This window comes from Budorcas taxicolor, chromosome 22, assembly GCF_023091745.1.
Source record: "Budorcas taxicolor isolate Tak-1 chromosome 22, Takin1.1, whole genome shotgun sequence".
NCBI lineage: Eukaryota > Metazoa > Chordata > Mammalia > Artiodactyla > Bovidae > Budorcas > Budorcas taxicolor.
In genome coordinates, this window is record NC_068931.1 from 856,306 (window position 1) to 997,547 (window position 141,242).

Below are 141,242 nucleotides of genomic sequence, written 5' to 3' on the forward strand. Positions count from 1 at the left end.
AGTCCAAGGTCAGTCATGTCTACGTGGCAGAGCTCGATCCAGTCTCCCCCCACACCGCAACATTCTAGGGGTACATTTACCTTTTAAAAAGACTCCAGATTTAAGGGACTCTCCAGCCAACCCAATCTCCCAGGCAAAACCTGAACAGTGAAGACTCAGGTCGTGCGGAGCCCCGCCCCTCCCCTCCGGAGCCAACCCCAGCTCCGCCCCAAAGCCCACATCCCGCGGGGCCTCCTCTGAGAGCCCCGCCCCATCCAACTAGGCCGCGCACTTCCAGTATTAGGTCCAGAGGCCGAGAACTCTAGGCACAAGGAGAAGCCGCCTGAAGGGCAAATGGCGCCTAGATGTACGGCTTTGGTGGAGCCTCCTGCGGGAGCAGAGTCTAGATGGTAGAGTGTGGGGCCTGTCCGTGCGGGAGGTTGCAGGCCAGTCTCAGCGTGAGAAGTGTGAAAATCAACACGGAGAAACCTCACTTTAGAGTTGGGAGGCCAGAAGGGATAGTTCTGGGCACCACTCTCCCTTGATTGGAGACCCAGCAGGAAGAAGGGCGCAGCCTCACCGCCTACAAGAGAGGAAACCGTCCTCCCAGTCTGGAAGCAACCCAGCTAATGGGAAGCCGCTTCACTTCCAACTCCAGGTTCCCTCCAGTGGACTCTTTATTACAAGAAGCCATGCCCCGCTCCCCTTTTGTTGTTCAGTCGCTCAGTCGTGTTTGACTCTGCGACCCCATGGACTGCAGCATGTCAGGCTGCACCATCCTACACCATCTCCCAGGGTTTGCTCAAACTCATGTCCATTGAGTCAGTGATGCCATCCAACCATCTTGACCTCTGTCCTCCCCTTCTCCTCCAGCCTTCCATCTCTCCCAGCAAAAGAGTCTTTTCCAATGAGTCTGCTCTTCTCATCAGGTGGTCAAAGTATAGGAGCCTCAGCATCAGTCCTTCCAATGAATATTCAGAGTTGATTTCCTTTAGAATTTGATCTCCTTGCAGTCCAAGGGACTCTCAAGAGTCTTCTCCAACACCACAGTTCAAAAGCATCAATTCTTCAGCGCTCAGCCTTCTTTATGGTCTTAACTTTCACATCCGTACATGACTACTGGAAAAACCATATCTTTGACTATAGGGACCTTGTCAGCAAAGTAGTATCTCTGCTTTTTAATAACGCTGCCTAGGTTTGTCATTGGAGAAGGCAATGGCACCCCACTCCAGTACTCTTGCCTGGAACATCCCATGGATGGAGGAGCCTGGAAGGCTGCAGTCCATGGGGTCACTGAGGGTCAGACATGACTGAGCGATTTCACTTTCACTTTTCACTTTCATGCATTGGAGAAGGAAATGGCAACCCACTCCAGTGTTCTTGCCCGGAGCATCCCAGGGATGGGGGAGCCTGGTGGGCTGCCGTCTATGGGGTCGCACAGAGTCAGACACGACTGAAGCGACTTAGCAGCAGCAGCAGCAGGTTTGTCATAGCTTTTCTTCCAAGGAGCAAGTGTCTTTTCATTTCATGGCTGCAGTCGCTGTCCGCAGTGATTTTGGAGCTCAAGGAAATAGTCTGTCATAGTTTCCATTGTTTCCCCATCTATTTGCCATGAAGTGACGGGACTGAATGCCATGATCTGTTTCTTTTTTTTTTTTTTTTCTTTTATAACTGAGATTTTATTGGTTGTTTTGAGGATCACTACACAGACATTTCAATTTGTACACAATTCTTCACATACGTACCAGAAATCTAAAATATCATGTAGTTGTGATTCTTAACAGTTATTCCAGTGACTTTCCAGCTTAAAATTTGGAGCAAACTTTCCTTAACAGGATATCAAGTACCAATATCTTCAAATATTGATATGTTGTTACATCTTAAGTCCCACTGATTCACAATTTAATATCATATATACTACATACCCAAACTGTCAATCGTTCACAGCACATTAACCAAGTTACTAGGAAAACTGGACTACCACGACCAAAGATGTTATAGTATAGTGCACAAAATTCTGACCAGGAGAGCCAAGATCAAAAAGTGGTTTTCTGTACGAAATAATTCTACCAAAACAATATGGGAAGAGAAGTAATTTAAAGTGTTCAAGACATTAACTGCACAACTGACTCCAAACTGCCATTTAGTATGCTTTTGTATTATAGGATATAAAAGCTACCCCTCATCTATGGAATGTTAAGCTGACACCCAAGACAATCAAAGCCTCCCGTATCCAATATCCCACTATTTTCTGGTTGTACCAAAAAATAAACAACAAGCAAATGATTTCACCTCTTAAAGCATTTACACTTAAAAAATGGGATGAGGTGGGATTCCCTCCTTTTTAAAAATGTTTCTAAAGCTACTTAAAAACTTGCATTTACAAAATAGTTGATAAAAATATTCCTCTGGATTGTACAAGAAGGGAAACAGGGACCACTGACAGGACTTGGTGTGTGGTTATTAATCAGACTTGGTTTCTTTCTCTTCTGCTTCATCAGAGGCTGGGCTCTCCTCGTTTTTAGTCTCTCCATTTTCTGCAGGTAAGTCTTCTTTAGTCTCCTGATTGGCCACTTCCGCCTGTTTTCCCTTTGCTCCTCTTTTCCCTTTTGTTTGCACTTTTTTGTCTGAAGATTTATCCTTTTCCGCCGCCTTTTTTGGCTTCGTTTCCACTTTCGCAGGAGCCGGTTTAGCTGACAACCTCGCCGATCTCCTCTTGGGCTCCTCCTTCGCCGCCCCCTCGGCGGAGCTGACCTTCCTCTTGGGCATCGTGGCGACGGGGCGGGCGAGAGCCGTGTGCCTGAAGGCCGCAGCGCGCCGAGAGCCTTCGCGAAGCCGAGTAGCCTGACCGCAGCCGCTCCTCGCGCCGCCCGAGCTGCTGGGACCCGCGGCGGGGGTGGTGGGAGAACCGGATGGAACCGGATTCCATGATCTGTTTCTTGAATGTTCTGAGTATTAAGCCAGCTTCTTCACTCTCCTCTTTCACCTTCATCTCTCCCTTCTCCTCTATAAAAGGGATTCTTCTCCTTTGTTCTCTGGACTTGTCTTTATTTTGCCATTGATTGCCTGTTTTAAATCACAGTTTTTGCTATTCCTGAATAAACCCATTTTGCAAGGCAATGCTCTCTCAAGAGCCTTTTTAGGACCTTGAGATGGAACAGTAAAACACAACGTCCTCTTTCAGTCTCCACTCTATTCTGCTCCACTAAAACTCTCCTCTCCTCTTTCAGTTTCAGACAGTTCAAAGAACTTTCCTACCTTAGCTGTTATTTATTCTTGTTATTAGTCTAGTGTACATTTATCTTCAACTTGGGGCCTCTGAAATTTGAGAGAAAGTCTCACTTTAACAGTCTTACATTTGATTTAAAACATTTCTTCTTTTAAAAATGCAAATCCTTCTAGAAGAGTAATAAGGCTCTTCAATAATTTTTTATTAGTAACAATTAGTTCTGTCAAATTGCCTTCTTTTCAACTCAAGACAGTTGCTCCACAGGAATGAGGGCTCTGTTTGGCCATGAGTATCCTCTCCCAATTAGGAGATATAGGAACATCTTCTCCCACTAAACATCTGTCTTGCCCTTACTTGAGAATTCCAGACTGCGTTTTTTAATGCTTATGTTTAGTCATTTTTAAAATGAATAATTCAGTTTCTAAAGATAAAATGTAATTCAAGACATCTGATTAACTCAGAGATGATTTAGCCTATTTATTCCCATCTTCTTAATGATCAGATACTTTTAGAGGAAATGAAAGGAGAAATGGAGAGCTTTGGTCAAATAATCAATTTTTCTTGGCTGGACTAGTGACTTATCAACTCATTCCATGAGGCCCCATACCAAAATCAGACAAAGATACTGCAAGAAAACTACAGACCAATACCCTTTGTGAGTTATAGACACAAAAATTTCAATAAAATACCAGCAAACCAAATTCAGCAACATATTTTGAAAAACTACTGAGACCAAATAGGACTTAGCTTCCCTGGTGGCTCAGAAGGTAAAGAATCTGCCTGTGTTCCATCCCTGGGTTGGAAAGATCCCCTGGAGAAGGAAATGGCAACCCAGTCCAGTATTCTTGCCTGGGAAATCCCAAGGACAGAGGAGCCTGGCGGGCTACAGTACATGCGTCGCAAAGAGCTGGACACGACTGAGTTGTTGTTCAGTCGCCCAGTCATGTCTGACTCTTCATGACCCCCGCAGATGCCAGGCCTCCCTGTCCCTCACCATCTCCCACAGTTTGCCCAAGTTGATGTTCACTGCACTGGTGATGCCATCCAGCAATCTCATTCTCTGACGCCCTCTTCTTCTGCCCTCAATCTTTCCCAGCATCAGGGACTTTTCCAATAGTTTTCTGTTCATATCAGGTGACCAGAATACTGGAGCTTCAGCTTCAGCATCAGTCCTTCCAGTGAATATTCAGGGTTTGTCTCTCTTAAGATTGCCTGGTTTGATCTCCATGCTGTCCAAGGGACTTTCAGGAATCTTCTCAAGCACCATAGTTCAAAGGCATCAATTCTTCGGTCTTCTGCTTTCTTTACAGTCCAGGTCTCACAACCATATGTGACCCTGGGAAGACCATAGCCTTGACTATATGGACCTTTGCCAGCAGAGTAGTGTCTCTGCTCTTCAACACACTGTCTAGCTTTGTCATTGCTTTCCTGCCAAGAAGAAACTGTCTTCTGATTTGATGGCTTAAGAGGAAATCTGTCACTGCTTCCACCTTTTCCCCCTCTATTTGCCATGCAGTAATGGGGCCAGATGCCATGATCTTAGTTTTTTTAACTAAGCCAGCTTTTTTAGTCTAGCTTAGTTTAGCTTTTTTTAGTTTAGTTTTTTCAGTCTTAAGCCGGCTCTTTCACTCTCCTCCTTCACCTTCATCAAGCAGCTCTTTAGTTCCTCTTTGCTTTCTGCCATTAGAGTGGCATCATCTGCATATCTGAGGTTGTTGATGTTTCTCCTGCTTATCTTGATTCCAGCTTGTAACTCATCCAGCCCAGGCATTTCTCATGATGTGCTCAGCATATAGGTTAAACAATCCTATAGACAGAGGAGCCTGACTGAGAGACTAATACTAGTACTTAAATAAGATTTATCCTAGGAATGCAAGATTGGTTTCAGTTCAGTTGCTCAGTCATGTCTGACTCTTTGCGACCCCAAGGACTGCAGCACAACTCCCAGGCCTCCCTGTCCATCACCAACTCCCAGAGCTTGCTCAAACTCATGTCCATTGAGTCATTGATGCTATCCAACCTCATCCTCTATCATCCCCTTCTCCTCCAGCCTTCAATCTTTCCAGCGTTAGGGTCTTTTTCAATGAGTCAGTTCTTCACATCAGATGGCCGAAGTATTGGAGTTTCAGCTTCAGCATCAATCCTTCCAATGAATACTCAGGACTGATTTCCTTTAGGATGGACTGGTTGGATCTCCTTGCAGTCCAAGGGACTCTCAAGAGTCTCCTCCAACACCACAGGTCAAAAGCATCAATTCTTCGGCACTCAGCTTTCTTTACAGTGCAACTCTCACATCCATTCATGACTACTGGAAAAACCATAGCTTTGACTAGATGGACCTTTGTCAGCAAAGTAACGTCTCTGCTTTTTAATATGCTGTCTAGGTCTGTCATAGCTTTTCTTCCAAGGAGCAAGCATCTCTTAATTTCATGGCTGCAGTACCATCTGCAGCTGACCATACTGACCATACTAGAGCTGAAAAAAGTAACATCTGTCACTGTTTCCATTGTTTTCCCATCTATTTGCCATGAAGTGATGGGACTGGATGCCACGATCTTACTTTTCTGAATGTTGAATTTTTAGCCAACTTTTTCAGTCTCTTCTTTCACTTTTACCAAGAGCCTCTTTAGTTCTTCTTCACTTTCTGCCATAAGGGTGGTGTCATCTGCATATCTGAGGTTATTGATATTTTTCCCAGCAATCTTGATTCCAGCTTGCGGTTCATCTAGCCCAGCATAGCACACGATGTACTCTGCATAGAAGTTAAATAAGCAGGGTAACAATATACAGCCTTGACGTACTCCTTTCCTGATTTGGAACCAGTCTGTTGTTCGATGTCCAGTTCTAACTGTTGCTTCTTGACCTGCATACAGATTTCTCAGGAGGCAGGTAAGATTGGTTTAACAGACAAAGATCAGTGTAGTACACCATATTAACAGAATAAAGTACAAAACTCATATGACCATCTCAACAGAAAAAGCATTTGGCAAAACCAAACAGTATTTCATGATTAAAACAAACAGGGCTTCCCTGCTGGTCCCGTGGTTAAGAATTTGCCTTGCAATGCATGGGACACCAGTTAGAGCCCTGCTCTGGGGATCCCACCTGCCACAGGGCAACAGGGCCCATGTGCTATAACTACTGAAGCCTGCGAACCCTAGAGTCCATGCTCCACAACAAGAGAAGCCATAACAACTAGAAGCCTAGGCACCACAACTACAGAAAACCTGTGCATGGCATGGCAATGATGCAATGCAGCCAAAATAAATAAATATTAAAAAATAAAGCACCACTCAACAAAGTAGGAATAGAAATGAATTTCCTTAACCTCATAAAGGATATCTGTGAAAAACCCACAGCAAACATGATATTGAATAGTGAAAGTCGGAATGCTTACCTCCTAGGATAAGGAACAAGACAAAATGTCTGCTCCTGCCACTTCTACTTAACACTGTACTAGATGTTTTAGCCAGGGCAGTTAGACAAGGAAGAAATAAGAAGCATCTAGATTGGAAGAGAAGAACTAAACTGTCCCTATTTGCAGATGACATGATCTTATATGCAGAATATCTCAAGGAATCCACTAAAAAAAACCCTTCAAAATAATAAATGATTTATCAAGGTTGCAGAGCGTAAGTGTTAAGTCACTTCAGACATCTCTGACTCTTTGCAACCCTATGGACTGTAGCCCACCAAGCTTCTCTGTCCATGGGATTCTCAAGACAAGAATCCTGGAGTGGGTGGCCATGCCCTCCTCCAGGGGATCTGCCCGACCCAAGGGTTGAATCCACATCTCTCATGTCTCCTGCACTGGTAGGCAGGTACTTTACCACAAGCACCACCTGGGCAGCCCAAAGAGGACAAGATCACTACACAAAAATCAACTCTGTCTTGTAATGTAGAGAAATATCAGATCACCATGTTGTGCACCAGGAACCAACAGTGTTGTAGGTCAATTATGTTTCAAAAAACAAAGAAAAAATTCATAGAAAAAGAGAAGATTTGTGCTTACTAGAGGTGGGGGGTTGAGGGAAGGAGAACTATAAGAAGGTGGTCTAAAGGTACAAATTTTCTGTTTTAAGTAAGTGGGCTGAGCTTTGCTGAGCACCAAAGAATTGATGCTTTTGAACTGTGGTGTTGGAGGAGACTCTTGAGAGTCCCTTGGACTGCAAGGAGATCCAACCAGTCCGGGATATTCATTGGAAGGGCTGATGCTGAAGCTGAAGCTCCAATAGTTTGGCCACTTGATACGAATAACTGACTCATTGGAAAAGACCCTGATCTTGAGAAATACTGAAGGCTGGAGAAGGGGACGACGGAGGATGAGATGGTTGGGTGGCATCACCAACTCAACAGATCTGAGTTTGAGTAAACTCTGCGAGTTGGTGATGGACAGGGAGGCCTGGCGTGCTGCAGTACATGGGGTTGCAAAGAGTAGGACAAAACTGAATGACTGAACTGAACTGAACTGAAGTAAGTGAGGCTTTCCTGGTGGCTCAGTGGTAAAGAATCCACCTGCCAATGCTGGAGACACAAGTTCGTTCCCTGGTCCAGGAAGATCCGTCATGCCTGGGACAACTAAGCCCATGTGCCACAACTACTGAGCTTGTGTTCTGGAGTCCTGGAGCCATGCCCACTGCACCCCAAACCGCTGAGCCTATGTTCTGGAGTCCTGGAGCTGTGACTACTGAAGCCCAAACGCTCTAGAGCCTTTGCTCTGGAACAGGAGAAGCTGCTGCAATGCGAAGCCCACACACCATAACTAGAGTGGCCCCTGCTTGCCAGAACTAAAGAAAAGCCTATGCAGCAACAAAGATCCAGCACAGCCAAATAAATAAATAAAGTTACATTTAAAAAGATGGAAAACTACTACAGATGTACAACATGAGTAATATAATAAACAAAGCTATAAATTGTATATGAAGGTTGTTAACAGTGTAAATACTAAGAGGCCTCATCAGGGGAAAACTATTTTTTTCTTTCTTTTCTTTTTTATCTATGTAAGATAATGGATGCTCACTAACCTTACTATGATAATCATTTCATGATGTACACAAGTCAAATCATTATGCTGTACACTTTAAACTCATAGAATGCTGTATGTCAGTTACAGCTCAATAACACTGGAATAACAAATAAAACCAAATGAGAAAATCGAATTCTCTACATTGATTATGAATAATCTGAAAATATTTAAAATAACAATTCCATTTAAAGAGCATCAAAAGGAATAAAATATTTAGGAACAAAATTAATAAAGAGTGCAAGATGACCATTATATCTACTACTGCGGACAGGAATCCCTCGGAAGAAATGGAGCAGCCATCATGGTCAACAAGAGAGTCCGAAATGCAGTACTTGGACGCAGTCTCAAAAACAACAGAATGATCTCTGTTCGTCTCCAAGGCAAACCATTCAATATCACAGTTATCCAAGTCTATGCCCCAACCAGTAACACTGAAGAAGCTGAAGTTGAATGGTTTTATGAAGACCTACAAGACCTTTTAGAACTAACACCCCAAAAAGATGTCCTTTTCATTATAGGGGGGAATGCAAAAGTAGGAACTCAAGAAACACCTGGAGTAACAGGCAAATTTGGCCTTGGATTGCGGAATGAAGCAGGGCAAAGACTAATAGAGTTTTGCCAAGAAAATGCACTGGTCATAGCAAACATCCTCTTCCAACAACACAAGAGAAGACTCTACACATGCACATCACCAGATGGTCAACACCGAAATCAGATTCATTATATTCTTTGCAGCCAAAGATGGAGAAGCTCTATACGGTCAACAAAAACAAGACCAGGAGCTGACTGTGGCTCAGATCATGAACTCCTTATTACCAAATTCAGACTCAAATTGAGGAAAGTAGGGAAAACCGCTAGACCATTCAGGTATGACCTAAGTCAAATCCCTTATGATTACACAGTGGAAGTGAGAAATAGATTTAAGGGCCTAGATCTGATAGATAGAGTGCCTGATGAACTATGGAATGAGGTTCGTGACACTGTACAGGAGACAGGGATCAAGACCATCCCCATGAAAAAGAAATGCAAAAAAGCAAAATGGCTGTCTGGGGAGGCGTTACAAATAGCTATGAAAAGAGGAGAGGTGAAAAGCAAAGGAGAAAAGGAAAGATATAAGCATCTGAATGCAGAGTTCCAAAGAATAGCAAGAAGAGATTTTTAAAAAGCCTTCTTGAGTAATCAATGCAAAGAAATAGAGGAAAAGAACAGAATGGGAAAGACTAGAGATCTTTTCAAGAAAATCAGAGATATCAAGGGAACATTTCATGCAAAGATGGGCTCGATAAAGGACAGAAATGGTATGGACCTAACAGAAGCAGAAGATATTAAGAAGAGGTGGCAAGAATACACAGAAGAACTGTACAAAAAAGATCTTCATGACCCAGATAATCATGATGATGTGATCACTCATCTAGAGCCAGACATCTTGGAATGTGAAGTCAAGTGGGCCTTAGAAAGCATCACTACAAACAAAGCCAGTGGAGGTGATGGAATTCCAGTTGAGCTATTTCAAATCCTGAAAGATGATGCTGTGAAAGTGCCACACTCAATATGCCAGCAAATTTGGAAAACTCAGCAGTGGACACAGAAAGGAAAAGGTCAGTTTTCATTCCAATTCCAAAGAAAGGCAATGCCAAAGAATGCTCAATCTACAGCACAATTGCACTCATCTCACACACTAGTAAAGTAATGCTCAAAATTCTCCAAGCCAGGCTTCAGCAATGCATGAACCGTGAACTCCCTGATGTTCAAGCTGGTTTTAGAAAAGGCAGAGGAACGAGAGATCAAATTGCCAACATCCGCTGGATCATGGAAAAAGCAAGAGAGTTCCAGAAAAACATCTATTTCTGCTTTATTGACTATGCCAAAGCCTTTGTGTGGATCACAATAAACTGTGGAAAATTCTGAAAGAGATGGGAATACCAGACCACGTAACCTGCCTCTTGAGAAATCTGTATGCAGGTCAGGAAGCAACAGTTAGAATTGGACATGGAACAACAGATTGGTTCCAAATAGGAAAAGGAGTACGTCAAGGCTGTATATTGTCACCCTGCTTATTTAACTTCTGTGCAGAGTACATCATGAGAAATGCTGGGCTGGAAGAAACACAAGCTGGAATCAAGATTGCCGGGAGAAATATCAATAACCTCAGATATGCAGATGACACCACCCTTATGGCAGAAAGTGAAGAGGAACTAAAAAGCCTCTTGAGGAGAGTGAAAAAGTTGACTTAAAGCTCAACATTCAGAAAATGAAGATCATGGTATCCAGTCCCATCACTTCATGGGAAAGACATGGGGAAACAGTGGAAACAGTGTCAGACTTTATTTTTTTGGGCTCCAAAATCACTGCAGATGGTGACTGCAGCCATGAAATGAAAAGACACTTACTCCTTGGAAGAAAAGTTATGACCAACCTAGATAGTATATTCAAAAGCAGAGACATTACTTTGCCGACTAAGGTCCGTCTAGTCAAGGCTATGGTTTTTCCTGTGGTCATGTATTGATGTGAGAGTTGGACTGTGAAGAAGGCTGAGCGCCGAAGAATTGATGCTTTGAACTGTGGTGTTGGAGAAGACTCTTGAGAGTCCCTTGGACTGCAAGGAGATCCAACCAGTCCATTCTAAAGGAGATCAGCCCTGGGATTTCTTTGGAAGGAATGATGCTGAAGCTGAAACTCCAGTACTTTGGCCACCTCATGCGAAGAGTTGACTCATTGGAAAAGACTCTGATGCTGGGAGGGACTGGGGGCAGGAGGAGAAGGGGACAACTGAGGATGAGATGGCTGGATGGCATCATGGACTCGATGGATGTGAGTCTGAGTGAATTCCGGGAGATGGTGATGGACAGGGAGGCCTGGTGTGCTGTGATTCATGGGGTCGCAAAGAGTCGGACATGACTGAGCGACTGAACTGAACTATAAAAATCATAGAAATTAAAGAAGCCCTAAATAAATGGAAAGATATCCCATATTCATGGATTGGAAGACTTAATACTATTAAGATGGCAATATTCCCTAAATTGGTGTACACATTCAACAAAATTCCTATCAAAATCCCAGGGGTGTGTATGTGTTTCTTTTTTTTTTTTTTTTCAGAAATTGACAAACTAATCCTAAAGATTATATGGAAATGCAAGGGACCCAGAATGGCCAAGCCAATCTTAACAAGGAACAGAATAGGACTAACACTTCCTGATTTCACAGCTTATTACAGAGCTATGCTAATCAAGACAGGGTGGTACGACATAAGGCTAGACATACACATCACCGGAATAAACTTGAGACTACAGAAATAAATCCTTATATTTAAAGTCAACTGATTTTCAACAAGAGTGTCGAGGCAACTTGATGATGAAAAAAAAAATCTTTCCAAGAGATGGTTCTGTGACACCTGGATATCCACATACAAAAGAACAGAGTTGTCAATCCCTGGTTGGTGAACTAAGAGCCCACAAGCCACATGGAATGGCAAAAACAAAACAAAAAATCAAAAGAGTGGATTTGGACACCTACCTAACACCATACACAAAAACTTATTCCAAATGACCACAAACCTAAAAGGAAGAGTTAAAACTGTAAAACTTTTGGAGAAAGAGGAGTAAATATTCCTGGTCTTGACTTAGGCAATGGTTTCTTAGATATGACACTCAAAGCACAAGCAACAGAGTGAAAAAAAGGTACACTGGACTCCTTCAAAATTTTAACGTTTTGTGCTGCAAACAATACCAATAAAAAGTGAAAATTCAATCTACAAAATGGGAGGTAATATCTTCATATCATATATCTGATGAGAGATTTCTATCCAGAATGTATAAAGAACTCCTGTGACTCAATAATAAAAAGACAACTAATCCAGTTTTAGTGACCAAGGGAGATAAACAGACATTTCTCCAAATGGCCAACAAGTGTATCAAAAGATGCTCCATATCACTAACCATTAGGGAAAGTTGTGATGTAATAAAACGTCACAACTAGCAGGATATCATTCCAAAAAAACAGCAACAAAAACACACAAATAACAAGAGTAGACAAAGACATGGAGAAATCCAGCACCATCATGTTGCTGTTGGAAACGTAAAATGGTATAGCCGCGTCTGAAAACAGTTGGCAATTTCTCAAAACATATGTAATTATAACATGATTCAGCTACCCCACCTGTATATAACCAAGAAAAATGAAGACTTAAATCCATACAAAAATTTGTACACGGGTGTTCAGCATTACTCATAACACCCAAAAAGTGTAAACAACTCTAATGTCAATTAATTGAAGGACAGATAAAATGCAACATATCTAAACAACAAACAACAGAAAGGAACTAAGTACAGTTGGTCCTTCAGTGATGACCCTCTGTGAAGTCAAAAATCCTTGCATAGCTATATAGTTGGCCCCTTATATCCCTAGTTCCCCAGATTTACCCAACTGCAGACCATGCAGTGCACACAGTACATGTGTAAGTTCAAATCCGTGTTGTTCAAGGGTCAACTGTGCTGACGCCTGCTATGATGTTTATACAATGTGGGTGAACCTTGAGAACACTATGCTACGTGAAGGAAGTCAAAAGACTATATATTTATGTTTCCATTTACACAAAACATCTAGGATAGGTTGCCTGCATGCATGCTAAGTCGCTTCAGTCATGTCTGACTCTGTGCAACCCTACGGACTGCAGCCTGCCAGGCTCCTCTGTCCATGGGATTCTCCAGGCAAGAATACTGGAGTGGGTTGCCATGCCCTCCTCCAGGGGATCTTCCCCACCCAGGCATGGAACACAACTGTCTTTTGTCTTCTGCATTGGTAGGCGGGTTCTTTACCACTAGCACCACCAGGGAGGCAATGGCACCCCACTCCAGTACTCTTGCCGGGAAAATCCTATGGACGGAGGAGCCTGGTAGGCTGCAGTCCATGCGACTTCACTTTCACTTTTTACCTTCATGCATTGGAGAAGGAAATGGCAACCCACTCCAGTGTTCTTGCCTGGAGAATCCCAAGAACAGGGAGCCTGGTGGGCTGCTGTCTATGGGGTCGCACAGAGTCAGACAAGACTGAAGCGACTTAGCAGCAGCAGCACCAGCGGGGAAGGCCCTAGGATAGATTAGAAGTTGCCAAAAGCCAAAGGGATGAGAAGGATGTGGGACCACCTGCTGTGTCTGCTCTGCTTAATCTCTCAGAAGTGTTTAACTCTTTGAGGCCCCATAGACTGCAGGCCACCAGGCTCCTCTGTCCATGGGGATCCTCCAGGCAAGAATACTGGAGTGGACTGCCATGCCCACCCATAATTGGATTGCAGAGTTCCATAACTCTGTGAAAAACCATCTTATTTTAAAACGGTGCATCACTTGATGGTAGTAGTACCACATTGTGAAAGTCGCTCATTCATTCTGACTCTTATGCGACCCATGTATAGGCCATGGAATCCTCTCGGCCATAATACTGGAGTGGGTAGCCTTTCCCTTCTCCAGGGGATCTTCCCTACCCAGGGCTCCCACACTGCAGGCAGATTCTTTACCCACTGAGCCACAAATGGTATGTGAATAATATCTCAACAAGCTTTTAAACGAAATAAGTATCTGGAGTGTAATGCTGCACAATGATATGAACATACTAAATGCCGCTGAACTATGTAGCTAAAATGGTAACTTTTATGATTGCAGCCACGAAATTAAAAGACGCCTACTCCTTGGAAGAAAAGTTATGACCAACCTAGATAGAATATTGAAAAGCAGAGACATTACTTTGCCGACTAAGGTCTGTCTAGTCAAGGCTATGGTTTTTTCCAGTGGTCATGTACGGATGAGAGAGTTGGACTGTGAAGAAAGCTGAGCGCCAAAGAATTGATGCTTTTGAACTGTGGTGTTGGAGAAGACTCTTGAGAGTCCCTTGGACTGCAAGGAGATCCGACCAGTCCATTCTAAAGGAGATCAGCCCTGGGTGTTCTTTGGAAGGACTGATGCTAAAGCTGAAACTCCAGTACTTTGGCCACCTCGTGCGAAGAGTTGACTCATTGGAAAAGACTCTGATGCTGGGAAGCACTGGGGACAGGAAGAAAAGGGGATGACAGAGGATGAGATGGCTGGATGGCATCACGGACTCGATGGACGTCAGTCTGAGTGAAGTCTGGGAGATGGTGATGGACAGGGAGGCCTGGCGTGCTGTGATTCATGGGGTCGCAAAGAGTTGGACACGACTGAGCGACTGAACTGAACTGATATTATTTAAATTTTACGATAACAATATGACCAACTTAGACTGCATATTCAAAAGCAGAGACATTACTTTGCCAACAAACGTCCGTCTAGTCAAGGCTATGGTTTTTCCATTAATCATGTATGGATGTGAGAGTTGGGCTATAAAGAAAGCTGAGCGCAGAAGAATTGATGCTTTTGAACTGTGGTATTGGAGAAGGCTCTTGAGAGTCCCTTGGACTGCAAGGAGTTCCAACCAGTCCATCCTAAAGGAGATCAGTCCTGGGTGTTCATTGGAAGGACTGATGCTGAAGCTGAAACTACAATACTTTGGCCAACTGATGCGGAGAGCTGACTCATTTGAAAAGACCCTGATGCTGGGAAAGATTGAGGGCGGAGAAGGGGAAGACAGAGGATGAGATGGTTGGATGGCATCACCGACGCAATAGTCATGGGTTTGGGTGGACTCCGGGAGTTGGTGATGGACAGGGAGGCCTGGCATACTGCGGTTCATGGGGTCGCAAAGAGTCGGACACGACTGAGCAACTGAACAACAAAAAATGTTTAGAAATACTAATTTCAATAACTTATTTGGGGGGCATTTGCGTCTTACCAGTACTCTTCTGTTAATGAACCGCTTTTCACAAGTAGAGCAACTGTGCTTGCGTCTGGAAAGCAGGGCCTCCAAAATAATTAGGGGGCTCTGTGTGGGAGTGAACGGCGACGAGCCCTTCTTCAGAGAGGTTATCCTCTTCGTTCACTCCCGGGTCCCAGTCGCACCGAGGAAACTCGGACGCCGACTCACTGGAGACACAGTACGTGTGAAGCAGCCGCCGCCTCTAAGAAGCTCATGACACTAACCCCACCTTCAGCGCAGTACCTGAGTGGAGTCCACGCCCCTGCCCGGCCCGGGCGCGCGCACGCACTCGCCGGCGCACACGCTCTGCGGGCGCGCGCACGCACTCGCCGGCGCTCAGGCTCTGTGGGCGGGCGGGCTCCGTCGCCGGCGCTCGCGGCCTGTGGGAGCGCTCCGCGCCCGGAAGGACTGCTGAGCGGGAGGGTCCGGTGTGGGCAGAGGTGCGTGCGCGGCTGGAGACGGTGGGGAGGGGGCGGCGAGTGACGCGCGGGTGTGCGATTCCAGGGGTCCCCTCGCCTTGGTTTCTTGGCCGGGGGGCAGTGGCGTTCCTGTGGCGGGATCGGGGTCGGAACTTGGTAGACGCGGGCCTGGCCCTGCCGGCGGCGCGTCGACTGCCCCTCGGGGTGGGCCCCCGTGAGCCGGGGGCTCCGTGGTGAGGCTCCGTGGGCTCCGTGGTGAGGCTCCGGGGGCTCCGTGGTGAGGCTCCCTGGGCTCCGTGGTGAGGCTCCGGGGGCTCCGTGGTGAGGCTCCCTGGGCTCCGTGGTGAGGCTCCCTGGGCTCCGTGGTGAGGCTCCCTGGGCTCCGTGGTGAGGCTCCCTGGGCTCCGTGGTGAGGCTCCCTGGGCTCCGTGGTGAGGCTCCCTGGGCTCCGTGGTGAGGCTCCCTGGGCTCCGTGGTGAGGCTCCCTGGGCTCCGTGGTGAGGCTCCCTGGGCTCCGTGGTGAGGCTCCCTGGGCTCCGTGGTGAGGCTCCCTGGGCTCCGTGGTGAGGCTCCCTGGGCTCCGTGGTGAGGCTCCGTGGGGTGGGGGCCCCGTGGGTGTGCCATGGGGGGGCTGGGAGGAACTGGCCGGTGATTTCCCTCCACTGCCCCGCAGACCCGTCGGCTCAAGATGTCGTACATGCTCCCGCACCTGCACAATGGCTGGCAGGTTGATCAGGCCATCCTTTCGGAAGAAGACCGCGTGGTCGTCATTCGATTTGGGCACGACTGGGACCCTACTTGCATGAAGATGGATGAGGTTCTGTACAGCATTGCTGAAAAGGTAAAGCAGCCACACCTCCCGTCACGTCCTGCCGCCGGGTTTGGTGTTTGCATCCTGTTGGATTGCTGTTGTTTTGCCGGTAAGAATTGAAAGTACAGCCAGTTCACCGGTTAAAGAGAAGCAGTAGGATTCACAGAAGTACAGACATACCTTGGAGTATGAGGATGGGCTCCCTGAAATTGATCAGAATAGCTTATATCCTTACTGGCAGAAGTTTCCATAGATTCTCAAATTTTTAAGAGGTTCATGATGTCTCTCCCTGAAGAAGTGATTCTTATTAATTTATAGGGATTTTAACTCATAGGTGTTTTCAGTAATTTACATCGATAGTGCCAGAAGCAAAACACGTTTGCAGCATTTGGCTGAGTGTAGGAGCTTACTTTGAATGGCTTAGTTTAAAAAACTTGACTTCTTTTTGGTACCGTGTTTATTTGTTGTATGTATTGAGCAGAACATCTACGGTAACAACATAGTAAATTCCCTTCTTTTTCTTTGAGTCCCTTCTTTACCCCAGGGTGCTCTTTGTAAGTGACTTGATTTATAGCTTAGAGTGATTCCAGTGTAGGAAACATTGGGAAAAAGTAGAACTGTAATGTTAGAACTAGTTTTCCTAATCCTTAAATTTAGTACAGGGGGTTGTCTGTGGCCCTTTGCTGACAATAAAGAGCAATTGTAGGGTACTGTTGAGTAACTAGGACTTAATTCTCTTTCTGTTATTGTCTCATGGGTATTTTAAGGTAAATTTGATTTAGATTTTTGCAACTGTAGTAATAGGGCAAGAGGCAAAAATATTAGGGTATTAATAAAAAGTTTAATATTCAATGTTAATTTGAGAGGTTATTCATTTTATTAAAAGAGTATAAAAACAAGGGAAACATTGAAGCCATCATTTATTTCACAGGAGTAAGATATGCTAGTATGGGCTGGATTAAAATAACTCCTTTGAGTAAAGAGTAACAGGTGTAAGGATATAGTTTGTACTTAGGAATTGAAAAGTAGTCTGACCTGCCATCAGTAATTTTCACTGTCTCCTCTTTGGTAGGACAGGCAGAGTGAGGTAGGGGTGATGGCACTCTGAACGTTAGGGACCATCCTTCTGTGTCTGTCACTGAAAGTGCATCTCAGAGAGTCTGATACTGGAGATCTGAGATGAGGTCCAGAAGCTCCCCCAGGAATTCTGAATCCCTTCAAGGAGATCCAAGTCAGAGCAGGAGTCTGTGGTGATAACCGTACCCTCCTCTTCCTCTTGGACGGAAAGGCGTTGAGGGAGCTTGAAGAGATGCCTGGGGAACTCAGGAGAGCAGGGTTCTGCCAGTCGGGTCCTCCCTGTCAGGTCAGAGGTCAGGAGTGAGGTGGTGCCCAGAAGTCATTTCCCCATGGCTTGAGCCGCAGTGGTTAAGGGCAGAGACTGCAGAAGTCAGTGATGATGGATGAAGACCCTGTTTCAGTAATTGAATCACTGCTGTGTGGACGCTGACGTAACTTAGGTGTGTGTTCTGGGTTCTGCCTTGCAGGTAGCGAGTAAGCATCGGGGTGTCCAGACCCGGTGGCCCTCAGCACGAGGCTAGGATGGCAGAGGCGTGAGAGTTGTTTGCTGTTCATATCTGAGCAAAACTCAGCAAGATACTCTTAGCTAGGAGACAGATTTTGTGTCAGTGTAAGTTTTTAGGGACTTTTACCAGAATTGTTCTTTTCTAATCCCTATGTAGCGGTCAGAGACCAGATTGCTGTACTGCTAGCAGGTGGCTCTTTTTGGAATGGAACCTGTTGGTAAGAACAGTTTAATTGGGCTCACTTGGAGTATTTTTCTCTAGTCTTTTAAGTTATTCTTTTTCTTTTATCCCGATTTCTATTTTAATAAACTTCTAATACTATGTAATAGTATAGTCTTTAAAAATGCAAACTTGAAATGCGTTACACAACTGTTAATGTTCTATTTTCTGCTTAGTATAAAGGCAGAATATGAGTTTATAATTTTGGAAGCCCTTTTTGGGGACATTCAACAAGAATTTTTGAAATTTAAGGTTTTAGTATAAAGAACAATTTAACTGTCTATCTCCCTCTGCAGAAATGGCAGATAATGGGAGATCTTCCTCATCTTGTTACGAGCTCTGTTTGGATACCCCAGCTGTTTTAAAGTGAGTAAAATTCCAACATTGAGGCTGGACTTGATTATACTATTCTCCTGGAATGTGTTTTATTGACTGACTGCTTCAGCAGCCCCAACCCCACCTCATGCTGGATTAGTCTTGAGCTGTACTGAAAACATAAGAGATATGTTGAAAGATTTTACAGATGCCTGCAGTTTGGTAGAATTATTATCAAAATAAAGTTTCCAGGACTTCCCTGTGGTCCAGTGGCCCCGACCCCAGGCTCCCAAAGCAGGGGGCCCAGATTCAATCCCTGGTCAGGGAACTAGCTCCCATGTGCCACAACTAAAGATCCCACATGCCACAACTAAGACCTGGTGCAGCAAAATAAATAAAAATAAATATTAAAAAAATTAAGTTTTCTGATTAGTGCATAATTTTATGCACAGCTTCAAGGTAAGACTATTTTTGTCTTGCCATTTTGGGGGATTGTACTTTGCCAGCACTGTGACCAAGTCCCATTATGTGTAAGCATAAATGGGATGTTTAATTCTTGTATGTTTAAAGAGTTCATACAAGTAGAATTTAAAATATGCAAAACCTCAGTGATACTATCTCATAGTCAGACCTTCTAATTTGTATATAAGGTAAATGTATTCGTGGAATTATTTAGGAATGACTTCTGGGGCTCTTTCTTAAACATGTCATATAGTAGGTTGAATCTGCAGAAATTTATGCTCAACTAAGGAACCAGTAACCAATCACGGCAAATAATAGTTTGAGAAAAGGAAGTTATCATGCAGTTTTTTGATGGCTTTGAAAGGAACTATCTAAAAATGTAAAAATTGATACTTCAAAAATACCTGGTACCAGTTGTCAGGAACATTTGTCCAGAATTTTAGGTGGGTTCTTAGCTAATGGGGGAGCTTCATAGAGAATGTAGAAGGCAACACTGACAGCCTTCAGTCTTAGTGACATGCGTGAGTGGCATTGAGTGGTGTGCAGGACTGTGGAACTGCAGTGTCACTGTGTGAGAGAGAGGCCAACTGGTGCTGCAGGGCTAGAGGACCTGTCAGGTAACCTCCTCTAGGAAGAACAGACTGTCTTTTAAGGCAGGTCTGTTTGAACTCAGGATTATGTAATTAAGTCCATAGTGACAATAAAACATTTTCTGAGTTTCGAAATATATGTGTATTTCTGAAGTTCGTTCATTCAGCTAGTGATACTTACTGGTGCCCCAGGTATGTCATGTCCTGGTTGGCTCGAGGACCACCAGAAAAGACAGCAGATGTGGTTCCCAGCCTTGTGAGGCTTCACGTCTATCATGATGGGATTTATGTGGAAGGAAGAGATGATGAAGGCCAGTAGTGTCATTTGTTTTTTGACTTCTGAATGAGCTACGGTTTCCTTACTCATCATTGGAGGCAAAAGAAAATAAGACCTTTTTTAAGGGTCTCAACATAAAAACCAACATTCGCAGCGTGAAAATTGTACATCATTGAGTTGTCATTTTATGCTTTAGGAAGCAATGCGCGCACGCGTGTGTGTGTGTGTGTGTGTGTGTGTGTGTGTGTGTGTGTGTGTGTGTTTGGTTATACTGTGATGTTAATACCTAACTTTTACATTGTAGTTTTTTTTTTTTTTTTATGAGAGAAGAAGTAAAATATCTCTGCTTAGTAAAACTAGATGCAGGCAGGACTTATGAAAGGCAGGAAACCTAGGTTTGTTTCCTGGGTCAGGAAGATCCCCTGGAGAAGGAAATGGCAACCCACTCCGGTACTCTTGCCTGGAGAATCCTGGACAGAGGAGCCTGGCAGGCTATGGTCCTTGGGGTTGCAAGTGTCGGACATGATTTAGCAACTAAACCACAGCCACCAGAACTTATAAACCAGAGGGTAACTTTTGCCAGGAGGCAGTCGTGCAGCGGAGCGAGTGACTGCTCCCAGCAGTCCTCCATCCGTGTGTGCATGTGACCCCGTGGGGCTCAGCTCGCTCTCTGCCTTCTGCAGGTGTGTTCTCTCCATTCACCAGGAAGAGAGGATGTGGGAGAGGCTCAGAGAGACTGCTTTTCTTCCCCTACCTTGGCACTGACGTCTGTCAGCAAAAGGGGTGCTCGTGAATGTAAACTTCCTTCCCTCCTTTTTGTGGAAGGTGGTGGTTTAATGTCCATAGTCAATATTTCTTAATATTCCCAAAAATAGAGAGTAGAGCATAGTGGACTTAATGCCTAATACTTAATACTTGTCGCAGTTACCAGTATTCTGTCAGTCTTGTACCATTTAATCCCTCAGTTTTTGTACTGTAGTATTAAACCATATCCCATGCTATTTCACTGGTAAATTACAGTCAGGTTTTTAGAGTTATTTTGGAGGAAGAAATGTGCATTTTCTGTGCAGTTCCTGGGGCTGCCGTAACAAAGCATCACAAATTGGGCAGATTAAAACAAGAGAAATGTGTTGTCTCACAGCTTGAGGGTTAGAAGTCCGAGGCTGGTGTGTCAGCAGGACGTACTCCCTCGGAAAAGTCCCTGCTGTTCTCCCCATCCTGGTGTCTCCCCTCCTGGGGTACTCCTCGACTTCTAGGTGCCTTCCCTAGCCCTCTGGTTTCAGTTGGCGTGTTTGTGTTCTCCCTTGGCTTGTTTCAACCAGCCGGGTTGGATCATAGCTCGGACTCCAGTATGACCTCTTTTGACCTTCACTGATGAGCTCTGCAGGCACCCTGCTCCCAGGTCAGGCCACCTTTTGAGAACGAGGGCTCAGGGGTTCAGTTTGTTTTCTTGTTGGGGTAAAAGGACATACATAATTCAACCCGCAGTATTTTAAGTTGATAAAAGCTTTCTAAAAGGCACTGAGACAGAAATCATAAGGAGCGTTCAAAATGTCATGTCCTTTATTCTGAAGATTCTATTTTAGGTGTTTATCCTTAAGAAATAATGAAATATGTATATAAATTTAAGGGTAATAATGTTCATATGTGAATAATTGATATGAATGAAATTTTATTTATATTCATGAAAAATTTTTAAAAATAACAGAAGAATGGTAAAATAATGGCATAGCCGTTTGATGAATGTTAAGTAGCCATAAAGTTTTGATTGCTTTCTTAAATACAGTATACAGTTTATATGAGGACACTTATAATTAAAGTGAGATACAAAATATTGTAGTGTGATCACCATATGATCACATTTTATTAGAACAGCATAAACATATAGACCAGAAATAGTGGGAAAGAATATAGTAAAAATATGTTCTCAGCAATTAACTCTGGGTGTTGGGATTGGATGTAATTTTATTTATGGTTTTCTGGGTTTTCTAAATGTTCTGTGATGGACTTGCAATTAAGGAAGAAATTAAAGAATATTTGTTACCTACAATATGATTTGAGTTGTTAGGCCCTTAGTATGTGCAGGTGTCCAGATCTAAGTTAGAGGGGAATGTGTGGCTGAATTCCAGGGGCATATTTTAAAGCATTTGTTTGCTACATACAATTAAATGTTTGTAAAAGTTTATGTAGCATTTTACTGGAGCAGCATGAATGATGTGTCTGTGGACTTTTCCTGCAGGACTCTCATAACTTGCTGTCTGGAAAATGTTAAGCGTGCTAATGGACAGTTGCTCAGGACTGTGATGCTAGTGAAGTGATGTCCACATGGCAACTCTCCTGGGAAAACCTGTTGCAGAGCTAGTTTGAAAATTGTCCTGTTATATACAGATTCTCTTGTTTTTGTTTTTTAATGTGCTTTTACAGAAAAAAAGTTGATTTGTTATTTCAGTTCTTTCCCCCCCTCAATCTCCTTTACTTTTAGGTTAAAAATTTTGCAGTTATTTATCTTGTGGATATTACAGAAGTACCTGACTTCAACAAAATGTATGAGTTATATGATCCGTGTACTGTCATGTTTTTCTTCAGGTATGTTCACTTATCTTAAAGTTGTTATTTAAATTGAAAAGATGGTCTGGGCATTTAATGCAATCAAGATATCTTTAGAAGGAAGTCCTAATGTGGTCATATCGTAATACAGTTTGTATCACCAGGCAATCAATGTGATCTTTTAAATAATTTTCAAAGTAACAATTCCAGTTTTACCATTTACTCAGTAACAAATTACCCTTTTGAAATAACTGCCCAGGAACCTAGGTGAAGTGTAATTAAATGGAGGACATTCTTTTTGACATTTAAGATACCTTTAAATTTAATCTGTTGATGAAAAATGTGTTTACAGTAACTCACTTTTTAAATTGAAAAATGTGTTTACAATAACTCAGTTTTTAAATATATTACTGACTGTTTAGCATCCTTTTGTGATATCCAAGAGGGAAACCTGTACTTCTTTAGTTTGCTTATAAATACAACATCTTATAAAAAGATCTTTTATCAGCTGAAAAATTCTTTTGTGGACCCTAGTCAATATCATTGGCTCAAGTAATAGAATCTCTCTGATCACCTTGAATGAATTTACACCTATGATATACAAACTTTGCATGAAAAGAGAATGCAGAGTAGCTACTGGTTAGACACAGGAGTCTGATGCAGATATAAACACGGTTTTTGCTTTTTCTGTAATAAAGTTAAGTAACAGCATGAGTGGAAAAAAAATTTCTGTTGTGGAGGTTTAATTTGGAAAGAAATCACCATATGACACTGTTTTTACTTGCCTGTCAGAATTTCTTATGTTACTCCAGAAGTTACTAAGTAGCAGTATAAACACTAGGCCAGCTCTAGAAGCAGAGCTTCCTAGTGAGTGAGGAAGTCTGGCTGGGGTGTGCAGGGTGTGTACTCACTCTCTGTTCTGTGTAACAAACTTGGTGGTCTGTAGGTCAGAGTCCAGGCAGGCTCAGGGTTCTGACGTGAGGTCTCCGAAGGCCAGAGTCACGGTAGGCTCCCATCTAGGCTGTTGGTCAGGGAAGAATCCACTTGGCTCAGGGGGCGCTATTGGTTGGATCCAGTTTCTGGTGGTCACAGGTCTGAGGTCTGTTTCTGCTGGGACCCTCTCTGCTCCTAGAGGCTCCTCTGTCTTTGAAACCCTGAGCAATGAGTTGAGTTATTTTCATAAGCTGCTCCCAACATCCTGTTCTGCTTTCAGAGGGCACATGTGATTGGATTAGATGAACCCCTTAATCCAGGAGAATCCCCTTATTTTAAAATCAACCAATGAGTAACCATGGAAATAGCTGCAGATCCCCCTGTGCGGTATCAGGTACCAGATGATGGGCGTGGTCGCGTTGCAGCCCAGTTCCGGGGGTTCAGGTGGGAGGTAGGGGCTCTTTTTTGGGTTCTGTGCACTGCAGCGTGCCAGGCCAGGCCCACCCTGGCTGCAGAGCTTCATGCCCCCGCCGAGGTCCCCACCCTCGGCTCCCGTTGCAGAATCGGGTGTGAATGAGGCTTCTCTGGCCAGCTTTGGAGGTTGCTCCTTATCTGTGGCCCCTCCTCCAGGACGCAGTGTGGACAGTCCTGAAAAACAGTCTTCTGGGCTCACAAGGACGGAAGATGGGGTGGAGGGACCTGGGGAGGAGGAGCTCTGGTGCAGCACTGGGTCATCCTCCTGGCCCAATGCAGGTTTTTATTTTTTGCCTTTTCGTGAAGGGTGTTTGCAGCTGGTTCATTTTTCAACTGCTTCCTGCCAGCAGCATTTTGGGGTTGTGTCAGCTCTTCTCACTGCATGCTCTTCCCTTTCAGCCTGAGCAAGTAGGGTTCCTGTCCTGGGCTCTGGGGTACCCTGTGCCCAATAGCGGTTTCCTCAGGGAAGAGCCTGTCCTGTGACTGGACACTCTGACTTTAGGTCTTCCCTAAGTTTCCACAGAAGGTTGTGTGGCCTCTTTGTCAAGAGTTGAGCAGCTGTTTCTGGATTTCAGCACCTTCTGCTATTTGGAGAGGCCGAGAAATTTTTCTGGTTAACAGATCTTACACCAGTTTGTCTCTCGTCTCGTTTTACCGTAAGCAGCACGAAACTCGACAGCGCCTTCTGGACACTTCGGTGTCCTCAGCTGGTATCTGCGTCCGTCACTTTGGAGTGTCGCAGGCATCTTCTTCTCCCTGTAACGCATCCCCACTTCCTCCTAGCCCATGTTCCTAGTGACAGGCTGTTGAAGGCAGTCTGCCCCTCAGAGTTGTCCCAAAGTCCTCCCATCTTGGATCCTGCCTTCCACCGCGTGTGACCAGCCTTGAGGGGCAGGAGATGCCTTGCTGGGGAAAGAGGTTGAGTAGTGCTGGGGCTGGGTGTGTATTTTGATATTTTAGAACTGATGCTGCACTCAGAAAAGGAGACAAAGCCTTCTGCTGTTCCTGCAACCCAGAATTCTAAGACAAGTAGTAACAATTTTAGTTAATTTATTCACCAAATATGTATACACATAAGTCTTGCTCGGTTTTATGTCTATGCTGGGACATGAATCAGATGAGACAGGGTGCCTGCTGTCACAGAACATCCTCTGATGGCAACAGCAGAGCAGACAGCACCGGAAGCCAGGGAGAAGTGACAGGCGGCAGCATGTGTGCGTGCCAGTGGGAGGGGCTTCCCCTCACCCACAAGCAGTCGTAGGATCTGGAAGTGGCCTTCGTTAACATGAACTCCCTTGTAACAGAAGAGGTGCCTAGGAATAGCAAGGCACCCATTTCAGCTTTATGGCCGTGAAGTGTCTTCAGGAACTGAGGACCAGAGTCCAAATATCCCATCACTCTTACTGCAGACAGTTCCAGAGGTTTTGGCAGTATTGAGCCAGGAACTGTGGATAAAACCAGATCCATAGGAGAGTATATCTTTTTCCTGGGTCTCGGTATTGCAGCAGACATTTGCAGAGGCACACATACTGGTTGCCATCGGGCGGCAGGGAGTGTGTAGAGGTTGCTGAGTAAGTTCGCCGTGAGCCCGGCAGGGGCACAGGGCAGAACGGCCCACACATCTGGGGACCTGCAAAGACATGGGTGTCACAGGTCGGGGTGGGGAGTGGCAGGTGTGGAAGGGAGGGCAGGGCCAGGCCCAGATGCCCGGATTCCTGGGCCAGCGTGACTCCTGGAAGCGAGTTTTTGCAGCAGGAGAGTGATGTCCAGTTTGCCTCCTGGAAGCTCGCTCTGACTGGAAGGAGACCTCTCTGCAGCCCCAGGTGGAGCCCACGACAGGAAACAACGGCTGGCAGCTAGACCCATAGCCTCTCAAAAACAGAAAGTTAAATCGATAACCATTAGTACAGCTGGTACAACAAGGGTTAATATCTTTATTTCATGAATTGCACATATAAATTCATTTTAAAAAGTAGCTTCTTGAAAGAGCCATCTATGGAGAACCGAGAAATGCAAAATGTCATTCACTTCACAGTCAATAGGACTTTCAGTAACATTTACACTAAGCGTTCATAAGAACACCATGAAAAACTCACACATTGCTTTTTCAGGTAAGTTACTACAACCCCCTGGAAAACTGGCTTACCAGGTGACTGAGGCTGTGTCCTTCAACCCTTGATTGCCCTGTAGGTGATTTGTCCTAAGGAATTACAGAGCACACAGAAGGAACACATATCTTTCTTAACAGTATTTGTATGGTTTCTAGTCTTCTTCTGAACCATGGTGGATCCTCTTGATTGTGCTGATGTTTGACAAGAGCCTGTGATGGAGGTGGGGATGTAAGGCATGTTTCTGTGTGGTTCTTTTTCAGAGGGATTCTTGTGAGCACTGACCCCTTCCCTCTTACAGGAACAAGCACATCATGATCGATCTGGGCACCGGCAACAACAACAAGATCAACTGGGCCATGGAGGACAAGCAGGAGATGATCGACATCATCGAGACGGTATACCGGGGGGCCCGCAAGGGCCGTGGGCTGGTCGTGTCTCCAAAGGACTACTCCACCAAGTACAGATACTGAGCCCGGCCCACCCAGTGCACGTGGTGCCCTGGGGTCATTCTCATGTGGAAGTATTTTCAACTATTTAAAGCCTTTGAGAAAGCGTTTGGCAAAGTACACGGAGCTTAAGGAGCTGGAGGGTTTTGCAGTGTGGGTGGCATTGCCTCGCCTTTCAGTCTGCCTGGTCACTGTATTTTTGTATCAGCAAATATCTGTAAATATCTAACTGAAATAAATAAAATACACAGTGATGGGGATGGTCAAAATTATTTATTTACTAAGAAACTTAGTGTACAGATTAATGATTTTGGTAGTCACGAATTGACTCTTTACCATTGAGTGAGGCTCAGTGTGTCTCATGGTGCCAGAGGCTGGAGTCAGATCCAGCTGTCAGGCTGGTCCTCCAGGGCCTGACGGGGAGTCTGTTCCCACCCCTCTCCTGGCTCTGGTGGTTTCTGGCATCCTAACTGTCCCTTGGCTGGTGATGCTTCACCGCAGTCCCAGCTTTCATCCTACGCAGTGTTCTCCCTGTATGCATGTCTGTTCAGATGTCCCACTGGGTGAGGGCCGCCCTGCTCCAGCACGACCATCTCCACTCATGACGTCTGCAACAGTCCCATCTCCACAAGGACACATTCTGAGGTCCAGGGGTGAGGACTTCCAGCGCAGGAATTGTCAGGGACATAGCTGAACCCTCAATAGAACCAAAGGCTTGAGTTCAGGAACACCCTTAATGAAAAATTACATTTTATTCTGGTTATAAAAGCAGTACGATAAAATAATGATTTTTGCAGTCTTCCCTTCAGACTAAGAGCTGATTGTTATACTTGCTAAGATCAAATCTAATGTACGTACATATACTGTATTTTATGTGGAAACCAGACCCTTCAATCCGTGTAGCTACTTTCCTCATCACAGTCTCAGGTTCCTCTCCTATATTGCTTACCCAAGCAGCATTTGTTAGTTGGGATCTTCCCGGGCACATCTCAGTGCACACAGACTACGAAGTCAAGAGTGGACGCCTCGCAGGGAGGAGCACAGGGAACTCCAGGGAGCACACCTGGAGCCCACACCTGGCTTCACAGCCATCCTCCGTTGCTTACTGAGGACCTTGGGCAAGTGCTCTCCCGTGTGAAGAGGATGGTAGCGTCTGCTGTCTGACACCTGTTGTACTCAGATCAGTCACAGCATTCCCTGGGGGCCCTCTGCTGTGAAAAGGCTCACTGCCTCATCAGATTGACTCATTGTTGAAACATGAGTGTACTTACCAAGAATGAAATTTTTAAAAAGCCACACACACACAAGCATGTGCTTTTAGAAACAGATATAGGGACTTTTTTTGCCAACATTACTTTGCCAACAAAGGTCCGTCTAGTCAAGGCTATGATTTTTCCAGTAGTCATCTATGGATGTGAGAGTTGGACTATAAAGAAAGCTGAGTGCCGAAGAATTGATGCTTTTGAACTATGGTATTGGAGAATACTCTTGAGAGTCCCTTGGACTGCAAGGAGATTGAGCCAGTACATCCTAAAGGAAATCTGTCCTGAATATTCATTGGAAGGACTGATGGTGAAGCTGAAACTTCAATACTTTGGCCACCTGATGCAAAGAACTGACTCACTGGGAAAGACTGATGCTGGGAAAGATTGAAGGTGGGAGGAGAAGGGGATGACAGAGGATGAGATGGTTGGATGGCATCACTGACTTAATGGACATGAGTTTGAGTAAACTCCGGGAGCTGGTGATGGACAGGGAGGCCTGGCGTGCTGCAGTCCGTGAGGTGGCAAAGAGTCGGACACAACTGAGTGACTGGACTGAACTGAATTGATAGGAACTTCCCTGGTGATCTGGAGATTAAGACTCTGCACTCCCAATGCAGGGGGCTCAGGTTTGATCCCTGGTCAGGGAACTAGATCCCACATGCTGCATCTAAGAATTTGCATCCCGTAACTAAAGATCCCAGTACAGCCAAATATTTTTTAAAAATTTAAAAATGGATATAAAACTCAAATGCAAATATGCAGTTTAATGTCTCCAGTTTTAATTTTCCCCAAAATAGTATAATACTGTATCATATGAGATGCTAAAGAAAAAAAATGTGATCCTAAGTACCTGGCATATGAAAGACATTTGATAGTATACTTCTGACATTTATTCAAGCAAGACCATTAGCCAGTAATTACCTGAAAAGATGCTCACCGTCATCAGTCACCAGGAGATGCCACTTGACACCCATGAGAATGGGTGTGAACAGATTCAAGAGTCCGTTACTACAAGTGCTGACAAGGATGTGAGAAACGGGGTGACATGCACTGCTGATGGGAAGGGACAGTGGTGCAGTCACTGTGGAAACCAGTGTGGCAAAATTCCTCAAAAATATGGCATGGAATTACTATCTGACCCATCAGAGTAACTCCTAGGTATATATCTCAGAGATTCAAACATGTATGTCCACACAGAAATTTGGACACACATTTTTGTGGCAGCATTTTTCATAAGAGCCGAAGACGGGCATCTCAAACATCCGTCAGCTCCCCAGTGGATCGAACAGTGTGCTCTATCCATGCAGCGGACTAGCACTCGCTGGTAAGAGGGAACGAAGTACTGTTGTAGGCTCCGAACTTGGAAAACACTAACATAAGTAGAAGAAACTGGTTATTATGTCGTGTGTGATCCCATTTATAGGAGAGGTCTAGAATGGGCAAATCCATAGAGACAGACAGCTAATTAGTGTTTGCTTAAGACTGGAGGATGGGGAAATTGGGCAGTGACAGCTGATGGGTACAGGATTTCTTAAGATGATGGAAATCTTGCAGAATTGTGGATATACATGTCTGTGAATATATGAAAAAGTCACTGAATTGTATGCTTTAGTTGGATGAATTGCATGGCATATGAATTCTCTCTCATTGATAAAGCTTTATTAACAACAACAAAAAATCGTACTTCACGTTTGTAAATTTACTCTATTATAAATTTGTTTTATTTACAAGTTGTAATAACTTCACATTTGGCTTTAAAAATTATCTTTTCACTGGTGCTTTGTAAGTATAATATCACTGAATTATGATTTGGCCTCTTTATTCTATGTTTATATCTTATTGTAAAAAGCTTATTAACTGTAATACTAAGCTTATATCTTATTACCATCTACCTCACCCTTAACCAAGTAACTTATAAGTCATTTCTCAAATCCTTCCAAGCACCTGCCAGGTAGACAGTTTACAGAGAGGGAAACTAAACCGTAGTTGCCCGTAGTTACAACTGACTGGACTTGCCTGGTGGTTCAGTCAGTAGAGACTCCACCTGCAGTGCAGGAGGCCCAGGTCCGATACCTGGGTTGGAGGATCCCTCGGAGAAGGAGGTGGCTGCCTACCCACCCCAGTTCAGTTGGTAAAGAGTAGGAAGATCCCCTGAAGGGAAAGGTTACCCACTCCAGTATTCTGGCCTGGAGAATTCCATGGACTGTATAGTCCATGGGGTCGCAAAGAGTTGGACACGACTGAGTGACTTTCACTTTCATTTTCACCCACTCCAGTATTCTTGCCTGGAAAATTCTATGGACAGAGAAGCCTGGTGGGCTACAGTACGTGGGGTCCTGAGTCAAGCACCACCTAGTGCCTAAACCACCACCACAACTAACTGCAGAGGACGTTAATTCGAAACCTAGATCTGTAGGGCTATCAAACCTTGCCTCATTGCTGTGCATGTTGCTTTTTTCAAGTTGAAATGAACTAGTAGAGAAAGGTGATGATACCCCCCGGTTGTCTGGGCACAAAGAGACTTCTGTTTCCCATTCTTCCCAGGATGAGTTTTATTGCAAAGTCCAGCAATTAGACAAGACAGCTGACACAGAGGCAACCAACCTAGGAGGTACAGAATATATTCAGTAATAGAATAAGCAGTCAGGTAAACTAGAGAGACAAGCACACACACAGGAGACATGAAAGAGTATTGCAGCATTCAGTTCAGTTCAGTTGCTCAGTCGTGTCTGACTCTTTGCGACCCCATGGACTGCAACACGCCAGTCTTCCCTATCCATCACCAACTCCTGGAGCTTGCTCCAACTCATGTCCATCAAGTCGGGGATGCCATCCAACCATCTCCTCCTCTGTCGTCCCCTTCTCCTCCTGCCTTCACTCTTTCCCAGCATCAGGGTCTTTTTCCCCTGAGTCAATTCTTCGCATCAGGTGGTCAAAGTATTGAAGCTTCAGCTTCAGCATCAGTCCTTCCAATGAATATTCAGGACTGATTTCTTTTAGGATTGACTGGTTTGATCTCCTTGCAGTCCAAGGGACTCTCAAGAGTCTTCTCCAACACCACAGTTCAAAAGCATCAATTCTTCAGTGCTTAGCTTTCTTTATTGCCCAACTCTCACATCCATACATGACTACTGAAAAACCATAGCTTTGACTAGACAGACCTTTGTTGGCAAAGTGATGTCTCTGCAGAGTTTATTGCAGCATTATTTGGAAACAAACGACAAATAGTCAAAGGACTATTATATTGCAGTTAGTTACATTGAGCTAGACCTATACATATTAACATAGGCAAATCTCAAACCACTGAATGGAAAACTAGGTACAGAAGGACACTGGGTTACGATGCTATTTACATAGTTTAAGACATTCACAACAAAGATTGAAACAGTATAACAAACAGCTATGTAGGCATCCAAGTGTCCATAGGCTAGACTGCCCAGTTCTCTCTCTGCCGAGCCGGTAAGAGATGAAGAGCTCGGGCACCGACAGAATCAAAGCATCTACTGTCTACAACTCTCCTAGAAAACTGCACTGCTGATGTTTCTGAAAACCACACTCAAAGTTTGGTTTCGTGGGTTGCTTAGTTAAAACTCAGGGTGTATATTCGAGACCTCCTCAGACTTCTTGTGACTATATGAGGTCTTGAAGATCAGCCTGGGACCTTGACTTGCTTTAGGTGGGTATCATTTTGAAGAGTTTTCCTACATGATTTTTAAATCCAACTGATCCTAGCACTCTTTTTGGCATTTTTACATTTTTCGTCAACGTTTTACAAAGAATACTCGCGGTGCCCTCAGGAGCTCAGCGCTGCCTCCCCATACCACCCCAGCCTACAGTCACTGCTGTTGTCCCCAGTCTTCCCTCTGGCCTCTGGTTTTGTCAAAAAGTGATCAAGCTCTCACACATCTCTGTGGGCAAAAAGCATCATAGAAAAGATTGCAAAGTATTTAGAAACTCTCAAAATTCATTCATTAGTTTAAAAAAAAGTTTGAGTAGCTCGTGGGTCCCAGGGCTGGTGCCAGCCCTGAGCAGCTGAGGTGAACAAAATCAAACCGGTTGCTGCCTTGTGGAGGAGACTCAAATGATTACAAAGAAGTGAAATAACAACTGTGACAGTCAGCCAGAGACCGCATGAAGGACATCAGACCCAGACAGGCATTCAGGGAAAGGACCTCTCAGGAGACCATGTTCAAGCTGAGATCAGATACAGGAAGTGCTGACTGGTGTGGATGTGTGTCTGTGTGTGTGTGTAACTCCGGTCCAGAAGGAACCTCAGAACCAGGCCCTGTGGTGGGACGAGGCCCTGGGGCTGGAAATATGGTGTGGTTAAGGGGAGCTAGCAGCTGCAGAGGCTCTGCTAGGGAAGGAGGTGTGAGTTGATGGAATTTACTTCCAAAAAGCTTGGGCGGGGGTGCTGAAAGGAGATTTGGAGAGAGTTAAAAATCTATGGAGATAGATAAAGGCAATTGTAAAAAAGGAATGAAATGTAAGAATTTAAAACTTTCAGCACTTCTGCCTTATAGATTCAACTCTATTATTAAGCTTTATATTTTCACAAGTTCATAACTTTGTGTTAAGTTTTAAATTACACATTCATGAATATAGGATTTTATATTGAAGTAACTCCATTTTACTTAGGTATTCAATGAATAAACTGCTTTCTACTAAAGTGGTGTTAATCCCATTTAGATTAGAATAAGAGTATTTACACGTAAATCTGTCTACTATTTTCCCTCTTTTTCTTATGAAAACATTCTGATTTTTTCTAAATATATGTAACAGGGTGCTAGAAAATAGCAATTCTTCATAAAAGTATTAGGAAGATACTGAAACAGATATGATATTAAAAAATGCCAAGTAATCTCTTTAAAGATAGATATCTGTGGTTTGAGTGAATAATTGAGATGTTAAATGGCCAAATGAGCCAATAAAAGGGGATCAGCTGAGAACTTTCTTTGCAAAGTTAATAAATTTTTGACAATGTCTATGTTTTATTTTAGTTAATAACTAAACAGAAGCTTACTTTCCTACTTACTTAATTTATTAAAAATCCTGGACTTTAAATTATGTTCTGTATTATTCATGGAGATGCAAATCTGTTTGGTTTATTTTAATTCAAGTAATTTTCTCTAGTTTCTGCTAAACTTAAAATTACACCTAAGATGCTTTGAAATCTTTCATATAATCAAATGGAAATATGATTTTAAACCACCAAGAAAACTGAATTTAAAAACTTTGGGTTTAAACTTTGGGTTTGCATTACTGTTGAGGGTATAAAATGACCTTTCCTTTCTTACATGCATTCTGCTCAGTGTGCTTGGCCTGTGGCCATACTTCTGGCCCTAGAGAAATGTGCAGAGAATTCGAGGATAGCCAATGCTCATTAAAGGAACTCACTTATACTAGCCAGAAAGTAAGAAATAATCTCAACCCCAAGGAATGGTTAAGGGGATGGTTAAATTATTTCAGCCACATAATAGAGTATTAGTAACCATACAAAAGTGTATATGAAACTTTCACAAGGGGAAAAGTGTTTATGAGAACAGGATATTAAATTACAAGCAATATGATGAACTATGTAAAATTGCCTGCATAGAAAAAAGTATTGATAGTGTGTAATTCTAAACTGTAGGAGTGCTTTTGACTTTGGTATGCTGCTGCTGCTGCTGCTAAGTCACTTCAGTAGTGTCCAACTCTGTGAAACCCCATAGACGGCAGCCCACCAGACTCCCCCGTCCCTGGGATTCTACAGGCAAGAATACTGGAGTGGGTTGCCATTTCCTTCTCCAATGCGTGAAAGTGAAGTCACTCAGTTGTATAAAGAGTATGATTTCTTTTATATGCAGGGATAATGTTATTTTTTTTATAATGAGAGCCTACAATGGACCCTGTTTTAGGTGATCATAGCTTTTTTTACTTTGGCTCAGAGATAGGTGAATTGACAATTATTTGAAAGCCCCTCTAACTGACAAGATAAAGATGGGTGCAATCTTTGTGCACCTCTTTGGTCACGACCTCTACGTGGGGCAGTGGGGGTGGGGGTGGGGCAGGTAAGGGTGTCCTAGGAAGCGGTCCAGAGCTCCTGTATCAACTGCTTCTCTGGTTTTCCTTTGGTTTGGAGAACATACCATCAGGGTCTGCTTGGACTGGACAGGTGAACATGAGTCTTCCCCAGAGTCATGTGACTGGAATTATTGAACCGGAATGAAGATGTTGAAGAAGCAACTTCTGTAGAAAACTGCTTATGATATTCTTAAGAAAGTTCTATATAGAGCTTAATTCTGGGGGAAAATTGACCTGTTATATCTTATTCTTTTCCCCCATGATCCACAAATGTTAGGTGTGTCCTGTCATTTTACAACCATCTTTGTTAAGTGGTCGATCTCTTGCCTAATTACATTCTTATTGCCCTGCCTTTGTTCTTTTAATCTTTTATTTTACTAATGAATTCTTAAATACTAAAAATAAGAACTTGTGTTATATAGTTATTACTCAAAAAGTACAGTTTTCACTTTTTCATATTTTCAAATGACTGTTCTGTCTTCAAGTCTGTAAGAAAAAAATGGAAAGAAGTAATGATTCATTTAAATATCAGTTAATATGCAGTTAAATAAATTGGAATCCAACAAAAAAAATGTACCTTCCTTTCCTGTAATTACTAGAACCGTTTTATACAGGAAAAATTCAGTATATAGAAAACCTGAATGTTAAACAATTCTCATTTGAGTCAGACACTTGTGTGGATGCACAATTTAAGGCAAATAAACAGTGCCTGCTCTTCCAATGGCAGAATACTACTTTGCATCAACAGCGTGAAGACATTCTCCTGGAACAACTGCCTGCCTGCTTCCCTGCAAGAGAAGGGTGTTCAGATGCTGCACCCGAGAGGGGGCCAGGAGAATGTGAAACAGTAGTTGTGGGGGTCATGGACTCCCCTACTCACAGCAGGAACACAAGTTTAAGGTGCTTATCAAATCCCCTGAAATCCACAGCAAGCACCCTGTGTTAGGAACCCCTGACCCAGCAGAAGCAAAAAGCACAGATTTAGCCAAACAGATTTAGACCTACTCAGGTACTTCCTTTGATTTAAAAGGCATTAGCTGACCTCTCATGCTGCTTCAGATAATGGCTGTATGTGCATTGAGAAGGTGAAGTTTTGATCCTACTTATCCATTTAACTTGATGCCTAACCTATGATGGGTTCTGACCAAACTTAAAACAGCCCTCTGGCGTCTGGGTGGTGACAGAAGGGGCCACGTTCCTGGCCGCTGGCCCCCTCAGGGAAGCGCATCCTGAGAACATAGTGCTCGGCACCCGCAGGGAGGACAGCGTTCCAGGGCAGGTGGGTCCGTCTGAGGCAGCCCCCCACCTGCGTAGAGCCAAGTATCCTGCAGACACAGCTGGAGCACCCGCCCCCAGACCTGCAGCTCGTGTGTCCAGGACAGATTCCAGCGATCTTTTCCACCAGAACAGCAGATGTGGAAATTTATAAATAAGTCACTGACAGGTGAACTTGCTCTGATTCAGCAGGGTAAGCACAGATGATCTGCCAACTGACTTGGGATAACAACTGACAGAGAAATGAAAGCAAGGAAAGCGACCACATCTACCTGTTCAGCTAAAATTAGAGCGTGCTCACAGAAGCAGAATATTATGTCAGTAAAACATGCTTGAGTATCTTAATAAAATAAGGCTTGTGTCTCCAGGTATGTTACACAGACAACACATTCAGTCTAAGACCTGAGGCCAAGCATTTATCTACATCTTCAAGAAGTGCAGAAAAAACAAAGACACTAATTGGAAAAGATACACGCACCCAAATGATCACTGCAGCATTATTTACAGTCGCCAAAATAGGGAAGCAACCCACGTGTCCAACAGATGACTGAATAAAGAAGACATGGTTACCATGTCATAAAAAAGAAGACTTGCCATTGGCAGCAACGTGGATAGAATTGGAGGGCGTTATGCTAAGTGAAATAAGTCAGACAGAGAAAGACAAATACCATATGTTATCACTTGTATGTGTGAAATCTAAAAAATATAACAAACTAGTGAATATACAGACTCACAGATATAGAGAACAAGTGAGTGGGGAGAGGGGAGCAGGGAAGAGGCAGTTAAGGAATTCAGAGGTACAAATTATTATATAACATAAGCTACAAAGATACATTGTAGCTTGGGAAATAGAGCCAATATTTTATAATAACTATAAATGGAGTTTAACCTTTAAAAATTGTGAATCACTACACTGTACACATTACATGTACACCTGTACATATAATATTGTACATCAAATACAAAAAAAATTTCAATAAAAATAAAATGAAAGTGAAAGATAAAATAGTAAAAAAAAAAAAAAAAAAAAAAAAAGATGAAGGAAAATTCCACCAGAAAAGAAATGCCTGCATTCTGGAGGGTAGAGTGGGACCCTCAGGAAGTGCTCATGAACCACGGGGAGAGCCTAATGCATCTGCGTCTTTTTAAATGGTTCCACGAATGTACTGTCTCAAACAGAAGCCACTAGTCATCATTCCCAATCTCTCATTGTGACTTGTGTTTTGATTGAACGCTAATTTGAGGGATGAGGGTGAAAAGTACTTTAATAAAATCCACATTTAAATAGTGGTTTTCCTTTAAATGTGCACTTTTTAAGGAACAATGAGAGAATGTTTCTGTTCAACTTAGAAAAGAGCATTTGTGAATTTTGAAAATCACTCCTGGAGGTTTTTCATGCAGTGCAGAAACAGTAGTTCCCTTAGTGAGCAAATACGGGGCAAAGGTTCAAGAGGAAAGCAGAGGCCATGTGGCAGGCGAACATCAGTGCCCTAGGAGGCCTCACCTGTGTTTCTGAGCATGACTGTCAATCCCAGCTTGGGCCATCAGGTCATTCACGTTCTTCTGCAAGTCTTCAATGCGACCCCCCATTTCTTCCAGTACAAGGTCAAGGAGAGCAGAATATGGACACGGGCACCTAGCTCAGCCCCTCAAAGGCTGATGGCAGCGCCCTGTGGTGCACGTGAAAGGAGGGAGTCGAAGGCACGAACACCTCAGGGCAGTGCTCACTAACCGTGTCCTGCGCGGGCTTGGAGCTGCTGTTAGTCCTGGCACTGTGCGCCCAGTTCTGAAAACTTGGCTCCCTTTCTTTGCACATGGATTCTAGGATGTGAGCTTGTCTGGTATGTTTAACTGTGTTTTAACCAAACTCTAATCAGCATGTAAATACGATGAAAATTACCTCTGTTTAAAACAATTTCCTACTGTTTATTTTTATCATCTACAGGATCAAAAGTTGCAAGTAAAGTGTTTCCTCAGCAAATGATGCCCAGGCGTTTTAAGGCAGGAGTTTAATTGTGTGACGTGACTTCACTTGGGGAAGTCTTAGGGCAAGTGTCCCTTTCTCTGGGTTTTCTTAAACCAGAAAGAAACAGTCTACCTAACTTTGATTGAATTCACATCTAACCAGATAGTCAGCTGCTGAAGTTACAAAGCAAAACAAGGCCAGGAGAGCCATTATAAAGATCCCTAGGTTGGAGACCTACCCAGTGCATGTTCAGGGTTCAGACTGTTTGAGGGAGTACAAACGCTACTGAGCAGACCATCCAGATTTATTTAAGCCTGCTGGAAAAGCCCATTGGATAGTATGTACTATATGTATGTCCTGTGTTTTATCCCTGCCTTACATAAACACCCTGCATTGCTGGTCAAGCAGGAAGTATTACCTTCGGGTAGTGATTAATACATCAGGATCTTTTGTAAAAGCACAGATGGAAACACCAGGAAGCTCCGCGTCAGCAATTATCCACCAACAGCAGAAAACAGAAGATAGTCCCCAACAGTTCAACAGTCCAAAAGCATTGCAGTATTTGTTATGAAACAGAAAAGGATATTTCTGAGGTTCAATGTTGCCGTCAGAGCTTGAAAATGTTCTTGAAGTTCCTGAAATAGACTTTCTGCCTGAAAAATGGAACAAGACGAGTGAATATATATTCACCTGTGATGCAGAGCATTCTAAGAACCATGGAAGGGGAACCATCCCTATAAACAATGAGTTGATTTCTTGTTTGAAGCTAATTTTTTTTTAAAATTGAAGTACAGTTGATTTACAATGTCATGCCAATCTCTGCTGTACAGCAAAGTGACTCAGCTATACATATATTTTTTTCATATTATTTTCCATTATGATTTGTCGCAGGATATTGAATACAGTTCCCTGTTCTGTATATTAGGGCCTTGTTTATCCATTCTAAACGTCATAGATTGCATCTGCGAACCCCATACCTCCCCCTACCCTTGGCAACCACAAGCCTGTTCTCTGTGTCTATGAGACTGTTTTGTAGATGTGTTCATCTGTGTCTTATTTTAGATTCTACATAGAAGTGATATCATATGATGTTTGTCTTTGTCTGACTTACTTCACACAGTATGATCATCTCTAGGTCCAACCATGTTGCTGCAAATGGCATTACTTCATTCCTTTTTTATGACTGAGTAGCACTCCAGTGCTCTTGCCTGGAAAATCCCATGGGCAGAGGAGCCTGGTGGGCTGTAGTCCATGGGGTTGCTAATCGTCAGACACGACTGAGCAACTTCACTTTCCCTTTTCACTTTCATGCATTGGAGAAGGAAATGGCAACCCACTCCAGTGTTCTTGCCTGGAGAACCCCAGGGACGGGGGAGCCTGCTGGGCTGCCGTCTATGCCGTCTCTGCCGCACAGAGTCGGACACGACTGAAGCGACTTAGCAGCAGCAGTATTCCGTTACATACATATATGTACCACATCTTCTCTATCCATTCATCTGTCAATGGATATTTAGGTTGTTTCCATGTTTTGGCTTTTGTGAATAATGCTGTGAAGATAGGGGCTCATGTGTCTTTTTAAATTATAGTTTTGTCTGAATATATGCCCCGGGTGGGCTTGCTGGATCACATGGTAATTCTGTTTTTACTGTTCTAGGAACCTCCCGTACTATTTTTCACAGAGGCTGCACCCTACCATTAGTTGATTTTTCACATGGTGTGAAGGCTTTCCCACGCAAAGAGTAAAGAAAATCAACCAACAGCTTCAACCAACAGCTGGAACAGTGACAGCCACACGGTAACTAACTAAACAAGCAGGCCTGACCCTTACCGCACACCATCCACAACAATTAACTCAAAGCCATCAGACATTTAAATACAAGCAACAAACTATCAGACAGATGTTCAGAAGATAGCATAGGAGAAAATCTCTAACCTCGGCTTCTCAAAGAATTCTTAAGGAGTTTTCCTAGGGTCCCCAGAGCACACCGCGTGGGTGCACGCCACCCCTACACTCTTGGGTGCTTGTTCGGCGGGACTGGGTTTGCAGAAACCTGTTAGGGGGCCAAACTGGAACACCATCCCTGTGACTGAAGGCGGGCATACTCAGGCTGCCCTGGGTTTCTGGGTGGAAGTCTCACCCAGTCCAGGACACTCTCCCTCCACGCACAGTGTTATCTCCGCTTTAGAGCTGAGAACACAGAAGCGGGTCTCCCCTGGACTCTCCTTTCCTGTGTGGAGCTAGGCCCTCTGTCTGGAGCGCTTCCCGGCGGTCAATCAGATTTTTTTTTTTTTTTTTTTTTGGTCAGAAAAACGTGGATTCAATTGTGTACACCTAACCAAATCTTCTTAATGAGACCAGCAGCCCTGGGCCGTCTCATCTCTGGCACTGCAGCTCCTTTGCAAATGGGAAGCAGCTGGGGGTGGGTGGGGTGGTGGCGCCTTGCGGGCTGGGTGGAGGGTGAGGGGGGTCCAGCCTCGGGCGCGGGGCGTCCGTCCGGGAGGGGCGCTCGGCGCGGGAGGGTCCCCACTCACCACGTCCCGCAGCGCGCGCCCTCCGGGTGCTTCGGGGCCCCGTGCGTCCATGTCTGCGGCCGGCGGACCGGGGCTGCAGGCGGGCCGGCTGGTCCTCGGCCGGCCGCTCCGCGGGGTCCGCTCAGCCGCCCTGGGCTCCCGGCGGCGATGGCCGGGGACTCGCGGAGCAAGACCCGAGCGGCGCGCGGGTGGCGGCCTGGGCGGGGCGGGATCTCGGCGGACAGGCCTATCCCAGCGCCACTGTTTATTTTCATTGCTTCAGAGCCCAGAGTGAGCACGACCTTTTAATGACCATCCTGGCAGAGAATGCACAGCATAGAAATTGCCGTTTTACACGTTTCTAAGGCACGGTGCAGTGGCGTCAGGTACCACCGCGTTGTTGTATGACCACGACTGCCATCCGCTCCCTGAGCTTTCTCCTCGCCCCAAACCCAGGCTCTGCGCCCGGGGACAACACCTCCCAGCTCCCCAGCCCCTGGCACTCACCCTTTCACCAAGCAGTGTTGTCACCTGCCTTCTGGGAGATCCTGGAGGCGGGGTGGGGGTATGGGGGCGAGGATGGGGTCTGGCCGCAGCCCACTGAGGTCCTGCGCCTGGTGATCTTCCACCCAGGAGACTCTCTTCTCCCTGAACCTCTGCCATTTCTGCCCCCAACTGTAAGATTAAGAATAGTTTTGTTCTGGGATTTCCCTGGTGGTCCAGTGATTAGGACTCCAAGCTCTCACTGCCAAGGGCCCAGGTTCAATCACTGGTCAGGGAACTAAGATCCCAGAAGCCTCCTAGGGTGGCCAAAAAAAAAAAAAAAGAAGAAAGACAGACTAGTCCTGTCCTGTGACCAACGCAGAATGGCCAACACTTGAGTCTCTGCTCTGATTTTTTGAGGAGCTGGAAAGAAGTTGTCACTGCTGCCTTCTCTCCCTCTGTGCCCTGAAGGCCTGTCTGGATCGTGGCTCGGGGGGCACTTCATGGGTGATGGCCCAGGACCCTGTGCTTGGCAAGTACCTGCTTTGTTTACACATCTGCACCTCTCTGCAGGCAGGGCTGTGTCTGTATGGGTGCCCCAGCACCCCAGGGGTCTTGGCCGAGTGACCACACAGTGACATCTGGCTGCTGGATGTGTGTTGAAGCACAGCCTTGCTTGCAAAGAAACCCAACATCCTCTTTCATCAGAAGAATGCAAATCAAAACTACCAGGGGAGCCACTTCACACCCATTGTGTGTAATGTGAATCAAAAGGATAATGACAGGTGTGGGCAAGGAGTGGCAGAGTCTGTGTCACACCCAGGTAGGAAGGTGCCTGGTGCAGCCAGTCCGGCAGGTCCATAAAAGGCTGAACATAAAGTTACCAGACAACCTCAGTTCTGTCTCTGGGTATGTGCCCGAGGGAAAAGACAGCATATATCCACACAAAAACGTATACAGAACAGTTTATAGCAGCATTATTGACTATTAATGATAGTCAACAGGTGGAAATAGCCAGATGTCCACCAACAGACGAATGGATAAATAAAATGTAGTCCCTCCTCAGGATGGAGTATAATTCAGGCATAAGAAGGAATAAATCCCTGACCCCTGACACAGCGTGGATGAACCTGGGGAGCATGATGCTCAGTGAGAAGCCAGTCAGGAGAGGATGAGTGGTTAGACTCCACCCACAGGACAGGTTCAGACTGGCAGATCCATAAAGACAGGAAGTGGAGGGGGAAGGGGAGAGATTGCATCATAGTTAAGGGGTTTCTTTCTTTCTTCAACTGTAATCTGTGGTTCAGTGGAAACCTACTCAGAAACTCTCTGATAACCCTGAGAATCCAATCTCTACTGGAGAAATGGGACCTGTCATTCTCTATCTAGCACCTACACTCCTTAAGAAGGGGTCAAATTCTTGGTTCTGCCTTTGTGGAACACAAATTTATTAATATGGAAATGAGAATCACTCAACAAAAACTCATTTTGTTAAGGATATTAAATCCCAGGAACTAGGTTCAGGGGAAAAATTCTCTAATGAAGCTGATCTCGCAAATCTACAACAGGAGAGTATTCAGGTGCGCTGTGAAGCAGCAGAAACGAGACGATGCCTCACTGGTGCAAAGACAGGCTGAGGAAGAAAACAGAGTCTGGTTAAGAAGTACACAGGGTTTCCCTGGTTGCTCAGTGGTAAGGAATCTACCTGCAATGCAGGAGACCTAGGTTCGACCCCTGGGTCAGGGAGATGCCCTGGAGAACGGAATGGCTATCTACTCCAGTATTCTTGCCTGGACAATTCCATTGACAGAGGAGCCTGGTGGGCTACAATCCATGGGGTCACAAAGAGCTGGATGACTGAGCGACTAACACTTTCACTCACAAGAAATACACAGTGGAATCAAAGACACAGACCACAAGAGCAGCAGCTAAATATAAAACAAAACTTTAAATCAGAAAGCTAGAATTTTAACTCTGAGAGATGAGAACATTGGTGTGACCGATGTGACCCAACCACTAAGGCTGAAGAAGCCAAAGCTGAAAGGTTCTATGAAGACCTGCAAAAGACCTTCTAGAACTAACACCAAAAAAAGATGTCCTTTTTATCATAGGGACTGGAATGCAAAAGTAGGAAATCAAGAGATACCTGGAGTGACAGGCAAGTTTGGCCTTGGAGTACAAAATGAAGCAGGGCAAAGGCTAGGAGAGTTTTGCCAAGACAACTCACTGGTCATGGCAAACACCCTCTTCCAACACAAGAGATGACTCTACACATGGACATCACCAGTTGGTCAATACTGAAATCAGATTGATTATATTCTTTGCAGCCGAAGGTGGAGAAGCTCTATACAGTCAGCAAAAACAAGACCAGGAGCTGGCTGTGGCTCAGATCATGAACTCCTCATTGCCAAATTCAGACTTAAATTGAAGAAAGTAAGGAAAACCACTAGGCCATTCAGATATGATCTAAATCAAATCCCTTACAGTTATACAGTGGAAATGACAAATAGATTCAAGGGATTAGATCTTGAGGGATTAGTGCCTGAGGAACTATGGACGGAGGTTCATAACATTGTATAGAAGGCAGTGATCAAAACCATCCCCAAGACGAAGAAATGCAAAAAGGCAAAATGGTTGTCTGAGGAAGTCTTACAAATAGCTGAGAAAAGAAGACAAGCAAAAGGCAAAGGAGAAAGGGAAAGATATATCCATCTGAATGCAGAGTTCCAAAGAATAGCAAGGAGAGATAAGAAAGCCTTCCCCAGTGATCAGTGCAAAGACACAGAGGAAAACAATAGAATAGAAGGACTAGAGATCTCTTCAAGAAAATCAGAGATTCCAAGGGAATAGTTCATGCAAAGATGGGCTCAATAAAGGACAGAAATGATATGGACCTAACAGAAGCAGAAGATATTAAGAAGAGGTGGCAAGAATACACAGAAGAACTGTATAAAAAAGAGCTTCATGACCCAGATAATCATGATGGTGTGATCACTCATCTAGAGCCAGACATCTTGGAATGTGAAGTCAAGTGGGCCTTAGAAAGCATCACTACGAACAAAGCTAGTGGAGGTGATGGAATTCCAGTTGAGCTATTTCAAATCCTGAAAGATGATGCTGTGAAAGTGCTTCACTCAATATGCCAGCAAATTTGGAAAACTCAGCAGTGGCCACAGGACTGGAAAAGGTCAGTTTTGATTCCAATCCCAAAGAAAGGCAATGCCAAAGAATGTTCAAACTACCACACAGTTGTACTCATCTCACACACTAGTAAAGTGATGTTCAAAATTCTCCAAGCCAGGCTTCAACAGCATGTGAACCAAGAACTTCCAGATGTTCAAGCTGGATTTAGAAAAGGGAGGGAACCAGAGATCAAGTTGCTAACATCTTCTGGATCATAGAAAAGGCAAGAAAATTTCAGGTAAACATCTACTTCTACTTCATTGATTACACTAAAGCCTTTGACTGTGTGGATCACAACAAACTGGAAAAGTCTTCAAGAGATGGTAATACCAGACCATCTGACCTGCCTCCTGAGAAATCTGTATGCAGGTCTAGAAGCAACAGTTAGAACCGGACATGGAACAACAGACTGGTTCCAAATTTGGAAAGGAATACATCAAGGCTGTATATTGTCACCCTGCTTATTTAACTTATATGCAGAGTACATCATGCGAAATGCCAAACTGGATGAAGCACAAGCTGGAATCAAGATTGCCAGGAGAAATATCAATAACCTCAGATATGCAGATGACACCACCCTTATGCCAGGAAGCAAAGAGGAACTAAAGAGCCTCTTGATGAAACTGAAAGAGGAGAGTGAAAAAGCTGGCTTAAAACTTAACATTCAAAAAAAGATGATCATGGCAGCTGGTCCCATCACTTCATGGCAAATAGATGGGGAAACAAAGGAAACAGTGACAGACTTTATTTTCTTGGGCTCCAAAATCACTGCAGATGGTGACTGCAGCCATGAAATTAAAAGATGCTTACTCCTTGGAAGAAAAGTTATGACTAACCTAGACCTCATATTAAAAAGCAGAGACATTACTTTGCCGACAAAGGTCCATAGAGTCAAAACTATGGTTTTTCCATTAGTCATGTATGGATGTGAGCATTGGACCACAAAGAAAGCTGAGCGCTGAAGAATTGATGCTTTTGAACTGCAGTGTTGGGGAAGACTCTTGAGAGTCCCTTGGACTGCAAGGAGATCAAGCCAGTCAATCCTAAAGGAAATCAGTCCTGAATATGCATTGGAAGGACTGATGTTGAAGCTGAAGCTCCAGTACTTTGGCCATGTGATGCAAAGAACTGACTCACTGGAAAAGATCCTGATGCTGGAAAGACTGAAGGCAGAAGAGGGGGACGACAGAGGATGAGATGGTTGGATGGCATCACCAACTGGATGGACATGAGTTTGAGCAAGATCAGGGAGTTGGTGATGGACAGGGAAGCCTGGCGTGCTGCAGTCCATTGGGTTGAAAAGAGTCAGACACTACTGAGCGACTGAACGAACTGAACTGAATGTAAGAGGAAGTTCTATCCTCTGAAGCATGAATGCCAGCGGAAGTGGCCAGACGCCCCTCTGAGTCCATGTGAAGGGCTTAATTTCTAAGGCCTTCAATCTAAGATGCTGCTGATTTTAAGATGCACCATTATTGCTAGAAAGGAAGATATGCTGCCAATTAGCTGTGCTGTTTTTTATGTTATATTCATTAAAAGAGCTCTTTTATAGTTATTGATGCTGGGTGATGGATACATGGAGTTCACTGCTATGATCTCTACTCTTGTGTATGTTTGAAATTCTCACTTAAAAATTCTGTAATAAAAGAAGAGTTCTTTCAGGGTACTTATTTGAATATACAGATTTTTTAAAACTTCCTATTTTATACTGGCATATAGTGATTAACAATGTGATACTTTCAGGTGAACAGTGAAGAGACTCAGCTATACATATACCTGTTCTCCCCCAAACTCCCTTCCCATCCAGGCTGCCATATAACATCAAGCAGAGTTCCATGTGCCATATAAAAGGTCCTTGTTGGTTATCCATTTTAAATATATCAATGGATACACAGATTTTGAGCATAGATTTTTTTTTTTGCTTCCTTTTATTGGCTGTTGCAATATCTCATAATTTTAAATTATTTTTTAAAAAAATATTTCCTTTATTTATTTTGCTGTGCCAGGTCTAAGTTGCACCATGTGGGATCTAGTTCCCTGACCAAGGATTGAACCCAGGCCTTATGCGTTGGGAGTGTAGAGTCTTAGCCGTTAGACCACCAGGGAAATCCCTTAACTTCTATTTTTACTGCAACATAAGCACTATTTTTTAACCCACTAATTATTTATTATACAATTCTGGCCCCATTTATAGCAAGTGCCTTTCCCAGAAGCAATTAACCTGAATCATGAAGACTTCTGTGTACGTTGTGAATTTTGAAACAGTGGTTCTCAGAGCTGGCTGTACAAACGAGCCACGCCAGGAGGCTGCCTAGACTCAGCCCTGTAACAACTGTCAGCAACCTGAAAAAAAAAAAAAAAAAGCCTTCCAGGGGTTTTTTTGTGCGAACAAGTGGTCAAACCTGCATAATGAAGAGACTTAAGAAAACAGAAAAGGGGAAGTGGCTTAAGCCTCCCACAGGTAGAAAGGGTCTTCATTTTCTCAAACTTGGACCAAGATCAATGTCCTACTGCCGGTTGTTTAGAAGTTGAAACAAGATAGATTTTTGAAAGATTCTTTCTTTTGCCTGCTCAAAAAACACTTTGATTTCTCCCCCAGGCCGCGCGGTGACCCTTGGGGCGGCGACAGGACCTGGTCTACGCGGCCACTCGCTACGGAACAGGCGGAGCCGGGCCGCGTGAGCCCGTGGCCCAGAAGTGTCTTTGCCAGGCAACTGTTTCCTAACCTGGCCGACCCCTGACTTCGCCCGGGTCCCGCCCCACCTTGCCGGCTTTATGGCTCGCACTAGGACCCCGCGGAGACGGCCCCGCCGCCTGGTATGGGCGGGGCTACGCATTGTGACGTCACTCAGAGGCGGGGCCCGCTGCGCGGACAGACTGACAGAGGACAGACTGCGGGGATCCGGCCGCAGGGGTGAGCCGGGAGGGGTCCGCGGAGCACGTGGACGCGGGCGCCGCGCCGAGTCTGCCCTGCCTGCGGCTGGGGTGCGGGGCGGCCCCGGCGGCGCGTCCACCTGGGCCGGGCCCCCCTCTCCTGGCCCTCTGAGCCCCAGGCTGTGCGACTCCCAGCCCGGGACCCGAGCCCCCACCCCGACGGCAAGTCCCCCCGCCGGCCCCAGGCTGGCGGCCGGCGCCTCGGTTCTCCCGCGGAGCCCGGGGTGCGCGCCCGAGGAGGGGTCGTGCCCCGCGCGCGAGCCGGCGGTGCGCCCTGGGCGCGTCCTGGGCCTCGGGCCATGCGCGGGGCGCGGCTCCTCTGGGCGAGGCGGCCCGGCTGGGTCCTTACTTCTTTTCCTCTCCCCAGGCCCGCGGCGGAGGATGGTCCCGGGCGGCGGCGGCACGTGGGGGTGACAGCGCGCGCCGGGAGCCCGGGAGCGCGGAGGGCGCGCGGGCCGGGTGGACGTCAGTCAGCCGGCGGGCCGCCGGGCGAGCGGGATGGAAGCGGAAGGCTTGGGCTGGCTTCTGGTCCCGCTGCACCAGCTGGTTTCCTGGGGCGCAGCTGGTGCCATGGTCTTCGGAGGCGTGGTGCCATACATCCCGCAGTACCGGGACATCCGGCGGACTCAGAACGCCGAGGGCTTCTCCACCTACGTGTGTCTGGTGCTCCTGGTGGCCAATATCTTACGGATACTCTTCTGGTAGGTGGGGTGCCCCGCGCAGATGGCCTTCTCTTGTCTGCGTGAGGCCAGTGGGTGGAAGTGTCTGTACTTCCTGGGAAGGAGCTGTGAAACGATGAGACTGTTTCCCAGGGAAAGTGGTAGGAAGGGGGAGAATCGCATAGTCTCAGATCTGCGTTTTCATTTCGTGGGGCTCCTACCGTCACAAGACACCCAGGGCCTTCTCTGTGGGGCTGCGTCTAGGACTGGGCCCCTGCCTTCAGGCATTTGCGTGCCATCTGGGGGCAATGGAGAGAAAAGGAAGGGAGTTCATGAACACCAGTGACCGAGGGCGGGCTGCAGGAAGAACAAGGCACTGGCCAGTGAAAGCTGTCAGGAGGGGCGTCTGAGCCGGACAGGAAGCAGTGCTCCTGGCGTCTGCCTTGAAGGGCCGCCTTTCCTGCCTTCTCTGTTGTGTGTGGGGTTTTATGTTGGTTTTTTTTTTAATAGTAAGTCAACTTTCTGGCTAGTACTTAAGAGACTGTCTCTTCTTGCTCCTCCCAGTCAGGTTGCTTTTACTGGCATTTGCATTCTGGTAAGGAGTAGAGTGTTATTTTAACAGCTGTTGAAGCCAGATATAACTGGGAAGGTACATTTTCAGAGGAAATGAGAAGAGGTCTCGCAGCCTCCTGATTTCGGTAAAACCCGGGACTGTCCTTCCTGCGGGAGAGTCCCAGGCCCTCTGTCAGCACAGACGGTAAGGGCGCGTAGTACCAACCTGGCGTCCGAGTGCTGCTTCTGGCTCCTGTTGACTTTCGGGTCACTGTTGGAGAAATCAAGCTTTGCTTCTAATTAATTTTAAGTCAGTCTTCCTGAGGTAGGATTTACATTAAAGAAAAGCGCAATCTCACGTGTGTAGTTTGATGAGTTTTGGCCGGTCATCAGGGTGTGAGTCCCCGGAGTCCAGAAAGTCTCAGCTCCTTCACCCTCTGGACCGCCTGGCCCCAGGCAGCCCTGTGTTTTTGCTCAGTGTGGGGTTTTAAAATGTGAGATGGTGAGTGACCCCTTCTTCCAGGAGAATTTGTCGGACTGTGAGCCCTGCCTTTGGGCCATCTACTTCTGAAGGAGGGGTCAGAGGTCACTTATCTTTTAACTTGTTTGGCATCTGTTGAAAAACTGCATTTTAAAGACTCTTCCTTTCTGCTTGGCTGAGGTCAGCACTCTCTCACTGCAGCAAGATGCCCCCCTTCCCTCTCTCGGCTGCTTGCCGCTGGGTCTGAGGGACGCAGAAGCAGGGCCCCGGACCGCTGTCACACTGGCGCTCCAGCCCAGGCTCAGCCCAGCCAAGGTCCCCCAGCTTGGGAGCCGCACTTCCTTTAGGCAGGGGCAGGTCTCCTTCAAACAGAGGAGGATTGAGCTGCCTCAACTGGCCTGTGTCGCTTCAGGGGTTCAATGGCTGCCCTGTGAACACTCAGGATTGCCTTCAGCCAGGATCCCAGAAGTCTGTGAGATCCTATGGGAAGAAGGGAGGGCTGGCAAGGGGCACTGGTCTCTGCTCCAGCATCCCTTTCACCTGGGAATGTGCTTTCCCTGTACTTCGCACCTGGCAGTACTTTGTAGTTCGTGTGGTTAAGCTCAGCAGACAGGCTAGGCTTCGCCTACAACTTGTAATGAGTGTGCGCGTCTCTGCCCACCTGGTCCCAAGGTCCCTCTGCTCTGAGGGACCTTGCCTGTCACCCATTTGCTTCCTTTCTCTGGAGCCTCCAAAGCACCTACTCCTGGGTCCTCTCCAGGCTTCATAGGTTAACAGAGTCCCCTCCAGGCTTCATAGGTTAGCAGCCCATTTCATTTAACAGGTTTCTGAGGGTTTCCCATGAGCCAGACCCTGGGTGGATGCTGTAGGGTTAAAACTTTAGCAGCAATGCTGTGTGGAACATACAGACACACATACATGGGTTCTGGGTGGTGGGGAGGCACAGAGCTCAGGCCGGGGGCTCCGGGTGGGACGGAGCCGGGTCTGTGTAAGAACAGTGGTGGACATAGAGGAAGTGAAGAGTGTAGTTCCCTAGAGCTTGCCGGGAAGGCAGTCCTAGAAACTCTTATCTGCCTGGGAAGCCCCTGGGAAATTTCTAGCATGCGGCATGTGAGTGGCTTTGCAGGCCTGTTGGAGGCTGACCAAGCTACATAAACCCCAGGTTTCTGAAAGTCACGAGACTCTAATGCTTTCATTCTTATGATTCTTCCCATCCTTTTGCAGAACCAGCGTTCAGCAGATCATGCACAGTGCTGATGGACAGGACTTGGCATTTGTGTTGTCAGAAGCCAGAAGGACTGAGTGATTTTTGCAGGGAAGGGAGGGAGAGATACAGGGATGGTGCTGCAGGGCCTCTGACCCAGGGCCTGATTTCTCTGGGAGCTAGTTCTCCAGCCACACCCCTGTCTGATCAGAGAGATTGTAACACTGTACCAGAGGTGTGGGGACATTGTATTGGAGATGTAGTAAAATTGTATCCGAGACTCCTGGACACTGTATCAGAGGGGTAGTGGCAAGCTGCTACTTAGGCAGAAGGCTTCCTGGTGGGAGCAGGAAATAGATACCCAGCTTCTCTTCCACTTGAGCTTTTCTCTGGGGCTTTGAAGGCGCATCAGAGGTGTTCCTGGTGGAAACTTTTCTCAAGCTCTGTGAACCTTTGCACGTTTTCTGCAGTGTGTGTCTCCCTGGGAGTGACAGGTGTGTGCTGCACCCTGGGGGGATGTGCATGGACCAGCTCCCCTGAGCCGGGCTCTCCCATCATCTGCATGAGAGGCTGTGCCAACTTCAATGTCAAGACAGGAGGGGAGAAAGGGCTCTCTGACAGCATGCCAGCACAGACTGTAAGGGTTAAAGGGAGAAGTTTAACCTACCTGATGAGTACAACATAGGGTCTATTTTAATGAGCTTTTAAAAATTACTAATGATGTTGAACTTTGTTTATTTGTTTTGTCACTTGTATATCTTTTGTGGGAAGTTGAGCTTTTTGAAATTTTGTGTCTTGTTTAGCTTGTCTTCACCCTAAAAGCAGTTAAATATTCACCTCTGCCACCACACTTACTTCACTATAAATCTCTCTCTTTACTGTAAATATTGAATTCACCTAGATTTGATTTTTTGGTGTGTGGTATAAGGTGAAGCACAAACCTTCATTTTTTCCCGTTTTTCTAGTCACTCATTGTTTCTGTTGAACAATTTAAAAAAATGGAAGTGGCATTTATTATATAATGGCCTAAATCCCGTGTCTTCAGTCTTGTAACTAAATAGAAGTGAAACACTAGACCAAAGTGTTTATTGTGATGCCCACCTGCCCCAGTGCCCCCAGCCTGATACAGACCCTTCTATGTCTCCTCTTCTGGATTATCTATGGGTCTGTCAGCCCCTGGGGTCAGCTAGGTAATCAGTGGGGGCTAGTTCCTAGAATTGGCTAGAAATGTCCTCAAACGGCCATAGGGCTTGAGGGTCTGCACTTTACAGAAGAGACGAAGCCCAGAGGTGGCGAGTCACAGCACGAGGGCCAGGGCAGCGTGGTGGCCGGAACAGCCTGTGCAGAAGCACGTGTGTGGCCGCAGCAGTGGCAGCTCTCGGTGACCGCCTCCTTGAAGGGATGGGTGTGAGGGAGGGGCCGGGGAGGTGGGCCACTGTCTGCCTGTCACCTGATTTCAGGGTCAGGTGGAGGGCCATCCAGGGCCTCCCGACTCTGACAGTTGGTACCAGCTCAGGTGTGGGAAACTGCTGCCAGTGGACTCTGCCCCGGAACAGCCAAGTAAGACTGGGGCCTGGGCTTGCAGGGCACTGTGCCCAGGCCTCACCTCGGGGTGATGGGTTTGCAGGCTTGCAGTAGGCTGGATCGAATGTCCCAGGCCCTGTGGTTCTGGGTGGCCACGTTTGAGACCCCCAGCTGATACGGGGAGGGCAGTGCTGTGATCACCCCTTGGGGACTGGGGTCTTCTAATGGGCCCACTGGTGCTGGTCACTGGACTGTGGCTCTGGCCTTCAGGAATTCTTGGCTGAGGTGGTAAAATGCTCAACACAAAAGTCAGCAGGAAGGCCTGGGGTCCTATAGCTGGGCGGGCTGGGGCTGGGAGAAGAGGGGGACATGGGGCTTCAGTGGGGGTCTGCCAGGCCTGCACCCATGCCCTCGCTGACTTCACCTCTTCCCTCGTGAGGGCTGGGGGCCTGGTGCCCTGCTCTGCTCACACTTTGGACTGTGCTGGCCTGGCTGGCCCCTCTCTTCAGGCAGGGGGCGGGGCTGCTCTTGGTCCCAACCCTAGGATGCACCTTCCTGGGGAGGCAGGTGATCTGGAGCCTGGGTGTCTCACTGGCGGTAGCAGCGTCTCTGCAGGAGGGTGATGGATGCCTGGCTGGGCTTTTGGGGGGTGGGCAGTGCGCAGGAGGCCCGCTCACAGTCAGTCTGAGGCCTTGGGAAGGCCCCAGTGATTCCTGGGGAGGGGTATGCGGCATGTCTCACTCCTGCACGTGATCCCAGGCATTTGTGGAGACCCGGGCTGGCTGTCCAGGACGGGTCCGGGCCCTCCCACCCCGGCGCTGTCTGACCAGCACACGGCGCTCTGCCCGGTGCCTCCCTGATGCCACGGCGTGTCCCCCACAGGTTCGGGAGGCGCTTCGAGTCACCACTGCTCTGGCAGAGCGTCGTCATGATCCTGACCATGCTGCTCATGCTGAAGCTCTGCACCGAGGTCCGCGTGGCCAATGAGCTGAACCTGAAACGCCGGGTCTTTTCAGGTGGGTAACCGGCAGCTTCGGGGAGAAAGCCCAGGGACTCCAGGAGTGGCACTCACCCAGAGCTCCCAGGGAGAGACTGGGCTGCCCAGGCAGTCGTGGTCTCACCAAGTGGCGCTGGCGTCTGTCACGGCAGCCGTGTTCTCCATCAGTGACTGACTCGACAACATGTCCATGGAGCTGGGACTTGGGCAAGTGATCAGCTCTCCTTAACGTGCCCTTGGCTGTGGCCGTGGTCACACTGGACCCTCATCGGGCAGAAGGTGGTACTGCTGGTCTGTTTCTGGCTTGACCAGGCCGGAGGCAGACATTCCCTGCGGTTTATCTCTGAACTTGTGTGTGGCTTGTGCTCTTAACACAGCCTCTCCGTTTTTGTCTTCCTCCTGAGTCAGCTGGGATCAGTTATGTACCTTGTTAAACATTCACCTGGTGTCATGCTCTGTGGGCTTTGGATGGGCACACAGGGTCCATGAGTTCAGGTTGGCGAATCCCACGCTCAACCCACGTGCATTTTTTGGCAGCTTAGAAAATGGAAGATACTGCTCCTGATTTTACCTTTTCCTTTGACCGTGATCGTTCCAAGCAGATGTTCTGTGTTTGACCAAGTGGGCTGGTGGGCTTCTCTCTGCAGGGGGTTCAGTGCTGCACTTCTTTGTCTAATGACTGAATCTAAGACAGTTCTCGCTTTGATTTCATCTGAGGCTGTGTGTGCGCAGTCTTAGTTGCTGCTTAGAGAAGCGTATTCTCCGGAGTTTGTTTAGTTCTGGGACTCCTGTGGACTGTGCTCCTGCCCTGCTCGTTTTCTTTTTCCTGATGGTTGTTTTCTTTCACTTTGAGCGAATCATTTCCTCTTGTGTAGCTTCTGCTTTTAGTGTGAGTCTGTGTAGAAAATGGGTCGGCCTCCAGCTCCAGTGAGTAGCCTGGACCGCTGAGTGTCGCTTAGGCTGTAAAGGTGATCAGCACTGCCTGTTTCTGCTGCTTCTCCGCATCAGCACTGTCCTCCCCGCTGTGACTTGGGAACACTCACCCGAGGTGGTGCTGACTGTGCTGCTGCTGGTGCCCAGGAAGCAGGGCTCCTGTATTGCGGATCCCTCACTAGGGAGGAGTTGCAGCTTAGTTTCCTCTGAGACAAGGGCATCTGTGATATGTGCCCCTTGAACCTCGCCTATAAGGGGTGCAGGATCTCACAGCCGACCGCGGAGTGGGCCATGTACGTGGTCAGCGCGTCCATCCTCACCAGGTAGGGGAAGGCCTGGGGAGACATTGGTGCCCTGGTGGCTCAGCGCCCTGAGCCTTGGGTTCTGCAGCAGTGACCTTGTTAGAAGCCATGTGGGCCATGATGACAGCAGGCACGGGGCCCCCGCGTCGCGCAGTGAACTCAGAATTTAACACCTAATGGCAGCTCGCGGGCGTTGGCCGGTGTGCTAGCGGGCGCCCTCGGCTCTGGGGAGGGGCGGGCTGTGGCTCCTGACCCCTGGGCCCAGCGCAGCCTCAGGGAGGGTCGTCTCCTCACCTTTGCCCACACCAGCTAAGAGTTTGAGAATTCAGGACTCGAATCCAGGGTGATTTACGTATTTTTGTGTCCACTGTTTAAGAGATACTTAAGTCTCTGCGTCCTCCTAGGGAAGCCTTTAATGAGTGTGTGGGTTTATTTCCTCTCATCTGCCAGAAGCAGGCTGTGAAAACGCCAAGTGGTTTGGGTTGGGAAGCTCTGCAGCCCATGGGCCTCTGTCCTGTGCTTTCCCCACCCACTTGGCCCCCTCCATCTGGCAGGTGGCCAGCTTCCGCTTCCGGAATGTGTCAGCTAGGGCTGTGAGGGTGCCTCCGGCCCCAGGAGGCAGACTTCCAGGGGAACTGACCATGCACGTTAAAATAACTCAGGAGGAGAGTCTGAGGAGCCCAACTTCAGCTATAGGATGGTCAGGCAGCCTGCAAAAAAGCTTGAATGTTTTCCAGCCATCTTTTATAAAAGTTTTCAGTTCTGAAGGTCACCCATTCAACTTGAAAGTTACAATTAAAGAAACATTAGTGGTATTAAGGAGAAAAAGCAGGTTACTTAGAAAAATATCTAATTTGTTATCTGATGAGCGACACCTGCTCAGTAGACATTTTGGGGGAGACAGGACACAACACGAAAGTCTCCACCCCACTGCCCAGAGGCCACTGCTTGGAACATTGTGGTGTTTTTCCCCAAGTGTTTCTTTTTCAGTCTCCAGCATCACAAGATTGGGATCAGTTTCAAAATTAGGATCAAATGTTTTAAAACCTCTCATTCACAGACGCTTTTCAGTGCCCTTGTGTGCAGTGGAGGCAGGACCCAGAGGGGTGGGTTCCCCTTTCAGGATGTCCAAGATGGGGCGCCATGCACGGAGGCCACATGTTTCAGGGAGAAATCGGCTGGAGATGCTAATATAAACCTGCTGTTTAATGTGAACCGGGAGTGGAGGGTGGTGTCTGTCTTGACAGTGCTGTGTTTTCCTTTTTCACTGTTTATTGTGGAGAATTTCAAACATGCAGAAGTGGGAGAGCAGCATATGGTGCTCTGTGTGGGGCCGTGACAGCCTCCGACCATTTTCCAGAGCCCGTGCACATCCTCTTCCTGCAGTTTCTGAAGCAAATCCTCGATACAGGCCATTTGTAGGTGGTCTGTAGCGTGTCTCTAAAAGATAAGACTTTAAGAAAGCATGACACAATATCATCATTCCATGAGAAGTCAGCTCTTCCTTATTATCAAACCACCGTCTGTGTGAGTTTCCAACCGTCTCTTGTGTTTCCTAAGTGTTTGGCCAGGTTGTTTCCTTAGATCAAGATCTGGTTATGGGCCACACACTGTGATTGGTCGGTGTCTTCTTGTTGTTGTAATTTGTCTTCTTAATCTATATGGGGGTGCATGCTCAGTCCCTTCAGTCATGACTGACTCTTTGTGACCCCATGGACGGTAACCCGCCAGGCTCCTCTGTCCATGGGATTCTCCAGGCCAGGATACTGGAATGGGTTGCCATGCCCTCCTCCAGGGGATCTTCCCGACCTAGGGATCGAACCCCTGTCTCTTATATCTCCTGCATCGGCAGGTGGGTTCTTTACCACTAGTGCCACCTGGGAAGCCCTTTTAATCTATAGTTCTCCCTAAATCCCCTTTGTCCTTGGAACCTGTCTGTTGTTTGTTCTACGTTGTACACTTCGTGCCCAGCATGGGGTCAGCGGACCAGCAGCAGCACTTGCAGGGTCAGGGCTGCAGGATCTGCACACAATCAGGCTGCTGAACCAGGGCTGTGTGGGCTGCCCTGTGAAGAACATTCTGCAAGGTGATTTGATCCAGGTCCGCCCTTTCGATTCTGCAGGACTGTTGTGCTTTTCCTCCAGGAGGCACTCCTGGCAGCTGGCCTCTCTGGAGGGTGGCCACGGGGGCCCAGGGCCCAGACCCGACAGTCTGTCCCGGCTGCCCAGCACCCCACTCAATTGTCCCTGCCCCTCTAGAGGTACTTCCCCGTGGATGCCGCTCAGCATTTCAACAATCTGATTTATAAAGGAGAGGCAGGTGAATGTTCACTTGTTGTTCAGTCACTAAGTCAGGTCCGACTCTGCGACCCCACGGACTGCAGCATGACAGCCCTCCTGTCCTTCACTACCTCCCAGAGTTTGCTCAAAGTCACGTCCATTAAGTCGGTGATGCCATCCAACCATCTCATCCTCTGTCGTCCCCTTCTCCTGCCCTCAGTCTTTCCCAGCATCAGGGTCTTTTCTAACAAATTGGCTCTTCGCATCAGGTGGCCAAGTATGGAGGTTCAGCATCAGTCCTTCCAATTCAGGGGTGATTTCCATATTTCTGTTTATTTACTTTTCAAAATCAGTTCCCAGCACCTTGCAGTGGTGAGTGTGTTTGTTTTACTTTACCCCATGATCCACGTGGCAGAAGTCCCCTGCCCCCGTGGCCAGCTGCCCGCCTCAGACCCTCTGCTGCTGGCTCTTGCCCCTGGCATGGTGGTCCCCTGGACCGCGGACCTTGCTGTGACAAGATGCTCTGAGCTCGCTGTCCAGTTTCCTGTCCCAGACCTGGCCTTGGAGGCCCCAGTCCGGGCCCCTGGGACGGCTGTTGGATTGGGGTTCTTCGGGGCCCCCGTGGGTGGAGCAGGGAAGTTTCCAGGACATGGAATGCCGTTCTCAGCTCGGTTCCCTCTCAGCTTCCGGCGGGTGCTGTCTTGAGGTCATGCCAACAGCGAGGCTGCTGAGTTGTTTAAATGGGGTCCTCAGGGTCACACGTCCCTCCTGCCAAATGCCTGTGTCGTGCAGTCACTAGAAACAGCGAGTGCCTCCCAGTGAGTGGGCCACCAGCCGGATACCTGAGTGAATTCAGTTGAGATTTGCCCCAAGTCTCAGCACTCTGGTGGAATTGGCTGGGAGGTAGAGGGGGATGGGCTGACTGCGGAAGAGGACAGGGTTCCTTGTGAGCTGATGAAAGCCCTTGAGTTCTGTAGTAGTGGTGGTGGCAGGACTCTGGGAATGTTCTAAACACACTCGAAGTGTGAGTTTTTTATGGTATGTAGTTATAGCTTAGTCCAGCTGGAAGAAAATGTTGGGTGGGGAGAATCGCATACCATCCCGAGAATGAAAGCTGAGGATCCCCCTTCCCAGGAGGATGCTTATCCACAGACTCTTCTGCATTTTCAGGGGCTCCTTTGTGTCCTTGGACCTCAGGGTACAATCCTGCCTCAGTCCAGCCCACTGCCCGGTGCTGACCTAGGGTCTTCTGTTCCTGTGTTGCTGGACCACCATGAACACACCTCCTTGTGGGCCCTGGGCCCCCTACCTCTCCGCTGCAGCTGTTGGCCACCTCCGCCCCCTCCCACACGTAGCCCCCATGTCGTCTGTCCAAGGCGCCCCCAGCAGTGAGTCTCAAACTGTGTTGAGGACCAGAGTGCCCCGGGGCATTTGCAGAGCTGCTTCTTGTCTGTCAAGCACCGTCCTGTCCTCTGGCCGCCCCAGAGCTGACTGTCCTGTCTCAGCCCTGCTGAAACTTCCGCTTTGTCGTCTCTGGCTCCTGTCTCTGTGGCTGCTCGACAGGTGGGCCCCAAATTTGGGGACAGGAAAGGACATTTTCACCCCAGACTCTGCAGTTTGGGCCGTTTGCTCTCTCACTGTCTCTTGCCTCTGCCTGTCCTCCCCGTGTCTTCCTCTGGTTCTGGATCTTTCTCTCTCTTTGCCTCTCCCACCCTCTCTCCCTCTCTCTCTGTTTCTCTCTTAACTCCTCACTCATGTGTCTACATGGTGCTGGCTGTCGGTTGGACCTCAGCTGGGCTCTGCTGGAACGCTCCCACGTGGGCCCCTCATGAGAACTGGCCTTCCTCACACTGTGGAGCCGTGTTTCAACGGGAGTGTCTGGGAAGAACCGGGTGGACACTGCATCTTTTTAAAGATCTGGTCTTGGAAATCACACAGCATTGCTTCTGCCGACCTGTACCTCAGGCCCACCCTGAGCCAAGGGGGCAGGGGCCCTCCTCCTAGTGGGGGGTGCAGGCTCTGAGGGCAATGTGGTATGGAAGCGTTGCAGTCATTTCTGAAGCTTGGTGCCTGGTGTGTCTTCAGTACAGATCTTGGGGGCACGTGATCACAAAACATTGCCAGTGTCTCTCGGCTTCAGAGTGCCCTTTCCTCCATCTGTCCTACATGAAGGTGTTTTTCTAAAATGTAGATCTGATCATGTTGCTTTCCAGCCGAAAAACCTCAGGTCGCTTGACGCTGTGCACAGGATGTGACCTTCCCACCCAGCTTGCTGCTGGCTGCCCTGACCAGGGTGTGTGTCTGGCTGACCCCAAGCCCTCCACCTGGCCACGCCCGATGGTTCTGCTGGGCACGTGTGAAGCTCTGCTTGTCAGTTCAGCGGGATCAAGCCGGGAGAGAGAAGGGCAGCTTTGCGCCCGAGCCCATAAGTAGCTGAGTGGAACGCCCTGTCCTGTAGCCTACCCCCCTTCCCTCTTTTTGTACTTTGATCTTTAGAGGAGGTGCCCATTAATGGTGAACTTGGTCTAAATCAAAGACAGAAGCAAAAATCTGGGAGAATCAGACCAACTCTGGGGACTCAGAACTCAGAAGGTGCAGAAAGGGGTGTTGGAAGGGAGGAGGGGTAAGGAGAGGAGACAGTGGCTCCTGTTGGTTTATGAACCACTGCCTCCATCCCCCCAGCTCTTCCCTGAGCAGTATCAGCTGTCCCCGGGTCTAGGCAGAAAGGCTGGTATTTGCTTTTAGCTGATTACTTGAAAAATTTCCAGTTTGGGGTAGTTTCCATTGCCTAGTGCAGACCCATGACCTTTGCTCCTGCCTTTGCTCCTGACCTTGGTTCCTGACCGCCATCCTCAGCTCCACTTGCAGGTGGAAACCCCCTGGAGGAGCTCTGGTGGTCTTCAGGGCCTCTGGTCAGTCCGTCGTTGTCCTGGGGTGGCCCAGTCTAGGGAAGTCTCAGGTGGGGCGGGAATGGGTGGGAGGGCAAGGTGGCTGGCAGTGGTCCTTCTGGGCCACCGCTGGGGGCAGCTGCCAGCCCTGTTCCCTGACTTGATGTGATGATGTCCAAGGGCGGGCAGGTTCACATGCTGAACTAGACGTCTGCTCACAGTGGGTGTTGTGTTAAGTGCCCTCGGGAAACAGCTTTGTTCTAAAGAGTCTGGACCCTGGGACAGCTGTCTTGCAGCCAGGGTTTGTGTCCAGACGAGTTTCTGGCGGAAAGTGGAAGTAGGGTCTGCTGTATCTCGTCAGCACCTCCGACCTTAGAAATTAAGTGAGATTTGGTGACGTGTCATTTTCCTCCTCTGTCCCGGGGACTTATTTTGAAAGAGGACAGGTTTGGAGAAAAATAGTTCACAAAGTGGATTTCCTAATGTACAGAAACCAAAAGCTTGTCTTCTGTTCCTTTTTTTTTTTTTAAAGAAATGCAACAAGGACTTACCAGTGTTAAAACCGGTCTGTTTTTGTCTCTTCTTCCTTTCTGTTTTCTCCCTCTTTCTCTTTTTAAATGTAGCTGCAGATAATAAAGATGGAGAAGTCAGAGTCCCCCCCGGGCAGTCTTTTCTGGGTATGTACCACGCAGCATGCGCCACCCCTGGAGCACCGGGGCCGCTCCCTGCTCTAGCTCTGTCTGTCTCTGTCTCCACTCCCACCCGTGCCGCACCCTCTCCTTGCATGGGCATCACCCACCCCGTGTGGCTGCGCCTCCAGCCAGCTAACTAACACAGCCTGCTGCTTTCAAGCATGAAGTAACCACTAGAAGCCTACCCGTTTTCTGTGTGTGTTAATGGGGGAAGGATGCAGAGAGGCGAAAAGAAAGACATGTGATCTGAACACAAGTTTTGGAAGTCTGTTTGTTCAGCTTATTCCAAAGTTTTTTATTCTTGTTGATTCTATGGTGAATGGAGTTGTTTTCTTAATTTTCACTTTGGATTGTTCATTGTTACTTTGTAGAAATAGAATTGATTCTCACATATCCATCTTGGGACCTGCAGCTTTGATGAACTCATTCATTCTAATAGCTTTTTAATGGATAGTTGAGGATTTTCTGTATGCAAGATTATGTCATCCACAGATAGAGAGTTTTACTCCTTCTTCTCCAATCTGGAAACTTTTTATTTCTTTTCTTGACTAATTACTGTGGCCAGAAGTAGGAGAGTAGATGTACTTGTCTGGTTGCTGGTCATAGTGAGAGAGCATTTCCTTCTTGATGTTGAGTATGGTGTTGGCTACGGATTTTATAAAGAAGCCCTATATTAGGTTAAGCAAGTGCCCTTCTATTCTGAGTTTTTTTTCATCATGAGAAGACATTTGAGTTTGTCAAATGCCTTATGTGTCTGTTGAGGTGATCATGTGGTTTTTGTCATTTATTCTACGAATTACAGTACATTATGTTGATGGAGTTTTGTATGTTGAACCAACCTTGCATTCTTGGGATGAATCTCATCTGATCATGATTTATAATCATTTTTATAAGTTACTAGATTTTGTTTGCTAGTATTAGGTTGCTTGGGTTCCTTTGTTTCCCCCTTCTTCATATGATAATTGATTTTAGTATCAGGACAGAACTGGTCTTATGAAAGAAGCTGGAAATGGGAAGCGTTCCTTCCTCTTCTATTTTTTAAAAGAATTTGTGAATAATTGCTATTAATTATTTATTAATTAAAAGTGTTTTAATTGAAATATGTTTGACAGGTAAATTAAAGGTACATGTTGACACATTTATATACTGTGATATAATAGCCAAGTAGTGGTAGTGAATACCTCTATCACATTACATCTTTACCATTTTTTTTATGGTTGGATGATCACTTTTAGTCTCCTGGCAAGTCTGACGGTTGGATGATCACTTTTCATCTCCTGGCAAGTCTGACGGTTGGATGATCACTTTGAGTCTCCTGGCAAGTCTGATGGTTATGACTGTACTCGCTGTACAGTGCAACAGATCCGGGGGCTTCTTCAGCAGTTGCTTCAGGTTTATCAGTTCTTTTGCGTGTTTGGTGGGATCAGACAGTGAAACCAATCTGGGCTTACGCTTTCTGTGGAAAGTTTAAAAGGACTAATTCAGTCTTTACTTGTAAATCTATTCTTACTTTCTGTTTCTTCCTGAGTTAATTTCAAGAGAAATTCTTTCTTGGAATTTGTCCAATTAGTCTGTTATTTGTTGGCATATATTGTTTTTATAATCTTTTTTATTTCTGTAAAGTTAGTGGTAATGATATCTCTTTAACTCTTGACATTAGTAACTCGAGTCTCCTCTCTCTCTCTCTCCATCTTGTTTTGTTTCTTGCAGCTAAAGGTTCGTGCATTTAATTGATTTTTTTCAAAGAGCCAACTTTTGGTTTTGTTGATATTTCTCTATTGTTTTCTAGTCCCTAGTTTATTTCCACTTTAGTGTTTATTATCTCTTTCCTTCTGCTTGTTTTGGGTTTAGTTTTTTTTTTTTTTTAGTTTGTTAAGCTGTAAGGTTAATTTATGGATTTGAGATATTCCTTCTTTTTTTACTGACATATAGTTGATAATCTTTTTTAATATAACTTTTGTGACCATAATTTCTTTGTAAGTAATGCATTCACTGCATCCTGTAAGTTTTGGTATGTTTTCATTGGCCTTAAAATGTTTTTACATTTCCTTCAGGATTTCTTCTTTAACTCATTTGTTACTTACGAGTGTGTTAATTTCCACATATATTAATGAATCCCCCAAATTTCCTTCTATTATTGATTTCTAGGAGTTTCCCAGGTGGCACTAGTGATAAAGAACATACCTGCCAATGAAGGAGACCTAAGAGATGCCAGTTTGGTCCCTGGGTTGGGAAGATCCCCTGGAGAAGAGCGTGGCAACCCACTCCAGTATTCTTGCCTGGAGAATCCCATGGACAGAGGAGCCTGGCGGGCTATAGTTCATAGAGTTGCAAAGAGCTGGACACGTCTGAAACGACCCAGCCTGCATGCATAGCATACATGCATTGATTTCTAATTTAAACCATTGTAGTTGGAGAAAATATTTTGTTATCATTCCAGTCATTTTCAATTGAGGCTTGTTTGATGGCTTGGCCAATGGTCTCTCCTGGAGAGCGTTCCATGTGCGCTTGTGAATGATGTATGTTCTACTCATCAGGTTGGGTGGAGGAGCGTCTGGTTAGGTTTCATGGTATTGTCAGCTCTCCTCTTTCCTCAGTCCTCTGTCTAGTTGTTACGTCAGTTACTAGAAATGTGTATTGAAATCTCCAAGTACCTTATTTGTTTCTCTTTTCACCTCTGTCAGTTTTTGCTTTTTATATTTTGGGGCACTGTTGTTAGGTGTGTATGTGTATAGTTTTATCTTAATGATAGATTGGCCCTTTTATCATTATAAAATTTTCCTTTATTTCCAGTGATCGTTTTGTTTTAAAGTCTGTTTTTTTCTGATAGTATAGCCACTGTAGATCTCCTGTGATTGCAGTTTGTATGGTATATCTTCTTCCATTGTGCTTTTGACTTATTTTTTATATCTTTGAATCTAAAGTATGTCTCCTGTAGAAAGTATATGCTGCTGCTGCTGCTAAGTCGCTTCAGCTGTGTCCGACTCTCTGCGACCTCATAGACGGCAGCCCACCAGGTTCTCCCATCCCTGGGATTCTCCAGGCAAGAACACTGGAGTGGGTTGCCATTGCCTTCTCCATAGAAAGCATATAATGGATCTTAAAAAAAAATTCATTCTGGCTGTTCTGGCCTTTGATTAGATTGTTTACTTCACTCACATTTCATGTCACTATGTTTGAATTTACACTCGTCATTTCACTTTCTGCTTTGTGTCCCCCCATCTATCTTAACCTCCATCGGTTCCTTGTTTATTACTTTCTTTTGTATTAAGTGAACACCTTTAGTGTAATATTTTAATTCCTTTAGTAAGCCTCAAATATATATATATATATATATATATATATATAATAGTATACTACATTGTATCACGTTATATTATGTTATTTCCTTGGTGTGTGACTCGAACACCAAAGCTTATGATGTGCATCTTACCAAAATCTACTTTAAATTTATACTAACTTGATTTTTTAATCAATTAAAAGAGAAGAAATATGCACTTTTACTGCCTTTTACCTACATGATCACTATTACCTATACTTTCTGTTTTTCTCAAGTGGTTTATAATTACTGCCTGAGGTCCTTTCTTTCAGAATGAATAATTTATTTTTAGTATTCCCTATAAGATGGGTCTGCTAACAAGAAATTCTCCCATATCTTTTTTATCTGGAAATGTCTTTGTTTTGCCCTTTTTAAAAAATGTTTTGTGGAATTCCCTGGTGGTCCAGTGGTTAGGACTCTGCTCTCACTGCCTAGGGCCTGGAGCCTGGGTTCAGTCCTTAATCAAGGAACTAAGATCCCATAAGCTGTATGGCCAGCAAAAAAAGAGTTTTGCTGAATGTAAGAATTTTGGTTGACAGGGTTTGTTTGTTTGTTTGGTTTTGTTGCATCTCGAGTGTGTTTTTCATTTTCTCTTGCTCATTGCTCTTTCAGCCATGCCATATGACTTACGGGATCCTGGTTGCCCAATCAGGGAGTGAGCCTGAGCCCTCTGCAGTGAGAGTGTGGAGTCCTACAGGACTGCCGCTGGACTGCCAGGGACGTCCTTCTCTTGCTGATTTCAAGGGTTTCTCCTTTGGCATTCAGCAGGTTGACTATGATATGTGATGGTGTGGATCCCTTTGCGTTATCCTTTTTGGAATTTGTTAAGCTGCTTGGGTGTGTAGGCTGATATTTTCATCATATCTGGGAGTTTTTAGTCATCATGCCTTTGGCTGTTCTCCTCTCCTTTCTCCCCTCCTCTCCTCCCAGGTATACGTCACATACTTGTGCACTGACTGCTGTCCCTGTGTCTCTGAGGTCTTGTTCAGTTTTCGGAATTCTGTTTTCTCATTCTCACTGCACGATCTTTATCAATCTGCCCTCAAGCTTGCTGGTTCTTCTGCCAGCTCAGCTCTGCTGTTGTGTACCAGGATTGTGTCTTTTGACCTCAGTTTCTGCACTTTGCAATTCCAGAATTTTCATTTGGTCCTTTTTAGTAATTTCTGCCTCTCTATTGATATTCTCTATTTGATAAGACATTGTCAGTATACTTCCTTTAATTCTGTTTTACGAAACATTCATTTATTTGTGGCTGCACAGGTTCTTCGTTGCTGTGTGCGGGCTTCACACTGCGGTGGCTTGTCTAGTTGTGAAGCGCAGACGCAGTAGTTGCGGTGTGCCAGCTTAGTTGCTTTGTGGCATGTGGGATCTTCCCTGATCAGGGATCGAACCCGTGTGCTATGCATTGGCAGGCCAGTTCTTATCTACTGAACCACCAGGGAAGCCTTTCCTTCTATTCTTTATGTGTGGTTCCCTTTAATGTTTTTTTAATGGAACGTTTACGGACTGCTTTGAAGTCTTTTCTGCCAAGTCTAATGGTTCTTCTGTCTCTTAAAAAGTAGTTTCCTTTTTTTTCTTCTCTGTATGGGCCACTTGCCATACTTTGTTGAAAATTGGCTATTTTAGGTAAAATACTGTAGCAACTCCAGACACCGACCCCACTGTGCTTGGGGGCTTGTTTGCTTGTCTCTGTGTTTAGTGACCTGGCCTAAGGGTGCCAGGAGCTGACCTTGACTCTCCTTTGTCCCCCTGTTAAGCCTCTGGGGAGTGGTGGGGTCTGACACTCTGACCAGTAGCTGCTTGCTCTGTTGATTTTGACAACAGCCTCAGGCACGTGGGGACCCACCCCGTCCCCGCTGCTGGGGTTCCTGCCCCCCGGGCTCGCGCCACTGTGTCTGCGGTCGTTGGCACGCGCGTTCCCGGGAGCGGCAGGGCGGGCTGGCCACACGGGGGCGCGCGGGCCACGCGGCCTGGATCGAGGGTCCCTTGCGCGGAGCCGGGTGTCCGCAGGTAACTGGGTCTCGGCCTGATGGGCGGGGCGGGCGCGAGGATGGGGGGCGGCTGCGGCCCGGGGCGGCCGTACCCCGACGGAGACGGGAGGAGTGCGGGTCTGACGCACAGCCTGCCCGCGGCAGCAACCAGGCCTCCGCATCCGCCCCGCCGCCGGCCGGGCCAGGCGCCCCAGTCAGAGGTCCGGCCCACGCCGACCCCAGACCCTTTCTCTTTGCGATGTGTCCTCACGATCTGAGAGCCTGAAGCTGTCCACTGAGACTGGCCAGGGGGTTGTGATTTTTTAAAAGTCGGCTCCGCGGAGCTGGGCTTTCCTGCAGCAGAGCCCACGTAGGGGAGCCCTCCGGACCATCCCTGGGGGAACAGGGGCCCAGGCCAGCCGCGCGCATCCTCAGTGGACCCTGGGCCTGGGGCAGGTCACCGTCGCTGACCCTGGGTGCCCGCTCATTCGCTAGTCCTGGTTTTCTCTGGGGAGGAAAGCGGCAGGCCGACTGCAGCATCCCCAGGTGGCCGCGTGGCTAGAGCTGCTGCTGGAATCGCTCTGATGCAAGGCAGGAAGGGCGGCCACCCTCTCTCCAGGCCGCTGCTTGCTCCAGCATCATCCGTGGCCGGTCTATACCCTTTGAGACCAAATCTCTTACATAGTCGTTTGGAGCATAAAAATACAATTCGATAGGAAATCAAGTCCTTCTTGCCACTAGGACGCAAACTCCTGGTGCAGATTCTTCAGAGAGCAAATGGCTTCTTAACTCAGAAGTGATTGGACTGAGCAGGGAAGGAATGGCTTTGTGGATCCAGGGAGCCTCAGACCTTCTGTCAGCCAGGTGGGGATTTCTCCACGTTTACATAAATTGGGAAGCTTCAGGGATGTGCTGGTCACCACCACTTTAGCAGCAGCTCAGGGGCAGGCCAGCTGGGTGGATTGGAGGCCCTGTGCTGATTGACTGGCCCCCACACCTGGGACCTTCTTTCAGCTCTGAGTGCCTTGCCATCCAGACTTGCCCTTTGGGGCCACTGACTGGAAAACACATCCGGGGAGAAAGCACATCCCGCTTGAGCTGGGGGCTTGCCAGGGGAGTGAGGAGGGGAGGTGATTTCTATTAACACCTCAGCTCTCATGGGCATCCTCCTGTCGGCGTTCTGCCTGCGTCCCTGTTCTCCGAGCACCATCCGCTTATGCACAGAGTGGGACCCAGCAGCCCAGGAGGAAGGTGTCACCTGAGTGGCTCTGTTTCAGGAGTAGGGTGCCAGCCCGCCCCTGTGCCTGGTCTAGAACCAGTTTTGAGAGGGAGTGCAGACCATTCTTCTTTCTTAGCTTATTTTAAAAATTATTAATAAAAAAATCTTTGACGTAGGAATCCCTAAAGAAGTATAAGAAATGCTTGATTCTTCTGATTACAGATCAGCGATCTATACATTTTATTAAGCATCTTCTGTGTTCTCCTTTTTCTGACTAAGCTCTGAAAGTCTCACTTCATGCTTTCTGTATCTACCCAGTGTTATCCTCAGCTGACATTTTTCTTTATGTAATTGCCTGCTTTTTTCTCCCTGCTGCTTGTTTTAACTCACCACAACACATCAGTTACAGTTAATGGGTAGAAGGGTCATTAAATGTATTTTAAATTGTTCAGGATTCAAATGACAGCACCTCAAACTTAAAGTTTGAAAGAACTATTTTTATCTTCAGTATTAGAGAATATATTCTCTAAAGTGAATATGTATGTCTGTATACAATTTGAAAGTGTACAGTTCATTGGTTTTTAGTACATTCACAGCGTTGTGCAGTGACCACCACCATCTCATTACAGAACATTTCCATCAGCCCAAAACAGACCCCACACCACCCAGTTGCCTTACCCCAAGCCCTGGTAACCACTGATCTGTTTTCTGTCTCTGTTTTGCTTATTCTGGACACGTCATGTGAGGGAATAATACAGGCTTCTGTGTCTGAATTCTTTAACTGAGCATGTATTTTCAGGATTCATCCCTGTTGTAGCCTGTGTTAGTACTTCATTCCTTTTCAAGGCTGAGTAATATTCCATTTTGTTTATCCATGTGTCCAGTGATGGACATTTGGGTTGTTTCTACCTTTTGGCTTGTTGTGAATAGTCCAGTTGTGAATAATCAAGGGAAGTTTTCACGTGAACAAGAAGGTTTTCAGTTCTTTGGGGGCATTTACATAGGAATAGAGTTGCTGGGCTGTGTGGTAACTCCACGTTTCATCATTTGAGGAACTGCGGGACTGCATTTTAAAGTGGCGGCACCATTTTACATTCCTATCAGCTGTGTGTGTAGGTCCCAGTTTCTCCACATCCTCATCAAGACTTTCTATTGTCCTTTTCACTTTTGCCATCATAGTAACTGTGGAGTGATATCTCATTATGGTTTTGACTTGAGTTCCTTACAATTCGTGATGTTGAGCATCTTTTCATGTGCTTGTTGGCTATTTGTGTGTCTTTAGAGGAATGTTTATTTGGGTCCTTATCATTTTTTAATTGGGTTGTTTGTCTTATTGTTGTAAATCATATATATTCAAAAGGAATGTTTACTTCTTCTCTCCCGGGAGTTGTAAGTGGTGCTTGTTTGTAGACTGTCAGGCTTTGGTGTCCTGCAGAGCCTCTCTTGGTCCTGTCCTCTCCGAGGGACCGGGGCATGTGTGTCTTCCCTGCGGCTGCACTCATGCTTCCTCCCCGAGCCTCTCTGTAGCGGCCGTGGTTGGATGACTCAGGTTCTCAGGAGCCCTTGGGTGTGGCCCCCCAGGGTTGCCTGTGCACTGAGGATGTGTTGAGAGCATGTCCCTTGGGGGTGTCCTTACCTACCTGCAAGTCTGGGAGGCAGAGAGGTGGACGGGCTCCAGCAGTGTTCCCTCCCGGCTCTATGACCTGGAGGAAGCCCGTCCGGGAGCAGCCGGGGGCTCTGTCGCGGGGTGTGGAGGCCCTCAAGGATGCTGGTGGCGGCCACTGCCCCGGGCTGTGACGGGGCAGGGTTGGGATGCTGGCAGTTCCCTCGTGTGAGGACACGGGGCCCGTCCTTGCACCTGAGGGAGCCCGAGTGGCAGAGATGGTCAGGGAGACCTGGGAGGGCCTTAACCAGGAAGCTGGCCCCTTCTTTGCCCCAGAGAACTGGCAGATAAAGCCGTGCCAGGTCTCATCCAGCCCGCGTGCAGCTCTGAGACTCAGCCATGAGGGTGGGCTTCCCGAGACGGAGGGCCTGTTCCCCTGCCCTTGCTCTTCAGGCCCCTCTGAGCTCCCTGTCCACTCAAGCAGCTCTGTTTCCTTTTAGCAGCTTTACTGAGGTCTGATCAGCATGCAATGAGCGCATCAAAGTGTGAAGCTCTGGTCAGCTTGGGCCTGTGTACAGCCTTCGGCCAGACCAAGACAGTGAACATACTGGTCACCCCACAGTTTTCCTCTTTGTGACCCCCCACCTCCCCCGAATACTAATCTGCTTTCTGTCACCACTCATTTGCATTTACTAGAATTTGACACGTTTACTGGAATTTTACCAGAATTTGGAACCATCCAGTACATACTGTTTTGTCTGGTTTCTTTCACTGAGCATAATTGTTTTGAAATTTGTCCAGGGTGTAGAGTGTATCAACAGTTTGTTCCTTTTTATTGTTGAGTTATATGGTTATATTACAAGTTTTCTGTTTATTAACTGGTTGAGGGATATTTGGCTCATTTCCAGTTTTTGATTGTTACAAATGAAACTGTGAATGAACTCTCGCGTTCAGGTCTTATATGAACATGTGCTTTCTTTTCTCTTGGGTATATACCTAGCAGTGGACTGGCTGGATCATATGGTAAGTGTCAGTTTAATTTTTAAAGAAATTGTTGCACTGTCTTCCAAAGTGCTATACCATTTTGCATTCCCACCAGCAGTGTGTGAATTCCAGTTGCTTTGCATCCTCATCAATACTTTGTATGGACCTTTAAAAAAATTTTTTTTTTCCATTCAGGTAGGTATGTGGTGGCATTTCATTGTTGTCTGTCTTTGCATTTCACTGATGATGTCACGTCTTTTCGTGTGCTTCTTTGTCATCCTTATAATCTTCATTGGTGAAGTATCCAGGTCTTCTGTCCCTTTAAAAGTTGTTCTTATTGAGTTGTGAGTTTTTAATGTTTTGGATACAGGTCCTTTCATCGGATACATGGCTTGCAGGTTCTTCTCCCTGTCTGTGCTTTGTCTTTTCATTCTTTCAGTAATTTCTTCTGACGAGTGGAAGTTTTTAATTTTTTATGGAGCCCAGCTTATTAGTTTGTTCTGTTGCTGACTGTGCTTTTGGTGTCAGATCTGAGGCATCTTTGTCAAACTCAAGGCCACAAAGGTTTCTCCCTGTTTTTCTTCCTGGTAGTTTTAGGTTTTACATTTAGATCTGTGATCTAATTAACTGTGAGTTACTTTTTGTTTCTGGTGTGAGGTATGGATTCAACTTTACTGCTTTTGTGTATGGATGTCCAAAGACTGTCTTTTTTCCCCACTAAATCACCTATGCATCTCTGTCAGAAGTCAGCTCTCTCTGTGTGGGTCCGTTTCTGGACTCTGTTCTGATGAATTGATTTATTTCTCGGTTCCTGTGCCAGCACCACGCTGTCCTAATTACTGGCTTGGTACTGAGGCTTGGATCAGGTAGTGTTAGTCCTCCGGCTTTGTTCTCTGTTCTGTGTGCTTTGCCTTTCCATGTGGATTTTAGGGTCAATTTGTCACTTTCTACATTAAGCATGCTAGGACTTTGGTTGGGGTTATCTTGAATCTATAATCTGGGGAGACTAATCATTATGATTGTGCAGAGGGCGTTACCACAGCCACCCTGGGGCTGCTGTCCTTAGAGAGGCCTGCCTCCCCAGCAGGCCCCTGAGTGATGTCTGGGAACTTGGATTTTGGGAGACTTCCCATTGTTCCCAGAATTGGCAAGAGGTGCTCTCTGTGCTTCAGTTGTCTGGACACCTGCTGTCCTTCTGGACGTCTGCAATTTCACTGTGTGTTAAGCGGAGGGTGTCACGTGGCCAGCCCCTGGTAAAAACTCTGGGCACTGAGGCCTTGATGAGCTCCCCTGGTCGCTGTCTGTTGCTGGAGGATCAAGCTCATCCAAGGGAGAGGCTCCTGGAAGCCACAGCTGGAGTCCTCTGGGTGCTGCCCACCTGCCTTTCCTTTCGTTGACTCGGCTGTGTGTCCTGTGGCCATGTGTCACAGCTGGGACTACGCTGGCATGCTGGGTGAGTCCCCCTGAAGAGCACTGTTCCCGGGGCTGGCCTTGGAGGCTCCGACACGACAGCGTTGAGACTTCCAGCATAGGAGCTCCATAGGCTGTCCTCTTACCTGTGTCTTCTTTGGTCGCCCTCAGCAGTGTTTTGTAGTTTTCAGTGTACCCATCTTGCACGTTGTCAGATCTGTCCCTAAGTATTTCATATCTTTTATGGTATTGTGTAAGGTATTGCTTTTTAAACTTAGTTTCTGATTGTTCACTGCTAGTATGTAGAAATGCAGTTTACTTTTATAAGTTGCTCTGATAGCCTGCAATCTTGCCGAGCTCATTTGTTTGTTCTCGTGGGCTTTAGTGGGTCCCTTATATATTTGGTAAGAAGATCATGTCATCTGTGAATACGGATCATTTTACTTCTTCCTCTCCCCCCTTTTCTTGCCTGATTGCTCTGGATAGCGCCTCTAGCACAGTGTTGATTAGAAGTGATGAGAGCGAACTTGCTTGATTTGGTCCTGATCTTAGTGGAAACACATATGTCTCTTTATAGCCAGCCCACCTTAGTGTAATTGTTATATGGTTAGCTTTCCATGCGCTAAAACCCCCTGCTACATTGTCCTTCTTTGTTTAAGTAGCCCCTGGTCGTGTGTGTGTGTGTGTGTGTGTGCGCGCGCGCGCTAGTTGCTCAGTCATGTTCGACTCTTTGCAACCCCATGGACTGTAGCCCACCAGGCCCCTCTGTCCGTGGGATTTCCCAGGCCAGAGTACTGGAGTGGGCTGCCATTCCCTTCTTTATGCGGGGGATCTTCTCTATGCAGGGATCAAACCCAGGTCTCCTGCATTGCAGGATGATTCTTTACCCTCTGAGCCACCAGGGGAGCCTTATCTATTAATAAGATTTAAATGATAAGAAAAAAGTCATATGTATTCACCCACTTAGTTACCCTTTCCAATGGTCAGTTTTGATCAGATGTCAGACATTGTGAATTTAGTGTACTGAATATTTTTGTGGGCTTTAGACATTCTTGAGATTAGTTCTGGGAAATGCAGCTGGTCATCTGTGGGGCTTTTGGTCTTCTTGATCTCATCACACTTTGCCATCCTGTCTTGTCTCGGATATGTGATAAATATTGTTAAAATGCATGTGAAGATTCTTTCTCCTTCCTTCCATGTTTCACTGATGTATCCTCTTGGAAGGGGCCAGCCGCTCCCAGGTACTGGTATGTTTTTCTGGAACGTCAGAAACAGTGGTCCACAGGGGAGTTCCTGAAAGAGACGTTTCTCTGCCTGAGATATGGCAGGGATAGGCTTCGGAAAGTGGGAGTCGGTTGTGATTTGTCCTCTTTCCCCCTGACCAACTCTGATCCTGCCTCCTCATGCCCTTTCCTGTCCTCGGGGAACTTTGTCTGCACCCCTGGAGGGCACGCAGTGGTCACCAAGTGATGCTGGCCTTGGAGGCACAAACCGGCCTCCTGAATCTTGTTCTTTGAGTGCTGTTTGTCAAATGAGTATTGAATTGGGCAGGTTTACCCCTTTCCTGGAATGCATGCTTATTGATGATGATGTCTCATTGCAGTCATTGGGACCCTTTGAGAAAACACCCTTGAGTTATTTATTCAAACCATGTCTATTTGGTCCCTTGGCACCTAACCATAGAACTGTAGGCAAGTTGCATAACTGTTTCTAGGCCCCCTGTCCTCACTCAGAGGCGGGGCCTGGTGATGCTGTGGGACCGCACCCATGTCCCCTCCTGGCCCCTCCTGCCTCCCCCTGCTCCGCCTGCTCTCTCGCCTGGGCTGCCAGCTGGTTCCTGGGTGTGGTCCTCCAGCAGGCCTGTGCTTCAGCTTTGGAAGGCGAATGATGGTTCCACGCTGGAGTCAGGTTTACTGCTGGGGGTTGTCCCAGCAATGCTGGTGGTTGCGGTGACCACACCGTCGTCACAGCTGCAGCAATGGGTGCTCAGGTGGTGGGACTGTCGGGTGATAATCTGAGAGCTGTGATGCCTGAGTATTGTCTGGAGTGTGGAGTCTGACCCACATGGTTGAAGGTCTGTAAACCTGAACGGCAGGAATTAGGCTCATTACTGCAACTCATCCCAATTACTCCCCGTAAGATCCATGTTCTTGTCGCTGAGGTTCTTGCATTGTATGTGCCTGTTGGCTCATGTCTGACTCTTTGCCACCACATGGACTGTAGCCCGCCAGGCTCCCCTGTCCATGGGATTCTCCAGGCAAGAATCCTGGAGTGGGTTTCCATGCCCTTCTCCAGGGGATCTTCCCATCCAACGAGTGTCCTGCATTGTAGGCAGCTTCTTTACCACTGAGCCACTGGGGTTGCCCCTCTTGAAGTGAATTATTTGGCTCTAATCTTTCGGAGAAGGCAGGTCCCTAAGCGTTGAGTCCTGGGAGCTGGCACATGCAGTGTATCTTGCCAGCGCTAGGTTCCTCCTGTGTGGCCTGGCTTGCCCGCTCAGGGCCCTCGCGGGTGCCAGGCTGATGGGGAGGCTGCTGCTCTGTCTGTTGTGCTGGGGGCAGAAAGTGGGTGAGGGCTCATCTGACTATATGCTTCAAAAGGAATTCTTTAAATTTATCTGAGGCTGTGTTTTTTGTCACAAATGAGTTTAGTTACATAAAACACAATTTTGTATCTTCTTTGTGTAAACATAGATCTTTTTGCAGACTTGGCAAATGGCAGCCATGTAACTGAGCTCTTTGGCGGGTGGCGGCCAAGGTCTGGGCACCTCGCCCTCCCAGGGACGCCCTCTCCCCACGTCTTAACCCCGCTGTTTGGTTTCTGTGTTCCCCTGCATGTCTGTCACGGTGGACTCAGGGAGGGGTCCTGTCCTCGGTGTTCATTGAGGGGAGGGGCTCGAAAGGGCGCTGGTGCCGCTGAGCACCACGGGGTGACCTTTGACCTTCGCTGGGCCTCATTTCTGGCATTTGTGTGGATGAATGTTTTTGGCTAAAACAGCTTTGCTGAACCTGCCTGTGACATGGTGGGACAGGGGTCAGCAGACTGGAGACAGTGATGGCCTGAAGGGAGCGAGCAAGAGAGGGGAGGTAGTCACGTGGGCGCCGCAGCCTGGGGAGCCAGGGTGAAGCCCCGGGCCCTCCCTGGAGGGCGGGCGGACACGGGTGACGCGAGGCTCTTCTCTGGGCACCGTTCCCCTCCAGGCTTGTGCTGACATCCTGGACTGGGGGCGGATATTTGTTCAAGTACCTGAGTACTCTCAGTCACGTCCTCCTCACGCTGACCTCGCCCTCCTCACTCGAGTCCTCCTCACGCTGACCTCGCCCTCCTCACACTGACCTCGCCCTCCTCACTCGAGTCCTCCTCACGCTGACCTCGCCCTCCTCACACTGACCTCGCCCTCCTCACGCTGACCTCGCCCTCCTCACTCGCGTCCTCCTCACGCTGAGCTCGCCCTCCTCACACTGAGCTCGCCCTCCTCACGCTGACCTCGCCCTCCTCACCCGAGTCCTCCTCACGCTGAGCTCGCCCTCCTCACTCGCGTCCTCCTCACGCTGAGCTCGCCATCCTCACTCGAGTCCTCCTCACGCTGACCTCGCCCTCCTCACCCATGTCCTCCTCACGCTGACCTCGCCCTCCTCACGCTGACCTCGCCCTCCTCACGCTGACCTCGCCCTCCTCACTCGCGTCCTCCTCACGCTGACCTCGCCCTCCTCGCTTGTGTCCTCCTCACGCTGACCTTGCCCTCCTCACTCGCGTCCTCCTCACGCTGACCTCGCCCTCCTCACACTGACCTCGCCCTCCTCACTCGCGTCCTCCTCACGCTGACCTCGCCCTCCTCATGCTGACCTCACCCTCCTCACTCGCGTCCTCCTCACGCTGACCTCGCCCTCCTCACTCGCGTCCTCCTCACGCTGACCTCACCCTCCTCACACTGACCTCGCCCTCCTCACTCGTGTCCTCCTCACGCTGACCTCGCCCTCCTCACGCTGACCTCGCCTTCCTCACTCGCGTCCTCCTCACGCTGACCTCGCCCTCCTCACGCTGACCTCGCCCTCCTCACGCTGACCTCGCCCTCCTCACTCGCGTCCTCCTCACGCTGACCTCGCCCTCCTCACGCTGACCTCGCCCTCCTCACTCGCGTCCTCCTCACGCTGACCTCGCCCTCCTCACGCTGACCTCACCCTCCTCACTCGCGTCCTCCTCACGCTGACCTTGCCCTCCTCACCCATGTCCTCCTCACGCTGACCTCGCCCTCCTCACCGGAGTCCTCCTCACGCTGAGCTCGCCCTCCTCACCCGAGTCCTCCTCACGCTGACCTTGCCCTCCTCACCCGTGTCCTCCTCACGCTGACCTTGCCCTCCTCACCCGTGTCCTCCTCACGCTGAGCTCACCCTCCTCACTCGCATCCTCCTCACGCTGAGCTCACCCTCCTCACTCGCGTCCTCCTCACGCTGAGCTCACCCTCCTCACTCTCGTCCTCCTCACGCTGAGCTCACCCTCCTCACCTGAGTCCTCCTCATGCTGACCTCGCCCTCCTCACGCTGACCTCGCCCTCCTCACTCGCGTCCTCCTCACGCTGAGCTCGCCCTCCTCACTCGCGTCCTCCTCACGCTGAGCTCGCCCTCCTCACTCGCGTCCTCCTCACGCTGAGCTCGCCCTCCTCACCGGAGTCCTCCTCACGCTGAGCTCGCCCTCCTCACCCGAGTCCTCCTCACGCTGACCTTGCCCTCCTCACCCGTGTCCTCCTCACGCTGAGCTCGCCCTCCTCACCCGTGTCCTCCTCACGCTGAGCTCGCCCTCCTCACTCGCGTCCTCCTCACGCTGAGCTCACCCTCCTCACTCGCGTCCTCCTCACGCTGAGCTCACCCTCCTCACTCGCGTCCTCCTCACGCTGAGCTCACCCTCCTCACTCGCGTCCTCCTCACGCTGAGCTCGCCCTCCTCACTCGCGTCCTCCTCACGCTGAGCTCGCCCTCCTCACTCGCGTCCTCCTCACGCTGAGCTCGCCCTCCTCACTCGCGTCCTCCTCACGCTGAGCTCGCCCTTGACCCCGCCCCCGGTTCACGTCTGTTTCTTTTGCCCTAGACTTCGACCCCCACCACTTCTGGCACTGGAGCAGCTTTGCAGACTACGTGCAGTGTGTCCTGGCCTTCACTGGCGTGGCGGGCTACGTCACCTACCTGTCCATTGACTCGGCCCTCTTTGTGGAGACCCTGGGCTTCCTGGCCGTGCTGACCGAGGCCATGCTGGGTGTGCCGCAGCTCTACCGCAACCACCGCCACCAGTCCACGGAGGGCATGAGGTAGGGGCAGACATCAGATGTTCAGGTGTGGCTGCTTGGTGGTCAGCTCTACTGGGAAAACTGCCAGTGCATGAGCAGTTTCGGTTTGCTCATTGCTCTCCTGATCTCTTGGTGTGCAAGCAGGTGAGTTTGTGTTCAGCAGGTGAGGGGAGGCCAAGAGCCTCCTGTGAGGCAGCTCACTGTGAGCCATGGATGGGGTGGGGGTCCACGGATGTCTCCAGAAGGCAGAAGGTTCAAGCCCTTTAATGCAGGAGATAACACAGCAGCTCCTTCCACTTGGCACCACCAGGAACAGGTCCAGGCTCTCCCCAGTGAAGCAAAAATAGTTTATTTGCAATAACATCAGAAAGTGTAAAGTGCTTAGGAATTAACTTAACCAAGGAGGAGAAAGACCCACACAGCGAAAACTGCAGAGACATTGCCTCTCACGCATTCAAATGGTGACTGTTGGAAGAACAGCAGGAGTTAGTGAGGATGTGCAAAAATTGGAATTCTTCTGTTCTGTTCATGGGAAGCAAAATGGTACAGCTTCTGTGGAAAACAGTGTGGCATTTCCTCAAAATATTAAAAATAGAACTACTATGTGCTAAGTCGTTTCAGTCATGTCTGACTCTTTGTGACCCCAGGGACAGTAGCCCACCAGGCTCCTCTGTCCATGGGATTCTGAAAGGCAAGAATACTGGAGTGGGTTGCCATGCCCTCCACCAGGGGATCTTCCCGACCCAGGAATTGAATTGGAGTTTCTTATGTCTCCTGCATGTGACCCAGCAATTCTGCTTCTGGGTGTATAACCAAGAAAATTGAAAGCATGGTCTTGAACAGATATTGTAAGCCCATGTTCATAACAGAGCAACAACCCAAGTGTCCATCAGTGGTTGAATGGATAAGCAAAACATGGTCCGTCCATACAGTGGAAAATTAATCAGTCTTAACAGGAAGGAAATTCTCACACAGGTTTCAGTAGGGAAATTTGAGGACACAATGCTCAGTGGAATAAGCCAATCACAAAGGACAAATACTATGTGATTCCACTTATATGAGCTTAGAGTTGTCAAATTCATAGGAGGTATTATGGCAGAAAGTGAAGAGGAACTAAAAAGCCTCTTGATGAAAGTGAAAATGGAGAGTGAAAAAGTTGGCTTAAAGCTCAACATTCAGAAAACTAAGATCATGGCATCTGGTCCCATCACTTCATGGGAAATAGATGGGGAAACAGTGGAAACAGTGTCAGACTTTATTTTTCTGGGCTCCAAAATCACTGCAGATGGTGACTGCAGCCATGAAATTAAAAGACGCTTACTCCTTGGAAGGAAAGTTATAACCAACCTAGATGGCATATTCAAAAGCAGAGACATTACTTTGCCAACAAACGTCCATCTAGTTAAGGCTATGGTTTTTCCAGTAGTCATGTATGGATGTGAGAGTTGGACTGTGAAGAAAGCTGAGCGCCGAAGAATTGATGCTTTTGAACTGTAGTGTTGGAGAAGACTCTTGAGAGTCCCTTGGACTGCAAGGAGATCCAACCAGTCCATTCTAAAGGAGATCAGTCCTGGGTGTTCTTTGGAAGGAATGATGCTGAAGATGAAACTCCAGTACTTTGGCCACCTCATGCGAAGAGTTGACTCATTGGAAAAGACTCTGATGCTGGGAGGGATTGGGGGCAGGAGGAGAAGGGGACGACAGAGGATGAGATGGCTGGATGGCATCACTGACTCGATGGACGTGAGTTTGAGTGAACTCCGGGAGTTGGTGATGGACAGGGAGGCCTGGCGTGCTGCAATTCGTGGGGTCGCATAGAGTCGGACACGACTGAGCGACTGAACTGAACTGAACCATGGGTGTATAACCAAGAGAATTGAAAGCATGGTCTTGAACAGATATTGTAAGCCCATGTTCATAACAGAGCAACAACCCAATGGGTTGCCAGGGCCTGGAGGAGGGGAGAAGGGGGAGTTATTATTTAGTGGTTATTTATCTATAGTGCTTTTGAGTGAGTGTCTCTCTGTACAGATTTTTTAGTGACTTGTCTAAGTAATATATTATGCATATAACTTACCACATAATTGTGTCATCATTTTACCACTTTGGATGCAGCGTAGAAACTTTACCTCCTTTGATGATATATTTAATACATTATACATTATATACATAAAATGTTCCCCTCCACTTATAATTTTCTTCAATATTTTCTCTATTCATATTCAGAACATCAGATAATGTTTTCATTTTTGCTTCAATCAGTGTAATGCACAGAATTGAAGAGGAATGGGAAAGTCTATTGTATTTATTTTTGCTTATGATATTCTGTCTTCCTTCCTACTCCAATATTCCTTTTCTTGTTGTTGTTTTTTTTTCCCCCTTGCTTTGAGAAATTTCTGGCAGGCTACAGTCCATGGGGGTCTCAAGATAGTCGGAAACGACAACTGAACAACAACCCTCTAAGGGTGTCAGGTGGTGGCAGGTTTTTTCACTTTTCCCTCACCTGAGAATGTCTCGATACCCTTTCATCTGAAGGATGTTTCTGCTGATGTGGGATCTGGTTTGATAGTTCTTTTCTTTTAGACCTTGAAAAATGTGCCATTTCCTTCTGGTCTCCATGGCTTCTGATGAGAAAGCCATCGTCATTTTATTGCTTTTCCCTATTGTTCAGTCGCTAAGTCAGGTCCAACTCTGCGAGCCCATGGACTGCGGCACGGCAGGCTTCCCTGTTCCTCATTGTCTCCTGGACTTTGCTCAAAGTCACGTCCATCGAGTCGGTGATGCCATCCAACCATCTCAGCCTCTGTCGTCCCCTTCTCCTCCTGCCTTCACTCTTTCCCAGCATCAGGGTCTTTTCTAGTGAGTCAGCTCTTCACATCAGGTGTCCAAAGTATTGGAACTTCAGCTTCAGCATCAGTCCTTTAAGTGAATATTCAGGGTTGATTTCCTTTAGGATTGACTGGTTGGATCTCCTTGCAGTCCAAGGGACTCTCAAGAGTCTTCTCCAGCACCACAGCAGCACCAATTCTTTGGCGCTCAGTCTTCTGTATGGTCCACCTCTCACGTCTGTACACGACTACTGGAAAACCACAGCTTAACCATGTTTCCACTTGCCAGCTCATCCACTTGACTGATGACCTTGAGGACATGGACTGCATCCCATCCCTTTCTTTCCCCAACATCTGACAGTGTTTGGAAAATTACAGCAGTTCAGTAAATATTTGTTGAATGAACTAATGAAGGATTAAAATAGTTGATTTTCTAAGTCACTTTTGGGAAATAGGAGAACCCTTGGGGATACGTTTATGAACATGGAAAATTTACCACTGTGGGTACCTAGCCAATTGGGCTAATTCTTAGAGAATTTGTACCCAGTGGCAAAAGTTACAGAAGGCCCCAGTGGGTACCACGTCCCCGGTGGGTACCACGTCCCTGGTGGGGCTGCAGTGACTCATCCAGCTAAGGTGATGTTGGAAAGATGCCTGGCCGGACCACAGAGGTTGGGGCTGCTCTGCAGAAGTGCCGCCGCAGGCGTGGCCATCCCACTTCTGGCCTCAGTGGGGTGGGGGGCAACCACTTCTTGTTCTCAGTGACAGGACAAGCAGAAGTTCCTGGCACTTGGAGGGGAGCCTGGGGAGCTGTGTGGGGGTGGGCAGTGCTGTCTGAGGAGGTCCTGACTTTAGGACATGAGGGATGAGCGTGGTCTTCTGCTCTGTGACCGCAAGCCCCTCTCCCCTGGTGCCTGCTCACCTGACTCTGCCTGCCCACCTCCTGAGGGTGCTGGTGTGAGGGGGTTGGGGCACAGGCTGTGAGGAGATTGAGGTGCTGGTGTGAGGGGGTCAGGGTGTGGGGTATGAGGGGGTCAGGGTGCTGGTGTGAGGGGTGGGGTGCTGGGGTGTGAGGGGTTGGGGTATGGGTGTGAGGGGTCGGGGTGCTGGTGTGAGGGGTTGGGGTGTGGGTTGTGAGGGGTCGGGGTGCTGATGTGAGGGGTTGGGGTTTCTGGGTGTGAGGGGTCGGGGTGTGAGGGGTTGGTGTGAGGGGTGTGAGGGGTCAGGGTGCTGGTGTGACGAGTCAGCGTGAAGGGTGTGAGGGGTTGGGTGCAGGTGTGAGGGTTGGGGTGCTGGGTGTGAGGGGTTGGGGTGTGGGGCATGAGAGGTCGGGGTGTGAGGGGTCGGGGTGTGTGGGTGTGATGTGTCGGGGTGTGGGGCGTAAGAGGTCGGTGTGAGGGGTCGGGGTGCTGGTGTGAGGGGTCAGGGTGCTGGTGTGAGGGGTCGGGGTCTGGGATATGAGGGGTCGGGGTGTGGGTGTGAGGGATCAGGGTGCTGGAGTGTGAGGGGTTGGGGTGCTGGGATGAGGTGTCAGGGTGCTGGGGTGAGGGGTCGGGATGCAGGTGTGAGGGGTCGGTGTGGGTGTAATGGCTCAGGGTGATGGGGTGAGGGGTCAGGGTGCTTGGGTAAGGGGTCGGGTTGCTGGGGTGAGGGGTCGGGTTGCTGGGGTGAGGGGTCAGGGTGCTGGTGTGAGGGGTTGGGATGCTGGGGTGTGAGGGGTCGGGATGTGGGGTGTGAGGGGTTGGGGTGTGGGGTGTGAGGGGTCAGGGTGCAGGTGTGAGAGGTCAGGGTGCTGGGGTGTGAGGGGTCGGGGTGCTGGGGTGTGAGGGGTCGGGGTGCTGGGGTGTGAGGGGTCGGGATGTGGGGTGTGAGGGGTCAGGTGCAGGTGTGAGGGATCAGGGTGCTGGGGTATGAGGGGTCAGAGTGCTGGGTTGTGAGGGGTCGGGGTGTGTGGATGTGAGGTGTTGGGGTGTGGAGTGTAAGGGGTCAGTGTGAGGGGTTGGGGTGCTGCTGTGAGGGGTCAGGGTGCTGGTGTGAGGGGTTGGGGTGTGGGATATGAGGGGTTGGAGTGTGGGTGTGAGGGGTCAGGGGGCTGGGGTGTGAAGGGTTGGGGTGCAGATGTGAGGGGTCGGGATGTAGGGTGTGAGGGGTCGGGGTGTGAGGGGTCAGGGTGCGGGTGTGAGAGGTCAGGGTGCTGGTGTGAGGGGTCAGTGTGAGGGGTCAGGGTGCTGGTGTGAGGGGTCAGCGTGAGGGGTGTGAGGGGTCGGGGTGTGTGGATGTGAGGTGTTGGTGTGTGGAATGTAAGGGGTCAGTGTGAGGGGTCGGGGTGCTGGTGTGAGGGGTCAGGGTGCTGGTGTGAGGGGTCAGGGTGTGGGATATGAGGGGTCGGGGTGTGGGTGTGAGGGGTCGGGGTGCTGGGGTGTGAGGGTTTGGGGTGCAGATGTGAGGGGTCGGTGTGGGTGTAGTGGGTTAGGGTGATGGGGAAGGGGTCAGGGTGCTTGGGTAAGGGGTTGGGTTGCTATGGTGAGGGGTCAGGGTGCTGGTGTGAGGGGTCAGGGTGCTGGGGTGAGGAGTTGGGGTGCTGGGGTGAGGGGTCGGGGTGCTGTGTGATGGGTCAGGGTGCTGGGGTGAGGAGTTGGGGTGCGGGTGTGAGGGCAAAGAGGCAGAGGAGTTCCCCTGGGGCTGCAGGCAGCGGGAGCCCGCACTCTGGCTGAGTGGGTATGAGAAGGCCTGGAGGTGCCGCAGCGCTAGCCCCGCGTGGGGTGGAGGCCTGGCCGTCAACCGGCGGGTCCTGAGCAGGCCCCAAGCTTGCAAAGGAGGCCGGCGTCGCTGCTCCAGTTGGCTGCCCGTGCAGGGTCCTCTCCAGACTGCGCTCGTCCTCGTTAAGGAGACTGACCTGATAACAGGCAGCTGCCGGCCCAAGAGCGGGCTCTGGGGCAGCGTGATGAGGATGGATGGTTCTGCGAGCCCAGGACAGCCAGGCTCTGGGGGGTCTGCAGGGCCGGTCCTGGGGCCATCCCGCACTGCTGCCTGCGCCCCCTGCCAGCTAATGGTGCAGGTGACGTGGGGCTGTGCCAGCAACGGGTGGTGACGGGGCCCCGGGCCCCAGGCTCAGGGCAGGGCTGTGCTCCTTGCTCCTGGGCATCGAGCTGGGGTCTGTGCAGGGTGACCTTGCTCTGTGTGCTTTTAAAGACCCAGCACCCGGGGACTGAGGAGCCTGGCAGGCTACAGTCCACGGGGTCTCAAGAGAGTCGGAAATGACAACTGAACAACAACCCTCTTTCTTAGTGAGTGAGCAAGCTGAGTGCTTGGAGAGAAAGTGCAGGTGTGGAGCCTCATGCAGTTTTGTTTCCTGTAACATTAGTTCTTCTTCACAGAAGTCTGTGTAAGAGAACCTGTAAGATGATGGGATGTTCACGTGACAGTGGATTAAATCTGAATCTGCTGTGTAAACAGGCCGCCCCAGCGTCTGCTTCTCTCAGCCCAGCTCACGGGCACCTGGGCTCTGCATGTCCTCTCAGGGGTCTTCCCTCAGCCCCAGCCCGGTCTCTGCTCTGTCCCTGATAAAGTCCATCAGTCTGGTTGTGGCACTGTCCCCAGGGCAGGGGCCTTCTTTCCTTGCAGTGTCCCCAGCACCCAGAATGGCTTGGCAGTCAAAGAGCAGTGAGTCCGACTCCATGATCCTGAGCAGGAGACACCAGGTGTCCCTGTGCAGCTGGGGCTGGTCTGACCTGTGCCCCCGGGGCCAGCGCCCTCTGCCTGTGGGTTCAGGGAGCCTGAGCCGTGGCGGCCGGGGTTCCCTGAGTGTCCACCCCGACACGTTGCAGCCGGATTCCTGGAGGGCAGATGGCTGGCTCCCAGGCAGAAGTGAGGACGGTGGGGTCGTGAGGGAAGTGCCCCTCACCTGTCCACACCCCGGCCTGGAGGAGAGAAGGTGGCGTGCCGGGTGTGCACGTGGTGGCCCGGTTCAGCCTGAAACCAGAACCTGCCCCAGCCCGTGACACTCTGGCCGGTGGACAGCCCCACTGGCGAGGACACAGGAGCCCCCTGAGATTGGCTTCTCCCATCCAGAGCTCAGGACCAGAGCCCTCCCACCCTTTCCGGTGTCCACGCCTGGACTCCGGACTTGGGCTCATGGCTGCCCCTGGCCCCCATCCCCACTGCCCAGCAGCTGCACCACATGGGCTGATCTGACCATCCTCAGGTGTCCCCCAGCGAGGTTTCTGTTTCACCCCCAAGATGGAGCAGCCCTGGACCTGCCGGGACTCGGAACTCTTGAAGCCCTGCGGTCAAGGCCAGCTCAGATCTGCTGCGGGGCACTCGGCCTCAGACCATCAGAGGGTGCGAGAGGGGAGGGACTGTGAGGTCCTGCTCAAAGACCAGCTTCATCCATCTCCCAGGGGACCTGCTCAGAGGGTGTGTGCTCACACAGGTGTGCACCACACTCATGCACACATTCACACATGTGCACACACATATCCATACACACTCACAGGCATGCTGTTGCTGCCTCTGCCTTGGAGGAGATGCACGAGGTACTTTTGAATGACTTCCCTCTACAGAATGTTAAGCGATTGTTGGAATGATGCTTCTGAACCGGTAACAGAAACTGACGCAGCTCTGAGATAAGGTCACTAATTAGCACTGCGGCCCTGAATGGCAACTTGTAGCCAAGTTCCCTCCTCCTTCCTCCGTGTTTTGCTGCATTAGATGTTCCCCAACAAGTAATTACTGGAGAGCCTGGGGGTGGGTGAAGGGGGCCAACGTGGGGAAAACCAGTGGTGGATCCAGTTATGACTGAGGAGAGGGAGGGGCAGGCAGGAGGCCGGTGGATGGAGGGGTGTTCAGAGACAACGCTGGCCCTGGCCGCGGGGACCCCAGGAGGAGGTCACGTGTGTGGTATTGTGAGGCGGGGACGCTTCTGGGTGCAGCAGTTCGGGCCGGCTGCTGACTCGTCCCAGCCGGGACACTCCTGGCTTTGACAGCAGCGTCCAGCATCAGGGAAGTGCTCACCTGGTCCAGCTCCAGACCTGCCCTCAAGCCTGGGGCCTCAGCTGCTTGGGAATCAGGGTGGCATCTCCCCGGGGCCACATGTGCGTCACTCCCAGCCCCCCACCCATTGTCCTCTGTGTTGTCCTTGACACGTGGTGAGCCTGCCATCGTGAGTGGAGGTGCCATGCACGATGCCCATTAGAGTGCACATGTGGGTGTGCACACACACACAGGTACACCTCCACCACAGCACACACCACCCTTGCACACCCAGGGGCCAGTCAGGAGATGAGGAGGGCTGGAATTAGAGTCCAACCAAAGCCCTGGAACTTAGACAGATAACTTCATGGAGCAGTAACTTGTCACACCATCACCCATCTAAAGCACCCCATCCAGTGGATTTTAGTGCATTCACAGAGCTGTGCAGCCATCGCCAGTCTAATTTTAGGGCGTTTCGTCACCTGAAAAGCAGTCTCGTGCCCGCTGGCAATCACTCTCCACTGCCCCCGCCTCGGCCAGGCCTCGGAACCACTGATCTGCTTTCTGTCTCCATGGCTCTGTCTGTTCTGGATGCGTTAGAGAAATGGAATGACACGGCACGTGGTCCTCTCTGCTGCTTTCACTCTCCGTCACACTCCCAAGGCCATGCACAGTGAGCGGCCAGTGTCCATCCTTCCTGAGTGACAGTCACTGTGCTCACAGGTCAAGCTCTGCTGATCTCCTCTTTAGTTGGTGGACGTCTAGGCGGTTTGGCATCTTCTTGGCAACCATGAGCAGTGTTGCTGTGAACAACAGTGTTGTCTGTGTGCCAGTTTCTGCGCGGACATGTGTTCCTCTGTCTTGGACACACTTAGGAGTGGAGCCGGTGAGTCGCGGCCGCACCGTTTTACGTTCCCGCTGGAGGTGCAGGATTCTGGCCTTTGCACAGCCTCACCAGCACTTGTTACCTTCTCATCATAGCCGTCCGTGTGGGCGTGAAGTCGGGTCTCCTGTGGCTTTGATTTGCATTTTCCTGATGACTGATGACATCAAACACCTTTTCCTGTGATTATTGGCTGTTTGTGTATCTTCTTTAGAGAGATGTCTGTTCAGATTTTTGCCCATGTAAAAATTTGATTGCTTTCCTTATTGACTTGTAGAGATCTTTAAATATTCTTATTGGTTTGCATTCATCTTCTCCATTGCAGGCCATCTTTTCACACTGCAGCACAAAAGATTTGAATTTTGATGAAGTGTATTTTTTTTTTAAATTGCTATGCCTTTGGTGTCACACCTAAGAAACCTTGTGACCCTTGGTCGCAGAGACCTACTCCTGTGTTCTGGGTAGGCTTTGAATTTGGGGGGAGCTTTGGATGGGTGGGACGGAGAAGGCAATGGCCCCTCACTCCAGTACTCTTGCCTGGAGAATCCCATGGACGGAGGAGCCTGGTGGGCTGCAGTCCATGGGGTCGCTGAGGGTCAGACATGGCTGAGCGACTTCACTTTCACTTTTCACTTTCACTTTTCACTTTCATGCACTGGAGAAGGAAATGGCAACCCACTCCAGTGTTCTTGCCTGGAGAATCTCAGGGACGGGGGAGCCTGGTGGGCTTCCGTCTATGGGGTTGCACAGAGTCGGACACGACTGAAGTGACTTAGCAGTAGCAGTAGCGATTGGATGGGCGGGAAGGAGGGAGGTGTGGGCGCGGGCTTGGAGGTGGGAGTGAGGAGCGGCAGGGACCCACGTGGGCGCCAGCGAGGCCAGTGCAGGAGTGAGGCTCGTGCTGCGTGGGCGCTGGCTGGGGAGAGGCATTCTGGATGGCTGGCCGGGGCAAGGGTGAGGTGAGAAGTATTTTAGGAATAGTCATCGGGCTGCTCGGTCTCGGAGGAAAAAAGCTGGTGCCAAGAATGAAGTAACGGGATCCTGGGTTAAGCTCGTGGGGAGGATCAGGCACAGGACGCAGCAGCTGGAGTTGGGGCCAGGGTGAGGAGGAGCCGCGGGAGAGGAGTCGGCTCCCAGGCCACCCACCCTGCCCACCCCCAGCCGAAGAATGCAGCCTGGGGACAGTCTCCGCCTGCGCAGACCAGCTCCCACAGCTCCTCCGTGCCCTGGGCTCCCTGTGCTGTCTGAAGCCCGGGCTGGCAGCCCTCAGTCGAGGAGGGGTCTTCCTAGAGACCCCGCCATGTGCAGTGGGCACAGTCCGGCCTTGATACACACTAGGACGTCCCTGGCCTGCTGGACGGTGGTAATTGGGCCTCACGGCTGGCCCACCTGATAGCTGTTGAGGGTAACAGGTGACCTGACCCCGTGGGGGAGACGGGGTCTGGGCCCGTGCACATGCCCACAGGGGGCAGGGTCCAGGGTGACCAGGGGGTTCGGAACATGAGCTTGTACGTCAAGTGTCCACTCCTGGCACGTGGGCTCCTGCGGCTCAGGGTGGTACTTGGACTGGGAGGAACAGTTTGATTAAACATTTGCCCTGAGCCCTCAACACGCGGGGCTGGTCGTGGGGCCTCGGAAGGCTGTCGGATTCCTGCTTCTGGGGCGAGAGCCAACTGAGGGCCAAGGCCAGGAGAGGCGTCTGGGCACCTAAAAATGTGTGTGTGTGTCAGGCAGAGCCCAGCTCTTGGCGTTGCCCACACGTCTCCGCTTGCTAGGGCAAAGGTGCACCTGGGCTTTCAGGCCCAGAGGGACACCAGCTGGGATGGGCTCAGCTGTGCCTTCTGCCACCCCTCTGTGGCCTTCCCACCCTGCGAGGCATTTGCTGTGTGTCCTTGGGTGAGTAACCCAACCTGTCTGTGCCTCAGCATCTCCCCTCTAAACGGGGCACTGCACAGGCCACCACGTGGTGTCTGTTTTGGGAGGGAGGGTCCTTGGGTCTCCTGCTAAGTTCTGGTGTCTCTAGGGGAGACTGTGCCTTGGCTCTTAGCGCTGTAGAATGGAACTGGACTGATTTACGTTAGTTCTCTTCCCATCTTCACAGCTGTTTGCAGAAATTGGGCTTGCTTGTCAGAGCTTCTCCTGGAAATGCTTGCTCTGTGGGGGTGGGTTTCCTTTGAAATGGAAGTGCTCTGAGCTGGAGAGCTGTGAGTATCCTCGCTGGCAGGCCAGCATCTCTGCTGCGGCCAGGCAGCCCCTGTGCGCGCCCCCCCCGCCCGCTGTTCCTTCCAGACACCGCTGTGGGTGGTCCCATCCAGTCCCCTCCGTGTCCATGATGTAGAGTCACCTGCAGGCCACTTGGCACACTACTGCTTCACTCTCAAATCCTGAGTTGGTGCTCCAGAGCAGGACAGAATTCAGACGGAGAGAGGGGCACAAGTTTGTGGGGAAAGATGCCACACGGAAGAGAGGACAGAAACAAGACACCCTCCCTCCCAGTCCCCAGCCTCCGTCCAGGGCCCAGTAGGCCTCATCCACAGGGGTCAGTCAGCAGAGGCCAGCACACTCAGGATGGACGCCCCCCAGACTACCAACCTCGGGTCTTTTCATGCCGGGCCCATGTCTCCCTTGGGTGCACCTACAGACAGGACCGGATGGGAGGAGCAGTCCTGGGTACAGGAGCGGGCGGACTGTGGGAGGACGCATTACATGAATGACAGGACGCATCTTGTTTTCCCACATCTGTCATTCTGGACTCCTACACAGCCCCAAGCCCAGAAAGGTGCACAGGGCAGAAAGCTTTCTGTCTAGGGCGTGGAAAGGGGTTCCCCCAGGACCTTTGGGGCAGACCGCCACCCAAGTCCCAAGCTGGCCACTGATTGCTGGCCATGCTGTGCAGATCTGAGTGGTTTTGGAAACAACTGAATTCAGCCATAGTCCCCAAATAACAGCCACAACGTGCAGCTCGAACTTAACCATGTCAGTTTCCTGCTGGAACAACAACAACAAAACATTCTCCACAGGATTGCAGTAAAACAGAGTCTCCTTACTTAGTGTTAAAAATCTCCAGGATGTTAACCAAAATTACTCACCATGAAGATTAGGAAAATCTCAACAACTCTCAAAAGAAAAGACCACAGACAAAAGAATTGACACAGAGACTGGAGTTACCAGATCTTAAAGGCACTGGTGTAACTATTCTCTAAAGAGCAATAGCAGATACTCCTGAAATCAGTGCAAAGATGGACCATCACAGGGGAGAAATAAAAGCTATGAGAAAAGTAACTCGAAATTTTTAAATTGAAAAATACAGTAGCTGAACAGAAAACATACTTCAATAGTAGAATCGAGATGACAGAGCACAAATTAATGAACTTGAGGATTGATAACAAATCATCCATTCTGAACAACAGGAAAAAAAAAATAGGGGAAAAACAAGAACAGACTCAGGGACAGCAGCAAGATGTCTAACATTTGTGTCACCTGAGACCAGGAGAGGCGAGAGTGGCACAGAAGAGTTGAAGAAATGATGTCTGAAAACTTCCCAAATTTAGTGCAAGATCCATGTACAGATTTTAAGGTACTCAGCAAGTCCCAAACGTGCATTCTGTCACAGACTGTGAAACCAAAGTCAAATGGTGAAAGCAGCCAGAGAAAAAGGACTGGTGATGTATAGTGATCCTGCTGTTTAAATGCAGAGTTATATCAGCTAACCAAGAACCAAAGTCTTTAAACACCGTGTGAGCCCACACAGTAAGCCAGCAAGAGTCGCAGGGCTGCTTGGACGCAGACGCCGGGCCGCAGGGTGGATGGGGGCCGGGCTTGGAGCCTCAGCCTGCACCATTGTCCTGAGTAAGGGTCCTGGAAGCTCCAGCTTTCGAGAGTGCAGGTTGGGGGAACTGTCCACTTTCTGTCCTGCTTCTGTGTGGTCCGTCTGATGCTCCAGTGGACAGAGCTGGGGATTTGAGGATCACTACCCTGGACACAGGTCACGGCCCCTTGCCTGGCTTCACTGGTGAGAACCGGCCTGGGGTCAGAGGCCTCCCAGCCCCAGGTGGATGGGGCCACCTCAGGAGCGCGGAGTGCCTGCCCTGCCCTCAGCATAGATGGCTCAGACCTTCATCCTATCCCTGGGGTCCTCACAGCCGAGAGGCAGCTGCCCCCACAAACTGTGGCCTGGCTTAATCAGCCACATAAGGTTCGCCTGCTGTGGAAATGGGTCTGATTTAAACACTTTATGCAGGGAAACAGTGTGCTGGCGCATGCTACCTGGCTGGCCAGGTGTTAGACGTGGAGAGGTGTGTGCAGACACGAGCGGTCCGTGATGCGGGACCCCTCTCTGCTCCAAGGACTGGTCTGAGACTCTGGGCATGCCATCAATGACCAGAAGGGGATTACCGTCAGGCTATCTTTGGAGCGAGGAGCCTGGCTGAGATAGGAGTTCCCAAAAGAGGCCCCTGGTCTCCTGCTCAGTGCCCTGGGTGCAGGTGTGGGGGGCAGAGGGCTGCCCCCCAGGCCAGTTCTCGTGCTGCGAGCTTGCCTTGTGGAACATGGTGTGACAGGCCTCTCCTGCCTGAGGCCATCGCATGTCACCTGAGGGCCACACACCTGCTGTGCCTGCAGCCAGGACGGGACGTTTGTGAGCCCACGTGAGCTTGGCCCTGCGGCGCCCTTCTCTGCCCCACAGACCTGAGGCTTCTCCTGCTCGAGGGCCTTCCTGTCCCTGCAGCCATGCATGTGGTGGCTTCACGGCCAGGACAGGAGGGTGGGCCAGAGTCTGGCATGTCCCCGGACTGACCCCTGGGTTAAGTCCCCTGACCCTGATCTATGACCCCTGACCCCAGTCTGTGACCCCTGACTGCTTCTGTGTCTCTGCAGCATCAAGATGGTCCTCATGTGGACGAGCGGCGACACCTTCAAGACGGCCTACTTCCTGCTGAACGGGGCGCCCCTGCAGTTCTCAGTGTGTGGGCTGCTGCAGGTACTGGTGGACCTGGCCATCCTGGGGCAGGCCTACGTGTTCACCCGCTACCCTCTGAAGCCAGCCCCCCACGCGGCCCACCCCGCCAGTGCCAAGGCCCTCTGAGGTGGCCAGAGGATGAGGATGCGGGACCAGGGCTTCTGGCCCGGCCACCTGTGCCCCACATGGGCAGTGGGCACCGCAGCCCCAAGGCAGGCCTGGCCGTGGGGGACTCACCTGGCCTCTGGCTCTTGGGTATGGTGGGGCCTGGGGGCCAACGCTGCGCTCTGCCGCCCAGGACTCCACAAGCAGGTCTCCCCAGGTGGGGCTGCCGCGCTCTCAAGCTAACGGAAAGCAGGCCTCTCTTCCACTTCAGCTCAGGACACAACTGGGGAACCTGGGGCGCCCCGCGGGACACGGGACCTCTGGGAACCTCCAGGTCTTGGGCCCCGGGGCCCTGATGTGGCAGGTGGGGGGGCCTGCAGCCAGGCCAGGGGGTCTCAGGAGGGGCGAGATGAGGTGGGAGTGAGAAACAGCACCGGGGAGCCCGGATCCCTGTCCGAGGGGCCCGCGGTCTCAGGCCGGCTGGGGTGATGCACCGCAGCGTCAGGCTCAGCCATGTGGGACGCAGGGCTCCGGCTTCCTCACTCCAGGTTGGCACCTTTCCAGGCCCTGGTGGCCTTGCTGCTCCACCAGCCCCTTCTGGTGAGGCTTCTGTGGACTCAATCGCGTCTGGCCAGGCTCTGGCTGGCGTGGGCCCGGGGTGTTGGGAGGGGGGCCTGGGTGCTGGTGGGCCCAAGGCGCACCCAGGAAGGCTGGGGGCCCAGGTCCGGGGTTGGGCTGCCCCAGGCATCCCTTCCCTCTGGGAATCGTGCCCTTGCAGACACAGCCCAAGGCGTCCGTCTTCCAGGCCTGGAGGCGCCTGTGGGTCAGGGCAGGGGGCGGCGGGGCAGGCTTCTCAATGCTGTGCAGAGGCCCCGCTGCTGCCCCCACCTTCTGCGCAGCCCTCTGCATCTGTTGTGTCTGACATTGGCCCTCTTCAGTCTACACAGGCATCTCAGCCTCCCAGGCGAGTGTTCTAGACACTTCTGCAGGCTTCCCACAGGTACTTCCCCTCCTGCTGGGCGGAGGGCCTGTGGGGTCCACGTTCCCTGGGCTGCTACCAAAGCACCCGCGTTTGTGTGGTGGGTGGAAGGCATGCGAAGCCGTCTCCTCCTCCTGACTTTTCCTCAAAAGCTCCTGAATGTTTGAGGATCCCGTGCAGCTCTCTGGCCTGCAAAATGCTCTGAAAATGTTTATTTTTTAAAATGAAAGGAGATGTCTGTCACCGGGTGCGGCGGTGCCGTGCGTGCCCCTTGTGGGAGCCCTGTGGTCCTGTCAGGGTGACTTTAACTCAATAAACTGCTGCGGATCCAGTGTGGCCTCATGAGTGGAGGTGGAACACAGCCCAGGGCAGAGTCAAGGGCCCATCTGTCCTTCACCTCAGGGGATCCCAGGGAAGTGCTGGGCCAGCACCCTGCCCTGGGGGAGAGGACTGGCCTGTGACACCGGGGTCGCCCCTCAGATCCCTGGGGGACAGCGCTGCCTGTGACACCGGGGTCGCCCCTCAGATCCCTGGGGACAGCGCTGCCTGTGACACCGGGGTCGCCCCTCAGATCCTTGGGGGAAAGTGCTGATGTGTGACACCGGGGTCACCCCTCAGATCCCTGGGGACAGCGCTGCCTGTGACACCAGGGTTGCCCCTCAGATCCTTGGGGGAAACTGCTGACGTGTGACACCAGGGTCGCCCCTCAGATCCCTTGGGGAAAGGACTGGCCTGTGACACCGGGGTCGCCCCTCAGATCCCTGGGGACAGCGCTGCCTGTGACACCGGGGTCGCCCCTCAGATCCCTGGGGACAGCGCTGCCTGTGACACCGGGGTCGCCCCTCAGATCCCTGGGGACAGCGCTGCCTGTGACACCGGGGTCGCCCCTCAGATCCCTGGGGACAGCGCTGCCTGTGACACCGGGGTCGCCCCTCAGATCCCTGGGGACAGCGCTGCCTGTGACACCGGGGTCACCCCTCAGATCCTTGGGGGAAACTGCTGACATGTGACACCAGGGTCGCCCCTCAGATCCCTTGGGGAAAGGACTGGCCTGTGACACCGGGGTCGCCCCTCAGATCCCTGGGGACAGTGCTGGCCTGTGACACCGGAGTTGCCCCTCAGATCCCTGGGGGACAGCACTGCCTGTGACACCGGGGTCGCCCCTCAGATCCCTCAGACAGTGTCCTCCCTGGGCCAGCAGGACCAGGCTGAAGGAGGCAGCCCCCTGGTTTCCATCAGTGCACACAGTTCCCTTGACAACGGAATGTCTCAAGAGGTTGGGGAGTGTCTCCTATAAAGGCCAGAAGAGGTATTTCAAGGAAAATGCACAATTCTGTATAGAACATCGAGTTGGAGTTGTTTCTACTAAGCAGCTTGTTTTAGAGCATTTACAATGGGGAAAAGGCGAAAAAAATCCACCCAGTCAAGATATATGAAAGGGAATTAAGTTTTTTCGATGAGTCACGCCAGCCCTGGAGCATCCGAGGGTGAAGTCGGCCACTGGAGCTGACCCGAGCTGGTGACAGTTGACACGGCCACCCCGGGCAGCACAGGGTCTCAGTGTGGACCCCGGATTCCCCGTACTGAGTGGTGCAAGGCAGGGGTGCTGCTCTGGCATGCATGTTTATTTTCCATCTGATAATGTGTTAATTCAGAATAACTTTTAATTAAAAATTATTCAGTAAAAGTTTAAATACTTTTTTAAAAAGGCAAAAAAATATATGGGGTGCCTTTTTGGGGAACCCATCTTTGTTCCTGAAAACTTACCTGTAGCCTCCTCTGTGACTTGACGATGAGCAGAGAACCAGCTCGGAAGCAGCTCCTGTGTTCCTCTGAGGAGCTGCCCTTCCAAGACAGAGCAGAGCGGGCGGCTTCCCAGGCCTGGTGCCGCACAGGCCAAGAGGGCTCTGTGTCCAGGCCCTGGACAATCCGTCCACTGGGGCAAGGGAGGTATTTTTAATAGTAACTCCACTTGGAGCTCCCAGTGAGAAAAATATATGAGGGTCACTTTCATAGCTCTTCTTCTCAACAAGGGGGACACTTTGGAAATAGGAACGAGACAGTGCTGCTGCCCTGGCTCCTGGGCAAGTGACCGTATCCACTCAGAGTGAGAGCAGGTGAACAGCTCAGAGAGCCGCCCGCCTGCCCACAGCCCGCGCGCCACTCGCTGCCCGTCCTGGACTCCAGCTGGCTGGGAGGAAACTGGCGGTGGGGGGGTGGGCACCGGAGGCACCGGAGTTGGGCCTATTTTGGCAGCAGATATGGGGGTTTCAGACCCCCATCACTGACGGTAGAGTATGTTCAGCCCTGGAGTGGCCCTTTGGATCCGAGTGGATCCCTGAGCCCCCAGGGGTCAGCTGAGGCCGTGGAGGGCCGGTCCGGGCCCAGGGAGGTTACAGCATGTGCAGGAGCAGCCCTGAGGGTAGGGGCTGTTTGCTGAAGGTCCCTGGAATGTCACTGACACAGACCACCCTCTTTAAACGTGTACAGATGTGTTGGGACAAACCAGAGAGCTCTGGCAGGAAGCAGCGTGGCGCATCGTGTCTTGCAGGACTCACAGAGACTGTCCCAAGGAGCGTCTTGGTGTGGGCTTCCTGGGTGAGTGTGGGGCCACAGGCTGGCAGGGACCAGGCCCGTTCCTGCCCCCAGCCTAGGCTGGGCTGCCCCCAGCCCCAACCCTATGTGGCCTAGGTTCCTGCCACGGCCAGCAGAGGCCCACCAGCACTCGGCCCGAGGGACTGTGTGAGAGGGTCGCGGCAGGGATGCGAGGAGGAGCAGGAAAGCCAGGGCGAGTGGCCTCCCCGGGTGCTGGGGAGCAGTGTGCCCCCGTCCCCACGTGGTTCTCCAAACCCCTGGAGGCTTGGGGATCCACTCAGATCCACAGGGCCACTCCAGGGCACTCACAGCCCACGGCACCCATCCTGTGACCCATGGTGGCTTTGGTTCTGCAGGGCTCCTAGGGGCCCTCAGAGCCACCTCAGCGAAGAGGGGGTGTCCCACCACTGACCAAACCCTTGGAGGGACAGTCGGTGAGCCCCCCTGCCCAGGAGGAAGTCGTTTCCTCCAGAGGAGCAGGCGTGTGGTGGAAGAGCCGCATTGGCACAGACCCTCCCCTCCCCGGAGAAGCAGCAGCTCGGTCACGACCAGCTTCCAGCAGCTGCACGCCCGGGAAGGGGGCCAGGCGCCCGGGGAGGCCATGGGGCCCCTGGCTGATATGCAGGCCTGCAGCATTGCTGGGCATTCCAAGGGGAGAGCAGGTGGGGGCTATGGAAGGGAGGTCAGAGGTCAGGGCTGGCAAACGCCCCCCTCAAAGGAACTGGAGCTGTAAGCGCCCCCGTCACTTGGTGGGGACGTGGCCTCTACAGAGGCGACGGGAATGCCCCCCTCTGAAGGGGCATGGCCCCCAGGGGTGATGGCAGGAGCAGGAAGGCACTGCCCTTTCCCCACAGCTCCCTAAGTCTGCCCCCCAACCCCGCTGAGCCCCACAGTGATCAGCAGGGCAAGGTCAGGGTGAGGCTGAAGGACAAGTGTGGCCTTCTGGCATTTGCTACAGGCTTGGAACTTCTGAGATTGTGGAATTTATTTTTAGTTGGCCATGGAGTCAAAACTGTGGAGACAAAAAAGGGAAGCGCAGAACAGGCTGGTGGTGCTCCTAGGGTGAAACTCTTTACTCCAAGCACAGGATGGCTTTGACCCCCGAGTCAGGCCGGGTCAGGCCCGGGCCAAGTTCTGGTGTGCGCGGGTCGAACAACATGCAGGCTGATGACAGAAGCCCGGCCCCAAAGCCGTCCCGCCCCTCCGAGCGCGGAGGCGGGTGAGGACGCTGTGCTGCCCCCAGGCCCCCGACTGCCCCCGCAGGTCAGGTCGGCCCCGCCTGTGCCCACGGCCCCTCCGCAGAGGCCCCGGCTGAGCCGTTGCCGTCGGGGCTCTGCGAGCCGTCGTCCTCCGTGGCGGTGGCGGAGGCGGAGGCGGAGGCGGAGCGCGTGCTGTCCTCGCGCAGGGCGGGCTCGGGGCTGGCGGCACGCTGCTGCTGCTCCTTGAGCTCTGAGTAGGAGCGCGAGAAGGTGTGGAAGATGGAGGTGACTGGGAAGGCCATGAGCAGGATGCCGCTGAGGATGCTGCTCAGCGCCACCACCTGCCCGGGCAGGCTGCGCGGCACCATGTCGCCATAGCCCACGGTGGTCATGGAGATGACGGCCCACCAGTAGCTGGCCGGCACGCTGGAGAAGTCACGGCGCGCACCCAGCTCGCGCTCGGCCAGGTGCACGAGCGGCGCAAAGAGGGCCATGGCCACGCAGAGGAAGAGCAGCAGCAGCCCAAACTCGCGCGCGCAGCGGCGCACGGTCAGGCCGAGCGAGCGCAGCCCCAGCGAGTGGCGCGCCAGGCGCATCACGTAGAGCACGCGCAGCGCCCGCAGCAGCCGCAGCACCAGCCCCGCACGCTCCAGCAGCTTGTTGCCTCCCACGCCGGGCCGGGCCGCCAGGCCCACGAGCAGCGACACGTAGAAGGGCAGGATGGCCAGGATGTCGATAATGTTGAGCGGGGTCCGCAGGAAGGCGCACTTGCTCTCGGCCTGCAGCGAGCGCAGCAGGAACTCGAAGGAGAACCAGGCCACGCACACCGTCTCCAGCACGAACAGGCTGCGACACTTAGGGGAGCACTCACCCTGCAGGGAGAGGGGGACTCGTGTTGGGGGCATGGAGGCCTATCCTTCCTGGGCTGCCCTTTCTCCAGATGACTGCACTGCAGGGCAAGGGTTGTGGACAAAAAACCAATTACTGTTTTTTGTTTTTTTTAAAAGAAGTACTAGGAGGTAGGCTTCCTGCGAGGGAGTGAGCGGAGCTCAGGTGACCAGCTCCCCAGCAAAGCTGGGGAATTTGTTTACAAAAAAAAAAACAAACATCAACCACTTAAAGTTCCGGAAGCCGTTCCAAGGACAACAGCAAATGAAACATTTGTTCAAGAAAATCTATGGAAATTCATTTAAAAAAGAGTCTTTGGTATTTGAACCAAGACCCCGCCCCCCCCCCCCCCCAAAAAAGTCGCAGATCATGGAGGAGGCTCCTCAGGGAGATACCAAAAAGAAAATAAAATAGACTTTACTAAAATAATCCAACCAATCATTAAACACACAGCAAAGAACAGTAACATGAAGTGGGGAGGGCGATATCCAGTGTTCCTGGATATTTTATCACCTAAAATGCCCAGTTTTCAATAAAAAATCATAGGGCAGGCAAAGAAACAGTAAAGTATGACCCATACATCAGAAAAAAGAAAAAAATCAGGCAACAGAAACTGCCTAGGAGAATGACCAAATGTCAGATTAACAAAAAGCTTCAAAACTGCCATTATAAATATGGTCACAGAACTAAAGAAAAGTTGATTGCCGGTTCATAGCATCAGATGGAGAATATCAATAAAGAAAAATTTTTAAAGAGTCAAATGGAAAATTTGAAGTTGAAGCATACAATAACAGAAAATTCAGAAAACTACAGGAGCTCAGCAGTGGAAGTAAACTGTCAGAAGAAAGGGTTAGAGAACTAGGAGATTGCCAGTGGCGATTACGCAGGTTGAGACCAGCGAGAACCTGGGACACACGGGTTGGGCCAGCACTGTGGCATCATCAGGTACCAGCGGGATTGGGGAGAGCGAGGAGAGTGTTTGAGAAACAGTGGCTGCAAACCCCCCAGATCTGCTGAAAAGCAATGACCCACACACCCAGGAGGCTTGCTGAGTTCTGCCAGGGAAGAGACGATCACAGGAAAAATACTGATAAGGAGATAAGGAGAAAATCTTGAGAACAGCAGAGACAGCGATGGGTCACCTGAGAGGTCACTCAGGTGAGATTACCAATCTAACATCTCAGCAGGAAGCTGTGGATGACCGTGTTCACACCACTCAGAAAACACCCGCCTACCTGAGGCTCCTATATCCAGCAACACTGTCCCCAAAGCATGAAGGCGAAATGAAGACTAGCCCAGAAGAACAGACCCTGAGAACTGCCTTATAGAACTCTAAAGGAAGGTCTTCAGGCTGAAAACCAGTGGTCCCAGCCTCTTCTCAATACCAAAAGCAGGAGCAAGCAAGATAAAACAGATAGATTAAACATGCCGACAAAAGTCTGTCTAGTTAAAGCTATGGTTTTTCTAGTAGTCATGTACCTATGTGAGAGTTGGCCCAAAAAGAAGGCTGAGCGCTGAAGAATTGATGCTTTCGAACTGTGATGCTGGAGGAGACTCTTGAGAACCCTTGGAGAGCAAGGAGATCAAACCAGTCAAACCAGTCAATCCTAAAGGAAATCAACCCTGATTACTCATTGGAAGGACTGATGCTGAAGCTAAAGCTCCAATATTTTGGCCTGATGTGCTGCAGTCCATGGGGTGCAAACAGTTGGACATGACTTAGCAATTGAACAACAAGGCTACAATGAGGTTGTGTGTGGGCCCTGGTCCAACAACAGGACTGGTGTCCTTTTGAGAAGAGGAGGTAAGGAGACACACACACGCAGAGGCAGGACCACGTGAGGACACAGGAGAGGACTGCTGTCCACTTGCCAAGGGGAGAGGTCTCAGGAGGAAGCAAGCTGTCAACACTGGGATCTCAGACTTGATTGTGAGAAAACAGGTTTCTGTTCAGTAACATGGTCAGTTCAGTTCAGTTCAGTTCAGTCACTCAGTCGTGTCCGACTCTTTGCGACCCCATGAATCGCAGCACGCCAGGCCTCCCTGTCCATCACCAACTCCCGGACTTCACTCAGACTCACATCCATCGAGTCAGTGATGCCATCCAGCCATCTCATCCTCTGTCGTCCCCTTCTCCTCCTGCCCCCAATCCCTCCCAGCATCAGAGTCTTTTCCAATGTGTCAACTCTTCACATGAGGTGGCCAAAGTACTGGAGTTTCAGCTTTAGCATTATTCCCTCCAAAGAAATCCCAGGGCTGATCTTCAGAATGGACTGGTTGGATCTCCTTGCAGTCCAAGGGACTCTCAAGAGTCTTCTCCAACACCACAGTTCAAAAGCATCAATTCTTCGGCGCTCAGCTTTTTTCACAGTCCAACTCTCACATCCATATGTGACCACTGGAAAAACCATAGCCTTGACTAGATGGACCTTTGCTGGCAAAATAATGTCTCTGCTTTTGAATATGCCATCTAGGTTGGTCATAACTTTTCTTCCAAGGAGTAAGTGTCTTTTAATTTCATGGTTGCAATCACCATCTGCAGTGATTTTGGAGCCCAAGAAAATAAAGTCTGACACTGTTTCCCCATCTCTTTCCCATGAAGTGATGGGGCCAGATGCCATGATCTTCGTTTTCTGAATGTTGAGCTTTAAGCCAACTTTTTCACTCTCCTCTTTCACTTTCATCAAGAGGCTTTTTAGTTCCTCTTCACTTTCTGCCATAAGGGTGGTGTCATCTGCATATCTGAGGTTATTCATATTTCTCCTGGCAATCTTGATTCCAGCTTGCGCTTCTTCCAGCCCAGCATTTCTCATGATGTACTCTGCATAGAAGTTAAATAAGCAAGGTGACAATATACAGCCTTGACATACTCCTTTTCCTATTTGGAACCAGTCTGTTGTTCCATGTCCAGTTCTAACTGTTGCTTCCTGACCTGCATACAGATTTCTCAAGAGGCAGGTCAGGTGGTCTGGTATTCCCATCTCTCTCAGAATTGTCCACAGTTTATTGTGATCCACACAGTCAAAGGCTTTGGCATAGTCAAGAAAGCAGAAATAGATGTTTTTCTGGAACTCTCTTGCTTTTTCCAGGATCCAGTGGATGTTGGCAATCTGATCTCTGGTTCCTCTGTGATACTTAGTTACAGCAGGCCTAGAAGACTGGCAGCCGAGAGGAGCCACCCCACAGCCAAGGTAAGGAGCAGCGGCTGCACTTACAGCCGTGAAGAGATACCCCACGTCCAGGGTAAGAGAAACCCAAGTTAAACGGTAGGTGCTGAGAGAGGGCATCAGAGGGCAGACAGACTGAAACCACAATCACAGACAACTAGCTAATCTGATCACACGGACCACAGCTTGTCTAACTCAATGAAACTAAGCCATGCCTGTGGGGCAACCCAAGACGGACGGGTCATGGTGGAGAGGTCTGACAGAATGTGGCCCACCGGAGAAGGGAATGTCAAACCACTTCAGTATTCTTGCCTTGAGAACCCCATGAACACTATGAAAAGGCAAAAAGGTAGGACACTGAAAGATGAACTCCCCAGGTCGGTAAGTGCCTAATATGCTACTGGAGATCAGTGGAGAAATAACTCTAGAAAGAATGAAGGGATGGAGCCAAAGCAAAAACCACACCCAGTTGTGGATGGGACTGGTGATAGAAGCAAGGTCCAGTGCTGTAAAGAGCAATATTGCATAGGAATCTGGAATGTTAGGTCCATGAATCAAGGCAAATTGGAAGTGGTCAGACAGGAGACAGCAAGAGTGAACATCGACATTCTAGGAATCAGCGAACTAAGACAGACTGGAATGGGTAAATTGAACTCAGATGACCATTGTACCTACTACCATGGGCAGGATTCCCTTAGAAAAAATGGAGTAGCCATCATAGTCAACAAAAGAGTCCAAAATGCAGTACTTGGATGCAATCTCAAAAACGACAGAATGATCTCTGTTCGTTTCCAAGGCAAACCATTCAATATCATGGTAATCCAAGTCTATGCCCCAACCAGTAATGCTGAAGAAGCTGAAGTTGAACTGTTCTATGAAGACCTACAAGACCTTTTAGAACTAACACTCCAAAAAGATGTCCTTTTCATTATAGGGGACTGGAATGCAAAAGTAGGAAGTCAGGAAACACCTGGAGAAACAGGCAAATTTGGCCTTGGTGTACAGAATGAAGCAGAAAAAAGGCTAATAGAGTTTTGCGAAGCGAACGCACTGGTCATAGCAAACACCCTCTTCCAACAACACAAGAGAAGACTCTACACATGGACATCACCAGATGGTCAACACTGAAATCAGATTGATTATATTCTTTGCAGCCAAAGACGGAGAAGCTCTATAGAGTCAGCAAAAACAAGACTGGGAGCTTACTGTGGCTCAGATCATGAACTCCTTATTGCCAAATTCAGACTTAAATTGACAAAAGTGGGGGAAACCACTAGACCATTCAGTATGACCTAAATCAAATCCCTTATGATTATACAGCGCAAGTGAGAAATAGATTTAAGGGACTAGACCTGATAGACAGAGTGCCTGATGAAATATGGAGAGAGGTTCGTGACATTGTACAGGAGACAGGGATCAAGACAATCCCCAAGAAAAAGAAATGCAAAAAAGCAAATTGGCTGTCTGAAGAGGCCTTACAAATAGCTGTGAAAAGAAGGGAAGCGAAAAGCAAAGGAGAAAGGAAAGATATACCCATTTGAATGCAGAGTTCCAAAGAATAGCAAGGAGAGATAAGAAAGCCTTCCTCAGTAATTAATGCAAAGAATTAGAGGAAAAGAACAGAATGGGAAAGACTAGAGATCTCTTCAAGAAAATTAGAGATACCAAGGAAACATTTCATGCAAAGATGGGCTCAATAAAGGAGAGAAATTGTCTGGACCTAACAGAAGCAGAAGATATTAAGAAGAGGTGGCAAGAAATTAATTGAAATAATATACTATTTTCCTCTGGAAAAAAAAAAAAAAAAGAAGAGGTGGCAAGAATACCCAGAAGAACTGTACAAAAAAGAGCTTCATGACCAGATAATCATGACGGTGTGATCACTAACCTAGAGCCAGACATCCTGGAATGTGAAGTCAAGTAGGCCTTAGAAAGCATCACTACGAACAAAGCTAGTGGAGGTGATGGAATTCCAGTTGAGCTGTTTCAAATCCTGAAAGATGATGCTGTGAAAGTGTTGCACTCAGTATATGCCAGGAAATTTGGAAAACTCAGCAATGGCCACAGGATTGGAAAAGGTCAGTTTTCATGCCAATCCCAAAGAAAGGCAATGCCAAAGAATGCTCAAACTACCACACAATTGCACCCATCTCACATGCTACTGGCTCCCTGGTGGCTCAGAGTTTAAAGCGTCTGCCTCCAATGCGGGAGACCTGGGTTCAGTCCTTGGGTTGGGAAGATCCCCTGGAGAAGGAAATGGTAACCCACTCCAGTATTCTTGACTGGAAAATCCCATGGACGGAGAAGCCTGGTAGGCTACAGTCCACGGGGTTGCAAAGAGTCGGACACAACTGAGCTACTTCACTTTCACTCACACGCTAGTAGAGTAATGCTCATAATTCTCCAAGCCAGGCTTCAGCAATACTTGAACCATGAACTTCCAGATGTTCAAGCTGGTTTTACCAAAGGCAGAGGAACCAGAGATCAAATTGCCAACATCTGCTGGATCATCAAAAAAGCAAGAGAGTTCCAGAAAAATATCTATTTCTGGTTAATTGATTATGCCAAAGGCTTTGACTGTGTGGATCACAATAAACTGTGGAAAATTCTGAGAGAGATGGGAATACCAGACCACCTGACCTGCCTCTTGAGACATCTGTATGCAGGTCAGGAAGCAACAGTTAGAACTGGACATGGAACAACAGACTGGTTCCAAATAAGAAAAGGAGTACATCAAGGCTGTATATTGTCACCTTGCTTATTTAACTTCTATGCAGAGTACATCATGAGAAACGCTGGGCTGGAAGAAACACAAGCTGGAATCAAGATTGCCGGGAGAAATATGAATAACCTCAGATATGCAGATGACACCACCCTTATGGCAGAAAGTGAAGAGGAGCTAAAAAGCCTCTTCATGAAAGTGAAAGAGGAGAGTGAAAAATTTGGCTTAAAGCTCAACATTCAGAAAACAAAGATCATGGCATCCGGTCCCATCACTTCATGGGAAATAGATGGGGAAACAGTAGAAACAGTGTCAGACTTTATTTTCTTGGGCTCCAAAATCACTGCAGATGGTGACTGCAGCCATGAAATTAAAAGACGCTTGCTCCTTGGAAGGAAAGTTATGACCAACCTAGATAGCATATTCAAAAGCAGAGACATTACTTTGTTAACAAAGGTCTTTCTAGTCAAAGCTATAGTTTTCCAGTAGTCATGTATGGATGTGATAGCTGGACTATAAAGAAGGCTGAGCACCGAAGAACTGATGCTTTTGAACTGTGGTGTTGGAGAAGACTCTTGAGAGTCCCTTGGATTGCAAGGAGATCCAACCAGTCCATCCTAAAGGAGATCAGTCCTGGGTGTTCATTGGAGGGACTGATGTTAAAGCTGAAACTCTAATACTTTGGCCACCTGATGCGAAGAGCTAACTCATTTGAAAAGACCCTGATGCTGGGAAAGATTGAGGGCAGGAGGAGAAGGGGACAATAGAGGAGGAGATGGTTGGATGGCATCACCGACTCAATGGACATGGGTTTGGGTGGACTCTGAGAGTTGGTGATGGACAGGGAGGCCTGGCGTGCCACGGTTCATGGGGTTGCAAAGAGTCGGACACGACTGAGCGACTGAACTGAACTGAGCCGAGTAATGGAGAACACAGAGTGTCTGGGAAGTATAAGCCAAGCCGCAGAATGGAAGAATATGTGTGCACATCATACGTGATAAGGGACTGGTATCGAGAACACAGAATTCCTCCCACTCAATGATAGGAAAGAAAAGACAGCCCAGTTTAAAACATAGGCGAGAGATCTGAATAGACCTTTGTCCAAAGCAGATACACAGGTGACTGAGAAGCACATAAAAAGGGGCTCAGCACCATTCACCACCGGGGAAATGTTGGGCAAACCCACCCTAAGGTCCTAGCTCACCCCCACCAGGACAGCCAGAGTGTAAGAGCCGACAACACATGCTGGAGAAACCAGGCCTCTGCACTGCTGATGGGAGCATGCCGCAGTCTAGCCACCTTGAAAAGAGCCTGGATGTGCCCCAAAACCTTCCTCATGGAGTGGCCACACAGCCCCACCATCCCACTCCTAGGTGTGTGCCCAGAGAAGTCAACACAGAAGCCTATACTTGGATGTTCAGGGTCGAGTGAGTCGCAACAGCCAAGAGCTGGACACAACCCAGGTGTCCTGCTGCCGGACGGACTGAAAATCTGGAAGCACACACACTGGGACACTGCTGGGCCGTGGAGGAAACGAAGCGCTGACTGCTGCCACAACGTGGATGAACCCTGAAGACAGCTCAGGGCGGAGGGCCCAGCCACGCCAGACATGCTGGGTGGCTCTGTTCTCAGGATCCAGAACAAGGACATATTCAAGACACAGCCTTGGTAGCTCAGGGCTGGCAGGAGTGGGGAGGGGCTGAGGAGTGCGTGAATCAGCCACCAGGGTCTTCTGGGAGATGGAGATTCTCTAAAATCAGACAGAAGTGGTGGCTCCAGAATTTGTGCACACTCCAGAAATGGCGGAATCGTACACTCAAGAGGGGCAAATTGTGCAGTATGTGAGTCATGTAGCAGCAGAGCTATTGTTAGGAGATAACGATTAGGGCTTCCCGCGTGGCTCGGGGAATCTAGAGTCTGCCTGGCAACGCAGGAGGCACAGGTTCCATCCCTGGTCCAGGAAGATCCCACATGCGGCGGAGCAATGGAGGCAAACTGCTGAGCCCACGCTCTAGAGCCAGCGCGCCACAGCCACCGAAGCCTGGGTGCCCGGAGCCCTGCTCCACGAGAGCAGCCACCGCAATGAGAAGCCCGAGCACACCACCAGAGAAGAGCCAGCCCAGCAGCCAAGACCCAGAACAGCCACAGATGAGTACGGAAAATGACATGAAAGACTTCCACCCCGGCGGCCCCGTGGCCCCGCAGCCCTGTTCCGCCGCAGCCCTTCTGGGCAGCCTGGCGTCGCCGGGGCCAGGCTCCGAGAGGCTGAAGCCCCTCTGGGCAGCGCTGATGCCCCGGGCCTCAGCCCCCCTGCCGGGCCTGGGGCCTCAGGACACGGCGGCAGTTAGGCGGGAAGGGGCCGTGGGGCTGCTGGGGCAGAAGCCCAGGCAGCGGGAAGGGAGACTCGCCATCCTCACCTGGAGTCTGATGACCTCAGCTCACCGGGTGCTTGGAGGTCCCATGACCCACACCCCAGGAACACCCGCACATGACGTCCCCTCGTCCGGGCTGAACTTGGGCTCCTGGCTCCCCCCATCATCTCTTGGCCAAGTCCAGCCGCAAGCCCCCATTGGGTGGGTGGTGGCCCTGAGTGCAGGAGGAGGAGGGACGAAGACTGTAGGGCCCCCTGGGGCGGGCGGGAGGCGGCCCCTTGGTCCCCAAACCTGCCCGGAGACAGGTCAATCCAGTGGATTCAGCCTGCGAACCCCTGCGCCCCACCACTCTCTTAAGGACCATTAAGGAGGATAAGTGGAGGGAACTATTTTGGGAACTTTTAGAAAATGACCCTCAGTTCAGTTCAGTTGCTCAGTCGTGTCTGACTTTTTGAGACCCCATGAATCGAAGCACACCAGGCCTCCCTGTCCATCACCAACTCCCGGAGTTCACTCAGACTCATGTCCATCGAGTCAGTGATGTCATCCAGCCATCTCATCCTCTGTCGTCCCCTTCTCCTGCCCCCAATCCCTCCCAGCATCAGAGTCTTTTCCAATGAGTCAACTCTTCGCATGAGGTGGCGTACTGGAGCTTCAGCTTTAGCATCATTCCCTCCAAAGAAATCCCAGGGTTGATCTTCAGAATGGACTGGTTGGATCTCCTTGCAGTCCAAGGGACTCTCAAGAGTCTTCTCCAACACCGCAGTTCAAAAGCATCAATTCTTTGGTGCTCAGCCTTCTTCACAGTCCAACTCTCACATCCATACATGACCACAGGAAAAACCATAGCCTTGACTAGACGGACCTTAGTTGGCAAAGTAATGTCTCTGCTTTTGAATATATTATCTAGGTTAGCCATAACTTTCCTTCCAAGGAGTAAGCGTCTTTTAATTTCATAGCTGCAATCACCATCTGCAGTGATTTTGGAGCCCAGAAAAATAAATTCTGACACTGTTTCCACTGTTTCCCCATCTCTTTCCCATGAAGTGATGGGACCGGATGCCATGATCTTCGTTTTCTGAATGTTGAGCTTTAAGCCAACTTTTTCACTCTCCTCTTTCACTTTCATGAAGAGGCTTTTTAGCTCCTCTTCACTTTCTGCCATAAGGGTGGTGTCATCTGCATATCTGAGGTTATTCATATTTCTCCCGGCAGTCTTGATTCCAGCTTGTGTTTCTTCCAGCCCAGCGTTTCTCATGATGTACTCTGCATAGAAGTTAAATAAGCAAGGTGACAATATACAGCCTTGACATACTCCTTTTCCTATTGGGAACCAGTCTGTTGTTCCATGTCCAGTTCTAACTGTTGCTTCCTGACCTGCATACAGATTTCTCAAGAGGCAGGTCAGGTGGTCTGGTATTCCCATCTCTCTCAGAATTTTCCACAGTTTATTGTGATCCACACAGTCAAAGGCTTTGGCATAGTCAATAAAGCAGAAATAGATGTTTTTCTGGAACTCTCTTGCTTTTTCCACGATCCAGCGGATGTTGGCAATTTGATCTCTGGTTCCTCTGCCTGTGGTAAAACCAGCTTGAACATCAGGAAGTTCATGGTTCACGTATTGCTGAAGCCTGGCTTGGAGAATTTTGAGCATTACTTTACTAGCATGTGAGATGAGTGCAGTTGTGTGGTAGTTTGAGCATTCTTTGGCATTGCCTTTCTTTGGAATTGGAATGAAAACTGACCTTTTCCAGTCCTGTGGCCACTGCTGAGCTTTCCAAATTTGCTGGCATATTGAGTGAAGCACTTTCACAGCATCATCTTTCAGGATTTGAAACAGCTCAACTGGAATTCCATCACCTCCACTAGCTTTGTTCGTAGTGATGCTTTCTAAGGCCTACTTGACTTCACATTCCAGGATGTCTGGCTCTAGATGAGTGATCACACCATCATGACTAACTGCGTCGTGAAGATCTTTTTTGTACAGTTCTTCTGGGTATTCTTGCCACCTCTTCTTAATATCTTCTACTTCTGTTAGATCCAGACCATGTCTGTCCTTTATCGAGCCCATCTTTGCATGAAATGTTTCCTTGGTATCTCTAATTTTCTTGAAGAGATCTCTAGTCTTTCCCATTCTGTTCTTTTCCTCTAATTCTTTGCATTGATCGCTGAGGAAGGCTTTCTTATCTCTCCTTGCTATTCTTTGGAACTCTGCATTGAGATGCTTATATCTTTCCTTTTCTCCTTTTGCTTTTCGCCTCTCTTCTTTCACAGCTATTTGTAAAGCCTCCCCAGACAGCCATTTTGCTTTTGTGCATTTCTTTTCCATGGGGATGGTCTTGATCCCTAATTTCACACATCTGGCCTATTTGGCCAAAATCGGGTCAGCAGTAAACCTACACCCCCGAGGTCCTTCCCTCCCCCAAGTTTCCATCAGTCTCCCAGCACCCTCAGAGCAGTGCCTGAAGTGCACCCACCCAGGTGCGCACGCATGGGCCTGCCCCACGGGCCCTGGGGCTCCCGGCTCCTCCAGGCTCCGCCTTCGCCTTTCCCTGATGGGCTTCCCCCTCAGTGGCCGAGCCTCTGGGCTTCGCAGGTGAGAAGGTCAGGTGGGGCCTTGGCGGGGTCCCCTCACCAGCAGGCGGCAGTCTCCCCATCCAGGTGCCCATGCGTGCACAGGTGCTGGCTCAAGCGTTGGGGCTGGCTCAGCCCACGGCCATTTCTCCCACACCTTCTGTGGCTGCACCCCAAACCCACTCCCAGGCTCGGGGCTCCTGCGGGGGAGGGCAGGTGGCCAGAAGTGTCACCATGGGTGGGGGTGGAGCCCAGGAGACAGGCCCTTCTGGAAACAAAGTCGCTTTTTTATTTTGAATTAATTACTTTATTTTAATTGGAGGCTAATTACTTTACAATATTGTAGTGGTTTTGCCAAACATGGACATGAATCAGCCACGGGTGTACATGTGTCCCCCATTCTGAACCCCCCTCCCACCTCTCCCCCCATCCCATCCCTCAGGGTCATCCCAGTGCACTGGCCCTGAGCGCCCTGTCTCATGCATTGAAAACCTGGACTGGTGATCTATTTCACATATGATAATATACATGTTTCAATGCTATTCTCTCAAATCATCCCACCCTCACTTTCTCCCACAGAGTCCAACAGATTGTTCTTCACATCTGTGTCTCTTTTGCTGTCTTGCATACAGGGTCATCGTTACCATCTTCCTAAATTACATATATATGTGTTAATATACTGTGTTGGTGTTTTTCTTTCTGACTTACTTCACTCTGTATAATAGGCTCCAGTTTCATCCACCTCATTAGAACTGATTCAAATGCATTCTTTTTAATAGCTGAGTAATATTCCATTGTGTATATGTACCACAGCTTTCTTACCCATTCGTCTGCCGATGGACATCTAGGTTGCTTCCATGTCCTAGCTAACAAAGTGGTTTTTGAACCGTTTTCCAAACTGCAGCCTCCACGGCCTGGCACTCCCGTGGCACTATCGCTGCCTCAATTTTCTAGTAGAATAAGCAGGCACCCTGAGTAGCTTCCTCAGTAACTTGGGCCGTGGGGCAGCCAGCATCCTGGGTGCAGTCAGGAGAGGCCTGGCCTGGCCACGCTCCCAATCCCAGCTTTGTTCTCTTTTCAGAGCATCGAAAATTGTGGTATCCATTCTGCTAAGGAGCCTGAGTGCCATTGTTCCTCAAGGATAAACTCAGGTGTGAGGGTGACAAGACAGACAGGTCAGGGTGGACTGCTCACCACAAGGACAGCGCCGAGCTTGGCCGACACCTGCTGCCCAGCATGAGGCCCCCGATGCCAGGGGCGCTTCACCGCAGACCCCAAGGCAGGTAGACTCTGCCTGTGTTTATCCAGGGTAATCAGACTCTGAAAACACGTGCCCCCTTACTGCCCGAGTGTGTTCTGGACACCAATTCACACCCCTCTGTTGATCCAGCGTGGACCCTGTGTCCAGCAGAGGAGCCAGTCTGAGCTACTGTCTGCAGCTGGGAACACACTGGCGTGTGGCAGGATGTTGAGAAGGGTGAATGCTCCGTCCTTACTAATTTATCCACTCATTAACAGCTTTGTGTGAGATTTTCTCTCTGCCTCCCATGAGCACTTCAAGGAAAATATTTATTAACTCAATTTACTAACATTCATAATAACTTGCCTTTGAACTTAGTTGAGGTTTATTTTTTTCCAATTATCTGTAATAAAAGACTCTCGTAGTACAAATAGATAATCAGGAGAAGGAATATTAAATCCACTTAGGAGAACAAATTGTATAAAAAGATCAAACAGTCATTTACATAGAAGTCATGAATGCACTCACTTGAAATTACCTGCACTGAAGCAGAGCCGTCAGTTCACCTTTCTGTCAACATCCTGTGGACTAGCTTTATGGGGTAACACAGAAAGAAATGAAGATACCTTGCTGTGAAGTCCTCCACCCTCTGCCTGCCCTGGCTGGAAGGAGCCTGTCTTCCAATTGGCCCTATCGACCTCCATGGTCCCTCCTGAGCGTGATGCACCAGCCTGAACCCAGCGAGGGTTCAGGAATCAGACAGAACTGCGGTCGCCAACATCTCACGCTTTGGTGCCCCGAGGAGCAAACGCCCAGGGCCCCAACGTCCCCGCGGAAGTGACCAGCATGAGCTGAGATGGACACAGACAGCAAGCTGGTGACAGCAGCGCCGCCCACAGATCAGCAAGCGGGGCGTCCACCTTGGGGGAGAACGGTCCCCACCACCAATCTGAATGCTTCCTGCGTCACAGACAAGGACACAAAATCTGAAGCCACTGCTCCTCATTTGTTCCCCAATCTCAGTCCCTGGTCCTGGGGTGCATCCACAGCAGTGGCTGCGCTCTTGCCGAGGGCACAGGTGTGCTTTCTCCTCTCTTCTGTGCTGGGTTTGGCCCCACCCGTCCGTGCAGGCGCCCCCATCTCACAGCTGCATGAGTTTCCCTGAGAACCTTTGGTAGCACCGACTTAACCGCACCTTCCTGGCTGCCTGGGTTCAGACGTGGCTCCTCCACAAGGGCAGAGACTCCCAAGCTGGACAGCTGGTCCTGCGACAATTCCCGGCTCCCACGACCCAGGCAGGAGGGGCCCTGGCTCCTGCCCAGTGCTGACTCGGTTCATCGGGAGGTGATATTTTCCAGGAAGGCGGCCCTCTCCGCCGACTGTGTCTGCACATCCACCCCGCAGTCAAGACTAGAGACACGAGGGCAGGGCACAGCTCCTCACGGGTGGGACCGGGGCCATGGCCAGCACTGAACGGACATCCTGGGGGCAAAGGATGGAGGGACAGGTGGGCAGGGAAGGCTGCACGGGGCGGACGTGGTGAGGGGCCCCGTGAGGCCGCCTGCTTGTCTCCCACTGAGAAATCCCGAGATGCTCATAGGGAACTGAGAACAGACCACACAGGGCAGGTGGACGAAGGCGATGGAACTGTGGGAAGTACAAATGGAGGTGAAGACGTGAGATGTCGGCTTCTAGGGGTGATCGAACGGAAATCTAGAAAGCAGGAGGTGAATTTTTTTTTTTAAAGAACCAGGCAAATTGTTACCAGGCCACCCAGCACTGGTAGGCCAGGGTCCGGGGAACTCGAGCTCACAAAGGCATGACAAGGCCTCCTCAGGGCAGCACCTGGGGCGCGGGTTTGCAGGCCCTAGATGGGCACAGCCCCCCAGATGGGCACAGCTGAGGACCTGATCAGGTGAGCGGTTGAGTAGTGGAAGCTGGGTGAGCAAGTGTTCATCCCAGCAGGGCTCGTGACAGGAAGGGCTGGAAGCAGGAGGGGACATGTAAAACTACAGAACAGGACTGCCTGGCTGCTACTGTTAGGGGACCAAGTGGCTACAAGACGCTGCCTGCACGCTTCTCCTCCAGTCTCACGAGAGGTTCCAGAGCAGAGGTAGTGAGGTGCACTCAGGCTTCAGTAATTACCTCGCAGTTTATTTTCACTTTCTTCTCCATACAGCTTTGTACCTGCCCAGCCTCCGTGAAGAGCAGGCATCGTGTTTACAACCAGGACACTCTGAGGGGCGTGTTCTTTGGGCCGCTGAGGGAGCAGAGGGACAGGCCGTCCAGGCAGGCGGGGGGCCTGGCTGACCGTCCAGGCAGGATCTGAGTTTTGGTGGCTGGTTCCCGCAGGCACGCCAGGTTTACTTCTCCAGATGCTCATTTCTAGGTTGTATCAGGAAGAGCAAGTCTTCCAGGACCCCCTGACCATGCTCCTCAGAGCGCCACCCCCTCCCCAGGAGCTTTGGTGGCTGGTTCCCATGGGCGTGCCAGGTTTACTTCTCCAGATGCTCATTTCTAGGTTGTATCAGGAAGAGCAAGTCTTCCAGGACCCCCTCACCATGCTCCTCAGAGTGCCGCCCCCTCCCCAGGAACTTCCAATGTAGGGGTGTCCCAAGGACACCCTGACCCTGACCCTCACCAAACTTCTGACGGGTGTCAATAAGTTAGTATTTGTGGTAAAATAAACAGCACAAGCTCTTCATTTGGGAACAGCCAATTTGATGAATTACAGCAGGCACTGTCTTCTCATTAAAAATGTACATTCATGTTATAATTAACATCTAGGGCTTGAAAAGTCGCTCGGTCATGTCTGAGTCTGTGACCCCATGGACTGAAGCCTGTCAGGCTCCTCTGTCCAAGGGATTCTCCAGACCAGAATACTGGAGTGGGTAGCCGTTCCCTTCTCCAGGGGATCTTTCTGACCTGGGGATTGAACCCAGGTCTCCAGCATTGCAGGCAGATTCTTTACCAGCTGAGTCACCAGGGAAGCCCCATCTAGGGCTTCAGTGGAGCCTGCTGCTGCTGCTAAGTCGCTTCAGTCGTGTCCGACTCTGTGCAACCCCAGAGACAGCAGCCCATCAGGCTCCCCCGTCCCTGGGATTCTCCAGGCAAGAACACTGGAGTGGGTTGCCATTTCCTTCTCCAATGCATGAAAGTGAAAAGTCAAAGTGAAGTCGCTCAGTCGTGTCCGACTCTTAGTGACCCCATGGACTACAGCCCACCAGGCTCCTCCGTCCATGGGATTTTCCAGGCAAGAGCACTGGAGTGGGGTGCCATTGCCTTCAGGTGGAGCCTAGCATCACCTGAATGCTCAGGTCTGTTCCCACCACTGCCTGGCGCCGGATAATCTCCCTGCCTTAAATGTGTGGCCTTTAAAGAAAACGCTGCAGGCCTCGGGCAGGGAAGAGTAGAGGTCAGGGCTCGGGGGCACCTGAGAGGCCCCGGGACCCCCACCCACATCGGCTCCACGTTCAGCACTCTCACAGCTCTCCCACGCTGCCAGCCACAAGGCAGGGGGACCCCAAGCTCTCCTGCAACACAAGGTGACTCCTGTCACCCCCCTCAAGCCCCAGCTGCCCAGCACGTCCTCGTCACCGCACAGCAGGGCCGCCCAGGAGGGTGGGCGCAGCGGCCTGGGGGGGCCTGGGGGCCGGCCAGGTGGGTGCGGGCTGCAGGGACCTGCAGGCCCCACCACCTCCCCCTCAGGCCACGTCCACCCGTCTGCCCACCCTCCTGGATCTGGAGCAAGTGACCGTCCCTCCTGTTCTAGGCGGTTGTATGGAGAGCAGGACCCTGGCCTCCCCAGCGAGGCAGCTGAGACAGGAAAGTTCTTGAAGACGAGGGCAGTGGCCAGAGGGGGTCAGCGCAGACTTGGGTGCAGGGAACCCCGTGGGGACTCCTTGTGGCCAAAGGAGGGAGGGCGGGAGGTAGCCAAGGGGTTGCCCCGCCCCCACCTCCCAGCCACCCCGCCAGCCACCTCCACCACCCGGGAGGCAGAGGCCTCGCCACAGGCTCTGCTCGCATCCTGGGTGTGGCAAGGCGCCTGCGGACAGCCACGCAGCACGGGTCAGCTGCCTCTCCAGCTGTGCCTGCGGACTGGCTTCCCCCATCCGACCCCTACCCTCCACAGACCCACTGTGTCCCCCACAGAAGCCGGTGCCTGGACACGGCCTCCTTGCCTCCACCTGCCCCGTGGCCCATGTGTGCTGCAGCACCTTGTGTGCCAAAGGGTTAAAGCTGTCACTTAATTCTCTGTGCAAAGCACTGTCGAAAGCTGTTTCACAAGCATTATTCAATTTAATCTCAACAACTCTGAAGTAGCCTCATTTTATAGATGAGAAAACAGGCTCAGAAAGGAGACCACGTGTTTTTGGGTCTTCAGCAGTCTGTATAGGGGCTGGGGTGGGAGCCCTGGTCTGCGTTTAAGTCTGAGAACTTAACCAGCACCTGTCTGCCTCTTGAGTGACAGAGAAGGTGAACCCACAGCCTTGGCTAGATCATGGTGGAGTCTTGGGACCGGCCTCCAGTTCTGCACGTCAGGGGCTTGGCAGCTGCCACACCCTGCAAACAACAACTAAAAACCTGAACAGACTGAAAAACACAGTCTTCTCAGGTCTGTAAGAGAAGGGAGGGCACAGAGCAAACCACTGCCCCCAAGACTGGAGTGACAGATGGGTGAACACAGGGAGCCAGGCTTCCGGGGCGAGACTCAAAGCCGCCTGGAAGCAGTGCTGGGAGGAAAGCCTGAACTGTGAGTTTCAATTGCTGGAGGCTCAGTGTGAATAAGTCTGAGAGCTGTAAGCTCCAGGGTACCTGTTGAGATTTACCGGGAAATTTGCTGCCAGAGCCCGCCAAGGTTCTCAGTAAATATGGGAGAAAAGAAGATACGCAGATGGCAAGCAGGACATGAAAAGACGCCCCACTCATATGTCGTCAAGGAGATGCAAGGGAAAACAACACGGAGACACCATGCCTGTCAGAAAGGCCCATGTCCAGAGCACCAGCAGCCCAGATGCCAGTGGCAGGGGAGCAGCGGGGCCTCAGTCAGCGTCGCTGGGGAGGCAAGTGGGGCAGGCACTCTGGGAGACAGTTTGGTGCTTTCGTAAAAACTAAGTCTATTTTACCTAGTGATATAGCAACCACACTCCTTGGTATTTACCCAAAGCAATCAAAACCTTATGTTCACATGAAAACCTGCACAGAGGTACTTATAGCAGCTCTGTTCATAACTGTCAAACCTGGAAGCAGCCAAGAGGTCCTGCAGTCAGCAGTGGGTAAACCAACTCCAGAACATCCAAACAATGGGGTATTATTAAAGGCCAAAAAGAAATAAGCTATCAAGTCGTGAAAAAATGGATAAAACTTAAATGCATATTACTAACTGAAAGAGGTTAATCTGCAAAGGATTTCAACTATAAGACATTCTGAAAAAGGCAAAACTACAGATAAAGTGAAAGGATCAGCGATGCCAGGCCCTGGGGAAGGGGAGGGGTCGGGGAGGCACAGAGGGTTTTCAGGGCAGGAAACTGGTTCTGAGCGATACTGTTATAGTGGATACAGGTCATTGTACTTGTGTCCAAACCCACAGAATGAGGTGGAGCCCTAATGTAAACCGTAGGCTTTGGGCAGTTGCCAACCGAGGTTCGTCACTCTCAGGGAGGCTGATGATGGGCGATGCTGTGTAAGGGTGGGGCGGGGGCCCACAGGAACTCTCTGCACCTTCCTCTCAATTTTGCTGTGGATTTAAAACTGCTCGAAAAACTTGTCTTAAAAAAAAAAAAAAAATCTTGTAGCTTCTATTCTAGGCTTTTGAGCACAAGTCTTTTTTTCCCTCAGACTAAAGCACAAATCCAAAACAGAAATCCCCTATTTTTTCTGCCAAATTTACGTGGAAAGTGGAGGAAAATGCCCCAAGCTCCATGTTTATCCCCTGGCACATGTGGCTCTGTTTCTAGAGCCTTTCAGAGTCTGGCAGGAGGGTCCCCCATGAAAACAGCCAGTGTTCCCTCCAACGCGGTGGCCGATGACTGCTGGGGCTCGGCCTGCAGTTCTAGGGGCTGGCGGGGTTGCCAGGCCAGAGTGGGGGCTGCAGACGAGACTCCCCGTGGGGAGGGGCTGCCGCTTCACATTCCTCGCAGCCCTGGGGCCCCCCTCATTTAACAGAAGAGCACGATGATCAGGGCTGGACCTATCCCAGACCCAGCTTCGCCTGCAGCGGAGTATCTGCCACCAGGTCATGTCGGTTCCTGGATCAGACCTTTGCAAATAAGAAACCCAACCGGCCAGACCCATGGTCCAGCCCAGGGCCCTGGGAGCCTCTGTCCCCAGCTCAGTCCTGGGGCCCAGGGCCCTCTCTGGAGTCGGTGGCTGAGCCGGCAGCCGGCTGGGGTCCATCCTCCCTTCCTCCTTTCAGCTTCTTGGGCCTGACCACGGCAGGGAGCACCACAGCCCGTTGGCATGGGGTGATAACCGGACACAGACGGCCCCTGCTGGGTAGGACTGGAGCCTCCTGGATGCGGGGCCCGGCGTCCGACTGACGCGCCTGGGAGGCCCCCATGGTCCTGCCCTGCTGCAGCGGCCCCAGTACAGCATTCTTAGCCCTCGTGGACAGTAAACGAGCCATCAGGGGCTGGGCCAAAGCCCAAGTCCCTGCGCTCAGGGGCTCCTTTGCCACTGGCTCGGGCCCTGCTGCTGTCGGCGCTGAAAGCGCAGCTCATCGCTCACGGCCCTGGAGCTGGACATCCGCGGTACGGGCACCTACATGCCTGGTGTCTAGTGGGCCCTGCCTCCTGGTTTACAGAAGCACCTTCTCACTGTGTCTGCTCCAGAGGAACAGGTGGGCAGCTCTGGGTGGTCACTGTTGTAGGAGACTAATCCGATCACGAGGCTCAACTTTTGTGACTCTGTCACCCCCAGAAGCCCCCCTCCTGACATACTGGGCTTGGGATTCAGCCTGCGAATTCTGGGAACTTGACATTCAGATGGCAGCATTCTGCCCCCAGCACCCAAAATTCATGTCCTTCTCGCCTGTATTCCATCCTGCAGCCCCCAAAGTCTAAGAAACTTCACTATCAACTCGAAGGCCTGACGTCGTCCAAGTCGGGGGTTGGGGGGACTCCAGGTAAAGTCATTAGAGGCAAAGCCCCTGAGCCTGTGCGCAGACAGTGACGTGCTTTCTCACAACGCAGCGGGCCATAACCCGTGCCCCACAGAACAGGCTCCAAGCCCGCTGCATCGGTTCTGTTTGTGTGCTGGGGAGCCCTGACTGACAGCTTGGAGCAGTGAAGCCCTCAGCCCGGCTCAGGCTGTTAAGCTCAACGAGCTTGTCTGTGCCCACACGCAGCAGCAGCTCTGTCGCCAGCTTCCGATGCTGTTGCCAAGTGTCTTCGTGAATTTGGTGCTCGAAGTTGCACTCATGAAATCCATAACTAATTATGTGGGTCTTGATTTAATCATATGAGCTTAGAGTTAAAAATCGACTTGCAAGCCAAACACCAGCCTCCGTGAAAAGGAAGTGATGGGTTGAGCACAGCCTCTGAGGACTCGCTGTTCCCCAGGCCGGTGTGTGCACCCGGGCCTCACTACCCGCAGGCCCAGCACCGTCTCCAGGCAACGCCCCGCAGGGAGGAATCCAAGAGCCGACTGTCAGAACAAAGGCCTCTCTGGTTCCGAAGGCCTGTCCTCAGCATCTGATCACTGCGACATCCAGCGGGGTGGGCGCCAGTGTGCACACCCGTTCCCGGGGTCGCCTAACCACGCTGGACACACCTCTCACAGAACCGAGTATCCAGCAGGGATGGGGTGCTCTGGGCACACCTGAGGTCTGCATGTTACCCGACAGCAAGGTGTTGGGGGAACAGCTAGAAACATGCTCTGTCTCCTTCACTGAGCCCCCAACACCCTAGGAGTGAGGCCAGAGGCGCTGCAGACCCCAAGAAAGCAGAATGGGGAGCTCGCCTCCCTCTAGCTTGGGGCTCCTATGGTGACATGCAGGAGGGAGGTCAGGGGTCAGCAGGAGAGGAGAGCCAGCTGAGGGGCCCCGGAACAAGGGAGGGAGTCCCCTGGAGGAACCAGCCCTGCAGGAGGCCCAGTCCCAGCAGGACCACGAGGCAGAGACTGGCAGTTTGAGGAGGCCATTGGTGGTGGTTTGTTTTGTGGCAGCGGGGGGACACACAGGTCCACGACGGAGCTGGAATCAAGGCCTGACCCTGAATGAGTCCCCAAGAAGCAGGCCTCAGTGCTTGCTGAGCCAGCTTCAGACAGCGGGGGCCAGAGAAGGGGCCTGGGGGTCGCGCAGGGCCGGCACCCAGGCTGAGCCCAGCCCTCAGCTGCTCTGACCTGGACCCCGAGGCGAGGAACATGGAGCTGGGGACCCCCCACCCCCTGCATTTCAATGGGCGGGGCAGGAAGCAGCAAGGGCTGGGGCTGCATGCCCCTCGGCCTGGGGGCCCCCTCGGCCTGGCGCCCCCATAAGCCTGGGGCCCCATTCGGCCCGGGGCCCACTGCTCTCTCGCTGAGCGTGAGGGCCGAGGGTCCTTGGTACCTTGTGAGGCGCTGGATGCAGTGGAACCCTGGCTGCTTCCCCCTGGTGGTCTGCGCCCTGCCGGCCCCCAGAGCCCCGCCGGCCCCCGCCCAGCCCGTCCACCTCCATCTCCAAGGGCCTGCTGACTCCAAACGCCTCAGGGGGGTGGAGTCACACAGGCTCTGCCCTGACAGTTGGCTTGTTTCCCTCAGCACAGCGTCTTCGAGGTTCGTCCCACAAGTATGCTTTTCCCATCATCCAGCCTATAAACAACGAAAAGCAGAGACCAGCTCTCGTTCAGTTACGACGTGTGAGAGCAGATTCCTGACAGAGCCACCACTGGCCACAGGGGCTGCCCGGGCATCGAGGAGACACGGGGATGGCCACAGCCTGGACTCTAGCAGGGCAGACTGCCCAGAAGCCCCCAACAAGCACACAGGCCCTTCACAGCCTCTGCCAACTGCTCTCAGCCGGCCTGAGCAGTCTGGCTGCAGAGTCCTCCCTGGGGCGGGAAAGGTGCCCCGAGGCAACACGGGAGACTCCGTGACATCAACGGTGAGACACGCCCGGGGCCAAGGCAGAGGCAGACGTCCCTGGGCCCAAAGGGCACACCCCAGCCGCCCCAAAGCCAGGATCTCTGTGCACTCGGGGCTTCCTTCAGCGCCATGGGGGCCCCACTCACTCAAGGGGGCATCTCATGGGCCAGCAGCAGGAACCACGGAACCGCTTTCCTCTGATTCCCTGAATAATGGAAGATAATCATCTTTCCTCTCCCTCCATGCTTTTCTTCACCAACACATAAAAGTATCCATCAAACACTAACGCTGCCAGAGATGACGAGCAACACCCCCAGACTGATGATACGGGAGCCCCACCCGCCACCTCTGATCCCTGAGGACACTTCCTGCTCCCCAAGATCCTTCTCCAGGAGGAAGTTGGGTGCACTGATCTGGACCATCCACTAGAGTGTGGGTGCCCCGCGGAAGCATCCTTGCTAGTGGAAGACTCAGGCTCAAGGGACAGTTGGTGCTGAGCCCCTCAGAGGACGCTTTCTGGAGCCTTCAAGAGAAGACTTGAAAATTTAAAAAGAAATTACTTAGCTACTTAATTAAAACCAGAGATCACATATAGATAATATTTTAGCCCAGGCTAAATTCTACTGGGGAAAAAACCCAACAATCAAGAAAATAATGAAGGGTTTCACGTTCTTCTCTGCCCTCCATCGCCAACGCCTTGTGCCTGGAAACTTCCCTGGTAAGTCAAGGCTGCAGCAGCAGTGGAGACAGCAGAAGCTCCCCGGAAACATAAACACAGAATCATCACAGATGCCAGCTGGCCCACTGCTGGGACAAGCCCCAGACCCGAGGGCAGGACTCACCAGACACATGCACACGTGTCCACAGCAGCGCGTGTTACAACAGCAAGAGGGGGAAGCGACCCAGGTGTCACGGATGGATAACGGGTGCGTAAGGAGAGGGGACACTGCTCGGCCCTCAGAAGGAAGGAGTCTGACATCTGCCACAACGCCGTGAACCTGGAGGACACGGTGCCTGCATGATTCCTCTTAAACGAGTCCCTAAGGTTGTTAGATCCACAGAGGCAGAAGGTCCAAGGCGGGTTCTGGGGGCTGCGGAGTCAGTGTTTAGCGGGAAGAGTTTCCGTCTGGGAAGATGAGAGATTTCTAGCAATGGATGGTGCACATGTGACTGTAGTTAACGCCACTGAACTGCGCATAAAAACAGCTCAGCTGGTGAATTTCACGTGTATTTTGCCTCACACACTCAGTGTTGATGAAACATAAAAACTTTTCCTTCCTGTGGCAGTGACACCACCTACTGTGACTTGGCACCTACTGTGTGCAGTGTGCTGGGATCCGGCAGTGCACACAGGTATAAGTCCATGGATTCACCAACACATGGACACACTCAGCACGTGCTCACCCACACTGGGGTCCTTACTTCCTAACCTGAGGACTCATTTGGTGAGACAGTGTCGGGTGGCAGGAAGCGATGTTTCTGGAAATGACGAAGAGGTGGGTGATGGATGTGAATGGTGGCTGACGTGGGGACCAGCAAGGAGACTCAAGGCCGGCTCAGTCTCTGGTGACACAGCTCTGACTTCTGTTCCCTGATTCTCGCGTAAATGGTTTCCTCCTCGGATTGTGAGTTATTGCTACTTAGAAAGTCCAAACACGTCTTTAGAAGCAGAATCCAAAACCTGGGTATAGTTAAGACAACTGGAAATGACAGCCCAGGAATCAGACACCCAAACAATGAAGGAAGCGAAACCAATTTCCTAAAATTTACATTTAAATTTGATCTGCAGTCAGGGTCACCAGGCTCCCAGTGGAGCCCACTCATAGCTGTTACCAGAGCACCGGGCTCTGCATCTCCGAATAATGAGCTGACCACATGGGCTGAACTTGGACATGACCCTGGACAGCAAGGGCCTCTGGGGGAGGGGCTATGGGAGCTCTGACCTGCTCCACCTAGACGGGGGTGGGGGTGTTCAGGTCCAATGCCCACCCCTGGAAGCTGGAGCTGCAGAGCAGGCAGGCAGCCAACCCCCCGCCACTCCGTGAGGAAACGCAGGTAACGCTGCAGGGCGACAGTCACACTGTCAGACACGCAGCAGCTCCCCTCTCCTGACCCCAGCCCCGACGCCATCCACTCCGGCCTCCCCGAACGCATCAGACCTTCCGGGGTGCGTGCAGCACACAAACACCCGTCCCCAGCCCGTGGAGGACACTTCCACCTGTACCTCTCAGGTCAACAAGGGGGCGGGAAGTCCACCAGCTGCTCAGAGCCAGTGCGGGAGCTGGGTGCCTGGAAGAATTCCCAGGTTCCCTTCTTCTGGTCCAGGATGAGGGGACTTGAGTTTACAGCACAGCACTCTAGAGGGGGCATTTTAGCTCCGAATTGTCCAAGCTTCTGGGCCTGGCTGGCAGACAGGATGGGTGAGAAGGCCGCTGAGCTGCGGACTCACTGAGTTCTCAGAACTGGCAGGAATGTGGAGCCTCTGCCAGCAGTGGACAGCCTGGTGCCCCCGCCGTGCCAGCGGCTCTCTCCCCCGAACCGGAGCTGGTGCGGTGGTTCCAGGGCCCATGGTTTCAACCAACGGGGCAGGGGTGCCTAAGGCCACCAGGCCGTGGGTGCCCCTCCCTCCCCTGGCCCGGCCGCCTCCAGGCCGCGACTCGAGTCCAGCGCTAGGTCCCCGCGGACCCCCACCACCCGGGCCGGTTGCGTCTCCGCCACCCCCAGCCCTGCCCAGCCCAGCCCGGGTGCCCTGGCAGCTGCCCCGGCCTGCACTTACCCGCTCCTCTTCCGCGCGGATGTCCGGCATGGTGCTGAGGCAGAGGCCGACCGCCGTGACGGCCACGAAGGCCACGGACACGCAGGCGAAGAGCTTGCCGGCCGGGCCTGAGCGCGGGTCGTCCACCACGTCGCGCAGGCGCCGCCGGCCGCTCGCCAGCCGCCCGCCAGGTCCCGGGGCGCAGGCCGGGCTCCCTGGCGCCCCGCGCTCCGCCGGCCCCGCGCGCGCCTCGGCCGCCTCCTCCTCGCGGCGGCGCAGGCGGCGCAGGCAGCACCGCTCCAGGCGCGCCTCGTCGATGCCCCAGTAGGCCAGCTCGTCGCGGAAGGCCAGGGCACACGGGCCGCGCAGCAGCCTCAGCTTCCCGGCGCGCAGCAGCGCCACGATGGCGCGGAAGGCGCACGGGCTGCGGTCGAAGAAGAACTCGTCGCGGCTCACGTCGTAGTCGTCGCACACGCGCAGCAGCTCGTCGTGGCCGCGGCAGGCGCGCAGGCGCTCGAGGCGCGCGAGGGGGCAGCGAGCCAGCGCGGCCCAGGCCAGGCGCACGCGGCAGCCGCCCACGTTGATGATGACGTGCCGGGCGCGGGCCCCGCCGCCGCCCCGCCGCTCCGCGGGCCCGGGCAGCAGGGCCATGGCCCCATGCGCCGCGCCGCGCCGGGGTCAGGAGGCTGGGCCTGCAAAGGAACGGAGCGCGTGTTAGGCCGCAGGCAGGATGGAGCTGGGGGCACCCTGCCTGCGCGCGACCCTGGGACCTGGGACCAAACGGAACCCAGGGCGCCACCGGCCCGGGCGCTCAGTTCTCCGCTGCATCCCTGAGGCCCTCCTTTACATCTGCGTATCTGTTTGGAGACAGAGTCCCTAACTCAGGAACCACATCACAGAAGTTGCATGGACTCCTGTGGGTTCTTTTCCACACTACTGAAGGGAGGCCCCGGTCCTCCCCGAACCCTGCCAGGACGGCCCCCCCAGTGCTTGTTAACACGATGGGGCCACGCTCGGGCACCAGGCGCTTGCCTGCACTGTAGCCACAGGGACGGAACACAGGAAACAAACAAGTACCAGCCCGGAGCCTCTTTACTGGGGAGTATGAGCAAGGACATGGGCGGGGCAGTCCTCTGGAGGGCAGAGAGACGGTTCTCAGAGTGTGGACTGAGGGCTGGCAGCACTGAAATTATCAGGAGAACCTGCAAAATATATATATGTTCCTGGCTCTCCACTTAAAATTCAGAGTGACTGGAAAACTGCATAGTAAGGACCTCCAAATATCCTCCCGTTAAAGCAAGGATGGAAAAAAAAAACCCCATCAGAATTGACTTTTTTGGAACTCCAGACACTAACCAAAGGGTAGCAGCAGCCGGGGGAACACTTGAGAAAGAACCCCTGAATCTCGGTAACAATGTTAATTCAGCATTTTAACCTGCCCCTAGCTTCGTGATAGCCTTGAAGGTGACACCCTGCATTCCTGGCACCACAACTGGCGCTGGGAGGGGGAGAGTGCACCCCATTCAGGGGGATCCGTAACTGTTGGGACCTTTCTGGTGGCCCATCAGAGGGCCTGCCTGTACCTCCCCTGACTCAGGGCTCTCTCAGGGCAGAGGTGGCCGCTTGAGCAGCTTGTGGAAATCACTTACATGAAAATGTTTGCCGAGACAAGGGATGAATTTTGTGTCACGGCAAACAACAGGCTAACCAGAAGGCTAGGGAGAAAAGGCTGGGGAATGAGACGCTTTGAAAAGCTCTGACAAATTCCTGGAAACCTAGAATGTGGCTCACATGCCTGGGGCCGTGGGCATGCTCTGGAAAGACTGAGAAGCCTCCACCTTCCCCTGCATGCCCCCTGCGGGCTCTGCACCAGCAAGACGTGAAGGTGGGGGGCGTGCAGTGAGGGACAGCCTGCTGGTGTTGAAGTGCCCGGACACACACAACTACTCTGCAGAAACTGGTTTTTGTTTCTGTTCCAGGCATTTGAGATGCTCTGTCCAATCACTTTCTGACCATTAAGCTAATGCAACAGAGACATCTGCAAGACAGAGACAAAAAATACAGACTTTGCATAATTTATTCAGGAAACAACAGCCCTGAAATGCTTCCCCATCCACCATGTGGGTTATAGGAGGCATTTAAGCACTGTAGATTTTTTTTAAAAATAAAGACTTAATAGAAAAAATGGGCAAACTATCACTGAGTTTATAGTAAAGGGGAAAAAATAGACTTTAAATATATGAAAAGATGCTCCAGTTCATTCCTAACAGCAAAAGTAAACATCTCAAGTTGCCACAGGTATTGCATTGTAGGGTGGGAGAGGTTGAGGACAGTTCATTGCATTAGCTTCTGACAGGTAGTAACTGGTAAGCCGTCGTGACAGGAGGTGGAAGGTTTGAACTCACCCTGTAGGAAGCAGGGATGTTTGTCCCTACACACTAGGGAAAGGGTCTCTATACCCTAGTGAAAGAAATCTGCCCTGGGGAGAGGATTAAAAGATTTCTCTGCCTGGCTCTTTGAGAATACATGTCTAAAAATCCTACCTGCACAGTAGGTATGAGGTTGAAACGTCTGTCTCAATTACAGAAACCTAAGAAATTATCACCCGTGAGAGGAGGTCTCATGTTGGCCACATCCAGAGACTCTGGTTAGAACACACACAGAATCACCTGGGGCAACTCTGCCCCCAGGGGCATCAGGGAGGCCTGGGATGATTTTGGTTGTCATGACCAGATATGACAGTTCCCCACCGGTGTCTGGTGGGAAGAAGTCAGGGGTGCCATGAGACCACACAGTGCACGCGCACGATACCCCAGAACAGGGCAGACCCAGCCCAACGCCAACAGCACCGCAGGTCTGCAGGGATGGGCTTGCCACTGAAGCCTCATAGGTTCCCACTGGTGAAGCCCTGACAGATGAATTTACAAACCGAAATTATAAAATACACAGGGCAGAATCCCACCTGAGCAAACAATGGCAGACACAGGAGTAATAGGGTTGGGCTCCAGTGGTAGGATTATAAAAAATAATTCAATACATCAAAGAAGGAATTTAAAACCCCAGAGGAAGAAAAATATTATCAAAAAGACTATGCGAATCTGATAATGAAACCCAGTTTCCAGAAGTGAATAGATAAGACTGAAAATAGAGATGGTCAGTTTGGGGTCAGGCTGGATCAGGTTGAGGTCAGGCTGAGTCAGGTGAGGCCAGGTTGGGGTCACATTGGGTCAAGTTGAGGGCAGGTTGAGGGCAGGCTGGGTCGGGTTGGGTCTGGTTGAGGTCAGGTTGGGACAGGTTGAGGTCATGCAGGGTCTGGTTGAGGTCCGGTTAGGTCTGGTTGAGGTCAGGTTGGGTCAGGTAGAGGTCATGCTGGGTCTGGTTGAGGTCAGGTTGGGTCAGGTAGGGGTCAGGTTGAGGTCAGCTGGGTCAGGTTCTCTCCCAGGAACCCTCCAAAAGGAGTCAACAGAAGACAGACAACACAGACAAGAACACACATGAAAGATAAAGTGAAGTTATCAATACTGTTTAGTAGGAATCCCAAGGGAAGGAAACTGAAGATAGGTGACATCCGGCCGCAGCTTGGAGTGACCACAGGATGGCGAACACCCCCACCGGGCACTTTTTGGGGAGACCTGGGGACCTCAGTCGAGAGGACCTGACTTTGCGGTACTTTGGGGGAGATGTCACCCCATTCCTGGATCCTGGGAGCTGCAGGCTGGGCGTTGCCCATTAGGGATGCTGCCTCTGGGGGGTCTGTGAGGGGGGCATCAGAGGAGTGTGTGTGTGTGAAATGAAAAAGGGGAAAATCACACAAGATTAGACAGGGGTCTCAAATATCAGAAGACCAACCCACAGTTGGAGAAATGTTTATTCTGTAGCTGAATTTACCAGTTTGTATTTAGGCTTAGAAACATGAACTGAAACAGATTAAAACCTGTTTAGTAGAGGTGAACCTTTGGATCTCACAAGAGAACTGAAGTAGTCTTCTCTAGGAAAAATGTCTTTCCTTGTGCAAAACAGATAGCTTCGTATTTGGAGGAGGTGACCTTTAAAATGAGCAAATTTGGAAAACTCAGCAATGGCCACAGGACTGGAAAAGGTCAGTTTTCATTCCAGTCCCTAAGAAAGGTAATACCAAAGAATGCTCAAACTACCGCACAATTGCACTCATCTCACACGCTAGCAAAGTAATGCTCAAGATTCTCCAAGCCAGGCTTCAACAATACATGAACTGTGAACTTCCAGATGTTCAAGGTGATTTTAGAAAAGGCAGAAGAACCAGAGATCAAATTGCCAACATCCGCTGGATCATGGAAAAAGCAAGAGAGTTCCAGAAAAAACATCTATTTCTGCTTTATTGACTATGCCAATGCCTTTGACTGTGTAGATCACAATAAATGGTGGAAAATTCTTCAGGAGATGAGAATACCAGACCACCTGACATGCCTCTTGAGAAATCTGTATGCAGGTCAGGAAGCAACAGTTAGCACTGGACATGGAACAACAGACAGGTTCCCAATAGGAAAAGGAGTATGTCAAGGCTGTATATTGTCACCGTGCTTATTTAACTTATATGCAGAGTACATCATGTGAAGTGCTGGGCTGGATGAAGCACAAGCTGGAATCAAGATTGCTCGGAGAAATATGAATACCCTCAGATATGCAGATGACACCACCCTTATGGCAGAAAGTGAAGAACTAAAGCACCTCTTGATGAAAGTGAAAGAGGAGAGTGAAAAAGTTGGCTTAAAGCTCAACATTCAGAAAACTAAGATCATGGCATCTGGTCCCATCACTTCATGGGAAATAGACGGGGAAACAGTGGAAACAGTGTCAGACTTTATTTTCTTGGGCTCCAAAATCACTGAAGATGGTGACTGCAGCCATGAAATTAAAAGACACTTGCTCCTTGGAAGAAAAGTTATGACCAACCTAGACAGCATATTATAAAGTAGAGACATTACTTTGCCAACAAAGATCCGTCTAGTCAAGGCTATGGTTTTTACAGTAGTCATGTATGGATGTGAGAGTTGGACTATAAAGAAAGCTGAGCACCGAAGAATTGATGCTTTTGAACTGTGGTGTTGGAGAAGACTCTTTGAGAGTCTCTTGGACGGCAAGGAGATCCAACTAGTCCATCCTAAAGGAAATCAGTCCTGAATGTTCATTGGAAGGACTGATGTTGAAGCTGAAACTCCAATACTTTGGCTACTTGAGGAACTGACTCTTTCGAAAAGACCCTGATGCTGGGAAAGATTGAAGGCAAGAGGAGAAGGGGACAACAGAGGATGAGGTAGCTGGATGGCATCACCAACTCTATGGACATGAGTTTGGGTAAACTCCGGGAGTCGATGATAGACAGGGAGGCCTGGTGTGCTGCAGTCCACGGGGTCGCAAAGAGACGGACACGACTGAGTGACTGAACTGAACTGAAATGTACCTGGGTGGGGAGCCACGCTGCTGGGCCCCCGGGGCCGCACATCCTCCCGCGGGTGCATGTACTGATTGACTCTCAGGCGTTAGCACCTGCATCTTTCGTGGGGACATTCTCGGGCTCCAGGGTCCACCTGCCTCCCCAGCACAGGCCAAGCGGGAGTGAATGGTGAGGGAGGCTCCTGCCCCAGGAGGAGCAGGGCAGGGTCAGGGGGAGCTCTCAGTGAGGACAGCATGCCCCAGAGACGGGCCACTGCAGAGCTCGGAGAGGGCTTTGTCTTCTCGCTTGAGAGCCAAGCTCGGTCAGGGAAGCACAGCGGGGGGCACTCAGGAGACGAGGTGCAGAGCCCCTTCCCTCACCGCTTCTGCCATCAGCCCCTGGGTCTGCAGGGAGGGGACCATGCTCGCCCCCCCACCGAGGCGACTCCGGTCCTCATCTGGCCTGGTGTCCCTCCACACGTTCACTTCCGATACAGCCGAAGTGCTTCACCTCTGAGTTGACACGGGTTCACAAGAACGAACACATGAGACCAGCCACGTGACAATCGGAAAACGTGATCTAAATGAGAAACACTTTTCTCCAATCAACTAGCACATGACTGTGGCTGAGCTAGTTTAAAATGAAAATGCGCCCAACCTCTTGACAATAAGGAGGACACAGGTTAATATTTGGTGAGACACTGCATTGTTTTTCAATTCTTATTGTCCTACCGAGACAAACATCACATGAATTAACATAAAAATCATCCACGTGTTAAGTACAAAGACCCAAAGGTAAAGAACTAATTTCAAATAAAACATGTTTGTTAGGAAATTTCAGTCTTAAAGTACTATTAGGATCATTCCCATAATTTCTGTCCAATTGTTAACCTCCAATGTGTTCAACCATTTTTTTCCTGGAATGCATTTTTTTTCTATATGTCAAAATTACACAAATTTCAAATTATACTTCTAAAGTGTATATATGAATAGAACAAAAAACACGATAATTAGATCTATTTTTAGCCATGCTGTTGACAGAAAGATTGATGATTATTTTTCAGTTATGATTTATGATAACTTCATATGGTCTCCAAATCTGTAAGGCATATAGAAATTTGATAACTAATAACTCTTATCCATAAAGCATGATGTATATAGCAGAACTGCATAAAACTGCCCCAAAGATTTCTTAAAATTAAACTTTCAATTTTGAGATTGTAGAGATCCTTTTACCCAACTTGTGCAGTGGTAGCATCTCACAAACCTGCAGGGTGCCGCCTCGGACACAGTCCAGACACGGAGCGTCCATCACACCGGGCCCCCAGCACCTCCATCCCTCCCAGCCCCACCCCGGCCTAACGTGGCCCCAGTGGCCCATGCTCTGTCCCTGTGCTCCTGTCATCCCAAGCAGGGTGTACAAGAGGACCCTCGCTGGCAGGCAACCCGTGAGGACTGGGTCTTTTCGCTCAGCGTAACTCTGAAGATTCACCAGATCGTGGCTGGTGCAGTGCTCACAGTTGCATAACCCTCTCGAGGTGAACGACAGCTGGCTCATTTCCAGGATTTGGCTATTAAGAGCAAAGCTGCTACAAACATTTCCATAAACGTCCCCTCATCATGTGGTTAAACACCCAGTGGAGCTTAGATTTTTACTTTTTGATAAAAGTCTAATTTACATTTTTTTTCCTGACTGTGTTTTTGGTATCAAGAACAATGTGCTTGATCCAACATCCCAAAGATATTCCAGTGTTGTTTTCCCAAAGTTAATAGTTTACATTTTACACTGAAGTCTGTGATGCACTTTGATATAATTTTTGTACAAGGTGTGACCCTCACAGGAAATGTATGTCAACCCCATTCTTGGAGGTGGGCATCCGCAAAGATTTTGAAAGCAAGCCATAAAATGTTTGTTAATCTTGTGATTTATAATAGAGTCATTTTAGAGAAATTCTGCTTGCTCTGGAAACAAGCTACAACAAAATAAAACCAATGTAATTTTTTCCTCTAGAAATTTTATGCATTTACGTGTTGAGTGTCTAATGCGTCTCCATGTTCTCAATACTCTGTATCTTCCACATTTTTTTGTAAACTGTGTACAAGTATAAACATGTAAACAGTCAGATGTTTTGGGTATCCGTTGACTCTGATTTCTAAACAAATGCTGTTTCTAAAATTATTCTTAGAATAGCAGCCACTGAAAGTGCTTCTAGTCTCTCCAGGATGACTCGGAATTTTCATACATTCTACCCATTGTAGGCACAAATGGCTGGGAGTCCAGCAGCCTGGGGACGTACTGTACTCACAGCTGAGAGGCGGCTGCACACCTGGTGTGGGTACCTGGAGCCCTCTGTTCAACCTCTGCCCTCAGGAGTTTGAATTCAACAAGCCTAGACGGCAGCGAATCTACCTCTAAGCGTCTGTGAAGCTCCGACGGGGGTACTGAATAAAGAGGAAAGAAACGCCTGATCCGCTCGGAGAGTGGGTGTGAGCACGCCAGTGCAGCTCGTAGGTTCCTGAGGCCAGACGAGCTGTCTCCCTATGCACCTCAGCCCCCAGGACCGCTTCTCCCCAGAGCAGCTCACTTCTGACGGGAAGCAGGACAGGCCCCAGGTGAGCAGACCTTAGAAAGCACAGCTCCCGTGTGAGAGCACGTGCGTCAGTGGTCCTCACAGACGGGCTCCTCCAGGCGGACTTGGAAAGTCTGAGTACATAGTGACTGGACTGGAAACCTAAGTCAAGCCCCGAGTCTATGGTGCATACACTCTACACAGCGACAGAGGAGGGAAGAGAGAAAGACCACGCAACACCACGGGGAAACAAGATGTCCGTACGGTCTGGTGAGAGGGTGCGCACACCTGGCACCCGGGTGGCAATGGAGGGCAGTGGTCAGTCTCAGCAGCATCTGGCTCTGCCCTGGGCAAGACAAGCTCCAGTCAGACGCCCAGACCCAGGTCCCTGCGTCCGGAGAAGACGGGAGGCCTGGGCTCTTCAGAGTCAAGGACAAGGAAAGGAACAGGTGGGAGGGACGTCACAGGAGGTGGAGTGAGAGGCCGTGAGATGTAACCACACGAGATGCATAGACCTTGGTTAGAGTCTACCAGAAAGCCTACAAAACACAGCTTGGGGGCAGCTGGAAAAATCTGAAATACTGGTTATTGTTAATTTCCTTAGGTGTTATAATAATGGAATTGGTTATGGAAGAGAATGGCCTTATTTCTAGGAGATACAGACTCAGCTACTCAGGCTTAACTGTCCTGGCTTCTGTAAACTGCTTCCACATGGTTCATTCATCTCCCGTATATATGGACACACACACACATACACACAGAATCTCGTATATATAATACATATACTTACACACAGATGGCTAGGTTTTCACTGTACTACTCTTTGGACTTTAATGTATGTTTGAAAATTTTTACTTGAAAAGAGCGAGAAAGAAACAGCACCCCCACAACCCAACCCAACAAAACACAATTCTGGTGATGATCCTTTCCTCCTTACGAAGTAAGATGCAAAATAATGTACAACGTCCATTTTTATTTATGGAGCTATTAATAATGATTATGTTGTGTGACAGCTAATTTTATGTGTCAACTTGCCTGGGTCATGGGGTGCCCCAAATATTTGTCAAATATTTTTCTGGGTGTTTCCAGTAAGGTGTTTTTGAATGGGATTAACATTTAATCTGTCGAGTGAAGCCAACTGCCCTCCCAGACGTGGGTGTCGTATACGAAGGTTTTTTGAGATAAAAGCCCCAGACGTGGGTGTACATGAAGGTGGTCAAGATAAAAGCCCACTAGGCAGCCAAGCCCAGCCGCCCCCTTAGCTTCCTCGGCCACATAAGGCGCTCCCCACTGCCCACGCTGGCTTCTTGGTGCCACTGTTCTTGGCGTTTCTGTGCAGGACACTCACATCCTGACTGGGCTGAGGGTCACCCCACCTTCCCTTCCTGGCCTCTAGGACAGAGCCTGGCCCAACCTCAGGCACTGGAGCCCAGGCCAAGGACTCTGATCTGCCTTTGGGCTTTTCCCGGTCACAAGGTCACTCGGAACCAGCACACTGGTTGGAACCACATGGACCACACGACTTGATACACATCGTTCATTCACGTACACAGCATGCTTTGACCTCCTTGGCAATGGTCCGTCTGTGGGGAGCTCTGTGAAAGTTTGTTTCTTTTAAAGAACCAGTCCCAGATTTGGGTTTTTGATCTAAAAACTTGTAGTTACTAATTTCTCACTTTGCAAACATCACTCACACGTGGGCGTCAAAAGGAAAACAGCTAGAGCCACAACGGAAATTCCTAGCGACCGTAACATCACATCCAGCTGCACAGGAGAGACAGGCCCAGCGGCGAGGGGGCCTCTGTTCACTGCAAGGCTGAGAAACACAGAACAGCCCATCCCGGCCGCTGCAAGGGGAGCGAGGCCTCTGTCTTGCCTGCCAACGGCAGGTGCCGGCTGGCAGCAGGCGGGCAGGTGAGGGGGACGTCCCAGATCTCGGCAGGTCAGCATGTGTGACGAGGCCAAGACGCTGTTTTTCTGAAAACAGTGCAGGGTGTGTGCCAGGTGCTGTGCAGGCTGGGTTCTCACCTGTAGGTGGGAAAGTCTTGGATGGAGCCGAAGCTGGGAACCTCGGTGCTGCTGCTCCGGCCAGCTCCTTGAAAGCTGCTGAAACCTCTCCAGATTTCAGGCTCCAGCTGGTGAATCAAGGGAGTGGATGAGATGATCCCAAGGCCTCCTCCAGACTCAAGGTTCATAAATAGCAGGTAAGAGTGGAGAAGACAGAAGGCCTGGTCTCTTGGAAAAAAGCCAGAGAGAGCGGGAGGATGGAGGAGGAAATAAGCAGCTTCAGTCTGGGTCCTGGGACACAGCCTTTAAGAATAAAGGTTTCCTCAATGACCCTTGCACTCCTGGGGTAAGACGGACGTCCCAAGAAGGATGAGGCTGGACCCTGGCACCCAGGGGACAGGACGGGAGGGCACAGCACCACAGGCTCTGCAGGGCCCGAGCTCACCGTCTTGCCAGCAGTCCCCTCCCGCCCCAGAGCTCCTCACGGCCGTCCCTCTCTCTCCGCACACTCTGTCTGTCTCAGTCTCTCCCCACGCTCTGTCTGTCCTGCCCTCCTCCCCAGCGAGGCCTCATGCTCCCGGGGGCTGTCCTGTGGGGACAGGCATCCAAGCGGCCAGTCCATCCGGCCAGTTCTTGCCCCAGAGCTCTCTCCGCCTCTCGGTGGGCATGAACCTCTGAGGAAATCGCTGTTTTCTCAGGCTCCCTCATGTTGAGATTTCCTGGGCCATGGTTTGATTCAACAGCTCCGTTTTCCCCGTGGGAGGCGGGGCCGCACGCAGGACCCCTCACCTCCGGCTGGCTTCCCCGCGTCGGGCTCATCCTGGAGGGGGGGCCCCTCCTCTGCTGGGGCTCCTCTGGCCCTGAGATGACAAGTCTCCCTCCTGCAGGCACTGCGTCTAGACCCTGGTCAGCCACGGGCTTCTTGGAGAGTCCAGGACATGTGGCTTATCGCCTCACAGGCACATGGTGGGTCTGGGGTCCTGAGGACTCTGAGGTCGGCTGTGGTCACAGGACCCCTGGGAAGAACCTGTATTTCGGGGACGTTTATGTCTACTCCAAGCACCCACGTGGTTACATCGTGATGGTCACTGTGTTTTCCTCAAACGCTGTTCTCACTCCAGTCTACATGGTGTTGGGCGCTCTGAGGACAGGGTTTTGAGTGGAAACTTAGTAGCTTCTCAGATCCTGCTCCTTGCCTCAGCTCCTCTGTCTCCATCAGTGAAATAGACAGCCCTGGTGTTGCATGATAAACATACAACTGCCAGCTTCAGGCTCAAATGCAAGGCCCTGACCACATCTCCCCTGCTTCAGGGCAGATTTCTTTCTTCATGGAGGCCAATCTGTGTCCCGTGTCCTCACCCCACCTCCCAGAGTATTCCCTGTTCCAGCCCCCAGCCCCAGCTGTGGGGATTCTTCATAATCAGCAAATGAGCAACTCAGGGATGGACGCACCCTCCAGCCCCAGGCAGCCCCCAGCACAGCCCATTCCTCGTCCTCCCTCCTGGACGAGGGTCTCCACGGTGCTCCACCCCCCCCATCCACTTCATGGGGTTCTCAGGGGACCAACAGCATGTCCCTCCAGAGCCCTCCCCTCTCTGGCCCACCTGGGGCTCCTCTGCCTCCCCACCTGCTCCCCCAAAGGCCTGATTCCCTCCTGGATGTCTCCGAGCTGCCCCAGAGCCCGGGAGTTACTGGGGCTTAGGCCACTGCCCACCCAGCTCAGGGCCCTGCTGACCCCATGTGAGTCCCGCGGCCCCTCCAAGAACAATTGTCTCCGAGGTTGCTTGGGCCCCCGCAGCCTCGGCCAAGTTCAGGTCCCTAGACTTGGAGTATGAACCTCCTCTTGGATTTAAGGATGTTTCCCAGTGACTGAGCGCCTACAGGTTGGAAAAAGCAATTATGTTTCAGGACGATCGTAACTTCTAAGTCTGTTTCAATGTACAGGTTGAGGACTATAATTAGCACATCTGTATGCAAACGTCTGCTGCATCAGTTTTCTCTGAAATCTCTGTTCACACAGTGCTTCTGCTCCTGCGCCCGGAGGAGCGAGGCTGCCGCAGAGCCCGGGCTCTGCAAGAGGCTTCGGAGCTGCCAGGGTCTGGGGGGCGGCCGCCCCGCCTCCGGGGGTGGTCACGGCCGACAGCTGGAGGAGGCGTCACTGAGGGGGCTTCCACTGGAGCGTGTCCCTCTGCAGCGTCTTGCAAATCCCCCCAGAGCGTCTCTTGGGGACAGGGGACAGACCCTCAATGTGTCAGGGGCCCCACACTTGGGCCCCCAGTCGGCTTGTCCCCCCAGTCAACTTCTAAGCCCACATAATAGAAGCTCTTTGATGCCTAAGAAAGACCGAGAAGTTACAGAGCCGCCGAACAGAGCTCATCCCCCGTCCCTCTGGAGGGGGCTCCGGGGGCTTCCTGAGCTAAGAGGCCAAGGCTCTGGTCCAGCCTTGCCCTGGACGCTGACCGTGGAGCAGACCTTTGTACAGGACGGAGCGACAGAAACTGCAGAGAACGGAAAGGGGAAGGGGTCACGGCCACCACCTCTCCTGCCCTCTGCCGTCTCTGGCGGGGCGGGAGGGCGGGGGGTGTTGTGTGGACCAGCGTGTCCCCTCCTGAGACGAGGGGCTGCAGCCTGAGGGCACAGGGCTGGCCGAGACCTGCCTGCAGACCCTCTGTGCTCCGAGGCCTGAAGTGCAGGTCCCCAGGCTGGCCCCCAGAAGGAGGCCTGAGGCCCCCCTGCCTCCCCGTGAAGACTGAGACCCCCCCACGACCGGGGAGAGTAGCAGCCTCCTCGCGGCCTGGACTCCCTTAGCTCCCTGGGCAGGAAGCAGACAGTGTCTAGATCACTGAGTTTTTACTTTACAGTCAAGACAGTTCTTAATCGGTAATTTCTTTCTTAAATCAATTTTATTAAGCAAGTGATGAATCATTCCCACACCGTCTGCTGCAGAATGTGATGTATGTAAGCCACTTCCATGCGACCCCCGTGGCGCTGCAGGTCCCGGCTGGCTGTTGCGACGGGGACGCAAGGACAAGGGGGACCCCGGCCACCTGCTCCAGGGACGAGGAGGAGACCTGCCTGAGCTCCGCCAACGGCCAGACCCAGGTCGGAGGGAAAGCAGGAAGGGCCGGAAGAGGACAAACCAGCCTGAGAGGCCGTGGGAAGCAGCTCTGACGGCTGTGGGGCGACAGACAGACTGACTGACTGAAACATGAGCGGAGTCTGTCAAGTCGGCAAATTCTCACAGGCTGAAAACATCCTTCGGAAGTGTCAGCAACTTGAGAGGCAAAGCAAGCCTGGAGAGATGTGCTGCCTCAGAGACAGAGGAGAAACACGACCCAGACGTGGGCCCGAGAGGCTGGGCGTCAGGGGGTCGGCGGCGGGGCGCCGCTGGACTGGCTGCAGCCTGGTCCCCGTGCAGGACAAGGTTCATTTCACGGAGCTTTTTGTTAAGATCTTAACATGAGGGGAAGCTGGGTGCAGATACAGGAAAAGTCTGTGCTAATTTTGCAGCTTTTCTGTAAGTTTAAAATAGTTCAAATAAAAAGTTTCTTTATATTTAACTTTTTCGGTTTCAACCCTGAGGCACTGGAATGAAAAGCACCTTGGATCTGAATTTGATGAGTTTCAATGACGCCTTCACACACCTCTCCGTAAATATTAGCGCTAGGATTTCGTCAAAGGGAAAAGCTGCCTGCATGCTCAGACCACTTCTACCTGTGTGTGTGTTGATCACTTAGTCGTGTCTGACTCTGCAAATTTCTGGACTGTAGCCTGCCAGGTTCCTCTGTCCATGCAATTCTCCAGGCAAGAATACCAGAGTGGGTTGCCATTCCCTTCTCCAGGGGATCTTCCTGACTCAGGGATCGAACCCATATCTCCTGCATTGCAAGCAGATTCTTTACCATTGCCTTCTCCAGTTGAACCACCAGTAGGACACAAAAATCATACACAACAACATTTAAAATTAGATCAATTGGACTTGAATAAAATTAGACTTCTGTGCATTGGAAACCTATCAACAGATAGAAAAGACTGTGCAAATCGAAGAAAAATTTGCAAATCATATACCTGATCAGAATTTAGTATCAAGAAGACACAAAGACCTCCTACAGCTAAATAAAAAGAGCAACAACTCAGCTTAAAAATGGGGTAAGGACCTGAATAGACGTTTCTCCAAAGAAGGCAAACAGCTGAAAAGATGCCCCCATAGCACTGGTATCTCGGGAAACGCAGTCAAACCACAGTCCTGCCCAGCATCCCTCCAGAGGCGTCTCCGATGCACGCTGTCCTGTGGGCATTCAGCCTTCTCCGCTGGCCTCCTCATGTGGCCACACCCCCTCACTGGCCTCGGAGTCAAGGGGGTCCAGCCATGCCTCTCCACTGCCAGCACTGTGACTTCCGGGCTCTTCTTATTTTTCTCCTCTCTTCTCTTGATTTGCAGACGCCTCAGGTTTTCACTGGGCTTCCCTGGTGACTCAGTGGTAAAGCATCTGTCTGCCAGTGCAGGAAACACAGGTTCGACCCCTGGGTCAGGAAGATCCCCTGGAGAAGGAAATGGCAACCCACTCCGGTATTCTTGCCTGGGAAATCCCATGGACAGAGGAGCCTGGCGGGCTACAGACCACGGGGTGGCAAAGAGTCGAATACAACTTAGCAACTGAACAACAAGTTTCATTCTGGCCTCCCCAGCGGCTCAGCATTGAAAGAATCCACGCGCAATGCAGGAGACGTGGCAGGAGCCTTGGGTTCGCTCCTTCGGTCGAGAAGATTCCCTGGAGGAGGAAATGGCGACCCACTCCAGTATTCTTGCCTGAAGAATCCCATGGACAGAGGAGCCTAGCGGGTTATGGTTCACGGGGTAGCAAAGAGGACACAGCTGAGCAGCTAAGCAACAAACGAAAACCCAACAATTTCTCACTCAGCACTCGTGTTCACCGAGCTGCTAGCCCAGCCAGGCAACAGGCCTGGGCTCTGAGGGGCTGGACCGAGAGTCACTGGGATCCTGGCAGCCTGGCCAGACCTCGGGCTGCTGGACACCCAGCTCTGCCACCCAGGGGCAGGTCACCCTGGCTCCAGGACGAGGTTCTGTCTGGGGCACCGGGGTCCCTGCAGGTCTAGGCTGGTCCAGCACCGCAGGTCTCCAGAGCGACGCCGCAGTTGCTCTGATAGCAGCTCCACAGTCTCCATAATTAGGACCTCTGAGGAGATGCCTTCGAAGCCCCTAAGTGATCGGGGGGAGCTGTGACTTCAGCAAACAGCATTTTTAGGAGCAATGCTGCTTCCTGTTGGTCAGTGGGAAGACGTCTTCCCTTCTTTCATCCACAGGTCAAAATAAGTAAAAACACATCCTGCTCCTGCAGAGTCTCAATGCCCCTTGCCATGTGAGTCCCCGAGGCCCCCTTTAAAGGGGGGCACAGCTGTGTGGCTCCTGCAGGGACCAGGCGTGAGTCAGTGACAGGAGACCCTTCCTGGGAAGCACCTGTGTCGGCTACACTTCTCCTCCTGGAGGTTGATCCCTCGGAGGCAGGGTGTATCCCAGCCATGGTCCTGCTGCGCTGGACAGGCTCACTGGGGCAGGGCTGGACCAGAGGTGGAGGGGGCTCCATCCATGAAGCTGGGAGGACCTCCAGGCAGAAGCAGTGAGGAGGTTTGGTAGCAGGCCCTGGGTAGGAAGCTGGGGGGTTGGTGGTGGGGGGTAGAGCCTGCAAGGGCTGCTGGTGTCATCCCTGCTGCACAGCTGGGCTGACAAAAGACGATCCCACAGACAAGGTGTCTCACTTCCTGATTTCATCACTCACCACAGGAGTCCCGTGGGCGTCCCGTGGTTACAGGTTCAGACTCGGCACTCTCAAGGCTGTGGCCCAGTTCAGTCCCTGGTCAGGGACCTGAGATTCCACAAGCCATATGGCACAGCCAGAAAAATAAAATGAAATAAGAAGACCTGACAAAACTGTAGCAAACAAAAGTGTCACTGGCATAAAGCTGGCTTTATGATCAATGGAAGGGAACTGAGAGCCAGGAAATAAACCCTTGAATACACGGGTAAATGGTGCCAAGACCATTCAAGGTGGAAAACCATCTTCTCAACAGATGGTGTTGGGAAAACTGCATATCTGTATGCAAAAAAGGAAGCGGGATCCTTATACCCTTACATAGGATACAGGATACAAGCTTAGATCCTATATCTTACACTATATTAAAAAAATTAACTCAAAACAGATCAAAGACTTAAACATAAGAGCTAAAGCCACAAAACTCTTAGAAGAAAAAATAAGATCAAAGTTTCATGACAGTGGATTTGGTAGTGATTTCTTGGATATGACACCAAGAGTGTGCTGAGTCCCTCAGTCGTGTCCAGCTCTTTGCAACCCCATGGACTGTAGCCCAGCAGGATCCTCTGTCCATGGGATTCTCCAGGCAAGAATACTGGAGTGGGTTACCACACAGGGTGGTAACCTCAAGGGGATTTTCCCAATCTAGGAATTGAACCCAGGCCTCCCATATTACAGGCGGATCCTTTACCATCTGAGCTACTAGGGAAGTCCAAGAATACTGGAGTGGGTAGCCTATCCCTTCTCCAGGGGATCTTCCTGACCCAGGAATCGAACTGGGGTCTCCTGCACTGCAGGCAGATTCGTAACCAGCTGAGCTATAAAAGCAGAAGTAAAATAAGGAAAAGTAGATTAACTGGATTTTATCAACATTAAATAATTTTGTTCACGAAAGAACACTATCCACAGAGTGGAAAGATAGCCCACAGATCAGAATATAAGGAGAAAATATTTTCAAATCATATCAAGCATTGGTATCTAGAACACATGGAGAAGTCCTGAAACTCAAAAAGAACAGCAACAAAGTGATTTTTAAAATGGACAAAGGGCTTGAATAGATATTTCTCCAAAAAAAAAAAAAAAAAGCACATGAAAAGATGCTCTAATAACACTGGTCATTAGAGAAATGAAAATCAAAACCACAATAAGATACCACTTCACATCCATTAGGATGGCTATTATAAAGAAAAACAAAGAGAAAAAGAGGAGTGGGGAAGATGTAGAGAAATTTGAACACTTGGGCATTGGTGGTTGTTGTTCAGTCGCTAAGTTGTGCCCACCTCTTTGCGACCCCATGGACTGCAGCCCACCAGGCTTCCCTGTCCTTCACCATCTCCCTGAGTTTGCTCAAACTCATGTCCGTGAGTCAGTGATGCCATCCAACCATCTCGTCCTCTGTTCCCTTGGAGGTGGGAATATAGAATGGTACAGTCACTACGGAGAACAGTATGGTGGTCCCGCAAAAAATTCAAAACAGAATCACCGTGTGGTCCAATAATTCCACCCTGTGTGTCCACCCAGAACTGAAAGCACCCGCGCTCCCAACAGTGAAAGCGGGAGCAACCCAAGTGTCCCCGAAGAGTGGGTGGGTCAGCGACACGTGGGAAAGACATGGGGAATGCTATCACGTGTCATAAAAAGGGAAGAGATTCCAACACACGCTGCAGCGCGGGTCAACCTTGAGAACATCGAGCTGAGTGAGAGAAGCCAGCCACAAAAGAGCACATGCCCTGTGAAGTCCCTGGCGGAGTCAAGTTCACAGACAGGAAGCAGGGTGGGCGGGGTGGGGGAGGGGAGCGAGGGCTTCATCAGGACAGAGTTTCAACAGGAAAATGAGAAAGTTCTGGAGACGGAGGATGGGGCTGGGGGTAGGAACTCAAATGCTTCTGATGCCGCTAAGCTGTACACTTTAAAACGGTTAAAATGGTAACTTCTATGTTATGTTGTCGATTTACTTGCGAAGTCGTGTCCGACTCTTTGTGACCCTATGGACTGTTGCCCACCAGGCTCCCGTGTCTGTGGGTTCTCCAGGCAAGAATGCAGAAGTGGGTTGCCCTGCCCTCCTCCGGGGGATCTTCCCAATCCAGGGATCGAACCTGCACCTCTTATGTCTCCTGCGTTGGCAGGCATGCTCTTCACCACTGAGCCACCAGGGAAGCCACATGTTATACACAGTTTACTGCAATTAAAGAAAACAACAACTCTCCAAAACCACGCAGCTGCTTAGACCTTATTGCTGATCAATTTTCAGATTACAGGGATTGCGAAGAAAGCACTGTTTTTGTGTCCGAAACAGGAAACAGGAAACAGGAACTCGGCCTCTGCCTTGTGCACTTTCCTCCCGGCACGCGCAGTGGCTCCTCAGGGCTCCCATTTCTGTTCTTCCCTCTCGGCTACTATGTCCCCCTCAGAAGGCCACTGAGAGGGTACAGAGCAGACCGGGCAGAGCTCGCACTAGGCTAGACATGCACTAGGCTTGCTGGAAACACCCGCTGTGTTTTGTGTTGTGAGCTCAGAAGCAGAGACTGTATGGCTTCTCAGAAACTGACAGCTGCACACCCCCGGGGCCCCTCCTGCCTGCCCTCCAGGGGCATCACAAGTGTGCGGCCTCCGGGGCACGGGGGTGCTCCCCCAGGCCATGGCTAACGGCTCTGGGTTCTCCCCAGAGGAGGCAGGATGGGCTGCAGTCTGACCCAGACTGAGCATCACGGAGGCGATTCTGCAAGGACTGGCCTGCAAGGGTCTCAGCTCTAGCCCCGGGCCCGCTCAGGCCCCTGCCCAGGACCAAGCTTTAGCCTGCTGGATCAGCCACCGACGGACACGTCAGCAACTTTTCCACGGTCCCTGCTGTCTAAGTAGTGACAAGACCACGCACGCCCTACTCTTTTGAAATTATTCAGGAAAAAGAATAAAGGAACCACAGAAACTGGAGGCTGCTTGTCTGCTCCCTGAGCCCGGCTTTTCCAGCTCTGCAGGGACCGCACCTGGGGCCCCGCACATCGTCAGCACCTACCGCCCAGCCCAGAAACCCCGCCAGGAGGGGCTCGTGGGCTTCTCCTCAAGCCAGTGGCCCAGGGCCAGGCCTGCCCCCGAGAGCCATGTGACGTTCGCCCGTCGGCCTGCTGTCCGCCTCCCCATTTCTCTGCCAAGACGGCCGAAGAGATGGGGTCACGGAGGAGAGCTGGTGCGACGGTGCAGGGAGCATGGCTGTCACTTGAGTGCAGGCCAGACGTGACCATGTCTATGATGACAACACCTGTGTGCCGCAGGGCTGGAGGCAGGGCCGGGGCCCAGGGTGCACAGGCATCCGGGCTGGTCCAGGTCCCCAGGGCTCGTGTGGAGCTCGGTGGACTGGGAGGGCCTGCCATGGTGATCGAGTTGGGATGATGAATTGGTGTCATTTAATTTATCTACACCTTGACATTAACGGTGAGAGTTCCAAAAATAAACAGTTGTGCCACTTACTTCAGAAATACTTCTCTTCAGTTCAAATAGTTTCCTAACTTACGAATGCACACGCGCTGTCAGAGGGTGGGAGAGCTGGCCAGGGTGTGAGGAGGAGTAGGGAGGACTGGCCAGGCTCAGGGCGGGGAAGCCGTGCCCTTGGGGGCCTCTCCTGCAGGTTCCACCCTGCGGGTTCTGTCGGTGCCTTCAGAGGGTGGTCCAAGTGACCTGGGGCAGGAGAGAGAACGAGGACCCACTCACATTCCTGCCTGGACCGGTGGCCAAGCAGGGCTAAGTCTTCCCAGGGGCGAGAAGGGGCAAGCAGCCCGCTGTGGGTGGCAGGAAGGGGCAGGCAGGGCGGGGGTCAGGGAGCGCCCTCAGCCACCCCCAGGGGCACTCATGGTGCCAGACCCCATCTGGGGTATGTGACCCCCTGAGTGTCCCAGGGTCCTAAGGGGGTTTTCACAGGAAGATGTGAATACACAGGGTTGCCAGCAGCCTGGGATACCAGGGGACACGCCCCGAGCCCTGGCTCCGCCCGACGGTCCGCACTCAGCCCTCTCGCTCCCCCACCCACGCGGTCAAGCTGCTTTGACGTGACTAGAGGATCAACTTAGCCCCAAAGGGTCCTATTATCCCACTAAGGTCCAGCTCCCAGCGCTGTGCCCTGTCCATCCTGCTAGTACCCAGGTGCCCTGGGCCAGCTGCCAACACGGAGGAGGTGGTTTGCTGTGAAGGTGTGGGAGGAGGCTTCCCACATGGACGCAACACTTCCCTCTGAGTCACAAGAGGATATGTGTTGATGTTTCTCATTCTTCTCTACATCAATTTGCATAAATGAGTCTTGGAGGTTCATCTTCATGAAAAATAATGTTCCAATTCTAAAACTAAGCCATGGGAAAGTGGAAAATCTGACAGTACAATCAAATAGAAGAACCTTTTATGCAACCAGCGCTGACGACCGTCACAGACTGGGGGCTTCCCACTCCTTTACGTGCATACTCTAACAGGTTGGCTGAATTCACACTCTGGCTGGGGCAGCAGGCAGTGGGTGGGGAGGGCGAAGGACAGATGGACACCTGTAGGACGAATGTCCACAGCAGGGGGACAAGGAGGTCCCCAGGGCAGCCCTAGAGTTCGGGGGTCCTGAGTTCCCTCAGATCTCTCTTCTCCATCTCTGCGAATTCGACAGAAGTCTGAGAAGTCTCACACAGTCTGGCTGGCTGTGTGGGGGTCACGGGGCCCCAAGGCCTTAAGGAAATGTCTAAGTTTTTGCTAAATCCTGGTTTTCTCGCTGGTGCTGGGAATCCAGTGGAAATATGACCTTGGCTACTCTTAGGTGCCAGCGGAGCTGCCCGTAAGAGCATCCCTCAGCACTTCCCTACCCCTGGACACTATTCTAACGTTAATTTAGTTAGACACTTGCGCAAATGCTGCAGAGAACACCCTTTTGCATTTTAAAGTCACTTTCTCTGGGAAGCCTTCCCGACCCCCAATGTGAATATATTTTACAGTACATTACTGACACAAAAATAAATTTTCATTGTAAAAAGTGTTTCTACTCAGCAAATGCCCTGGAGATTCATTCAGAGTTCTGGGTGTACCAAAAGCTCACGCCTCTTTTATTGCAAGTAGTACTTCATGGTGTGGATGGACCACAGTTAACCATTCACCCATAGAAAGAATCTGGGTTGTGTCCAGTTTTTGACTATTGCAAACAGAACAGCTATAAACAGTCATGTACAGGTTTTTATGTGAGCATGAACTGTCATTTCTCTGGGATAAATGCCCAGGAGTACAAGTGTTGGGTCACACTGCAATTGCATCTCTGATTACATAAGAAACTGCCAAACTAATTTCCATAGTGATTGTTCCATTTTACATCCCTATCAGCGATACACAAGAGCACTTCTCCACATCCCTGTCAGCGCTTGGTGTCTCTTTTATTTTCATCACTTTGATTAGTGTGTAGCGATATCTTTTTGTGCTTTTGATTTGCATTTCTCTGATGGCTAATGATGTTGAACATCTTTTCATGTGCTTATTTACCATCTGTATATCCTCTTTGGTGAAATATCTGTTCATATATTTTGCTCATTTTTAATTGCATATTTTTGGTTTTGTTGCTGTTGCTGCTGCTGTTGTTTTTGGCAATTGAGTTCTGAGAATTCTTTATATATTGCAGATTTGGGTCCTTTACTGGATGTGTGGTTTGCAAATATTGTGTCCCACTCTGTAGCTGTTTCTTTAATGCTCTGAAAAGGGTTTCTGAAAAAGCAGTTTTTCTTTCTGATGAGATTCAGTCTTTTATGGAACATGCTTTTGGTGTCGAGTCTGTGAACTTTTCGCATGTGTATGCTCAGTCGCTCAGGCATGTCCTACTCTTCGTGACCTCTTGGACTGCAGCCCACCAGGCTCCTCTGTCCACGGGGTTCTCCAGGCAAAAATACTGGAGTGGGTTCCATATCCTACTCTAGGGGATCCCAAACCCAGATGATTCTCTGTTTTTGTTTTTTTTCTAGAAGTCTTACAGTTTTACATTAAAGTCTGTGGTCCATTTCTGAGTTAATTTTTTGAACATTTATTTCATTAAAAGTATAGCTATTTACAATGTGTTTGAGTTAATTTGTATATAAGGTATGAGGTTACAGATGAATTCTTCTTTTCTCCTAGGATGAGCGATTAAACAGCCACTTGTTGAAAAGGCTACGCTTCCTCCAGTGAACTGGTTTTGTGCCTTTGTTGACAGGCAATCAGGTGTGCCTGCGGGGGCCCCGCTGGGTTCTGAGCTCCATCTTCTGCCCTCTGCCCGCACCACAGGTCTCATTACTGCAGCCACGCAGACAGCATTAATGCTGGGCCGAGTCCCTATCCACTTGGCCCTTCTTCTCAAGACTGTTTCAGCTAGGTTAGAGCCTGCGCCTTCCCATACGAATTCTGGAATAGGCTGTGATTTTATATCTGGTCTGTTGATACAGTGAATTATACTGACTGATTTTTAAATTTTAAACCACACTTGCATACCCGGATTAGATCTCACTTGGCCCAGTAACTTCATGCATCACTAGATTCAACGTGCTAATATTTTGTTTAGGATTTTCTGTCTAAGTTCATGGATGATATGGATCTGTAGTTTTCTTCGAATGCAGTCTGCAGGTAATATTAACCTCAAAGTGATTTGGAATGTTTGGTAGGATTTTCTAGTGAAACCCCCAGGACCTGGCGATTTCTTTTTAAGGAGTTCTTGAAGAACTCATACAATTGACACAGTTATGTTACTGATGTGATATCATATGCAGGCAGCTCTCCCTTCCTCACGTAAGCATTGCAGGGCCGTGACCTTGCCTCAGCACTGCTCCGACTGCATTCCACTTATTTTGACTTGTCTCTTCCTTTCCTTTCAGTTCTCTACATTTTAGAATTTCCTTTGAGACTTCTTCTTTGACATATTAATTTTCTATGTGTGTTATCTAATTGCCAAGCACTTACAAGTTTTTCTGTTGCTCTTCTGCTCTGCTCCTTGAATCTGTAGGTTTGTATTTTTTGCTGTGTGGAGAGGTTTTCAGGCATTCTTTATTCAGATCTTCTCAGCCCCACCCCCTTTCTTCTCTCCTCTGAGACCTGATGGTACAAATGTTGGCATTTCTGCTATTTTCACACAGGTGCCTACGAATCTGTTCCTTTTCTTTTTTTCAGTCTTTCTTTCCTTTCTGTTGTTGAGACTGGGCAGTTCTGATTAATCTCAGATTCACTGCTTTTATCCTCTGTTATTGACCCCAGGCAGCACGTGCTCTGTTGGGTTGGCTGGGTTTTCTTTGGATCTCAGCTATCTGACCAGGGGTCACACCCAGGCCCCTGCACTGGGAGATGGACCGCCAGGGATGCAAGGTTTTTTCCATTCAATCAATGCATTGTTCAGTTCCATAACTTCATGTGTGTATTTTTTATAACTTGAATTTCTTTGCTGAAAATTTCTTTTGTTGTTGTTGTTGTTTGTTTCAGGAAAACCCATAATTGCTTGGTGAAGCATTTTCACAAAGCCGGCTTTAAAAGATTGGTTAGATCATCTCAGCATTTACTGATGGTCTTTCTTAGTCAGGTTTTGATATTTCTTGTTCTTGGTATGATGAGCGATTTTTTTTTTTTTTTTTTTTTTGTATCAGAGACAGTTTTGCAAGTTGAATCCAGTTGTTCCAGCTCCATTTGTTGAAAAGACTATTCTTTCCCCTAAGATCATGCATCTGGTCCCATCACTTCATGGCAAATAGATAGGGAAACAATGGAAACAGTGACAGACTTTATTTTGGGGGGCTCCAAAATCACTGCAGATGGTGATTGCAGCCATGAAATTAAAAGACAATTGCTCCTTGGAAGAAAAGTTATGACCAACCTAGACAGCATATTCAAAAGCAGAGACATTACTTTGCCAACAAAGGTCCACCTAGTCAAGGCTATGGTTTTTCC

General features: G+C 50.2%; 5 protein-coding genes across 6 annotated transcripts; 2 read left to right on the forward strand and 3 right to left on the reverse strand.

Moving 5' to 3' along the window:
* Window positions 1-2,442: 2,442 nt before the first annotated feature.
* Window positions 2,443-2,766, reverse strand: LOC128067540 (non-histone chromosomal protein HMG-14-like). Its single transcript, XM_052660577.1, has one exon. It carries the CDS (start codon window positions 2,746-2,748, stop codon window positions 2,443-2,445), a length of 306 nt encoding a protein of 101 aa, XP_052516537.1. The 5' UTR covers window positions 2,749-2,766.
* Window positions 2,767-15,370: 12,604 nt separating this feature from the next.
* Window positions 15,371-26,496, forward strand: TXNL4A (thioredoxin like 4A). The gene is made up of 4 exons (XM_052660443.1): window positions 15,371-15,496; window positions 16,149-16,316; window positions 22,215-22,318; window positions 26,096-26,496. Exons 2-4 carry the CDS (start codon window positions 16,164-16,166, stop codon window positions 26,265-26,267), a joined length of 429 nt encoding a protein of 142 aa, XP_052516403.1. The 5' UTR covers window positions 15,371-15,496; window positions 16,149-16,163; the 3' UTR covers window positions 26,268-26,496.
* Window positions 26,497-26,896: 400 nt separating this feature from the next.
* HSBP1L1 (heat shock factor binding protein 1 like 1) lies at window positions 26,897-39,395 on the reverse strand. Its single transcript, XM_052660598.1, has 4 exons — window positions 39,345-39,395; window positions 37,399-37,465; window positions 36,351-36,444; window positions 26,897-26,975 (listed from the first exon to the last, which is right to left on the reverse strand). Exons 1-4 carry the CDS (start codon window positions 39,393-39,395, stop codon window positions 26,942-26,944), a joined length of 246 nt encoding a protein of 81 aa, XP_052516558.1. The 3' UTR covers window positions 26,897-26,941.
* Window positions 39,396-46,389: 6,994 nt separating this feature from the next.
* SLC66A2 (solute carrier family 66 member 2) lies at window positions 46,390-89,262 on the forward strand. 2 transcript variants are annotated; one of them, XM_052660363.1, is made up of 5 exons: window positions 46,390-46,624; window positions 51,226-51,359; window positions 58,366-58,419; window positions 74,024-74,240; window positions 87,777-89,262. In XM_052660363.1, exons 1-5 carry the CDS (start codon window positions 46,422-46,424, stop codon window positions 87,982-87,984), a joined length of 816 nt encoding a protein of 271 aa, XP_052516323.1. In that variant the 5' UTR covers window positions 46,390-46,421; the 3' UTR covers window positions 87,985-89,262. The 2 variants fall into 2 exon arrangements, with proteins under 2 accessions (XP_052516323.1, XP_052516324.1); XM_052660364.1 differs by lacking the exon at window positions 58,366-58,419.
* Window positions 89,263-92,801: 3,539 nt separating this feature from the next.
* On the reverse strand, window positions 92,802-118,165 carry KCNG2 (potassium voltage-gated channel modifier subfamily G member 2). The gene is made up of 2 exons (XM_052660576.1): window positions 117,536-118,165; window positions 92,802-93,608 (listed from the first exon to the last, which is right to left on the reverse strand). The coding sequence occupies exons 1-2, from the start codon at window positions 118,163-118,165 to the stop codon at window positions 92,802-92,804; spliced, it is 1,437 nt and encodes a 478-aa protein (XP_052516536.1).
* Window positions 118,166-141,242: the final 23,077 nt, after the last annotated feature.

Excerpts from the sequence above, each read along its gene's own strand:
- LOC128067540 (XM_052660577.1), bottom strand. The coding sequence starts at position 2,748 with ATGCCCAAGAGGAAGGTCAGCTCCGCCGAGGGGGCGGCGAAGGAGGAG.
- TXNL4A (XM_052660443.1), top strand. The coding sequence starts at position 16,164 with ATGTCGTACATGCTCCCGCACCTGCACAATGGCTGGCAGGTTGATCAG. Across the intron at positions 16,317-22,214 it reads TGTACAGCATTGCTGAAAAG|GTTAAAAATTTTGCAGTTAT; the intron begins GTAAAGCAGCCA and ends CTTTACTTTTAG. Across the intron at positions 22,319-26,095 it reads ACTGTCATGTTTTTCTTCAG|GAACAAGCACATCATGATCG; the intron begins GTATGTTCACTT and ends TCCCTCTTACAG.
- HSBP1L1 (XM_052660598.1), bottom strand. The coding sequence starts at position 39,395 with ATGGACGCACGGGGCCCCGAAGCACCCGGAGGGCGCGCGCTGCGGGAC. Across the intron at positions 37,466-39,344 it reads GGCGCGCGCTGCGGGACGTG|GCAGAAAGTCTATTTCAGGA; the intron begins GTGAGTGGGGAC and ends TCCATTTTTCAG. Across the intron at positions 26,976-36,350 it reads AGTCATGCTCAGAAACACAG|GGTGTTCCTGAACTCAAGCC; the intron begins GTGAGGCCTCCT and ends TTTTTCATTAAG.
- SLC66A2 (XM_052660363.1), top strand. The coding sequence starts at position 46,422 with ATGGAAGCGGAAGGCTTGGGCTGGCTTCTGGTCCCGCTGCACCAGCTG. Across the intron at positions 46,625-51,225 it reads ATCTTACGGATACTCTTCTG|GTTCGGGAGGCGCTTCGAGT; the intron begins GTAGGTGGGGTG and ends TGTCCCCCACAG. Across the intron at positions 51,360-58,365 it reads GAAACGCCGGGTCTTTTCAG|CTGCAGATAATAAAGATGGA; the intron begins GTGGGTAACCGG and ends TTTTAAATGTAG.
- KCNG2 (XM_052660576.1), bottom strand. The coding sequence starts at position 118,165 with ATGGCCCTGCTGCCCGGGCCCGCGGAGCGGCGGGGCGGCGGCGGGGCC. Across the intron at positions 93,609-117,535 it reads TCCGCGCGGAAGAGGAGCGG|GGTGAGTGCTCCCCTAAGTG; the intron begins GTAAGTGCAGGC and ends CTCTCCCTGCAG.